The sequence below is a fragment of the Lissotriton helveticus genome, chromosome 8 (assembly GCF_964261635.1).
Source record: "Lissotriton helveticus chromosome 8, aLisHel1.1, whole genome shotgun sequence".
Classification (NCBI taxonomy): Eukaryota; Metazoa; Chordata; class Amphibia; order Caudata; family Salamandridae; genus Lissotriton; species Lissotriton helveticus.
Window position 1 is genome coordinate 1,693,209,078 of NC_136069.1, and position 134,505 is coordinate 1,693,343,582.

The 134,505-nt window shown below is 43.2% G+C and overlaps 2 protein-coding genes across 2 annotated transcripts; one reads left to right on the forward strand and one right to left on the reverse strand.

Annotated features, from left to right (window-relative positions):
- Positions 1 to 6,444: 6,444 nt before the first annotated feature.
- On the reverse strand, positions 6,445 to 69,017 carry LOC144774116 (vomeronasal type-2 receptor 26-like). The gene is made up of 8 exons (XM_078659141.1): positions 68,609 to 69,017; positions 59,523 to 59,565; positions 58,801 to 59,092; positions 56,936 to 57,778; positions 45,845 to 46,063; positions 37,101 to 37,219; positions 34,891 to 35,027; positions 6,445 to 7,367 (listed from the first exon to the last, which is right to left on the reverse strand). Exons 1-8 carry the CDS (start codon positions 69,015 to 69,017, stop codon positions 6,445 to 6,447), a joined length of 2,985 nt encoding a protein of 994 aa, XP_078515267.1.
- Positions 69,018 to 69,884: 867 nt separating this feature from the next.
- Positions 69,885 to 103,614, forward strand: LOC144774117 (uncharacterized). Its single transcript, XM_078659142.1, has 6 exons — positions 69,885 to 70,106; positions 70,978 to 71,119; positions 88,128 to 88,219; positions 88,846 to 89,807; positions 96,994 to 97,154; positions 103,445 to 103,614. Exons 1-6 carry the CDS (start codon positions 69,885 to 69,887, stop codon positions 103,612 to 103,614), a joined length of 1,749 nt encoding a protein of 582 aa, XP_078515268.1.
- Positions 103,615 to 134,505: the final 30,891 nt, after the last annotated feature.

Genomic DNA, 134,505 nt, shown 5'->3' on the forward strand with positions numbered 1-134,505 from the left:
TTTCACTTCTATTCTTGGATTTTCGTCACAATAAAATACACAACATATTCTTCACAAAAGTTATTTACAAAAGTTTAAGCTATTGCCATTATAAATTACAATTACTTTTATTTAGGTAGTAATTATTAAAAAAAAATCAAAGCCATTGTTATTTGTAATATCAGTACATGTAATTCACGTAAATACAACACATATTGCATTACAAATGCTATAGGTGTCACATTTGCGAAAGTCAAACCTATTAATTTCACTATTTTCAAAACCAACACATGAATACAAAAATTGTCATTTACAATACCAATAGCTCAAACTTTCCTAATGCGAGACCTATTGTATTGCAAATGCTTGTTTATTTTAGCGGTCCCCATTTTGTCACAACTTGAATGCAATGCAAATGCCTAAATTTCAAATATTGTAAAGAGCATCTGGAGTCATGAAGGTACAGATGGTGGCCTCCTTTTTTATAGAGTTATACAATGAAGTGAATATATTTCTCTAGTCTAAATGATTCGTGGCTTCTGTAGTTTTTTCACGGGGGACCCAGAGCTTACAACTTAGAGGGCCTATGGCAACTCATTCAGACCATCTGCTACACAGTCAAATTTCATAATCAGGTATGTTTCTTTCTTATTCAACAGAGCATCAATGTCACCACCCCTCAGAGGAGATTTTATAGCGGATAACACTGTCCACACAAAGTCTTTTTCAGAATGGAGATTTTCGACAAAGTGAGGGACCATAGATGCTGTTAAAATTCTTTGTTTAATCCTTGACTTGTGTTGTGTCATTCTGAGGTGAACTTGCTGTGTGGTTTTGCCGATATATACTTTGGGGCAAGGGCATGTGATTGCGTATAGCACGTTGCGGGTTTTGCAGTTTGTAAACTCTGTGTGTGCTTCCATTTCACATTATTGAACACAAACTCAGAGCCCTCCATGGTGTTACTGCAGGAGAAACAAGAGCCACACTTGCGGTGGCCCACTACAGGCGCTAAATTCCACATTGCTCGTAAGTCTGGCTGTACTCTAGTCTTTCGCAGATCGGCACTAATGATTTGTTAGCTGATACTTTTGTTGCGTTTTAAAGCGATAGAGGTTTTTCAAACTGACATGGTCGATTTGTAAGTAAATGCCAGTTGCTCAAAATAATCTTTTTGAATTTGTTGGTGTGTGGGCCAACTCCTCTCTGGGTGTGTACCAGGCTCGCTTAGTAAAGTGTTTGAGCATCTTCTTTGGATAGCCTCTTTTCTGTAGTTGTTCACATAATATGTCAGCTTGGATTACGAAGTCTTCCTTCCGTACACAATTGTGTTGCACTCTCAGCAGTTGACTGTATGGTAAATTGTCTTTTAGACTCCTGGGATGATAGATCGTATAATGTAAGGGCCCGATTCACAGAACTAACTTAAGACAAAATCCTAAACTTACTACCATTTTCGTATTAACAGAAGGCACTTACTCATTTCGGTATTCACAGAAGTTAGAAATCCTAACTTTAGGACTCCTAAATGCCATCTGTGAATACCGAAAGTCCTAAAGTTAGGATTTTTCTCAGTTTAGGAGTAGTAAAGTTAAGACTGCTAACTTTAGGACTCCTAAATGCCTTCTGTGAATACCGAAAGTCTTAAAATTAGGATTTTTCTAAATTTAGAAGTAGTAAAGTTAGGACTCCTAACTTTAGGACTCCTAAATGCCTTCTGTGAAGACCGAAAGTCGTTACATTAGAACTTAAAAACTCATCTAAGCAAGCAAGGGTGTCTACGACTCTGCCACCCGTCATACCCCTAGCATAAACATTGATCAACAATATATCCAACCCACGGGCTGTTCGGATGCTAACTATCAAAAAGTCTAAACAATCAATAAAAATTTCATTGACAGTTACACCTGCAGCTTGACGAACCCAAGTTGTAAGGCCACCCATAGCCCGACCTCTTAGGCCTTTAGTCGCAGGTTTATAGAAATTCAAAAAACCGGGGAGATACACTGGAGAAATTGCCCAGGTTTCCTGAAAACACCAAATATCTCCTAGCAAGATAAACTCTACCCAATCAGGGATACATGTACGAGGTACTAACCCTGCAATATTCCAACTTCCCATAACAGTTCCCTTATTGTACATTTGTTCACATCGGTTAGTATTCTCAGACACGTTGGAAGCATTAGACAGTGGGGAAGTTTCTTCGTGCCCAAGTGCAGCAAGACTTGTACCCAACATCAACAACCCAGCAGACCCAACTTGAGGACATGGGGGATGATTTGCACCAACTCTGATAACATTCGTTGGTAGCAAAGGGGTCGGTGACAAATCCAGTGTGCCCGTCTCCAGTTGGTTACTCAAATTCCCCTTCGTAAGGTTACATGGATGGGCAACAGAACTTCCAGAGTTATTAGAAGGGTTAAGGGGAGCCGCCCCCCCTCCCAAGTAAACCTTATGAATTACATCGTCCCCTGACCACAATACTGGTCAATCGTTTGATGCTAACCCTGATAGGGGATCATAAAGGTTCCTCAGCGGTATATTCCAATGATCTTTTGGGTTGAAACTAGTTAAATTTGGGTAAACTGGGTAATAGTTAGGTGGTTGTTGGACCTGCGGAAATACGTGATTGAATGGAACTGTGGGGAACAGAGGATTATTAGTGACAAAGTTATTTGTTAACACTGATGGGCCGGGGGGTTGAAGTTTAATTTTAGCCCAACCCGGTGTTTGCGGGGGACAGTTGTAAGTAGATTGGGTGTAGGAACGATACCGTTCCTCAGGATTAATTTGTGGTCCATGATATCTGGAAGTAAAATTGGACCATTTAAGGAGGCTTTTGGTATTTGAGACATGGGGTCGATCAGTTGGATTAATCAGGGTCTCAGGATAAAAGTAACTAAGATTCCTAGTAGAAACCCCTCCCTCATGTTTCCCTACAAACCAATCAGAGATGTAAGAAACTACTCTATTGTCCCTAAAGTTGATAATAACTATATCACCCTCTATATCCTTTGGGCGAACCCCCACCCATTGACATCTTCTGACCGAGACTATGTCCCCATTAAGATGTGCTGGAAGGGGTCTATTAGTTTTTAGCCAAAAGATGACTTTGTTTTTTAAGCTATCAATGTTTTCCCGATCCCCTTCCGAGACAGGTGGCACCCCCGTCATTACGATAACAAAGTTTATAGAGTCCGGCGGCAAATCCACATTATGCCTCTTAAATGGGGGTTTGTGGGGATTACCAATAGTGGGAGCCAGTGCACCCTCCCCTTTCTTTGTCTGTTTCACAGTTCCCTGTTGCGGGAGTTTACTAACAACTGCCCTAGGGTTCGCTTTGGCCGAGCTGGCTGGTCTTGGAGGTTTGACAGCCACAGCCGACACTTTAGTTGGAATAGTGGCTGCATTAGTTGCACTATTTGGGGGTTTGCTGGTTTTAGTATTTGTAGTACCTGTCACGGGTTTAGCAGTATGGGTGTTGATGGGAGCACCCTTGCCCTTAACAGAGGTGGAAGGCTGTATTAACTCAGGGGACACCAATAGACAATCCAATTTTTCACTCACAACCCTAACCCGCTCTAACAAAGGTAACATATAGGACTTAAAGAGCTTCTCTATGAAGACACGAGACGCCTCACTGAGTCCTTCAGGAGCTAGGTCCGGAATAGGCAGGGTTTGTATTTCTGGTGTCAGTAACTCTGTATGATGGGGGATTAGTTGTTCTGGGATAACAGTTGGTGGGGGGGTTATTACAGTTCGGCGATTTTGGCCTTTCCTTTTTACCCCACCCTTTCTCCTTCTTTTCCTCGGTGGAGAACATACCACCCTCTTATCATCATCAGGCCCAATAACGGCATCGCCCACACCCTTCAATGATAAGTTCACACTGGATTCAATACAGACCAGTGGTGGGTTGGGGAACGTGGAACAAGACCCCTGATCCCTGGGTTGGCTATCTAGAATATTTACATCCACAAAACTCGAGTGATCAATAGGAATACAGGCTAGCTGATCACCACAAGTTGCACTGTCACAAGGCGGCGAGATAGTAGGAAACCTAAATATGTTAGGGGTTTGGTTTATATCTGTACCATCGTCCTCAATCGAGCTCAGCCCTCGGACATCCGTGGCCTGAGTAAGATTTGAGTCTGATGGAAAGGGCAATTGGCTTCTCTTCAATTGCTCAATTGAGCGTCGTCGTACCGCTCTTCTTTCGGCAAGGAGAAGATCCCTATCCACATCCTTGGTTGTTTTTTTAAAGAATTTGTCAAGGGGGCCAAGTGGAAAACTACCCACACCAGGGGGGGCTGAGTGACTCATATCAAACAGTGGAATAAACAGGAGTAGAGGGGGAATACAATAACTACCCCTTTATGATACTTTAAAACAGAGCTAGCAGCGGCAAGGCGATGGGCAACTATACAAATAAATAATTAAAATGACATACGCTTTTAAATACAAATGACAATCCCGTGGCCCAGCCCGGCCTCCAGCGGCCCCGGACGGCCACAGACGGTCCCGCCCTTGTCCCGGGCTTCTCCCGCGCGCTCTCCCGCGCTGCGGGAGTACTGGAGGCTAATATGGAGTGTGCACACAATAGGTGGAAGGGGTAGGAGGGGTCGGGGAGAGCGGCCCAGGTGTTGCTGCTCAGGGCTGGCGGGCGCTCCTGGGAAATGCAGTCCCTGGTGATCGCTCGCACTCGCTCGCAGCCCCGTGAAACACTTCCCTCGTCTTTCCCTTCAGCAGGCTGCAAACAACAACTCCAAACGCTGCGGGACCCGCGGAGCGGGTTCCGCGAGCAGTAGGTGAGATGGCAGGTCAATCCCAAACAGATGAAATAAAAAACCAGCAATGCGTTTTAGTTTGCTATAACCTAACGTGAACTTTAAAATAACACATGATGCACAGAGCTTTCGCATTTATAATTCAGAGGTGAGGTATCAAGGTCTACGGAGGAGGACACACAAATGTTAGCTGTCAGATGATGCCAGTGTAACCTTGAGCCTAAAGTATACTGAGGAGACAAGTGTGCTGAGTTACAGGTAGGACTCCTTCAGAGAACTCAGAGAATTGGAACAGACGACTGCAGGTTTCCTGCTTGATTTCAGGAATTGATAAAGGAACATGGCTTTCCTCTTTAGGCATCTTATCTGAACACATGAATGTGGAGTTGTAGTTATTGGACTGTAGTTGCAGGAATTACTAACTTGCCCTATTTTCCAGTTCTTCTTCCCCTGTCAACTGTCCCTAATGCCACCCCCCTTCAGTCCCTCCTCAGTGGAGTCTCTGCTGCTGGAAGGTGGGCTTTTGATGTCCACAGCACATAAATATCTCAGGATCCACCAATCATTGATGGTATTTTTCAGAGTCAGGAGCACCCGGAGACCAGGTCTCACCAGTGCTGTCGGTGGTAGCCATGGCTTTAGGTGGGCCGGGTCCCTCAGAGTTTAAGACCCCATAGTAATTAACAATGGACATTGAAACAGCTCCCTCTTAGCCTCTGCATTCATGTCCTGAACTTTACTGGAAAATAACACTCATGAATTTCTAAACAATGAATGTAAAACACATTATGTTAATCCATTTCAGCAATTTAGTTTGCTTATGTTTCACGTTGCAATCACTAAAAGCTCAGAGGAACCAACATGCCTCTTGAACGGTTTAGTTTACTTGTTTAAGCAACTCCCTTCATTGGCCATTCCCCTTTTTGAACCCTTTCCACGCGTTTTTTACCTCACTTAAAGCCCTAGTGATAGTAGCTGGTCAATTGTGAAGTGACTTTGAATTTTTTTTAAAGTGAATATATTTAGCACATATGAGCTAGCAGGAAGGTTCATTTGGCTCCACAATAAGGACCATTTCCTCCAGTAAATAAGATGGCATTAACAGGGGTGTGAAGGTTCACTGCTCACTGGTGCACATCTGGCTGAGGAGGATGGATATAGCACCCTACAGGGTCTGTGGCTGAGGAGGATGGATATAGGTACCCTCAAGGTTCTGTGGCTGAGGAGGATGGATATAGGTACCCTTCCGGTTCTGTGGCTGAGGAAGATGGATATAGGTACCCTTCCGGTTCTTGGCAGAAAGGGTCAGTGCAAGCTCACCTGCTATTGTCATAATATTCTTTCACCTTTGTCGCCTGTGTCTCGAATGTGTTTGTTAGCCAAGTGATCAACAAACATTATTGATCTCATTATTTTGGATGTTTAACACTGTCATGGTCCAAGATATAATATTACGCTTTTGGTATTGAAGAATGCACCCCACCCCCAGTGCCTTGAGACCTTAAGGGTGAGTATTTGCGCTTAACAAACGCCTGATTGATTGATTGATTGATTGGTATAAGTTATTTCCCATTTCTTGAATTTAGAATCAGACAGGATAACACTGTGTGGGCACATGCACCTGTTTTTTATCGACCTGTTTATTCCATTACACTATTTTGGGGTACCTGTGGTTCTATTAACTTTTGAAAGAAACAAATGTTTTATTTTTACCAATAAGATTGTGTCTAGTGTTTATTTCAGGCCTCCTCAAAATAATATAGCATTTTGGAAAGAATATACACCCGAGCAGTCCAGCACTGGAGCACAGGATGGCAAACACCTCCACGGCCACCATGTACTTTCCCCGTGTGCTCAAGTATGCTGGGAGGAAAGAGATCCACACACTGACAAACACCAGCATACTGAAGGTGATCAGCTTGGCCTCGTTGAAGCTTCCGGGTAGATTCCTTGAGACAAAGGCAACTACAAAGCTGACTGTGGCCAGGAGGCCCATGTATCCCAGCATGCAGTAGAAGAAGATGGTGCCTCCTTCATTACACTGAACAATAATTTTTTCCTTATAAGACACAATGTTTAGCTCTTGAAAAGGAGGTGATCTCACCAGCCAAATAACACAGATAACAACTTGAATCAAAGAAGAGACGAAGACTATGCACGTTGGTGTCTTTGATCCCAGCCACTTCCTCGCAGAGCTGCTGGGATTTGTTGCCTTAAAGACAATGACAACTACGATGGTTTTAGCCAAAACAGAGGCGACGCTGACAGAAAATATCACCCCAAAGACCGTCTGTCGGAGCATGCAGGTGAGCTTGTGAGGACGACCGACAAATATAATCGAACAGAGGAAGCAGAGCATGAGGGAGGCAAGAAGAAGGTAACTGAGACCACGGTTGTTGGCTTTGACGATGGGAGTGTCTCTGTATTTAATAAAGACTCCAAGGACCAAAGAAGTGATCAAAGTTAAAAAGGCAGCAACTATGGTGAGGGTGAGTCCCAGGGGCTCTTCAAACGAGAGGAATTCAGTCACTTTTTGGATGCAGTGATCATGATTTTCATTGGACCATTTGTCATCAGGACATTTCATACATTCATCTCTGCCTGAAGAAATAATAAAATAATACCACATTGTAATTGCAGGGGAGCCGTCAATAATACATTTCAGCAGTACATAATTACTCACATAAGAACCTAGAACTTTTGAAATAGTGGCAACCAATGTGCTATTCATTAAGGGCAAGAATAACTCCAGGTGGGCTGGCTCTATGGCAGATTGTTTTGATAACCACTGACTGAATGAATACATACAATTTAAAATATTTGAGTGTAAATGTATCTTAAATTGCAATTACGATAATATGGTATGCATTTAACTTTCCTGTATGTACAGTACCATTTATTTAAAGCTTAGTTAGGAAAGGGTAGACAGACTTTTGTGGCATAAACTATACAGTTCACAGATATGTATCTACTTCCTCACACAACCTAAAGGTCATTTGTGGAGAAAATTAACATGCTGTGTGTGTGGCACACAGTCAGTGTAAGTGATACACATCCCAGCACTTCCTCCATGCAACAGATATGATGTGTACATGACCCTTGACCACTCATTAGCTCCCTGCAAACACATAGGCAAAGTAAGAAAGCCTGCTAAACTACCACACGCTGCCCTCACCACCTATATGTGTACTGGTGTGCATTTCAGAACACAGTCTTTAGGAAGAGCATTCCTTAAGATTATTTTCTAAAAAGGAGAACCTAAGAGAAAATATTGCAAAGTCTTATATATCTTTTTTTGTAGCAAATGAATAAATATACCAGAGTCTAAAACAGATCTCTTAACAGAATTAATCGTTTTATGAAGTTGAAATATATCGTGAATATAAAAACTGTATGCTTAGCCAGTATAAGAACTGTATGCTTAGTCATTTTACTGAAACAAAGATTTGTATAAAACAATTGTATATTGTTAAAATAACCCTTGTGCAGTGATAATTAAGAGACTCACCAAGGACAGAAGCAAAGTAGGTGTCTGCTCTTTGCTGGCAAATCTTTCATTAAATGCACTGATCATTTTACATGATACACTATTTTGTGAATTATAATAAGTACAGAGCAGTTGAGTAATTTAGAAGGATGATTTCAGTCTGATTCGTTCATGTTTAGGTTCTTTATTTTAAAATGTAAAGAACCAACACCAGGACATAAAGCATATTTTTGACCTCTCCTATTGTTTAGAACAGATTACAAAAAGAACTGATCACTTGGAGAGTACAATCCGGGTGCAGAATGGGATCGCCGCACTTACAGTGGAGATTCCGCCCTGACTGCAAACGTAAAGATACTACTTGTAACTTATCGTGGGGAATACCGAAAGTCGTCAACTTAGACTTTGACCTAAGTTTACCTTTCTAAATACCAAAAGTCATAAACTTAGACTTTTGATATAAGTTTACCTTTGTGGAAGCCAAAAGTCTTAAACTTAAAATATAACTTTAACATTAAAGAGAATTTAGGTTACAATTTATCGGACACCAAATATGAGGTTCCAGCCTGTTCCCAATCAAACGTTACCACTTATTAACTGTAAAAATGTGGCCCAATGTTATCCTATCGGAGAAGTAAGCCTAACATTTGTTGTTTTTTTCGTTACCTTTACTCAAAAGTGCATGTCCGAACTTTTATTTGAAATAGACTATGATCTATGGGATTCCTAGGGCCTATGTTAGGGGTGACTGATGTGTAATAAAAAGTAGGTTTAAGGTTTGGCAATGGGGTTATTTCAGTCAAGTCAAATTGGCAGTTTTAAACTGCATTCAGGCTGCAATGACAGACTTGGGACCTGTTCTCAAGGGACCACCCCAAGGTTTTTTTTGTATTATTATTTATCTTTGCTCTGCTTGCACTAATAATGGTCTACCTCACTTTATCTTTTTTATGGTTGTAATGTGAAATCTTAAATTTTTTTTTCTGAATGTTACATAGTATATCACCGAAAAAGACGTACAGCTGCACTTACACTCCCACCTTCTTGTTCCTCATTGACTTGTCTATTCCTATTGTTTCACAGATTTCGTTTTCATTATTATTCTCCTCAGTCTCGTTCTCTCCCTTTTTCTCCCTGCTGGTCCTACCTTCCATTCTCCCCTTTCTCTTAATATTGACCCTGTCTACTGCCACTTCCCCTGGAATCTCCCCCTTCTCCCACTTTCCCCCCTAAGGCCTCTCACTCTAACTACCACTTTGCTCAGCCACCACTATCACTTCGAGATTTTACCTTTCACTGACATTACCCCGCCTCACTCCGCTCTCCTATTCCCCTACCCTACCATGATCCACCCCAATCTACTGCCAGCTCGTCTTCCCCTTGCACCCCCTGACTAGTATAGTTGATTCATCATGCCTCCCCTCAACCATACTCTCATGACGCTAGACTCACCCATCACTAGGCATGGCCCTCACTCTTGGTCCATCCTTTACCACTCAAACCTTTCCAAAAACAGTAAGAAAAACTTTAAACACATACTTTTAATACGACACCAAGAAACGTTATTTGTTGACAACTACCTTAACCTAACCTCCATCATAGAAACAAACTATATCTTCTTCACCAAACGCCCTTTTAAATGGAAAAACATCTTTCTCCGCCACCTTCCTATCACTAATTCCAGCAAAATTCCTTATGGTCTGAAACTTTCCACTCCTCCTTCCTCCACATTTCCTGGTGAAATCGATATCTCTATATTCAAATCAGGAAATATCCTTATTCAAGCCTCCGAAAACCACCTCACCATTTTTGAACAACACTTGAGCTCCTTATGCCAACACCTTCTACCTACACTTTCCACTAACCTCCCAGCCTCCCAATAGCAAGATACTTTTTTGTCTCCTCACACCCTTATCCCTGCTCAGCCATTCCCTGACTCACAATCTTTTAATGAATTCTCAAATGTTCTTTCCCACGTCTGCATCAGCATCCACCCTCCTCCTGTAATTCTCTCAACTCCCTCCGCCTCCCAAACCCACCACCCTCTGGTACCCCATCCCGATCGGCTCCTTGAATATCTACAATCTTGTTACCTATTCATAACACTTCTACTTCCCCCTTAGCCACACAAAGCTTCCCCCTCCTCATGTAACACCTCCTTGTGATCCCCCAACGGCTCCACCAATAACTCCAATCACTTCTGCTAACCAACCCCCCATGATCCAACTAGTAGCACCCAATACCCCTCTCTTGCCCCCTTTTCCTCTCATGAATCCCAGTTGACTCCTGGGAATGCCCTCTCACACCCTTCAACTCTGACTCTACCCTACAACCTCATCACCTCTGTCTTCTCTGTGCCTGGTTAACCACCTTTTCCATACCACAAACCTGTACCCCTGACCAACAGGGACCATTACCCCCTCCCACCCGATCTCCTAGCCCCCTTTCCTATCTCACTTCTTACCCAATCACTCCTCAACATTGAACTCCACCTCTCAACCCTCATGTTAGAACTCTCTTCTCTCAGAAATGAGATCAACTCCCTCTCCACAACGTATCCTTCCTATCACACGTATCCCTTAGACCCCCCACAAACGTACCCCGCACTCTATAACCAAGTGAATATTTCTCCTAATAAAAGTCTACCCCCTCTCCACCTCGACCACGAACTCTCCCACAACTCATTCATCTATCCCAGTGATCCTGGGAATAAGTAGTATCCTGTCCTCCCCAGTCTCGCCCAGACCCCCTCAGCAACTCACTACTATACACTCCTGTTCCTCCACAAAACAAAATGACCCTAAACCCCTCAATTTCATCCTGGTAAACTGCCGATCAGCATTTTGTAATGCAACAGAAATTGCTGAAACCATCCTCAGTGAATGCACTGACATTGCCTTTCTGACGGAAACCTGGCTCAATTCCCGCTCCTCATCAATCCTTGACCTGCATTCTCCTCCTGGTTATTCCATTCTCAGAAAAGACAGGCTTGATAAAATTGGTGGGGGCCTCGCTATAATTTACAAAGAAGACCTTCAACTCTTACCTGACCTCCCCACTTTTGAACCCTGACCTTACCACTTTTGAATAACTTGATGCTGAACTTACAGTACAGGGTTCCCCCCTCTCTGCCTATGTAATATCTACCACCGCCCCCGGCGACCCTCTCTCCTTTGCTGAAGAGTTGTCTGATCTTTTTATACAATTATCGATTTCCAAATCTAGAAACCTCTTCCTCTGGGACTTTAACCTCCACTTGAACAAAAATCACGACCCCTTGGTTAATCACATTATTGACTTACTTGACATCAGTGACTTGAAACAACTCTGTAATTCTCCAAAGCACTCCAAAGGTGCCACCCTTGAACCTATTATCAGTAGCAAGAATATGGTTTCTCTCTTCCACAATTTCCCCATTAACTGGTCCGACCACCAACTCATCCTCTTCAGGATCAATAGCTCAGTGCCTCCCTCCCACTAACACCATCAAACAAAAGAAGCTTACCAGAAATCTTCACCTTATTCCTCCAGGCGAGCTGGAGTCATCAATAAAAGCTTGTCTACAGCTTTCCCCTCTCTCCCAAAGTACCACTGGCCTTACAGAACATTACAACAATTCTATCAGTGAAGTCCTTGACCAAATTGCCCAAGCCAAATTAAAAGTACAAAAAAATAAACCCTCCAAATCCTGGTTCAATACTGACCTTAACAATGAGAGACGAGCTCTCAGGCAGACTTAACCCATTTGGAGGCAACAGCCTTGCCTCGCTAATGTTGTCCTCCTCAGAGCTGCAAGAGCCAACTACAAAAAACACTTCTTAAATGAAAAAGTTTCCTTCCTCCATTCTGAAGTTGACCAGGCAGAAATCGACCCAGGGAACTATTTAACATTGTCAACAACCAAACTACCTCAGCCCCCCAAACTACTGACTACGGTTGAAAGATGTGAAGAAATTGCTAGCTTCTTCTCAGATAAAGTCACTAAGAGTAATCAATCCTTTGTCTTAACGCCCCACCACATAATCAACCTCCCCTCCATAAGATTCCCCCGTGTCTCCATCCTCTCCTATCCCCCCTGATTCTGCCCAACTCCCCCTCTCTCTCACCCCTTCTGAACCTTACTTCACCATCCTCCAGCTAAAAAACAATGCATCCTGGAATAATTTTTGCCCAGCTTCTGAACGAGATGTTCTCAACATTATCCCCAAGCTTAAACCATCATTACATACTAGAGATCCCTTCCCGGCTTATCTTTTACAAGAACTAAAACACATCATCTCCCCATATTGTACCACTATCATCAACTCCTCCCTGGCCACTGGTAGTGTCCCCGCATCCCTCCAACTAAGCCAAATTACCCCCAACATCAAAAATGCTACGTCCGAACCCATTGACTTAAATAACCTGCGCCCTATTTCTGACCTTCCTTTCTCATCAAAGGCCCTGGAAAAATGTGCCCTTCTCCAGTTGGACAAATAAATCAACTCATTCAGCCTCTTGGACGCTTTACAATCAGGTTTTAGAAAGGACTGTAGCACTGAAACAGCAATGGTCAACATTGTTGATGACATCCATCGATCCCTAGACAAGGGTGAATCTTCCCTTCTCATTCTTCTAGACCTCTCTGCTGCCTTTGATACCGTAACCATGTCACTTTACTCAATATTCTCCAAAAACGTTTCGGCTTTGACAGTGCTGTTCTCAGGTGGTTCACCTCCTATTTCCAAAATAGAGCACAACAAATTAAAGTCAACGTTTGCCTCTCTAATCCTCTGCCAGTCACCCAGGGCTCTATTCTCTCTCCCACTCTATTCAACCTCTTCATGGAACCCCTCACCCTTATTCTTAAACAAGCAAAAATCAGTTACCACCTCTATGCCGATGACACTCAACTTTACTACAGGATCAGATCCCATGACGACGTCTTATATCTTAACGATGCCCTGACTAAGATTCAATTGTGGTTCCATCACAACCACCTCAAAAAAACCCTACAAAAACAGAAATCATTCTATTTTCTACTAAGAGCAACTCGCTCCCTATTCAACACTGGATCTCTGACATCAAAGCTCTTAACTGCTCTCTCGCTATCTCTAACTCAGTCAAATCCCTCGGCATCAGCGTCGACCAGAGCCACAGTCTTACACCCCACATACAAAATTCGGCCAAAGGTGCTCTCTTCACACTACACAATCTTAAAAAAATCAAACCCTTTATTCCTGCAGATGACTTTAAATCAGTTGTACAATCATTGGTCCTGTCTAGAATTGATTACGGTAACGCCATTCTTGCTGCTACTCCTAAAGTCCACCTAGCCCCTATCAAATCCGTCCTTAACATTGCTGCCAGGTTTATTATTGACTGTAAGCATTATGATCATATCTACCTCGTTCTCAAAAAACCTTAAATGGCTTTCGATTGAAGGCAGATCCACCTACAAGACCGCCTGCATCACGCACAAAGCCCTCCATCAAAATACCCCATCTTACCTCTCTGACAAACTCCACAAAGCGGGCTGTGCTAGAACAATGTGGAGCACTAACGCTCTTGTCCTTGTCCCTCCTTTGTTAAAAAAGAAATCAACACAGTCTTGATCTTCCTCTGGAAACGCGCCCTCCATATGGAATGTCCATACTAAAGATCTACGTTGCAACCCTTCCTACCCTTGCTTCAAAAAAGACCTCAAGCTGCTCCTTAAATACTGGGGTACTTAATATATTGGCAGTGGATACTAATTCTTCCCCCTTACATTGTCAATATTGGTCTCCTTTACTTATAGTATCACAACCTCCCCCCTACCCCCACTTTCTTTCATCTGCTTTCCTCTTACCGTGCACCCTTCACAATTGTCCTTCTTTATCTCGCCTGCCCCCTTCTCACACACTATCTAATCTTTACTGTCTTCCAGTTCTTCTATCTCCGATTTGTTGTTTGATTTAGGTCTTCCTAGTTTTTCTACCCACTCTATAAAATAAAAAAAGTTCTTACATTTCAATTTTCCCTGCCTTTTTACCTCAATGTACTACAGTTTTTCTTCTATTCTGTATTTCCACATCCTGTAAAGCACTCTGATACTCTTGGGTACAGCCAGCGCTATATAAAACCTTTAAAATACATGCATAAAAAGGCTGACAGGTCTAACACACTTATATTCTGCACTGCCAAAGTTTGCTGAACTATTTTTCTGCACTGCCTGTGTTTTAAAATCTACCACCTGCAAACTTATTTTATCGCCTTTCAGGATGCATGTCAAATTAAATGACATTTAATTAAAATCCCATGTTGTTGTAACTCAGCCATTTTGTTATTGCCTTTGTTATATTTAGACCTGAACTGTACTTGCACTTCTGACGTATTTTAGCTACTTTTCATATTGGTACTTGTGAGCAAGGACTCACACATGACTGGTTCGGACTCTGCCAAATGATTGTAAACTATGGACCAGATGTAACACCCTTTTTTGCAGCTGCAAATGGGAGAACCTCCCGTTTGGGCCGCTAAAAAGAGTAATAGCATGTAGAAATGCTAAATAGCATTTACGACTCTTGCTGTTAGGAAAGGGCGTCCATTCCTACTTAAAGTAGGCGGTAAACCACTCACAAAGGGGAAGGAATCCCCTTTGTGAGTATGTTAGAAAATATTTTTTAAGAGCAGGCAGTGGTCCCAGAGGCCACTGCCTGCCCTTAAAAAATGAAACTGAAAAGGTTCAGTTTTCTTTTTTAAATGCATCGCGTTTTGGCAGTCCCAGACATAGTGGTCTGCTGAGACCAGCAGGCCACCATCCCTGGGAAGGACAGCTATTCTTGATGGGCTCACAAATTGTGATAGGCTAGTTAATATTCAGAGACCTCACAATTTGCAACCCCATTGGGAACCTCAAACAGTGTAAAACACACTGTTGTATATGCAAAAGAGTGCAGTGCAAAATGCAAGTCGCAAATCACCCGCAATTTGCGAGCCGCTATTTTGCAGGTCGTTCATCTGGCCCCTTATCTCTTAAAGGTCCTCTTCATCCTTCTCATGAGCAAGCTTTGCACCTGATGAAAGTAATACTATCTAATTCTCAGTTTCTGTCACATTTTCTTTCTATTGCTAGGTATGGGATCCACATGGATAAAAAGTGGTTAGTTAATTTTCGCTGTCTCTTCCTGGTTGTGGAATAAAAGAGGAACATGTGAGCATGGTTTTAGATTTATAAGGCTTTAAATTCAGATGACTCAAAGTAATCAACAGGCCCGCAAAAGGCATCCTTCAATCTCAGAGAAACATTGCTGACTGCAAAAACACAAGAAATCGATGATTTGTGTCACAACATTCTGTACTCGGAGTCATGCAATCAAGAAAATCATTAATCGACATTGGGGCCTAATTTCAGATGATTTAGAATTACAGGATCCACCTAAGCACTCATTAAAAAAAAGCAAGTATGTGTGAGACCATGTGGTACGGTCTCTTCTGGATCCTCCAAATGAACCATCCATTCATTCGATGTGGGGTCTCCCTACACCTCTTGGCCACCATAAGTGTTAAGGGAAGAGAGTTGACCCCACTCCTTGTGGTGGAGTGTGGCTCAATGGTTAGAGAGGCAGACCCTGATGCAGAGTTCTGGTCAGGGACCAGGGTTCAATTCCCGCCTTTGCGGGTCTTGGGCTCAATTTCCTCAGACCTGATAATTCTCGCCTCGGGGCCTATTCTAATCATGGGTCCCACTCTGCAACTCTGGGCAATAGCTTGCTTAATCTCCACAACGGCCCCAACAGCGCTGGGATGCCTGGCTTCACCCTGGGGGTGCCCAGGAGTGGACACTTCACAGGGAAAGCCAGGAAGGGTTCCACAGCAGTATGAGTAATAGCGCCAGGAAACCGCTTGGTGGCAGTGTGCTCTACAAATACCTTGACATTTACATTTACATTTACTAGTTCCAGAGAACAGAGTACGTTAGACAATATAAGCCAGAAGGGAAATCCCTGGAAACAGACCCTATGATTCCTTACACCAGTCTTTCATCATGCAATCATATCACCGCCATCGTAAGGCTTGCAAAATGACTGGCCAAAGGAAACAATTCATCTATAAACAACATGCAAATAAAATCTTTCACTAATTGTAATTCATCAGATGAGATTCATGCCACCAAGTATTAAAAAGCGGTACAAAAGGGGGTGGTGATGGATGGAGCATCTGAACTAATCAAACACTCACACCCAGTCAACATATCTGGGTTTAATCCATCACCGTTCTGTAGCCCACTCTGCCATCCCTGTTCAGACATGGCCATATGCAAATCAGCCTGACCCTGTGCCTCATGGGAACAGTCCAGCCCGAACTGCCAAGCCATGTCTTCCCCGGACCGGAAACAAGCTTCCTAGGACAGGTTTCTGGCATTTCAGCCGTCTTCAGCCAGGCTTGCTTGAATCCAGTGGCAAAGTGAGCAAGGGACTCACGTCTGAGCATACCCTGCCGACTTATGGCGAACAAAGCGGTACAAAAGGGGGTGGTGATGGACGGAGCATCTGAACCAATCAAACACTCACACCCAGTCAACAGATCTGGGTTTAACCTTTTCAGTGCGACCGCGATTCCCCCTCCGGTGCTGGGCCGTATTAAAAACGGGTGTGGTCGTGACGGAACGGTTCCGTCATGAGCACAGCTCAACCGTAGCTCATGACGGAACCGTTCCGTCATGAGCATGGAAGGGGTTAATCCATCACCATTTTGTACCACTTTGTTCGCCATAAGTTGGCAGGGTTGGCAGGGTATGCTCAGACGTGAGTCCCTTGCTCACTTTGCCACTGGATTCAAGCAAGCCTGGCTGAAGACGGCTGACATGCCAGAAACCAGTCCTAGGAAGATTGTTTCCGGTCCAGGGAAGGCATGGCTTGGCAGTTTGGGCTGGACTGTTCCCATGAGGCACAGGGTCAGACTGATTTGCATATGGCCATGTCTGAACTGGGGTGGCAGAGTGGGCTAAAGAACGGTGATGGATTAAACCCAGATCTTTTGACAGGGTGTGAGTGTTTGATTGGCTCAGATGCTCCGTCCATCACCGCCCCCTTTTGTACCATCAAGTATTACAGGCATCTCTCTTTCAGTGCTCCGTTTATGATGCATTGAATGGATGCACTTCAGTTTGAGGAATTTGAGACCTAATGTTACCCGTTGTATTTTAGAACAAGGGAAATTTTGAACATAGGAGTTATCAATGTCTGTCCATCTGTTTCTTTAGAAGCTTGACTCTTTGGAGGCCTTTTGGAATTTTACTACCACGTGACGATGGCAGCTCTATTTCACGAGTTAACAAGTCAAACTTTAACTGTTTTGTTTGTTTAACTTTTTAAATTCTTATACTGTGGTTAAGAGTTGTGCTATATCTTTGGTCCCCTGTTTGTTTACCCTTCACAATATTTCGGAACCCTCGTATTTAATTTGGCTCCTTGTATTCGAAAGGTACATAATTGAAATTAAAATTAACCCTATAAGAAGTAAGTCTGTAAAAATTATATGATATGCTTTGTATATACCTATATTACTCCATATTATTTCCTTTTTCTAAATAACTGATGGCGATCAACCCTCTTATTTAGGTTGCCATCTGCCCGTTCTCTGAACTAGGAGGCCACGGGCTCACTATTATCATTTCAACCACTCATACATTGGTGGTTCACGGTATTTTAGTTTTCCCTTTTATACCTAGTGCATGCATTATAAATGATATTGAATCCTGAGTAAATTTCTTTGTTTAATTCTCAGGTACCCCTTTACAGCCCTGATGAAGACCCCTTTGTACCTACGTATGGCTGAGGTCGAAACGTTAAGATTTTGTTGTTTCTATGCCAGCGACATATTGGCTGCTAATTTGTTCATATATGGTCATGTTGGACAAACCTTTTCTTTGTAAAGAATGTTGTTGATGTATACATTGTCACTCCCTCTCCTCTCCCATTTAACCCTCATTTCCCACGCAAGTCTTCCCCTTCTCCCATCTACACATTCGGGGCACTGTGGTATATATATGTTCCAGATGTTTGCTAGATTTTGAACATTACAATTGATGTTCGATATGAATAAACAATATTGAGCACAAGTTCATAGCATAAGTAGTTCAATGGATGCAGTTGCATAAATATTTGTGTTGTTTAAAATTGTCCCACTGGGACAATTTTTCTTCTGTACTGTCAATCACTAGGGGCCCCGTGGCATATCATGGATTATTCCCTTTTGTTGTAACTACCTCAGAGTAATCAAGTCATAAACTTCGTTCAAGGCAACAAGAGGAAAAAGACTATGGTAATGTTCTTGGTTTCCAATATTAGAAAGAAGTTGGTCCCTACTGCATAAAAGTAAATGAAATACGTATACCTCAAAGCAGGCAGGCCAGTCAAAGGAGATAAAATTGAATAAAAGTTGCAATAATGATGGCGCTTGAGGAACTCCCCAAGGACGGGTCTAACTTTTGAGGTGAAATGCCCTTCTGAATTACTTGGGACCTGTCAGACAGAAATTATTGAATCTACTTTGGAGGTGAACCAGAGATGGAGGATTAAGACAGGCAGCAGATAGGGCTCTGATGATTTTATGTGTTGACCTGTTAAAAGCCATGGGTATGTCTAGTAGTATCAGGTTCCTCCTCTCCGCTTTCAATTGTCACATCTTTATCACCACTCACACCAGTCATATCACTCATATTACATACAAAAATAAACTGAGACAAAAATCTAACTTTGCTAATTTGGATATTCAAAAAGGGCATTTACGAGTATTAAAGTTAGACTACTGCCTCAGTTTTGGTCTCAGTTAAACTTAAGACATAAACTTAAGTTTGACTGAGACAAAAGTCAAAGTTTACTACTGGTAAATGCCCTTTGAGAATATTGAAAGTCATAAAGTTAGACTTTCATCTCAGTTTACTTTTGTGAATTGGGCACATTATTTAAAACCTTCACCGTACCAAATTCATTATTACCACTCGCACTACTCATAGTCCTTCAAAGAGTCTCAGCCTACTAGATTTTTGGTAACGTGTCAAATTCTATCAATCCACTCCCTCACCCATTCAGTCTTTAAATTCCCACTCCCACCATTCACCATTTCAAAAACAAATACACGCCCTCACTCACTTATTATGGATTAATGCTCTCAGTTACAGTTTCCATGCATATTTACTTCTAGAAAAGCTAGAACTATTGGTCTTGCAAATTTTAGTGTGATACGTCATCTAAATATTAACCACTAAAACATGATAATAAATTACATGAAACTGGCCCTTGTCAGACAAGTGATGGATTTCAGAGAGCAGGAAAGTGCAGACCATGCAGAAGTGATATATTACTGAATTGTAATGAACTAATGTAAAGTGATCAGTGATTAATTTGAGCAGATTGTTGTCGGTGGAAACCACCAGCACTCATTTGTGGGGACCAGCACTTATTTTTCCTGAGCAGACATTTCCACAGAGCCAGAGAGAGAGAGAAACGCACAAAGGGGAAAGAATGAGGAAATTAAAACAGAAAAAAGCCACAGAGGGAGACTCCTGGAACCTGCAAGAGTGAGTTAAAGAGGCAAGGAGCATCTGGCGATGGATTAAAGAGTCATGAGGTGGATTCAGGGGGATATATGACGTTACCACGCGGTCTTTTACCACGCAGACCATTACCACGCATTTTTTACAACGCAGGATCCTTTACCACGCAGACCATTACAACGCTGGTATTTACAACGCAGGTACTATTACAACGCATACCATTACAACGTAATTATAGGTAAGTAAATAATATGGTAAAATAATTTAATTATTAATAATATTTTTTTAAATTAATAAATTATTATTTTAATATTTAATATTTTAATTATTTATATTAATATTTATTTATTAATGTTTAAATATATATGTTAAAAATACCCCTGTACCCCAAAACCCAAACCCAGCCCTAAAACCTAAAAATACCCCTGAATCCCCAAACCCAGCCCTGAACCCTAAAAATACCCCTGTACCCCAAAAACTGAAAACTGACCCTGAACCCTAAAAATACCCCTGCACCCCAAAAACTGAAAACTGACCCTGAACCCTAAAAATACCCCTGTACCCCAAAAACTGAAAACTGACCCTGAACCCTAAAAATACCCCTGCACCCCAAAAACTGAAAACTGACCCTGAACCCTAAAAATACCCCTGTACCCCAAAAACTGAAAACTGACCCTGAACCCTAAAAATACCCCTGCACCCAAAAACTGAAAACTGACCCTAAACCCTAAAAATACCCCTTTACCCAAAAACTGAAAACTGACCCTAAACCCTAAAAATACCCATTTACCCAAAAACTGAAAACTGACCCTGAACCCTAAAAATACCCATTTACCCAAAACCCAAACCTAAAATATTTTAAATAAAATTATATACTTACCAATACTTACAATGTAATGGTATGCGTTGTAAAGGTACCTGCGTTGTAAATACCAGCGTTGTAATGGTATGCGTGGTAAAGGGTCCTGCGTTGTAAAAGTTGCGTGGTAAAGGTAGGTCGTGGTAAAAGTTGCGTGGTAAAGGTTGTATACCGATTCAGGGCTATGCAGCCTTGGCATTCCGCATGCCAATATTTAGTAGCACCCAATATTGGCTTTTGATCAGAGCTTTGGGCACCAACACTCATTCTACTACAAATTAATCACTGTAACCGTAACTGTAACTGTTCATCTCTTCCCTTTAATTATCTTCATTCAGTTAATTGAAACCACGGTGGTAAAAAATAAAGAAGCACAAGTAGCATGAATATATAAAATAGCAAAAACATACAGAAAATATACATATACAAATAATTTCTTCCTTAATCTAATAACATCACTAAGATCATTTGAGAAGGCTAAACAGGTAACTTCATTAACACGGAGCAGCAGAAGGAACGTTTGTAGCAGCTACACCATTGCTATCCTAATACAGCCAATACCAGCACTAAAAACACACCCGCTACAAACCCCACAATACTGATCACTCTTCTAGCAAACAAAGTCCCATTATCACCAAAGACCACTCACTATACTGTCTACTAAGAAATGCTCGATCCCTCTCTAAAAACAAGCATCATATCTACGACCTTCTCACCGATGCAAAACCAGACATACTATTCATAACCAAATCATGGTTGGGAGAAGATATGGCCCAAGTCCTACATGAAGCCATTCCTCTAGATTATCAACTAATCACCCAAAATCGTATAGCCAAAAAAGGTGGTGGTCTAGCTGTTGTATTCAGGCAAACAATACCTATCACTAAAATTGACAACATCTCCATAAAGAATTGTGAGGCTCTTCTAACAAGATGCAATCCTACACCGTCTTCCTCCTGTAACGTCCTGCGCCTTACAGACCTCAACTTAGCAAGGCACATTCCCAGACGCACTTCTAGACACAGTTTCAAACCTGATAACAATACACTCCAACCTATGCATTCTGGGTGACCTTAACATTTGGTTTGATAAACCCAATATGACCCATCCAAAAACTATAATCAACGACCTAGACACATTGAACCTGCATCAGATTGTCCACAATCCGACACACACCGCTGGACATAGCCTAGATATCATTTTTGCTAATACTGAACTAGTTACCTTTAAAACTATAACTCCAGTCACATGGTCAGACCACCACTTGCTTGCCTTCCAACATAAAACAATGCTAAGCGACTCACCTAAAACTACTTTATATCCATCCACCCATCGGCCGTGGAACAAACTCAATTTGGACACTTGGAAACACAACTAACATCCAGTACAAATCTGGAATGCATAAATTCTGTTCAAAATCTATATGAGTGGCTACAGGAAGCTTTTGACATCCTAATACCACTCAAAACCACACAACAGAACAAAAGAAAAAAAGCACCTTGGAGAAACATAGAAATAAAAGACTTAAAACAACAAATTAGAAAGCTGCAATGTACCTGGCTCAAAACAAACGCCAAACAAGACAAACTTCACCTACAGAAAATGAACAGATTATACAAGTCTGCTGTCAAAAAATCTAAGAAAAGGTACTATTCAGACAGAATTCAAAACGCTAAATGTGCAAATAAAGAATTCTATAAAATACTCAATGAATTTCGGAAACCAAATTGCCTAGAAGGAACTCATCCTGTTACTCAAGATTTCACAGACAAACTGGCAAATCATTATACGGACAAAGCAGACACATTGGAATCGTACTTAAAACAGAAACAAAGCAGCAGCACTAACCCTTGTCCAAAACAACAATCCAAGAATGCTCTAATCAAGCCTCTCCGTTCCTTCCAACACATCTCACACAATGAATTTATGGACCTGGTCAAAGCAAGCAGGCCTGCCGGCAGCCCTTCTGACCCCTTTCCGCCACAAACTTTCAAGACAATTCTTTTAACAACCTCTGCTGCCACTCCAGTAACAATAATCATCAACAGTTCCTTAACTACTGGAATGTTTCCAGAAGAACTCCAAAAGTCATACATACGCCCTTTACTGAAGAAAACAAACTTGGACCCGCTGAACCCTGACAACTACAGACCCATTACAAATGGACTGTTCCTGGGCAAACTGATAGAAAGAGCAGCTTTCACCCAGATGTCACAATTCATTGAAGAGAATGACATACTTTCAGACTTCCAAACATGATTCCGTCCAGGAAAAGGCACTTCATCTGCCCTCCTTGCCATTTGTGATGACCTAAAGAATACAGTTGACCGCAACGGGGTTGCTGCGCTACTCCTCTTGGACCTCTCAGCTGCCTTTGACACGGTTGACCATGACACCCTGAAACAAAGACTCTATGAAGCCGGCATAGAGGGAACTGCTTTAGACTGGATAGTGTCCTACCTTCGAAACAGAACTAATGTCATCCATACCCCACCTTTCTTGTCTAAACTATACTCTACAAAATCAGGGGTCCCTCAAGGTTCTATCATCTCACCCATGCTTTTCAACATCTACATGTAGTCATTACCAGTACTGATCAATACATTTCACCTCACGTTCTATAACTATGCAGATGACATGCAAATACTCCTTCAACAGGAAAGCCCCAAAGACATTGGACAATCATCAATTTTCAGCTCTCTCAGAGCCGTGGATCAGTGGATGACCTGGAGCCATCTCAAATTGAATGCTTCAAAAACTGAAATACTCACATGTGGCGATTGGAAACATTACAACCCGCTTGCCGCATTGCCTGATGAACTTGGATCACTGCCTAAAGTATCGAAGGAAGTAAGAAACCTCGGAATGACCATGTACTCCAAGCTGTCGATGAATGCCAAAGTGGACAAACTAGCAAGATCAAGCTTTGCATCTATAAAAACACTGCGACGCATTTTCCCTCATTTGGGATTTCCACACAAGGCCCAAGCTACCATCTCCCTTGTTCTGTCCAAACTCGATTACGCCAATAGCCTCTACCATGGATCACCTTAACGACCATGTAAAGACTACAACGGATTCAGAACTCGGCTGCCAGACTACTCTTCCATATCAAACCGCGAGCCACATCTCCCCTGCCTTGAAAGCCCTGCATTGGTTACCGGTTGCCGGAAGATCCACGTTCAAGATGCTTTGTATCACCCACAAAGCAATACATGGAATGTGACCGCTCTTCGCCAGGAATAAAATCACCAAACAAATTCAACAAAGGTACCTCCACTCTAAAGGAGCATCTCACCTTAAAATCCCACCATACAAGAAAAAAACCATGGGTGGCAGATCCTTCTCTGTTCAAGCAGCCAAACTATGGAACTCTTTACCCCTCAACATAAGGTCCACCGACAACTACCTTATCTTCAAAAAACTACTCAAGATTTGGCTCTTCCCCACATAAGCACCATACGCAAACAGAAATTTACAGCATATCCCTCTGTATACGAGCATTTTTTTTCACTATAGATATGTACCTATCTTTGTGTATTACTTTGTATAAACATGTAAAATAATTATGTTGTTGAGAGAAACAAAAACAAACAAAAAAAATCATCTTTCGTCTACATGTACATACTTCCATTGTGCATCTATGTACCTTCCATGTACTTGGATCTGTGTGTCTGTTACTTTTCTCCTGAAAAAGCATATCCAATGCACTACCCTATTTCTCATCTTGTGCCTCTATCAATATATGTAATCTACATATTCTTACCTCCTTTATGTATCTATATACTTTCAATGTAATTATGGATCTATATATTTATCACTTTCTACTAATTTAGCATTTCCAATGCACTACCCTATTTCGCAGCCTATACTTCGCTCAATATATCTTCTAGCCCAACATATCTGACTCATCTCAAACTTCTTCTACTACTCCTTTCAATGCACTACCCTATCTCTCATCCTATACATCTATCAATATCTCCTCTACATCCACTCTCTCATTTATCCCAAACCCCATACCACTACTATGACTGCCAAAATACCCCTTTCCAGACTCTCTCCTACTCTACCCCTCCTTGCATCATCTGACACCTCTTTTACTATACCGATCCCCTAAAACAAACCTTTCTAAGCTCTTTCCTCTGAGTCCTCCCCTCCAAAGCTCCTTTTTACTCATCCAAAAGCCTCCTCCTATTGCTAAGACCTAATAAAAAAAATAAAAAAAATAATCTTTCACTCTTTTATCCCTCCACTATCCTTTTCAATCGAAATTAATAGACTAACATGTTCACTTCTCAAATTCCATATTAAACTATGCTAATATACTACCCAAATAACTGAATAACATATCCACTACTCAAATTACTTCATATTTCTTTTTTACTATACTAATTTTTAACAGTAATCCTTTAGGGGTTCCGGAGTGGCGTTCTACTCGCCAGAAAAGTGATTCAACACCCATCAGGGGTAACAAGTGCTATATAAATGCTTATCTTTCTTCCCCTTTTATCCCTCCGCTATCCTTCTCACTCCAAGTAACTGACTAATGTCCAACACTGAAATTACTTCATATTTCACCATATTAATTCACCACTAATCCTTTGTAGGCTTCCTGAATAGCGTGCGTTAACAAGTGCTATATAAATACAAACCTTTGTCCTCCTCTATCCTTCTGCTATCATTCCAAATCCAAATAACTGACTAACCTCTCCACCACTTAAAATGTACTTGCATGTTTCACTATACTAATTCAACACAAATCCTCTATAGGTCCCGGAGTAGCGTGCTACTAGCCGAAAAAGTGTTTTGACGCCTCGTCAGAGATAGTAAGCGCTATATAAATGCAATTACAATACAATACAATACAATTGAGCACGGGGTCCACTCCGTTTTCTTCACAGGCTCGTGATGCCATTGGCTTCATTTTAGCAAATTGAATTTGAAGTTATCACCTTGTTCCAGGCCGAGTACCATAGTAGGCACATAAGTCTTTATTCTACACATAATAGTATTTGTGTTTAGGCAGTATTACAATATTACATGTAAGTAGGGTAGGGATCTGTGCACCCGTCCTGAAGAAGAAGCTTTAGGCTTCGAAACAAGTTGACGCACACAGGAGGTTATGTACATTAATTACACAAAACCTCCACCACACCTTTTTTAACAATACCAGCACAGAGGTATATTAAAATTATTTTTAGCCCTCACATGTTATGTTATGTTATTGTTTTTTGTTGTGCGCACAGCTACTCCAGCTAAGGAGCGTCCTGGCGCATTTGACAAGGAGGAACACAACACAACAGAAGGAAGCGGAATACTAAAAAGGGACCACTCTAAATGAAAAGCACATCAAAACAGGCTGGAAACTGAAAGGGGCAACTAGAACAAGAAAGTTTTCAAGGCTTTCCGGAAAGCCATGAGATCCTCCAGCAGACGAACTTCCACCGGAAGAGAGTTCCAAGCTAATGCCGCTTTTACACTGAAGGAGCGTCCCCCCATACGGCAGAGCCTGTATCTAGGGACTACAACAAAGGCCTGGCCTTGGGAGCGAAGGGTGCGAGTGGGAACATAGAAGGAAAGGAAGCGGGACAAGATTTCAGGGCCTATGCCTCTCAAAATCTTAAAGGTCAAGCATAGGACCTTAAAGAGAATACGCTTCCTCACTGGGAGCCAGTGTAAGGAGCGAAGGACACTCGCCACCGAGCAAAATCTGGGCAGGCCGACAATCGCTCTAGCCGCAGCGTTTTGTACCCGTTGCAGGCGAGTAAGCTCAGCCTGATTAGCCCCAGCCAGAAGAGAACTCGCGTAATCCAGGCGAGAGATAACAGTGGCCTGGATCACTAGCTGTCTGGTCGGGGCGTCAAAGTATTTGAGGACAGGTCTTAAGCCTCTCAACAGACCAAAACAGCAGGCAGCTATTTTTTTAGTGTGTCCTACGAAGGTGAGACCATCGTCCAACCAGACTCCCAAGTTTTTCAACTCCGACACCGGAGTCGGGGTTGGTCCCAGCTCTAGTGGCCACCATTGGTCACCCCAGAGCTCCACTCCCCTACCGACAATCATAACCTCTGTCTTGGTGGCATTCAGCTGGAGACAGTTCCCCGTCAACCAGCTAGCCACCGCCTTCAGTCCATCCTGAAACCTGGGGGCATCTACTTCCGCATCCCCGCTGAGAGTGACAGCCAGCTGAGTGTCGTCGGCATATGAGACCAAAGTTAGGCCCCACTGCCTGGCGACATCAGCCAGCGGTCTCACGTACAGATTAAACAACGTGGGGCTCAGCGAGGATCCCTGCGGAACCCCCATGGCCAGTGGCTGGAAATTGGACTTGAAGGGAGGAATGGCAACACAGAAGGAACGATTGCCGAGGAAGGAGCGGAACCACTGCAGGGCCTGGCCGCCGACACCAATCTCCTCGAGCCGATGCAGGAGGATACTGTGGGAGACCGTATCGAAGGCGGCGCTGAGGTCTAACAATATCAGCGCCGCCGTCTGACCAGCATCCAACGCCGCACGGAGATGTTCCACCATCACAAGAAGAGCGGTCTCCGTGCTGTGCCCAGCACGGAAGCCGTTTTGTGTGGAATCAAGGACGTTGGTTCGGGCGAGATATTCTGACAGGGCCCGGTTGACATGGGCCTCTGTTATCTTCGCCGGCCAGGGCAGCAGCGAGATGGGATGATAGCTTTCAGGTCTAGACGGGTCCAAGGAAGGCTTCTTGATTATAGGGGACACCACCGCCTGCTTCCACTTAGTTGGAACCACCCCCGACTCCAAGGAGAGGTTGACTAGGAAGCACACAACAGAGCGTCCCATAAAAGCCTGATCTCTAAAGAGAGCCGGTCTTACTGGGTCAGATGGAGAGCCAGATTTAACTTGCAAAGCAAGTTTGTCAAATCCCTCCGGAGAGAGAGGGGGAAAAGAGAGCAGGGTGGACTGATGTAACGTCCCATTAGAGCTTCCCGGATCGATCCCCGTGCTAGGGAATGCCCGATAAATTGCTTGGACTTTTCCCAAAAAGTATGAAGCAAGGGATTCACAGTGGGAAATGGAACTCACAGCCACAGAGGAAGTCCGCTTCGCCACAAGATCTTTCACGGCCTTAAAGATGGTCTTCGACGGGTTTGAGCTATTACGAATTTCTGCAGCATAATATGCCGCTCGGGCTCGACAGATAGCCCGGTGATAGGTTTTGACGGAAATAGCATATGTAGCTTTTAAATCAGCCCCATACGTCTTCCGCCATGCTCTTTCCGCCCGTCTACAGACTCCCTTCAAGGCACGTAGGGTACTGTCGTACCAGGGACTCGACTCTCTAGTACTAATTTTACTCAATATGATGGGAATCAGAGTGTCGAGAGCCCTGGTAATCCAAGAGCAAAAGAGGTCGTAACCCTCTTCCGCGCCTTTCAGTGGGCCCAGCGGGTCTTCCGCTAGAAGGCGATGGAAGTCTTCTAGCCTGAGTTTGTTCCAGAGCCTCCTGGGTACCCGTCTCGCCGAAGGGATGGCGGGGGTCGTAGGGATAGGACACTGAATAGTCACCAGGAAATGGTCGATCCAAGCTAACGGAGAAATAGATGTAATTTTAGTCTCCGGTAGATTGGTGAAGAAGGGGTCGAGAGTATGTCCCCCTATATGAGTAGGCTGAGAGATCAACTGAAAAAGCTGGCAGGCCTCTAGGTCAGCGGAAATGCTGCGTACCGTCAAGTTGGAAGGGGTGTCAAAATGTAGGTTCAGATCACCCAGGATGGAATAATTGGCACACCCTGTAACCAGCGTGCCAACAGCATCGGGGAAAGAATTTCTGAATACCACATCGCTACCCGGCGGACGGTACACCACCATCCCAGAGAGCGTAAACTCAGGGCTGACTGAGATCTTATAAGAGGCACTTTCACACCCGGCAATGTTAAGGCCACTCCATACGCAGGTAAAACAAGACCTGACTATAAGAGCTATACCGCCACCTCTGGAAGATCTATTCAAAGTGAACATAGAATAATCAGGGGGACATGCGAGATTGGAAATAGCTACATCCGCGTCCTGAAGCCAAGTTTCAGTAATGGCCAAAACATCCGGGGCTTCGTCCTCAATTAGATCGTAGATGTTTTGATGATGTTTCAATGCCGATCTGACATTCAGATTTAAAACCCGCAGAAAGGGCAACGAGCCCTTAAGGCGGTGGGCGACTAGTGAAGCCTTCCGGAGGATAGACCCCGGTGAGTCAAGCGCCCAACTATCGCAGCGGCACCGATACGGGCCACAGAGCGGATGAACAGGCGGGAGATAACACCTATGACTAACCTGGTCAATGGAGTATAAGCTCTCTCTGGAATAAGTCAGCATGCCAGCACACAAAAAGACGTAAAGTCTGCCAAAGCCCAGCTACCCGCAGTGCCCCGCACGGCCTTAGCGCGGACGGGCGCAGACGGGCAAGACTCTGGCACGACTCCGGCTAAGCGACGGCGCCCCCACTGCGCGATCCCGCTGCGCTAGGGGAGGAGCTTTAAGAAGTTGTCTGACAGTGGCGCCTGCGCAGTAGAGCGCCCGCCGATCCTCTCGCCTGCCAAACACCTACACCACTACAGTATGGCGGCGAAAATACAAGGCGACCCGCCCCAAGTACCGGACCCGCTCAAATGGCGGTGTTCCAACGATTATGGTGCAAGTAAAGGGCCCAGTTTAAAAACAGGGTACACACAACAGAAAATAAAGCAAATGGTAAAACGGGAAGTTTTAAAAAACAGTATTAGCGTTAAGAGCCCAAGCGCTGCTGAAGCAGTGCGCGACCTTGTCAGGCCGGGCAATGCTGAGACTCGCCTTAAGAAGCTGTCTGACAGTGGCGCCTGCGCAGTAGAGCGCCCGCCGATCCTCTCGCCTGCCAAACGCCTACACCACTACAGTATGGCGGCGAAAATACAAGGCGACCCGCCCCAAGTACCGGACCCGCTCAAATGGCGGTGTTCCAACGATTATGGTGCAAGTAAAGGGCCCAGTTTAAAAACAGGGTACACAGAACAGAAAATAAAGCAAATGGTAAAACGGTAAGTTTTAAAAACAGTATTAGCGTTAAGAGCGCAAGCGCTGCTGAAGCAGTGCGCGACCTTGCCAAGTATTTTTTAACACTCACCATTCACTTATGACCCTATCTCTCACTACCCTCACACACCACACATAGCGATTACATCAGTGCTCTTGCGTATTTGCTGGTTCGTAGCACGCCGCGTTCCGTAGAGGGACGCGAAGATCCCTATGATGAAGCATGACACCAAGGGCCCTTATGGTGTGTAAGGGGTATTTAAAGAACACTATGTGATTCCCACCATTGTAGGAAATACATACCATTCCAAACCTTCTTTCGCCGTTTTAAACCTATCTTACATGGGTGGATTCTCTATGTTTATTAACTTTATTTGATGGCATATAATGATGAACACGGGCTGGTCAAATGAGTAAATGCAGAGATTTAAGAAGTGGTTTCAAATAGTGTTTCCAAATATAAAGACAGAGGGCCTTATTTGCAAGCCCACACTGGCGGCGCAACCTATTGCCCCATGCTTACAAGGACAGATAAAGCTGCCCTGTGTGGCTTTTCATTTCATTGTAAATATGGCCCCTTTACATGAAACACTTTTGTGTGAAAGGGGCGTGCCATGGATGTTCCAATGCAACACCCGCTGCTCCTGCAGCATTTCCAGATTTACAAGACATGATAAACCTGGAAATGCATCAGAATGTGACACCTCCCCAAGTCACAGCCAGGAGAAATGTTTTCTTTTTTCCTAGTTTTTTTCCTCTTTCTATGCGTGTTGCATTCTGCAGCACACGTTGAATGAGGAAATCACAGCTTGTGTGTGTTTATGTGCAGGAAGGTGTCCCTACCTTTTTTTTTAACACTTATAAAGTGCATGGCTAGCAAAGGCTTCCCAGAGCTAAAGACAGCCTAAACTGCATGTGTAGGGAATAGCATGAAAACAACAGGGTTTTAAGACGTTTACGGAATAAGAGATGATTGGCCTCGAGTCGGATACCGTCTGGCAGCTGATTCCAGCATTTCGCAGTGATGACAGAAAAAAGGCAACCCCCGCTCCGGGCTCGATTGACTTTGGGAACAATGGCCAAATGTTTAATATCAGAGCCATATAACCAATCATTAAAAAAAATAAAGTTTTCTACTTCTATGTGTGCTACATCAAAAAGCACACATAGAAGTTTCAAAACACCATTTCAGATTGTTTATGTGCAGGAAGAGACACTTTCCTGCACATAAACATCCATTCCCCTCAACGCAAGCACCCTTGCCCTATGTTGCAAGGGTGCCTGCATCAGCGCATGGCAGCAAATTGTGCGCCAGTGCAGGTGAGAGCAAAGGGATCCATCATATTGTGGTAGATAAGATGCATCCCTGTGCTTCAGAATTAATGCAGCGTGGTGCAGCGAAATGGCTTGCGGCACCTCTCTGTGTTAATTCCTTTCATTGAGGCCCAAACTGTATGAACCTAACCCAACTGCAGTGTAGACTGGACAGATCCTCAGGGATCGTCCCTGTCCCCACTTTTATTTAATTTGTATTTACGCCCTTTGTTGTTTTCATTAAGAAAGTTTAGAGCTTTAATTTTCAACTATGCAGATGATCTGCAATTGATCTTCCGTCTGGACTCCCCTGGTGCTGCCACCGAATTTCGGGAGGCCATGGTCCACATCCAGAGATGGATGAGCCTAAATCACCTGAAACTCAACCCAGGCAAAACTGAATTGATTTTGCCTGGGAAGAGTGAACTGTACTGGGGGCCACATTTTTGGCCTCCAGAAATGGGAAATCCTCCAACCAAGTCCCAAACAGTAAAAAGCCTAGGGGTTACTTTTAACGAAGATCTTTCGCTTAAAAGTCAGGTAGGGACTGTGGTATCTTCAAGTTTCTTCCAACTCCGTAAGATCAAGAAGATTGCCCACCTACTAACTCACCCTGCTCTGATCCAAGTTATCATCGCTCTCGTGCTGTCCCGTCTGGACTATTCCAACAGTTTGTATCTGGGTCTTCCAGTTGGGCAGCTCAAAAGACTTCAACTGGTTCAGAACCAAGCGGCCAGGCTGATCTGTAAGAGTCCCAAATGGCAGTCCATCAGGCCGGGTCTGGACAGTCTCCACTGGTTGCCAGTAGCGCAGAGAGCAACTTTTAAAGCTGGATGCATTATCTTTAGGGCTCTACAAGGTGAGGGCGCTGGATTTATTAGCAGCCTGCTTGTGAGTTACACCCCCTCTCGTACTCTACGCTCAGGTCAAAAGAACTTGTTGGTGGTGCCTCGCATTAGGAAACAACGCCAGGGAGGCGGTTCTTTTCACTTCTTGGCCTCCTCCCTTTGGAACTCTCTGCCTCTGTCATTGAGACTTCATGAAGACTTGTTGGCTTTCAGACAGGCTTTCAAAACTTGGCTTTTTAGGCAAGCCTACCCATAGTTAATTTGGGCTCTCTCTGTTATATGTTATGTCTTTGCAAATCCTCCAACAGCGCCATGAAGCCTATGGGCGTACGTGCGCTTAATAAATTTAATTTAACATAACATAACATAACAGAAACAGCATCACATGCACAGGGTGGGAAAATCTCAACCCCAAGGGAAACTTATAAAAAGGTGCCTATGTCCCAGCCTAAAATGTCCCAGTACTTACCTGGGATAGGTGTACTTTACCCTATAGAGGCAGGGCTCAATATTAGGAACAGTTTTTATAAGAACATACAATGAGACTGATTGCTTCAGAAGTTCAAGTTCCTTCCTATTTGCCCATCGAAGTGCAAGGAATTAAGATTTACCCCAACACTTATCTTTTTTATGACAGTGCCAGGATTAAAAGAAAAAGGCCAGGTTTCCCAAGTTGAACACTCATTAATTTAATACATAGTGACCACAGGACCTTCAGGGCACCATCTAGAGAGGAACATTCCAAAATGAATAATCTATTCAGCTGGGTTCTAAGTTTGTCCCAAGTTAAGGTCCACAGCAGTAATGGGCAGAGAGTGATAGTATCGTCAGTATACTGCAGACCAAGCTCTTCAAGACAAATTAAAATCGATGAACTAGGAGGTGAAGAAGCAGGAACCTACAATACCCGTTCTACTCCATTTGCAAATGTGACATGTCTCGATAACCCCAGATCCTCACCTGATTCCTTGCAATGGAAAGACATTTAATAAGGTAAATATCAAGCTTGACCTTTAGAAGTGTGGAGCCTAGTTTTAAAGAAAAATTATTGAACACAGCATCCATAAGCTTAGAATATCGCAGTCCCTGAATGGCTAATTGGTGGTGCCAATTACCAGATCTATTGAAAGGAACTCCTAGTAAGTAAAGATGTGTACTTTGCTAATTGGTTTATCTTAAATTTTAAATGGTTTGAAGGTAGCACATTTTGAATAAATCCTCAAGGAATAAATCAATATGGTCTGCAAAAACACAGAAATATGCAATCTATGTAAACCATTAGCAGAGCAGCAGGTGCGTGGGAGTACACTGCCTCACATCCCAGCACTCAGTTTGCCTCAATGCATTCATTTTTCACCCTTGTTAGAGGAGGCTGTGCTGTGTAACTCTAGACTTGTGTTTCTAGACTGATTCCTTCATCAGGATAGAGCAACAAGTCATTTTGGAGGGCAGGAAATGCTGCCCAAAGTCGGTCTCTGTACCACTCATAGGGCACAGGTGCATCAAAACAAGTTCATCAGCTCAGTACCTAGTATCTTGACTGGAGGAGTACAGTGCTGATCATCGGGATTGCGCTATGGAGGCTTACTAAGATGCCTTAATCCGCCAGTGTTAGGATTCAATCGACAGCATTGTCCTGAAAACTACACATTGTATTCAATACCTATTCTAAATCACAGCTAAAACGATGCGGACCGCCATCTGAGGGGCTTTAACCCTCACTTTGCCTTCATACAGGTTGTCTCATCACCCTGTCCTGAGGAAGACCCGCCTGCAGAGGATACAAACCATCTTCAATGTGCCACGGTCGAAACGTCAACACTTCCCCCTACTGGGCCTGTACCCAACTTCACCCCATCCCTACCTCTTTACAGAAGACTATACTCTGTACAACATCAATAACCAGAAAAGTACTTTCGAATCCATAAGAGACAGGTCCCATTGTTAAACTGGTGCTACAGTAAACCACAGCCAGTTTACAAAGGACATTACTATGGGTAATTGATTGTTTTAACTACTCTCTGATTTCCCTCCCTATACATCTGTTCTATTCTCACGAGCACAATCCTTTTTCCACACTCCCCCTGGAGCAACCCTCTTTTCTGTTTTGAAACATTCCCTACAGTGATCTGTATAATAAATGTGAGATTAATCAGTAACGATTGAAGCTATTTATGGTGCTTGTGAGTCTTTTTGAGGATATACTTAATTGAATTGAGAAACTACTGGGGTACACTTATGATGTAACTTGAGTTCTATGTGTATCATGTTCATAGATTTTGACTTAATGAATACCTTCCTAAGGCAATTAGTCCAGGACAATTGTTTTCCATATCGAGCATTACCCAGGTCCTTGGACTAGTATGGGTCACCCCAATATTTTGTAATAGTAGCTCAAGGGAGCCTTTTCAAACAGAGGTAAGTTGGGCGCACACTGCCTCACATCACATCACTCAATTTGCCCCAATGCTTCCTGGTAAAGGCAGTTCATGATAACACTTGCTTCAGTTGGTTTCTTTAATTGCTCATCCGTGTTGGTGCAGGCTATGGAGTGTAACTATGGACAAGTGTTTCTGGATTAATTCCTTCATCAGTATGGAGCAAAAAGTCATTTTGGTGGTGCTAGAGATGCTGCCCAAAGTCTTCCAAGGTCCCTGAATATGACAAAATCCCTTCTCATACCTATCAATGGCGGCTGCCTTTTAAACACAAACCAAGGTCTTGTTGCCCATATTCCAATGTAATGGGTTTTCCCTTGCTTCTCTTTCAGCACCAAATCTGTCATATTCCACATTGACCCCTGCCTTTCTGGTAGTGAGTGCATCAACAGAAGACGTGTCCTACCAGATTAACTTTCTCTTAATGAATAAAAACCTTTACTCCACCTTTACAACCACACTATTGCTTTTGTAGGCACCAACCTGTTACACATGTAACTAGCACGGACAATTGCTTGCAGAGATGTATCTTTTTCAAATTCATCTTTCATTTTCTCAAGAAATTTGATACATCAAGGAAATTCATACATCTTTGCATGGTTTTATTGAAATAATTACATCCTCCAAAACTCACCAGGGACAGAGATTTCCCCCTGAGCACAGGGGACACAGTCAAAGCAGCAGACAGGTTGTCCTTCAATGCCAGCTCTTCTGTACCCAGGAAGGCACTCCTCACTGCAGACAGAGTGTGGGATCTGCAGGACAAAGACACTGGTGCTACTGAAATACGTCACACAACAGGTACTTTGCAGGATGAGGAACAGAGAAAGTCACACAAGAAAAAGAGTAAATGCATAGTGGAACATTCAGCAATGATGTCACAAAAGGTTTATTTAAAAACATCTCAAGTACTTTTGTGTAATGTCTATATTGAATAATCCTGCTAGCAATTTAACCTCTCCACCAATCAGAATTTAGAAATTAAAATTGAGATTTCAGATGTTGGTGCACCACTGAATAGTCCATTGCTCAAGTTATTAAGCCTGGCCTGTTTGTTAAAGTGCATGTTTTCTTTCTTTGATGGGTGAAAAGAGGGGGGAAGAGAGATAGAGAGCGGGAGAGAGAGGAGAGAATGAATGAGAGAGGGAGAGATTCAGTAAGTGCATGGAGTGATGCCCCTACTGAACTATGCATTCTCTCAAAAGAGTGAACTGCTGTCCATTTGGCCCCTGGCATAGAAGAATAAAATAAGGGATCTGGAATTTAAATGACTCTCCTGCTGACACCAGGATTCAAACTGTAACCATTGTTTTACATAGAAGGCTACATTACTTGAATGTTTAAACTTGAAGCTCTAGAACCTCCCTGGGACTGTAACCCTAAATTGTCAACTTCTAAGCCATGAAGTGAAGGCAGAGAATAGCCCAAGGGGAGAGGCTGGTTACTGTATGGTTTGAAGATTCATTGGAAGGCACTACTGACATATATTGAAGGCTCAGGAACCAGTAGAGTCACAGCCAATAAGGCGCTATCAAGATCACAGGTGAAATCTTTCCTAAGTCTTCTTCAGCACCCTTTGGAAGAGGGGACAGGAAGGCAATGCACATAGTCTTTGTGGAGACCAAACCTGGGACATTGTTTCTACTCCCAGGCTTTCTGACAACACACATCTGAACTGAACTGCAAAAGAAGGGGGATGTCCTCTGAGGCAGAGAGATCAAGTCAAGGCTGGCCAAGGGGCTTTTTGTAGCTGAAACACTTCTAAAGAAGGATAGAATGAACCTAAGAAGTGAATAGCCCGGATGAGGTTAAACCCTGCCTGGTTCACAATCAGTATGATGAGAGGCTTGAAAAGACAAAAGGTGCTTTTCTGCCCTCAAACAGATGAATTGAGCCACCTGTTTGAGGCAGAGAATGGCAGAATGGATCAAGAAACTGCATCACCCAATCTAGTCACTTCTGTATTACAGCACACATATTGCCCACCTCAAACAAGCAGCAACCACAGGGTCATAGATTAAATACAGTTGAGACAGAAAGATGAGAGGCAATAATATTCTTTATTCTCTCTCCCTATTCACATTCGGATGGGGTGGTCCCTGACCACCTCACTGTTAGAAGACTGGTGAAGACTTGGCTATTCTCTCGAATGTAATATTCTTTGTGCTGATGTCTCTCTTGGTGCTCATCTTCGTGCTGGGACTCCCCGTTGCTGGGGCAGCCATGTGCTTCATAAATACTTTAACATTAGCATTAACATTCCTTAAATCTCTTTGCCAAGTAGGCACAGCCAACACGTTTCGCCCTAGAAAGGGCTTCGCAGGGCTTCGGGTAAAGAATTAATATAGATCAAACAATGTTATGTCTAACGTATCAAGCATTTCCGAGTCCGTTTTTTCAGTCGAGTAAGTTTCAGCATAGTTCCATGTCCAGAGAGTCCTCAACCGTCTTTTTCCTCTCATCTTTCTGTCTAAATTGAGCCACCCTCTCTAGATGCTGTGGGGCATATTAGCCAGAACTTCGTTAAAATTATTGCCATTTTTGCGGCAGGAAACTGCAGCTAATACGGTGATAATGGCTTGCTAATATGCATTATAGAATTCCAATAGAAGCCCAGGTTAGATGTCCTGCACATCTAACCTGGGCTTCTATTGGAATTCTATTATGCATATTAGCAAGCCCATGATCGCCGTTTTAGCAGCAGTTTCCTGTCGCTAAAACGGCGATAATTTTAACGCGGTTCTTGCCAATATGCCCCTTTGTTCCCACCTGACAGTTGATCTAGACCTTTCTTACCCAGCTGTCAGTCCTGAATAGGACTGCCTTGCCTTGATGAAGAGGAGCAAACCCTAATAGAGCTCCCTCTAATTTGAGAATTGAAGACTTTCCCTCTGGGACCAACAACTCTGAAAATCTCAATTCTGGATTCCAGACCAGTGTCTGGCATCTGTGGGGAGGAATAATGGAATCAAAAGGATTCAAGAATACTCCTTTGTAGATGTTCAAGAATCAACAGCTACTTTAGGGCTTGGGAAATGCTGGAGTCAATAGAATCAAGACTTCATAACCCTGTGAATCCGGTGTCCAATGATATAGGAAGTTATTTATCTATGCTTCAGATTCAAGTGAGGTCAAAGAGCCACAGCAGTGGTTTCTGATGCAAGACCCTGGACTCATAACCAGTCCCTGCCAGAATCTAAAATAAAGTTCATTAATCTCTGAAGTTGAGTTTGGAGAAGTCAATGTATGTTCTCTGGCAGGAAGACAAAATCCAAGTTGATCTTGAGCAAGGCTCAGATGAACTGATGTGTCTGAGCTATCATAAAGTGAGATTTCTCCAAGTTTGGAAGATATTTCAGCTCCAGAAGAACATTTCAGGTAGTCCGATTGTGCCTTACAAACAAATGGGCTGTAATTAACCAGCCAATGAACATAAGAGTAAATTGAAACCTCTTCAAGCCAATACAGATGCAAATATCTTCACAAAGTCTCAAGGAGTGCAAGCCAGACCCATGGGAAAGGACCCTGATCTGGTAATTGTGGGAACCCATTCCGAATCTCAGAACTGCTAACTATCCCACGGGTCGCCAGCCTATAGTGTTTGAGCTAATGTAGCTCTCCAAGTACCTCTGAGTAGCTCACCTATGTGCATCCCACATTACTAAATTAGAAAACCTTTGCTAGTTTAAATAAAATATATATATATAACAAAATTGAGATTATACAACACTAATAATATTAGTTGGTTTCAATGGGTTTTATTGAACAGAAGTATATCAGTATAGTAAAGGTTAGAGATCGCCCAGATCTTGACAAACAGGAATATGAACTGTGGCATCTTTCGAGTCTAGAGTTACCAGAAAATCCCCTGAAGCCTCTGAGAAATGCTCATTATATACATAGCAACCTTAATTATTACAGATAGTCAGAGTAATACTCATCAGGGGGATATAAGAAATTGTCATAGATAGTAGTTCCCAGCCTCAGTCACAAAAGTGATGTCGCCCATCTGAAATATTGTGGTGCTTAGAATTCTAAAACGTCTTCTGCCTTAACCACACAAATGCAAACGTTGCTCAGCTTGTGGGGAAACAGCATGCGTTGAGGTAACAGGAGGGTTACTTAGTCCACATGGACCCTCAAGAGCCAAGTGCGTCAGTAGGCACATTTGCAAAGTGGTGGAGAAAGGGGGCATGTCAACTGAAAACCTCTCAGCAATCCTGCTGTGTGGGACTCACTGAGATAAATGGAGGGGTAGTTGCCCCCCAAGGAAACTCAGGAGCCAAGAGGACTACATCCCCAAACTTGTAGTGTACTAGGAGGTACATTTTCAGAGTGGTTGAGAAAGTGGGCGTAGCATCCGGCAGCCTCTCTGCAATCCTGCCATGTGGGACTTACTGGAGGTAACAGGAGGGGTAGTTGGCCCCCAAGGACGTCCTTGAATTTGGCTTAGTCTCCTCATATATCTCTTCATTGGCAGCAGATTTGAGTTGGGGCAATTCTCTCCTCCAGGGGGTGATGGGAACACTTAGAGCTGCCCTGAGAGTCGGCTTGAAATGTTCCTTAAGCTGAAAGAACAGTTGACAGTTTTTAGGTACCATTTAGGTCCCTTGAGCAAGCTAATGATGCATTTGGGCTTAGATCGAACATCTATTTCCCCATGTGAAAGCCCACATTGAAATTGTATATAAAGAGTTCTGTGCCCACCATTAGCTCGATTAGAAATATTGCCTTAAGTCAACCCAAGTCGCAAAATGAGGTGGTCTGTGGGAGTGCTTTGAGGAACAAACACCAGTCTTACTTAACCTGGAACTTACCTTATGGGGTCAGAAGGCGAATGCACTTGTTGTGACTCCATTTGCTGCCCTTACGAGAAGTTCCTGCTATTTGGGTCAAAATTCAGAAAAAGGAGAGAATTTGTAAGGTGTGTCACCTACAAGTTCAAGATAGTAATCATGTGCTATTTGTGTGTCCGTAGTTGCAAAAGGTGAGGCACTATTGTTTACGGCCTTTTGGCCAGATTCATCAATGTCCCGTTTTGCGAGTCCTTAATAGCGATTATTAAGGAATCGCTATTAAAGACTCGCAAAACGGGATTCATGTAGAAATCGCAAAAATAATTGCGATTTCTACAGCTTCCTTATTTGCGATTAGCAAATTGCTAATCACAAATAAGGAATGACTCCCCATTCATTCCTATGGACCTTTTGCTAATCGTAAATAAGGATGCAATTTCAAGGGTGCCAGGGGTGTCCAAAGGACACCCTGTAGCACCCCTGAAATGGTGATTGACACTGGTGTTGCGCACACACATGTCCAAAGGACATGTGTGTGTGTAACATACAACTTAGAAAAATGCACTAAAGTGCATAGTTCTAAGTTTTCGCTATTTACCACGAAGTCAGACTTCGCGGTAAAAAGAGGCCAAAAATTGCGATTTCGTAATTCTAAAATGGTTCATGAATTGCATTTAAGGAATCTCAAATAGAGATTCCTTAAATGCAATTCCTCGCAATTTAGCGATTTCGCAATTTACGATTTTTGCATTTGGGATGATGAATCCCAAATGCATAAATTGCGCTTGCAAAGGGCCAGATTCTCAGAATCTGGCCCTTTGCAAGTCGAATTTCCTTTGATGAATCTGGCTGATAATTCCTTAAATTTAACATTCATTCTGCCCATTCATTTATTTTGTCCCCCCAAAATGAAATGATTTGTAACATGATCTATCTATTTTTAAAAACTTTTCCGGGTTTCTCCTAGGAATATAATGTTATTTCTCATGTCGTAATATTTTTACTTCTCCACATCTAGGATATATGTGTGTTGTAATATTTTTCAGGAATGTGCTGCTTCTACTTGCACTTCATATGCTGCACTCTTCACTTTGTTGTTTTACAAGATTGTTTATTTTCTCCTGCAGTTTGTACAGCATGCATGGTAAGAACTTTTAAGGATGTTTATATATATATATAGGAAAATTATTTATCGGAGGAAATGCATTTTCAATCTATCTGTAGTAGTATAATTATATAGACCTCCGCAGGAGTTCCGTGTCATAAAAAAATAAAAACTTAAAAACTTTACAGGGGCATGGCTACCAGTGTTGGAGCCGATGCAATGCACCGTTGTCCAGAGAGAGAGGGACCCAACTGATATAGCCCCTTGAACCCCGATAGGTGATCTAACACCCATTCAGGAGTTCCAAACTGAACTTAAAGATTACTTTTAAGAGTGTTTTTATTTGTAAATTTTGTGGTTCAAAGACAGAGGTAAAATGTCAGTCTTCTGAGAAACTGCTGCTTTTTATCTTAACATTGAGACTGGTGTTAATGTTTATCTGCTTACTGAGAAGTGTGTGGATTTTGTAAAGTGAAATTTATCTGGTAATTTGGTTGGTGTGAAAGAAACTGCTGTAAGATGTTGTTTACTTCTAACACAGCCCTAGATCTAAATACCTTTAATTGAACTGTACAAATATTTCAAAATAAATAAACAGGAAACAACAAATTAAGAGTTTTCGTCTAATTCTAAAGTGTGACGAAAACAAAGATGTTAATAGGGGCAAGATAAATACTGACTCCTGGTGATGCACAAATGACAAATGCTCACAGAAATCCAATTTCCATAAATTATTATTCATGCGCTGTATAGTTCTGTTAGTAGAATGTATTGGTAATTGCAATGGAAAAATGTGTTGTCTGTAAATAGCAGAGGGTACCACACCATGGGCCATATTATCAACAAAAGGCGATACATTATCGCCGCTTTTATCGGCAGGAAACTGCCGCTAAAGCGGCTATGATTGGCTTGATCATATGTCCTTGTGAATTCCCATAGGAGCCCAGGTTCTGGTGTTAACCTGGGCTTCTATGGGAATTCACAAGGGCATATTATCAAGCCCATTATCGCCGCTTTAGCGGCAGTTTCCTGCCGATAAAAGCGGCGATAATGTATCGCCCTTTCTTGATAATATGGCCCCATGTTTTAGTAAGATATTATGACAGTGTGCTAAATTCAACACCAGCTACATACATTACCCTTACCATACTCCGGCTGAATGGGCATGGCTCCCTAGAGGCACTTGTTATTGTGCAATGCTTAGGGTTTTCAGAATTCAGAGAACAGTGATCAGTGCATAGGGTGGCTAGCCATCTTTGAATTTGAAACAAAGATGAAGGTTATTGGAGTCGTGGAGGTGTATACACCCAGAAAATATGGATTATTCATACTTTTCCGGACTGCATGATCTGCATGTGCGAAAGAATACATTTTTGTGCTATCCTGTAGTGCATAGTGAAGTCGAAAATGTGGAGTATTTATGCAGAACAATCTCCGATCATAATACTTTTTTACTATCAGTGGGGTGGAATAAAGAACGGACACGAATACCATATTGTAAGATAAATGTGGCTATTACTATGTCCCCTCTGAGAGAGTGGGATGTGTGTAATGTTTCTATAAATGGGTACTGTGTAGCAGAGATAGTAGGGACTAGACACACCCTCATAAAAGAGATTGATAAACATGAGAAAGAGCTGTGAAGCCAGGGAGCAGGCAGCTGTAGATATAGAGAAATTTTGTAGTTTCAATTATAGAGAGTATATGAAAAGGATGCATGCAGAGCATGACAAGGCTGGTACTTAGCTGGCCTGGCTCACAACCCCTATGTGTAGGGGTGCACAGATATTGGAAATGGATTCTGAGGAGGGTTCACACGTCTATACACAGGAAGCCATCAATAAAAGATTTAGTAAATTCTATGCAGGTACCATGTTTTATTAATGAGTTTTTAGAGCCAGTAGAATTGCCTAAGATGACAGTGGAGGAGAAACAAAGACCTGGGTATGGGAGGTAACAATTCAAGAGGTCAAGGCTACCATAAAGCATCTGGCAAGAGGAAAAGTCCCTGGAATGGATGGGTTCCCTGTGGAATTTTATTTGACATAAATGGGAAAATTGACACCAAGACTAGTTAATCTTTTCTTGCCAGCCCGTACGTGGGGCGGTTGCTCCAGACAACTGCAGAAGCAATAGTGATCCTATTGTTAAAGCCAGTAAGGGCCTCTGAAGTACTATGGACTTATTGCCTACTTTCTATGCTAAATCTAAATTATAAGATATTTACTAGAGTATTGGCAATGCGCAGATCTCCATTAATGTCAAAGTTAATACATACAGACTAGTCTAGGTTCATTCTGGGAAGTAATGCAGCTCATAATATTAGGAGGGTATTGGTGATTGTGGAATCTGATTTTACAGAGAAGGAAAAAGGAGTGATTGCAGCATTTAAAAGGCATTTAATAGTTTACGTTGAGATTTCCTTTCTGAAGTGCTCAGTAAAATGGGATTGAGAAACCAATTTATTGCGTGGGTTAGCTGGCACCTCGACAAGGGTGCCAGCTCTCGCCATTATTATTTGCAATTGCTATAAAGCCACTTGCAAGTTGGGTGAGAACAGGAGGGGTATACGGGGTTTGGAGGTGCGTCTGAGCAACATTTTTCAGCATTATATGGAGATGATATGTTGTTATTTCTCAAAGATGCTAATGTTGATTTGCAGCATGCCATGAACCTCTTAGATTGGTTTGGGCAAGCCTCAGGGTTATGCAACAGCTGTAATAAATCATATTTGTTCCCATTACAGAAGTATGCGAACATACCTAAAATATCTGTGAGTAAGATTATACTATGCTCCCATTGATTTATTTTAAAGTAACATTGTTGTGGCGATTAGAGAGTTAGAGCAAAGTGTAGATGTTTGGAGAAAGCTGCCGCTGTCAGTGTCAGGATGAATAGCAGTAGCAAAAATGGTGGTGTCTCGATTACTTTACATCTTCACAACATTGCCCATGGTGATACCATGTAGAGTGTTTAGGGAAATTGATTCTTTGTTGGTTTCTCTTATATTGGGAACATGTAGGAGAAGAATTGCATTGGCAAAAGTGGCCCACTAGTCAGGGGAGACTAGCTGCCCCAGACTGGAGCCGTATATTAGGCATGTGCTCCAGGTCTCCTTTGCTTCGGCCAGACTCCTCGAAGATTGGAAAAAAGCAATTGTTTTCCCCATCAAAAAGAAACCTAATGTCAGCCATGAAACTCTTGAAAACCTAAGACCAATTTCCTTGCTACCGTACTTAGCCAAGGTGGCAGAGAAAGTGGCCAACAGTCAGTTAATGTCTCATCTAGAGAAGAACAACCTTCTACACGCCTCTCAGTCTGGCTTTAGGTCGGGCTACACTATGGAGACCGCCCTCCTGAGAGCGACTGAGACCTTGAGACAAGTGGCAGATGCCGGACACACCATGGCACTGATTATGCTGGACCTTAGTGCAGCGTTTGACACTGTAGCACACTCCATCTTGCTACAATGTCTAAACAAAGCAGGTGCCACTGAATCAGCGCTAGGCTGGCTAAAAGTGTTTCTCACAGATCGGAGCTTTCAGGTCCAGTGGGGCTCTTGTATATCGGATACGATAGCCCTAGAGCAAGGGGTGCCTCAGGGCTCTGCCCTGAGCCCCACTCTGTTCAACTTATATATGGCCCCCCTAGCGGATGTGGTGCAGACGTACGGTGTAGAATTAGTCTCGTACGCCGACGACACCCAACTGCTGATCTCCCTGTCCCAAGCCCCAACTAGTGCTGCAGCTAACTTCAAGGCCTGCATGCAGGACCTAGCAAGATGGATGAACTCGCACTGCTTGAAGCTTAACGGCTCCAAGACGGAGGTAATGGTAATCGGAGGGAATGATTCTAGCTGGACGGTTGATTGGTGGCCAACTTGCCTAGGCCCTATACCCTCCCCCTGTAAAGAGGCAAAAAAATCTGGGTATATGGGTCGATCACAAACTATCCTATGATGGTCACATTCATAGATTAGTGGGAAAATGCTTTGGGGTGCTAAAAACTCTCAACCGCACCCTGGATCTACTTCCGTTGGAGGCCAGACGGACCATGACTCAAGCCTTGGTAACTTCCCGTATAGATTATGGTAATGTGCTATTTTTAGGCACTACTGAAAAAAGCCTGGGATGGATGCAGGTACTCCAAAACACTGCAGCACGTTTGGTCTTAAAACTCCCTAAAAGAGCTGCATCTAAACCCGCTCTTGCTGCTCTGCACTGGCTCCCTATCAGGAAGAGAATCCTGTTTAAAGCACTCCTAATGTGCCACAGGATTATATGGCAAAGGGCTCCGCAGTATCTTCAGGACCTTGTCCATATCTACGAGCCAAGCAGGGCACTTCGCTCAAAGGGCACTGGCCTACTGAGGATCCCCCGTGTAAAAAAACCTAAGCTGGGAGGCAGTTCTTTCAGAGTGCTAGCTGCCAATAACTGGAATCGTCTTCCTGTTGGCCTTAGGCTAGTAGAAACAGAAGCTAAGTTTAGAAAACTCTTAAAAACCCACCTCTACAAGCTATAGAGCGGAGCTTATCATACACTGCACCTTCTCATCTCCATAGCGCGGGGACACGCCGAGAAGGCGTCACCAGGCACTTTATAAACCCCATTATTATTATTATTATTATTATTATTATTATTATTATTATTAAGGACTGGGTTGAGGACAAGTGACATAGAGGTAATGACCTGATTACCTATTGGTAATTTTCATTACTCTTAGTCCTGCTTGTCATTCATAGCTACCCACCCGCTCTGTGGGGCAGCCTTTTGTTAGGGAGCTTGGTATTTCAGGAAGTACTGGAGAGGGCTATGCTCTTGTTCCCTGTAGAGGTGGGTGTGGCTTAGTAGCATTTTCTGAATTGTTTCCTGTCCTGGGATTGGGTAACTAACTTCATGGCTAAGGACTAGGCCGATGATGAGCAGGACTAAGAGTAATAACCAGTACGTAATTGTGTAATTTCTTCTGTTGGAACTTTCCCATTACATTATTACACTAAAAACATCCTGAATGCCAAAGCAAGTGTTAAAAATAAACAACTACCTGAGAGCATCACATGTGAATTATATCCTGTAATCTGATGAGGCAAGGGCTACCTTATCAGGGCCGTCCTCGGAAACACACTGTTTAGAAGGACGAGCATCAGTGGTCCCTATGGTAGGCAGTTGCAACCACTAGGTCACAGATCATCTTCTGAATTGCAGTATGGGGGGAAGAGGGACCATTTCTTCCTCTTGAGGAGGGATAGGGCCATGGAGGAATGATGTGGTTTCTTGACACTAAAGCATCTCAGTGGGGAAGGTTTGCAAAATCCCAAATACCTATCCTGCCATTAAGCAAGCATGGACAGGGGTGGTGTAGAACAGACCGCCAAACTTTCCACTAGCCATGCTCTCCACCTACTCCACACGATCTGGGAGACACAGTCCTCATAATACCATTTTGACAATACAAACATTAAACAAACCTGCACAGCAAGGACAGGACAGTTATCTCCGGAGGAGACACAGATAAAGGTGTATCCAGAAGGTTTGAGGGTGGGTTATTGGAAAGGGGGCTAGAAAGGGAAGAAAATCACTCCTATTCTTTAAGGTTGATATACATTGTCATTATTGTATGTGGCAAGATATCATCTATACCGATAAGCATATGAGAAATAAACCCTCCTCACCTGGTTGTTGTTGGCCCACAGTATGTTCTTTGTGTTGATATGCACTTCTTCACCTTGTTGGGAGTCGTAGAAGCCCACATTTATCAGCCGGATGTCATCATCATCAAATACCTGCAAATTAGCGATGTCAAAATCGCTCAAAGGATCTCCGTTCACATCAAAATGTATGTCACCACCAATAGCGAGCGTCACATTGATATTCTTCACATAGTGGAGGACCTGAGAGATTGGAAGACAGACACATAGTCCCTCTGACATGTTGTAACCACCACTGGAAAATGAGAAGAATTTTCAAAACTGCTGAGTCAGGTAAGCTCTTGAATGTAGGTATGATGAGGGCCCCATAACAGACTGATTGTTGTTTAGAGGTAGGGAAGAAGCGTAGGTCCACAATGTATATTTTAAGTAATATATTCACTAATTTGGCAGGTTATGGGGTCCTAGAGTTGGATATTGCGGTGGGCACCCTCTTTGCAGAGTTTACACAGCTCCATGAGAGCTAGGCCCTGTTAGATTTGGGGGTCCCTAGTTGGCAGAGGTAGGTACCTTTGATCAAATAGGGACCCTTGTGTCTAGTCAGGGTAAAGGGGTAAACTCCTAAAATAACCCCTACTCACCCCCCTTGGTAGCTTGGCACGAGCAGACAGACTTATCTCAGAGGCAGTGTGTAAGGCATTTGTGAACACTTACAGTAACCCAATGACAACACTACAGATGGACACCACACAAGTTGTAGTATAAAAATAAGTATTGTTTATATAGACTAAACACAAGACCACAAACAACAAAAATCCACAATAATGTACTTTAACCGGGTAGAATTAGCCTAGTTCTCATAAGATGTCAAATGCAACACTTTGAGTTCAATGTACCTTTGGATGAGTAACGCTATACAGCGAAAGTGTTGCAGGGAAGGTGATGCGTTGGTTCCTTACACGCAAGAATGGTGATGCGCCGGGTCCCTACTGATGCGTAGGGGATGAGTCAGTTCTTCTCGGCGTGGGGAGGTAATGTGTTGGTTTCTTACCGCACTTCCCTGGCGATGCTACCAGCAGCACCGTGATGCAATGAAGATACGGTGCCATGAACAAAATGGCATCTTCTTCTTGATGCGACATGATGCATGCATGACCAACGGCAGTGCGGCGACTCAACGGTTCTTATGAGCCGCGACAGGCCCTACAAGATGCTTTCCGGTGATGCGGCGGCATCATCTTCTCCGGCAATGCGAGGCGCTTTGGCGATGTGATGCGACAGCTGAGGTGGTGACACCCTTCTTCAGCGATGCGACAACAGCGGCTGCGGTGGTGAAACGCATCTCCGATGATGTGGCGGTGTCTGGTGCGAGGTCGATCCTCTTCTCCAGCGATGCAAGCCACTTCTGCATTGTGAAGCGGCAGCGGCGACACCCTCCTTCAGTGCTGCGATGACAGTGGCTGCGGCAGTTGTCGCTCTTCTTCATCGTGAGTCACGCTTCGAGCTCCTTGCGACACGCAGTCCTTCAGAAAGTCCAACACAACTGCAGGCACTTCCAAAAGCACTTGGGGAGCTGGTTGGTGAAGTATGTTGTCCCTCAGACTACAACAGGAGGCAAACTCTAGCTCAAGCATTTGGAGATACTTCACAAGTTGAATGAAAGTAGCACTATGTCCTTTCCCCTCTCTTTGGAAGTCAGGCAACCACTGGAGGCCAATCCCTCACGCTTAGGGATAGTCGCTCCTCAGTCTCTCTAGTTCCTCTCCTCAGCAAAGGTTTCTTCTTGTTTCCCAAAAGTGATCTAAAGTTCAAGGGTCTGGGTCCCCTCTTCTATACTCATTTTCTCTTTGTTCTCTGAAGGCAGAGAGGCCTTTGCTTAGTACAAAACAGTTATGGTCAGTCCTGGAGCACTTTGTTGACAAGGCTCCTTCTTTCCTTTCACAGTGTAGGTCAGGGACATCAGACGCACCACAGGAGGTGGAGCCAGCATTGTGGAGGGAAGGCACAGCCCTATTTAGGTGTCAGGTGCAACTTCTCCCACCCATCTACATGCTGATCTCTCTATTCAGCCCTGTGTTGACTCACCCTGTCTCCTGGACTCCCCCAGGCCCTGTCACTCAAACTCCAGAAAAGGAATACACAACCTAGCAAAGGCAGGCTTGGATGGTTAGACAAGAAAATACCTACTTTCTAAAAGTGGTATTTTCAAGCACAGAATGTTAACTTCACTAAAAGATGTATTTTATCATTCCGAGTTCAAGCATACTCAAATTGAATTTCTACCTGGTTCCCTGAGTCAGTTAGGATTATAAGCTGTGATAATCAAACTGCCCATTCTGGCCTACGGGGAACAGAGCGCCTTGTAATAGTGAAAAGCAAAAATGGCTGTAATTCACTATTAGGACATGCCACACACATCAGGGCTTGTCCTACCTTTTACTTACAATGTACCTGCACTTGGGCCTCCCACAGGGGTGACTAATATGCAGAATTGGGAAGGTGTAGGGACTGGCAAGTGGGTACACTTGCCCAATCAACATGGCAATACCAGACTGCACACAGGCTCTGCAATGGCAGACCTGAGACACACTTTTACAGGCTGCTTCTGTGGGTGGCACAGCCAGTGCTGCAAGCCCACCAGCAGCATTTGATTTACAAGACCCGGGCACACTCAGTGCACTATACTAGGGTCTGACAAGTGAACCAAACCAACCAATTATGGAGTCACTAATCCATACATCAATTTACAATAGGGAGACCATATGCATTTTTAGCACTGATCAGCAGTTGTAAAGTGCCCAGAGTCATAAAACCAACAAAAACAGGTCAGACAAAATACAGGAGGAAGGCAAAAAGTTCAGGGCTGACCCTGCAAAAATGGCCAAGTCCAACAAGCCCTATGACCACTTTATAGCTATAAAGAAATAATACATATGTATTTGAAGAACGTGGTCCAGAGTGAGTTTGTGCGCATGATTGGCTGAGTGAACGGTAGTTTGCACTAAACTCCAGTGTCTGGTGAGTGACAACATTGGAGAAGGATTTGCATGAGGCTGCCCAAGGTCCCAGCTGGACCTGGGAGCCTGCACGCTTTACATCCCTTTATGTCCAGCCACTCGGTACACTTACCTCTGTTGATGTGGGAGGTCTGTAGAAGCCCCTTTTAAAAAACAATTATTGAGAAGAAAACCAAAATAAATACATTGAGTAGTTGTTTAAAATGAGAGCGAAAGAGAGGAAAGCAAATCCTATTCCAAATCAATGCAAAAAATACAAATCAATTACCAAGTTGTATATAAAGAGAAATTCTCAATAAGGGGTTGGAAGAGTGCAAAGTGCAATCAACATTTAAAGTGCAAAGTGCAATATTGTAGGTATCCCCCGGTTTAGAACAACTGTTCTGCTAAAAAAACAGGCACTATTGTCATCTTTAGAGAAATATATAGGATTAACAATTAAAAGATGCAAAAATGCAGACATATTACTCAGAAATGACAAGACCCAAACACATTCACTCAAAGTGCGAAGTGCGATATAAACGAAAACAAATGGAAATGCAAAAAAAACAGGTTGAGAGCCTCTGTTCCCTAGACAAACACTACTGACTCTTAAAAAAGCATGTGCAAATACCAATTAAAATGCAAACGTGCTACTCTGAAGTACCAATTTCAAAAGATATTGATTGTACATTGTTTTTCCTTCCCTTCCCATCATTCATTCCTTTACCCTTCTTATCTCTCTCTTTACTCCTTGTCCCATTCTCATCTTCCCACTTAGCCCATTTTGTATTTGGCAAAAAAATATTCTTCATAAAATACATTCATTCTTAACAATAAGAGCCTTATGAATAAAGTGCATTAACATATAAATATTGGGCAACGGAGTGCAGTTCAAAGATACAATCAGATTTAGACTCTATAATAATAGCCCAATCCACTCCTACCATAGCCTTTTGTCAGATTTTCTTCCATTAGCAATCAAAGCTAGGGTCCTAATTAGCCATTAATATGGCTAATTAGGAACCAAATAGCGCCTTAGCCCCATGCAGGATCTTCTCCACAATATTGACAAATGGCATTACACCTTTTAAGTCCTCCCACACGCTTTGCCTATGCTTCCTCAAATGTCATGGTACAAACCACTTTAACCTTCAACTCCTGGATTGTTAGGACCTTGGCAGTCTTCCAGAACTTTAGGATAAAAGAATGCGTAATCGTCAAAGCTATTGAGATGAAGCATTGTTGGACTTTTGCCAATTGATTGCTCCTTTTAGAGGGCCCATCAAGATCTCTGCCTTGATAGCATGGATGATTGCCTTAAAGAATATCTCCCAGAAATCAGCAAGATGAGAGCTGGAATAAAATGTTCGGAGGCAGCCTCCTTCACCTTGTTGTTTACAGCAAAAGCAATCATTCAAGACCTCTGGAAACATTTTAAGTAACATTTCCGGGCATAATATGCCATCCATCTAGATGAGAATGACATTCTTTTAAAATGTGCTACCCCAAGGGATGTATCCCCTTTCTTGGCAGTAGCATTCCAATCCCTCTGTGATTGATAGTAATTTTTCTCCTATCCTGGAAAGGAAACTGCTTAAGTTCAGCGGGGTTGGGAGATCTAGCAGTACTCTATACCAATTCCCTATACCAAGCAATCTGCTCTTTAACAAAGCCCTGCTAATTCCATGATGGTCATTGCTCTAACCTCTGATTGTGGCCTGCAGAAAATGTGTGATCTGGTGAAAGCTTAGAAAATTGGGTAGGCATTGCTGACCACTCCTCAATAATTATTCTTCCCAGGTGATATATTTGCCTCGAACAAAGAAGTCGGCATACGTCTTAAAACCTATGGAGTTCCAAAAAAGGAAAGCCCATGTAACTACCCACATGCAACAACAATGATGAACCATCAAAAGGCATCTTGTAGAGTTTGCTTAGACCATTCATCCACCCAAAAAATATCCCATAAAAATGTATATCTACTTTTTTTGATACTTTCACGACTTTTATAAAACCTGGTAGGCTGATTTCAGATTCCTGAATCATTTTATTAATCAAAAATGTATCTAGAGCTTTACACCCCTTTGAGTATGCTGAGAGAGAATCCAACAAAGTGGCCTGATAATATCTTTGCATATTGGGCGTTTGCCAGCCCTCCTTGTGACTTTGAAAGTTGTAAGACCCCCAGCTGCATCATGGATGACTTTTTATTCCAGATAACACTTCTAAAGGCTGCATCTAATTCCTGCAAAAACATTTGGGGAATTTCATTGGGATATTGTAAAAAAGGAAAAAGATCAATGGAGGCACCATCGTTTTAATCATTGAAACACGCCCAATTATTGCTAGGGGAAGTAGTGACCACCTCTCAAGCATTACCTTTATTTTTTTGCAGCATTTTTTATCATAATTTAAAGGGAAAAGACTTGAGACATTATTGGTCACTAATGTCCTAAGATACCTTATTGTGGACAACTTCCTTGCTGAAGGTTAAAATAGTATAGGGAGATCAGAGGCTAGTACATTAAAAACCAGTACTTTGCTTTAGTTGGATTTATCTTATACCCTACTATTCTTGTCTGTTATCATCTGGATTGTGCATTCGGTATTCGACCAATCAGGCTGAAGGTACAAGATTATATCATCATCATACTCATCATATAGTCTGTGTTAAATAAACTAAACTGTTTATATCAATTGACCGTTGGTGGGTTTTTGTCTTTCTTTAAAAATGAAATAATTGTGCATTCTTGTAAGGTTGAAGGGACCTCTCCTTCCTCTTTGATATCATTGAAAAGATCTGCTAAAAAAGGCACCTGTTCTCGGAAGAAAGGAGCCCATCATGTACACGTGTTTTAGCATTTGGCATTGTGTTTAATGCCTCTAAAATTTTTCTGGAAGTGTTATGAACTTCCTAAGGGACTGAGACTGTGACTTGGATAGGGTTGAGAGATGAATAGTGGAATAATATTGAGCAATGGCAGTCCTTGGACACTATATTGTGTTTGATAGATGGCTCTATAATACTACAAAAACATGTTGGCTATCTTATCCTGTTCTATTACCGATTGCCTGGTGTCAGGATTCTCAATAGATTTGATCGAAGCATTTTCACTTTTGATCTTAGTGGACTCAGCCAAAAAACTTGCCAACATGTTGATTTTTTTTCATATGTGTTTTGTTGATACATGTTAGATTTGTTGATATTCTCTAAAAAAATTAAATAATCCTTAGGCTTTGTTTCGCTGATGTTATTGAACCTTACACTGCCTCTATTACAGAGTTCCTCACTGGATCTTCAGATGCATTATTTAGTGCTGCCTGAAAATCCAATACCTGGAGGAAGCATTCTTTGTACTGGTTAGCATTACAGGCAATGATTCTACCCTTTAATGTTGCTTTAAAAACCTGCCAGTTAGAGAACAGAAAAGCAGTTGCATGTTTTATAGCAAAAAACGCTTGAATGAACTGTTTGTTTCCTTCACCCATTGTGGATTGGAAAGTAAGGATCTATAAAGCTGCCATCTTGGTCCATCACTTTTTCTTACATCGAGCTCTGCTACTACTGACATGAAAGAGTGGTCAGACAAAGGGTTGGCCCGTATGTCAGATGATCCTCTCTTTAGTTTCGAATAGAAAATAGAAAAACTCGATACGTGAAGCAGTATTAAATCTCTGTGAGAAGCATGTATACCGTTTGAGATTGGGATGGACTTCTCTCCAGGAATTCAGCAACTTATAACTATCCTTAAACGCATGTATTATTTTTTTCATCTTTCGTTTTTGCTGTTTTTGATTTGTATTTGACGTATCTTTGATCAAATCTTGAACCAAGTTAAAATCACCTCTAAATCTCAATGGGCCTACTGCCCCATAACCATTTCATAAATCTGAGTGAGAGAATCAATATTGTCACTAATTGGACAATAATAATTAATCAAATATTAGCCTAACTCTTTCATTGCAGCTGTGACCCTGATCCATCTGCCTTGTGGATCTCTGATCACGTCCCTGTTTTCCCAATCAATGCTATTCCCTAAGAATATTGCAACACCCCTGACCGCAGCCTAAGTTGATGCAAAAAATGCAGAACAGTTCCTGGGGAAGATCAAGAGCTTTAGCGTTTTGCTTTTAAGATGGGTCTCTTGTAGAAAGACAACCTCTGATGCAAATGAAGAAAGACACCCAATCATACTACGATATTTTCTTTTGTTAGTTAGCCCATTAACATTACATGAAACAATTTGGCATTTTTGTTTCTCCAGAGACATCATCATGATTTGTTGATTTGCCTCCTATCATTGACACTCCATCATAAATCCTATTGTTGAATTTGTCAGCTGAATGCTATTCAACCAGATTCTGCTCATTTTTACATTTTGCAAAAGTGCTCCCCTGCCCACCCTGGTTGACCTCCCTGAAATACCTTAGTGACTTTTTGCCTATGTGCTCCCCGTCCCAACCCCAGTGCCCACCCAGAAAACCCTTGACCCCTACAAAAAACAGCAAGAAAGAAGGGGCCTACTTACCTCCCTTCCTATTTGTGCTCTTCCAGAATTGACCTCTGTGGAACCACCCAATCCCTAAATCTACCTGAGAGAAAAAAATTATACCATAGCTAGAGTTTCCAGTAATCCTCTTTTCAATTTCTTAGATTGAGCCCCACATTAGTAGATTGCCAGAACATGTCCTTTGCTTGCTGAATTGAGTGCAATATGGACCTGGCTTTAACAAGAACTTTCAGCTTTTACTGCTGCACGATATCCGCCTGCATTCCCTGACTCTTAAACTGACCCAGCATTGGCTTGAATTCAAGCTGCCGTTTTACGGCCATGGCTGACATGTCTGAAAATGTTTTTAAATGATACTTCTTAGTTGTCGGGAAGCCTCTTGATTTAAAAGAAGCTGCAATGATTGATTCCTTTGTTCAAAAGTCACCAAAATTGATGAAGAATGCACATGGATAGTTTGTGTTAGTTTATTGCTAAAAAGGGACTCGATGGGACCTTATAATTGAGTGCCACTCTTTGTTGTGCCCCTCCGCTGCTAGGACATATTACTGGATCAGATCCGAGATTAAATTGATAGGGTCTTGGCCCACTTCCTGCCCTTCTGGGATGCCCACAAAGTGTAAATTCAATCGCCTGGACCGATTTTTGAACTTATCAAGCTTGATCTGAGTATCTTCCAGCTCTTGGCTATACTTGATCTGAAATACCTTGTATTTTTTCTTCGCCTCTTCCATGTCAGAGATGCGCTGCTCTGTAAGTGTTAGCCATTGATTAAGCTGTGTTATATTGTCATTAATTTTTATCATACTGACATTTTACTTTTCTGTGAACCTTTTTCTGAGCATTTTTAACTCTCTAATCTCACCCAGGATTACTTGCACCATGTCTCCTCTAGATCTGGTCAAAGATCGATTTGACTAGACACTTGAGACTGCGGTTTGTAGTCGCTGCAAGTACCTGGAGATGTTAATTGGCAGGTATATTGCAACAGCTTCAATAATGAGATTCATTTCTTCCACAGGAGCTGCAGCAGATTCACTAGTGGGATTTAACTGTGTCTCATATCCCAGACCAAATTCTTTCTCTGATAGAGATTGTGTATCTTCCTCAATGTAGATATCTTGGCTCATTTGGGCCCAAACAGTGGCTGAGGGGGGTTTTGCCCTGGACAATTTAAATGTTTCACATCTGGCACTATGTCTTTTAGAATGTATTCTGTATTTTCTTATGACTAGTCTGTTTCTGGCTCTATTGAGAAAGGCTCGCCCAAGTCTACAAGATTCTTCTTCTTCTTTTGTAGACATGTTGATTTATTTTGTTTGGGGTTCACAATAGTCTTCCTAGAAAGACCCCTTCTTTCAGAATACGGCGAGCCATCCTGATTCACACTGGAAACCTTGACCTGGGTGTGGCACTTACCAGCCCCTTCTCATGCTGCGAGACACTTCATCTGGCCAAAATATTTTCCTGTTTTGGTAGCATGATAACTACCTCATTGTTGACGATACTGGTTACTTTTGATATTGAATCCCTTCAAAATTTAAAAAGTGTCTCTGTGTGGGTTGAAGGGGTGGGTGGCAGGTCGAGATGGGCACAGTAAGTCAATAGCAAGCCGCACCCTGCCCCTAGGAGGGCGCTTCCGTAACCTCCAATGCCGCTTCCTTTTATTGCTGCCTAATGCATACCTTATATGATTCCGCCCTCTTAACCATCGCCCTACCCGGATGTTACTCCTAGCAATCTGTATTTTTGAACTCCAGTGAAGATCCAGCCACAGAGCAGAGCTGCTACCAGGGCTTCACAGCCACTTACAGCTGCTTCGCAGCACCCTGCACAACTTTGCACGAAGCTCCTTTGTCGTGCGGAGCAGCTGCCAAATTTCCAGCCTCGCGCAGTCTTCCAGCCTCCAAGGCTCAGCATAGCATAGACTACCCATGCCTGATTTTTCTATAGAGGGAAAAGGCACCAAGACCTTCTAGAAGCAGGAGCTGGGCAAGATTGGGTTGTGTCTCCCCATTCCACAGTGCGGAGCAATTTAACAGAGCATGTCTCTTCACTAGCACTGCATCAAACAGAGCAGCAGCTCTACAGTGATCTTCAAAGTGAAAATGGAAGGGGGCTCCTAGACGAGTAGCATGATGGGATCTTAGACAAGGAGCATGATGTGATCTCAGACAAGGAGCATGACGGGACGTAGAAGCCCCTTGAAGTCAACACTTTTCCCTGGATAGAGTGATACTAGCCATTCCACTAATCCTGTTGTCATCTGAATTCCTTTGGTTTCTGGCCTCGTCTAAGGCTGACACACATTTTTACAGAAGCCACTTTACCTGGGTCAGTAAAGACTACCATCAACATGATACCCCTATGCCCTGATCACATAATGGTCATGCCCCTCCAGGATTGGAGTAGTACCCAAAGACTCAAAGGCTGCATCATATCCCATTGGCCAGGTCTGGCCCAAACTATTTAGTGCCTTAAATAGCACAGTTTTCCAAGGATTTTCTGATAACCAATGAGGACCTATTGAGGAGAACCTATGGTCCGAACATAGGACTCTTTCACAATAGGCAGAAATTTGGGCAGAGCCAGTTGACAATGGCTACAATTGATTTATGTGAGGAGAAAGAAGAGCCAGCCTAAGGGAAAAGCCTGACACCATCTTCTCAGGAGGAGTTATTGGCTCCCAGTCAAGTGTGGGGGACCCCAGTTGACCTAGAGAACCTGTGATAAACAGCAGTTAGATTACACCTGCTCCAGGAACACAAGGTTGAAACAGTGCAATACTCAGGATGTGTCAACTGTTGCATAACACTGAGGCCCAGTGGAAGATCTGTCTTCTATCACTCTTGCAAGGATACGTCTTCTTCATCCCTGTCTGTTCTATAATGGTGCAGGAAGCCTGTATGCACCTTTCAATAGTGCCAAAATATATTGAACATTGTCTTGACTTCACCTCATGGAATGGGAATGAGGTCCTACGACGAGAAGGTCGATGGGATTATGGAACTCTGCACCTTTTGGCTCTAGGTCCTTCTGATCTGGAGACATTTAGGAGTTCTAGCATCCCGACTAGTTAGTGCACCCTACTGCTAGCTCAGTAATGGCTGGACTAGTGAGATTCCAGTTGACTGTGGCATCGCACATATAATGGGTCACTGGACATCATTCTTGTATCTTCAGAAGAAATAGTTGTTTGTCAAATTTGGATGGAGCTTCACTTATTGGACAGGGGTAGATCACAGCACCAGGGTAAGTTTTGTAAAAGGTGCACCACACCCTTCTTAACATTCCTCCACACTTAAACTTTCCAGAAAGGTGGATGAACTTCATTTTTTGAATGTTCGAGAAGATTCATCAAACGGTGCCAAAGTTATTAGTGAAACAAACATTTGACAATTTTCACTGATAGTAAACTGACATGTAATTTGATAGTGGAAATTTTCACTAAAGCTAGGATGCCAAGAATTAGATTTTAAGCAAAGCTTAATAATAACACTGCTGTTTAAAGACCCATAGTAAATATCAAGACTCACATAAGCTATAAATGGAGACATTAAGACATTCATGACCTATTGCGATAGATATTCTTATCACTTATTTACCTGCCAAGGTTGAAAGTTATTCATATCAGCACAATCACTATGAATGAATGGTCCTTGTCCAGGTTTACAGGATATCAATGAGTTCACAGCATGGGCAAGGGCATACACTGCCTTGTAGATGTGGTATGACATACTGAGATCATTAAATTCAAATAGAAAAGCTCCCATTGTATGTAATGTCTGGTTCTCTGAGCAAGAAACCTGGATTCCACTGTTCTCCATCTCCGTCATTATCTCAGTTGTGTTAGATCCTGGCCACTTGCAGTTGAAGGCTTCCTCCCAGAAGAGTTTAATAAATTCAATATTGGAATCTTGCAATGGATTTAGGTTGGTAAGAAACCACTCAAAGCCTGGCATCTGTGAGAAATGGAGGTTCAGTATTAGAGATCCATTGAAGAGTGTCCAGGTGTGCCTGGGGAACAGTGCATGAGAAAATGTGAAGGATGCAGAGAAGACAAAGACTTTATCCATCACATTCAGTGCAAAGAAGACCTCCATGACCTTCTTCATGTGGACCTCAGGGCTGTGAACAATGATTACTTTCACAGTATGTCTCTTGGCGATTTCAATAACCTTGGCGAGCTTGGCTGTAGAGTAGCTTAGATGGATTTTTTCCATGAATGCAACACAACCCCCATTCTTCTCAATCAATCCTTTTAAGGATTGTCCCCCCACCATTCCCAGCTCATCGTCAGAGATGATCATCCCAATCCATGTCCAGCCGAAGAATTTCATTAACTGTGCCAAGACCATCATCTGAAAGGTGTTGCTTGGCACTGTGCGCAGAAAAGATGGAAACTGTAGCTTGTCGCTTAGCGTAGAGAGAAATGATCCATAGCTGATCTGTAGTGGAAGGAATGTTAAGATTTGATTTCATTTCACACAATCAGTTTCTAACAACATGTGTGAATTAAACTGCCCTCTACCCCCAACAACAACTCTGGGTATTCTGGTTTACAGCCTGGACAGTGAAGAAAAGGCAAAATCCTGTGATTCTTTTGATCTCACCTTGGTTAGTTGAATAAGGAAGACTTTTTGTATTTTTGATTTTTGTTACTCATGTGGATTTAATGAGACCTACCAGTCCAGCCTTGTTAGGACTCCAGTATATGGTTAACCTGCCTGATTATTAAGCTATCCTATGTATAGAGAGGGGGCACTAGGAGCTGATTATTAGGTCCAGTGACCCTTGTTCCCAAAAAGTAACAAGTCGACAAAGGGAGTCACTTGTAGAGGATAAAAGAGGAAGAAACTTGTTTTTGTGTGCTACTCCTGCTGTGGGGGACAGTGTGTCCTCATTTTAATGCCCTCACACACCCTACGGGTCCCCCGAAGGGTCTCTTTATCGGAGATCTTTTGCTGAGAAGCCGTTTGGGTGCATGGGTGTAAGTGGCAGTTAAGTCTAAAGTTGTGTGTTAAAAAATTCCTGGAGGGAGAGTGGGTACTATTTATTAGGGGGATCCCTCTGTCATTGTTAAAACAAAGTGTATTGTGCTGCTCTAGGGGATATTATGTCCCCCTCTGTAGCTTGGTATATGTCCCTCATGGACATATATACAGGTCCGGTATATGTCCCTAAAGGACATACATAATGGTCCATAATCCGTTACATGTTGGCTTCTAAGAAGGTCTACATTTGAACATCCACATAGATTGCTATAAAATGGAGCTCTTTAGTGAACTGCAATGGTTTTATTGTAGCTGGTGTTTTATATTGATGTATACTTTTATGATTTCTTTGTGAAATCGAAATAAAGTTATGAAATGATGATGAACTGCAAGTCCTCTGTTTGGGTTGTGTGAGCCATCAATAATCTATCTTGTCCTATAATTATGTATTCAGCTGCTCCATGCACCCTGCTTACCACTGGGAAATGGAAAGGTCCTGAAATTCTGGATAGTGAAATAGATGTGGATGACAGCATTTCTCCAACAAGTCCTACTGGTATTGATTTTAAATTGCAGTTGTACCCCGGCATTGGGTCAGACTTCCCTGAGAGCTCTTCTAAGAGCCCTTGAATGGCTCTACTTTGAGATGCGCAGGTATCGACAATCCGGAAACCCAACGTAATGTTTGACAACAAGTCGGGCGTGCGATTAATTTCCTCAATGGCAAAAAGCATGGCCAGCAGGTCTCGGTAATATCGAATGATAAACCTGTGGGGTCAAAAGAATACGAGATTGATGACATCAGGTAATAGCAAATATGTCGGCTCATACACAGGCAAATTGAATATCTATAACATAATCAAAGGGCATTGAGACAAAGGCCATGGTGTGCTGTTAGGTTGCTACAGATGAAGCTCTTGGGCAGCTTATTGTGGAAGACTAAAGTGTCTTCCTGTGATGTGCAAACATCATGGTCATTGGGGCAATGGATCTTGTTTTCATTTATTGTGAATGTTACACCTTTCAAATTTAACACTGGCCACCTAAACATTTTATCAATGTTATTTTCACCAAGCATTTCAGATCATATTGTATCAAAATATGTAAGGGGTACCCTACATTTTGCTGGGTAGAGGGAAAATGTGATATTTCAAATAACTTGTGTGGGATTGTTTTTGTGCATACAGATTAGTGTTACAGTAGAGGCACAAAGTCATGGCAAACAGGAAGTTGTGCTGTTGCTGAAAACACATGAATATAGGGTTGACAAATGAAGAATTGCGAATATGGATCTTATTTGGAATCCTGATAGAAATTGGGTTTCCGGTTGGCAGGGTATACACCCTGTCCAAGCAAGAACCACATTCCTAGTCACGGTAAGTCAGATAGACAGCAAAACATAACCTGTGCTCACTCTCTGGTAGCTTGGCACAGAACAGGCCAGCTTAAATTAAGAGATATTGTGTAAAGTATTTGTGCAACACAGCCAACAGTAACACAGTGAAATCACCACAAAAAGACTCCACACCAGTTTAGAAAAATAGATTAGTATATTCTGAACAAAATAAGAACAAAAAAACAAAACTCCAAATTGTAGAAGTCAATATATGAATTGAAAATAAATGAGTGTGAAAATAGTACTTAGAAATAAATAGTGCTTAAGGGGGTAAACAGGGTCTCGCTGGACCGAGACAAAGTCAAGAGTTCAAGCAACCTGTGATGGAGTGCATGCCAGCTACAGGACCCAGGCAGGGCCCGATGAGCAAAGTATCTTAATCCCTTGTCACAGAATGAAATGCGGGGTGCGATGAATCGATGTTCACCATAGAGTTGATGTTCCACCGAATTTCTTCAAGCAGTAGTGGCAATGCATCAAAGCTGTGCAATGCACAGATTGCAGAGTGCGACTGTTCTGAAGGTGATGAGCTGAGTTAATCCACACTGGAGGCAAAGGGGTAATCTTCTCCACATTATAGCTGGATGTATAAGTTCCTAATGGGTTGATTCCGGAGGCAATGCAGCTTTGATAATTGTGATGCGCCGGTCCCAGACCTCGCAACAATGATGTAGCCTCAATCCTGATCTTGCAGCACACAATATGTAGGTTCACATTGGCGCTACCATTTTGAAGCGCAGCTTCTTGTCAGATGCAGCACTTTAAGCTCACTTCCAAGGACCCTGGGCTGGATTGACACCATTTGGCAGAGCAATACTTACAGCAAGTAAAGTCTAAGTGCTGTGTTGAAGATAAAAGGTGGCATTCTTAACATCCTTGAGACTTCAGCAACATGAGGCAAGCAAACAAGCCCTGGGAGAAACTTAGATTCAAGGTGTAGAGAGCAGATCTAGTCCTTCTCACTTCCAGGCAGGAGGCAGGAGGCCAACACAGCAATATAATTTAGCAAATTGTCAGTCCCTCCAACTGAACAGCAATGTGCAGGCAGCAGGCCAACACAACAAAGCAAATTAATGGAGTGGGAGTTCTCCTACAGCGCAGCAGCTCTTCTTCCTGGCAGAATGTCCTAAGTCTCAGCAATGTTCTGGTGGGGTCAGAGGCCCTGTAATTGATGTCATTTTGCTTGATTACATTGGCACACCCACCCAAAGAGAAGTGCATTTCAGTGCCAGGGTTGGTGACTCAATACTTTACTTTGCAAAGTTGTTTTCAGTCCTTTCTATTTCCTTTTTAATTGTCCTTGCTTGTTTAAGCTATGAGTTCAGTTTCCAATAATTGAAGTCCGAAATTACCTTGATATTCTACAGCAATAAGAATGAAAATGTGCTAGCTATTGTAACAGAAAGTTTCAATTTTATCAAGGAGGAGAGGATTAGACTGTTCCTTCCACACTGTATTCAACAGCAGCGATTAGATAAACAACAACAAAATACTTAGGGGCATATTCATAAGAACGTGTGATAACCATCTCAAAAGTAACTTAATGTAACCTTCTACATGGCAGTCCATCGCAGGAAAATTACGCTGTGTTACCTAAGTATTCACAACACGGCGGTACCATGGGATAGTCTCCAGATAACGCGTCAAATGACAGCATTAAAATCAACACTACGCCACAAAAATGCGAAACACGAACGCAAGAAAACTTGCAATGAGGCCAATGGTGATACGAAAAGCAGTGAAACCCAGCGGCAGGCCTGCACACCCCATGGTTCTGGCTGGAAAATGCACTATAAAAGCTACAAACACAACACAGCAAAAACAAGCCAACGTGAGTAGAAACATGGATGCAACCTGACTGAGTGCAGAGGCCAATGTGAACCCCACAAGCCCCACAGACTACTAGCAAGGAATAACGGGGTAGGGGTAGGCCAACGAGAAGAGGGAGAGGAAGACGGGGTGCAGTCCACAGGCAAACCAGACCAGCTTCACAGAGGTGAAAGAACACCCCCAGCAACTGACCCACAATTACACTACTCTGAATGCAGTTGGAGTGTTGAGGAGGCCAGTGGAGGAGGCCAAGAGGCACTGACATGATGCAAAATCTAAACCAGACATAAAGCATCTGCCAACAGGAAGGCAGCTACGGCAACAGGAGGTGTGAGTCCTGCACAACAGGAGGAGCTGGAGGCCACAGTTATCAGTGTGGAGATCGTGCAAGGAGCTGGGAGTCCGGATACAGCTCGATAGGACCTGCCACGACATCAAAAAGGTGAGGAATGACCAGGGACAGGGGAGACAGGGGGAGATGGGAACAATGGCACACATGCACAACAATGTCTAGCACACTGCACCCACAATGAGCCTGGATCATGCCCCTGATACCCTTGGCACTCTGCAGCACACGCACATAGCAACAACAGCACATCCACATCGACGACAATAGGGTACAATGTGCAACTCTGCCACCGCAGAACAGAGGATACAACTGGGTCCATACATGCATTGAAACAGGCCAACTACATCTGACAGAGTAGGAATCCTTGAGATGGAAATGTACACGTACAACTCCACATCTGTCCTGTAGTCCAAATGTACACTGTCCACCATCAAAATCCAGCACCTCCCAAATAGTCAACATGTACACTGTCATACAGTCTGCATGTAACCATGAACAATGCGCCAACACAACACAATGTCAACATGCATCTCCCCTTCACATTTCAGAGGGGCACACAGGAACACCAGTAGAGCAGTTCACACAGCTCGTCAGTGATGCTGGAGAGGACCACCAAAACCTTTACATCGATGCCCTGCAGCAGCTCATGGACATCCTAGGCAAACCACTCCCAGGAGCAGGGAAACCAAGCTACATAGAGGAGGGCCCATTCCCTGCACAGACCACACAGCAGGAAGCAATTGCCACCACGCCTGGCTCCCAACACTTCACCAAGCCACACATGGCATCATAATGCCAGGTGTCAGAATGCCATAGGAGGTGGCTGAACAGGTGCGGGTGGGGTCCGAACACATGAAAGACGATCGAGATCACATATGTGGGTGTCTAATTCTCTTCAGAGACTACCTACACACCACAAAGGAGACCCGCACTGTGACAGAGACATATGCATTTGCACCTTTCCTGTACTGAACCACGCCCAGAGCCCTGCTATGATCAGCCACACACCTGCGCTGGACCTGGGTATGGCGGCCCAGCCCACTACTCTTACGTATTGAGTGGGGACGACAAAGCTACATGTCCAAGGTTTTACCCGCTGCCTGCGGTGACATGGTTGCATCCACTGTACACAGCACATAGTAATCTTGAAGGGTCTGGGCCCACATGCAGACATCATAACCATACAGACACACGCAGATAGTACATGGAACTGGCTACGGGCACGTGCGCACTGCCCCTTTATTGGCAGGGTCACATGTACAGTGACGCCTAAGCTGGATGGGTGTGGGGTGAGTGTGAGCCAGCACACACGGAGTGGTTGGATGCTGGTAACAACTTGTACAGTGAACACCATTACAAAGGAAACAGAAAACACCAGCATGACATGAACAACTGCGAAGCATCATGGTGGTATACGGAGCAAGTACAGAGGACACCCAACATGCAAACATAAGTGTCAGAGAATTGCATTGCACTGAGGTTGGGGCACTAAAGCTGAGCATGCACATGTGAATGGATTATCTAGGATTGGGACCCTTCAGGATAGTCCTGATGCAGCTGCAGTGGGGTAGGTTACACTAGCATCATCTTCGTCATCGTCATCCCAGGTCTCCTACACTGACTGAGGTGACATTGCTGCGTAACCTCTCCACAGCACAAAACTCAATCAGTAACGGAAGATGGCTTGCGTTGCACTGAGTTAGTGGCACCTGGAGTGCTGAGCAGGGTATCAGGCAAAGGATGGCCTCCATGACAGGTTTGAGCAACTCCGTTAGTCTGTCAGGACCACTGTTTTGATTCTGGCAGATGGCGGTTGGAGGTAGTCCTGGCGGTGGTGGCATGTGCCTCGTGCGATCATGCATCATCCGGGTCGGTCGGGACTCGATTTGATGTGTGAGCCCTGATGGACCGCAGTTGAGGCTGGAGGCAGTGCACTGCGCAGGGCCACAGACACATGGCGTTGATGACCCCAAGGCCATCGTCTCAGAGAACATCCAATATCTCAGAAGAAATGTCCCTGACTTGAGCTACACAGTTAGTGGCCCCGGATTCACTACAGCCAGGACACAGGCGCACTGCCAATGGAGGGTAACTTGCGGTTCACTGAGGTAGGGCCACGTGGACTGAGCTGGTCCTCATCGATGTCCTAGGTGAATGTGGCTGAGGGTTGCAGGGGACAGTGGAAGGTATCCTCCAGGGGATGATGCAGAGGGCAGAAGTTGTCCGGAATCAGCAAATTGAGCAGTGGAATGCTACAGCCTCGTTTTTGCCACCAAATGGGAGGCGGCGAATTGGTGGCAAAATGAGGATGAAAACTACCCCCTAGTCCATAGACCCAGACGGCACCAAAGTTCAACCAGAGTGTGTCCATGAATATTGGGGTACAGACTTATAGGCACTGGGACTGAGAGGGAATGCAGTCTGCGATGATGCCGGTACACTGATATGAACTCCGCCATTGCTAAATCAAGACTCTGTGACCTACTGGACAGCAGTGCAGGCCAGAGGCAGCGGTCAGCAGTGGACCACTGCCTCATGTCATATGCTAGAGGTGCACAAAGTTAGTGACACCAGGGCAGTTGCTGGTAGTGTACGATCACCTCCGTAACAATGATCTTTTTTTCCTCACTACTGCAACGCTTCGTCCTCTTACGCCTCTCCTTGTGTGCAATGATATGTACTCTGCTTTTGAAAAATCGATGCTCAGTTCCAATTGTGTGGCCTACTGTAGCGCAGCATAGGCTGAGGGTCAAAGTCCGCGTGGGCCCACATGCACTTGTGGTTGTAATGCAATGCATAGACTAGGAGGCGCCACTAATCAAAGGGAGTATAGTGACATAGACTCTGCCACAATTACTGTTCTCTGCCATGGTGTAATCAAGACTCAGTTTCAAATGTGTGACCTACTTGTCCTTTGTGTCTGCCGGTGAAGTACGTCAACGTGAAAGGAGTACTGCGGGCCTGTGTTGCAGAGGCGTTGATGGTCTAAGGAGGCTGCCACGGTCACAGGCCTCGGCCTTGGAGCCTGCTCCGGCACGTGGTGGGCCCTCTTTGACACATGCCAGTGTTGGCAGGTTTATTGCAAAGAATGGTACGGAGTTCCTCTCTAGTAGTTAAAATGGGTAATAGGAACCGGTACAAGGGTCTCAAAAGAGACCACTGGCGTGTGCATGAAGGAGGGGGAATTCTCCTTTCGGAACTAGGGCTCTCACACACCCAGCAAGCTAGGTGTCATGCTTCATCATTTGAGCCTGCCCCTCGTCAGGTCGGCGCTGCAATACCTGACGGGCACCCGAAACCGGGGCTCTTTATTGGGGATCTTTTGTTCCTGCCGGTGGGTGCAGTGGGGGTGAGGGGCCTAGTGAGTGTAGATGTAGGGGTGAGTGAGTTAAAATAGGTCAGTTAGTCCTAAACTAATTTAATTCCGTGGGTAAACTGCCTAGTTAAAAAGGTGGAGAGGTGTTGGCAGGTGAACATTGAGGGCTGGGTGCGAAGGGGCGGGCAAGACTGCTTCGGGCACCCTCAGCCTGGGCTGCCACAGGCGCACAGAATCGCAGGATCACAGCTACAGCATTAGCCTCGTGGCGGGGTGACAGCGCCGCCTTGGCAGAGACGTTGGCCATTCCAGAAGAGGACAATGCCCAGAGCTTACGGGGGGAATTACGAAGCTACATTTCTGAATTCTTCCACACTGGCTGGGGTGACATGGTTGCTTCCACTGTCCAGTACACTTCAAACACCAGGAGTGTATGTCGACATGGATCTGTCTGTGGTCTGAATACTGCAGAGTGGCCAGCACATCCACGCCACACTTGGCATTCTGTACATTCTTCTTCATCGTTCACTTGCCTCCTTCACACATGCCTGGTCCTCACCTCTTCCCACATTCTGCTATTGTGTGGCTGAGGTGCCATGCCGTTGATGGCTGATGTACATGGCTGGGCCCGGTTCCCTGAGTGAGTTGTGCTGTCGTGTCTGGTAGGTGGGCACGTTTTTCGGCATGTTGCATGTGAGCTTGTGTCATGTGCATTTCCAGTGCTGTGAGTTGCATGATTGTGGAGTTGAAGTGTGTGTTGTGTTCATTTGGTATTTGCCAACGAGGGGTGCATTTCTGTGGATGCCATTGATATAGCGCGGGTTAATGATGAACTGGCAGAAGATGTATGAATCATGCACACTGCCTGGGTGGTTGGCATCGGCATTGGTGGTGATTCCCTGGTGGTCCACTATTGCCTGCACATTGGTGTGATACATGCGCTTTCTGTTGCGGTTATTGTGTGCAGTGTTGCGGGAAGCCAGCTGTGGTGTTGATGCCTTGCTTGGTCTCCAGCTGTTCCTGCACAGTGTGGGGGAAGTATAGACAGTGGGGTACCAAGCTGGTGGTGTCATCCATGGCCGTTGTGAGGGTCTTTTAATTGGGCTGGCTGTGTGACTCCTCCGTCTCATGCAGTTGTTGGTTGGAGGGTATCAGAGTCCGACACGTGCGGCACAGGCAGCAGCTTTGTCTGAGATTGGATGTTGGTTGCCCGCTCTGTTGGCACAGTCAGCCTGTGGGCAATGTTGGTCAGGATGCGGAGGATGGTTGTCCCTTCGAGCATGTAGTGGGCAATGACATTCTCTGGGGTTGGGTCTGTGAGGTTGGTGCATTTTCTGAGGGTCGCTGTCTTTGTCTGCGCAGCCTCAGTGTTGGTCTGGGGGAGGGGTGATGGGGTGTGGTGGCGGTGGGTGTTGTGGCCCTGTTGGGGCTCTGCTCTGCATGATCGTTGGCTCTATGGCATCTGTTGCCCTTCAGGTGTTGCTCTGGGTCCGGCTCCCTTTTGTGGTGCATGCTGTCGTCTGACTTTACACCGGGTCAGAGCAGGTGTTATTTTCCTGCTGCTAATGAGCCTTAATGCATGTTTTGTGTTCTTATTGCCTATCTGGCTGGTCGTTGAGAATGTTGCGGAGAGGTGTTGTCGCGGCTTTTGGCACAGGAACACCTACTCTGCATTACAGTAGTAATAGTTGCCGGGGTCATCTGTGGCAATGTTTTTTTGGATTCTATTGCAGGTGAACTGGTGCTATGGACTGTTAGTACCAGCTTGTGAATGGGGTGATAATTTTACCATGACTTTGGTTGCGATAAATTGCCGATAACTCGGTGATAACTCCTTGAGAATATGGCCCTTAATCTCTCATAACGCTTGGAGAAAAAGTTGAACAGTTCAACCATATGCATTGTGCAATCAGATTAGGCCAGGGCCCTATTCAACAGCAGCCATTAGATAAACAACAACAAAAGACTTCACTTTCTAAAACACTTAGGGGAAAAGTAAAATAGTTCTGCCATTTGCATTGTCCAATCAGATTAGGCTAGGACTCCACCCTAGTCCCTTATTGATGTTGCCACCTCCTTTTTCTTCCTACGACTGCAGACAGATAATTACATCTTTATTCCTGCTTCAAATCATCAGATTCTAGAAGAAAAGAACGAATATGTACGAGACTGTAACCAGAACATTCTTACAACTTGTCCAGCAAAGGTCAACAATGATTCAAATGTAAAGAAGAACCTTATGACTCCAAGTAACAAAAAGAGAGTAAAATATATACTCACCTTTGTGTAACCTATTGTTTCCAAGGAGGGGTTAATCCTGGCATCTGGGTCCTTTCCTTTATGATAGCTAGAAAATGTTGAAACCTATGTCAGGGCCAGAGGTGAAGATTACACTGGTTCAACGCTTACCCACCACCAGTGAAGCAATACTCAGGAATGACTTGAAATAGAACCATGTAAAGGTAGAGTATGAAGACCAGTCCGTCACATTGCGGATATGCTCCATACGGGCCCCAAGAGAGAATGCTTTTGACGCCATAGCTCCGCTGACGGAATGTGATCCAAATATCTTGGTATCAATGCCGGCTTAATAAATGGCCCAACTGACCCATCGGGCAATGCGAGGCAAAGAGACTGCTGTGAATGGTGTCTTTAGGGTTATCAACTTGGATGCTATGGCATGTCCAAGGTCCTAATGTAATTTTCATTGAAATGAATGGGCACTCCATGACGAGTTACCCTTGTCATTAGCATCCAAGTGGTTAACTGTCTCTCTCCATGGAGATGGATGTCTACCATCATAGACTCGTAACCTCTTTACACATCTGGCAACACGCAGCTTAGGGCAATCTGGAAAAAGAGGGTAAGTAACCAACCAAGATTTTGTACATCATGATATTTGAAAAGTTCCTGAGTAAATACTCTACACGTTAAGTCCAGGGCTCTGATGTCCGAGATATGCCTGAATGAGATGAGGCAGGGAAGAGTAGCTAGCCTGGCTGAAAGCTCCTTGTGTGAGAGATACTTATTGGATTGCCAAGACAAGAACAAAATATGAACCATGTTAACGTCCCACAAAACTGAAAATCTGGGTTCCGGAGGAAGGGAAAGGCATATGCTCTTATAATGCTTCCTCTCCAAGGGATATTCCCCAACTGGGTGAACATCAACCAGCAAATGGCCAGTGGATATCACTGACCTGAAGGTATTGATAGACCTATAAGCAAGTTCTTCCAATGTCAAAGATGCAAGGAAGATTAGGATGTGGATATTTTCTGTTCCCCATGGGGTTCATACACCAGCACAGCCATCGACCCCATGCGGACCTATAATGCTGGATGGTGCTATCTGCCTATGCCATGGAGAGGAGGGCCGCAGGCTTTCCCTAAATACCTGGGACTATCCAGCATTCCTTGTAATCTTCCATGACATTAGAGACTGAGATCCTTCCAACACTAGGTGATGAGGAAGGATACTGTTCATTGAGAGGACGCTGCTCATTGACGGATGCTACTAGACTTGTTGTGAGAGGACGCTGCTTGTTGAAGATGCTACTGATGAGAGGACTCTGCTCATTGAGAGAGGATGTTGCTTGTTGAGGACGCTGCTTGTTGAAGATGCTGCTGATGAGAGGACACTGCTCAGTGAGAGAGGATGTTGCTTGTTGAGGACGCTGCTTGTTGAAGATGCTGCTGATGAGAGGACACTGTTCATTGAGAGAGGATGCTGCTTGTTGAGGAGGCTGCTTGTTATAGGAACACTGCTCACTGCAGGCTGCAGGAGGAATCCGCTCATTACGCATTTCTCGCCTGACTGAGGAGGGTTGAGTGGCTTGTGGACTGTGACATGATGGGTTCAGTTCATAGTGCTGGTTCATGTGTGCCAAGGAGGATCGGTGAGGCCCCCAGGAGACAAGGTCAAGCCAGTGATTGGTTGTGGTGTAGGTTGTCACGTGGAGGTCGACGCATAGGGGGATTTTGTTCTTTGCCCCCTCTTGGGAGCGGCCCCTCCCCTTAAGAGAAACGGCAAGTGACCCTAATCAGCCCAAATGTCCCAAGTTGAACCGAGTGATGCCAAACAAAGTTGAGTGGTGTTTCACAAAATTCCTCATCCCGCCCTAATAAGTGCAACATGGAGGTGAAGTGATGAGGGAAATCAGCGGAACCACTGAAAACTAGTGAGAGTTACTGATAACTAGTGGAGGGGGGCACATTGATGATTTCAGTTCAGGTAGCCCTGGTGTGGAAGCAGCCATTCTAGTGAGTAGGAGCAGCATGTACCCTGTGGCTCTGCCTGATATTCCCCTCCTTGTGTCCTCCTGTGTCCTCTAGTGTCATACATCAGATCAGGAGCAGCTGGATTGATAAGACTGACAATATTTGCTGCTTTGTCAGGCAAATACTTGGGATTTGTGCTTCAGCTAGACTATGTGGAAAATCTAAGGAAAACCTTGTTTTTTACCTCATAATTCACCTCATAATCTGTGGAAATGAGCAGGCCATTTATGGCAGAATGTGTGCTGAGATCTAGGTGGAATGGAAGTGGCAGCAGAAGTGCAAACAGGGCAGATTGTTGCAATTTGCAGTGAGAGTTGAAATACGTGCAGGTAAAGAGCTACTAGGAGGTGGGTGTTAAACGCCACCAGCTGCAAGGAAAATCAACACCTGACATGATAGAACTTGCTGCCACTTCTCCTTCTGAGAAAGGAGGCCTTAACATGCTGGACTGTATGAAGGAAGGTGCTGGGGTCACAAACACTTCTAGCTTATCTCTTCATTCTACCTTCGTCAATAGTGGCGGTGATCCATTTAAATGCTCCATCAAAAGTGGTGTTGATGTTGTTGTTGGAGGTTATCAGGAGAGCATGGTTGCCCATTTGGCTGTGGCTCAGGTATGCCTTCAAGTGGGGTCTAATGATGGTGCTTCGCCTTTAATAACCCGAGCTCATTTGGACAAGTCATTTATTTCTGTGATGGATCCGGGGTTGCAAACAACTGTAGGTTCATCAGTAAGTACTCCCTCGCCTGAACCTATCATATCTATTACTAATTCTGGCACTTCCTCTTAAGAAGCAAATAAGACTCAGGTTTTAAGGCACAGGCAGACATCTATCAGGCTGGTTGGTGGACTACCATCTTCCTTATGAGATTTTGTTGCAAGGCACTTCAAAGTCAGAAGCCCAAGCCTAAGACCTTGACCGATTGAAGAGGAGAGGTAAAAAGCAAAAGTAAAATCGACGTTGATGCTGAAAATACTGAAAATAGATTTCCCCTTTTTGATTCTCTTCCCCTAGATGCTTTAGATAAAAAACAACTTTTGGGAGATGTTTTGTCCACTAGGTGATTCTGATGTTGCTGTTTTGCCAATGGTTAAGGAGAGTGAAGTAGATCATTTATGTTCCTTGCCTGAGTGTTCTGGTCAAGGCTCTGGGGCCTGGATTTGTTAGGTCTCTCCAATATGAAAGAAGGGGTCAAAGCCCAGAGGGAGGGTTCCTGGACCTAGACCCCAAGATCATCATCGTCCCCAATACATTTGACAGGAGCTGGGATTGGTTTAGCATTGATTGAATCGGTAAGCAATCTGCAGCATCTTTTGCTGAGCATGAGGAGCTTGAGGAATCCACTGTCGGTCCCATGAGGAGTACTGATGAAGACAAACAAGACAAACCTGAATTAAGAAATGAGATTTACTCCAATAACTCCCTGGGAAATGTTAACGATTTTGCCCAAGATCTGTCAATGTTAAATCTTCTTTCTTTACAGCAAGTAACTTTCCAGGGACTGTTAAAAGCTCTGCTCTTAAATAACACTCAAAATGTTAAGCTTATCCAACTGCAGGAAACCATTAGTAAATCTTTAAAGGATGGAGCTAAATATGTTTCTGAAGGAGAAGCACCAAAGGGTGGTATTGACAAATATGGCCCATTGTCCATTTCCCAAGATGAGATAAATCTCCCTACTGATTTCATAAATGTGTGATCTTTGCTTCAAGATGTCCCTATCTAGTCCTGAGAAGAGGAAGTGTATTTGGGGAAAAAAGGATTGTATTTAGGTGTACTGTTACTTCACTGTGGTTAGAGGGCAGAAAGAGAGATCAAAAAAGGAGGGATGTTAGAAGTTTTAAGGACCATTTGAAGTCATATGATATATCTCTTCCAAGCCAATCTGTTGAGTCCTTAACCTCAAGGGCCGCCCCCAATACAGTGAAAAAAACACAAATTGAAAAAAACTGGCTGGGGTGCAATCGGGCAAGAAAGGTTTGGCGAAACAGGCAAAGTGTTTGTGGAATTGGAGAAGGAAAAGCAAAGAATACATAACAGTGATACATGTGGTTATTGGCAGTAAACACTGCAAAAATGCTAGGAATATTAGGATTGCCAAAAACACTAAAGTTTCCTGGGGTAGTTCTTCTCCAAACTCTGTGGGTATAAGTACTGAGTCTACTAAAAGAACATTATTTGCAGGTCCCAATAGTGTTGCCTTAGCTCAGATTGGCGATAATTGCATGCAGATGAGACCTCATGTGTTATTTCTGAAGGCACAATCTAGAATGAACAGGAGCAAGGCAGTTAGCCAACCCCTCAACAGGTCAAAACTGCTAAATGTATTTGCCAACATTAAAAGATAAATGCGGCAAAGAACTTAGTGGAAGCTGCAGGTCCAGCCCTGGCGGCAAACGGCATTAGTCTCTGTGCAGTTAGCACAGTTTTTAAGTGAACATGGTGGGTTAGAACAGAACCATGTCTATTTCTCTGGGCCTCAAGGTGTAAAACATGGATCAGTTGTTGAGAGGAGTTGGTGGGAACATGATGGCTTGCAATATAAATAGTTGCTATAACTTTCTCCAATGATAGAGATAAAATCAAAATATGTCCCACAGTTTGTAGATTGATGAGTCAAAGAGGGAACGTGATCACAGTACTCGGGACATGTCCCCCAGAGAAGAGAGAGTTAATCCTTCTAAAACACCCAGGATTGCTACTTTCCCTCGTGGAGTGTTTGAAGGGGCAGATGAGATTGGTTTATAGGAGACAGGACATCCTCGTCAGGTTTGTGTCCTGGTACGAAAATTCATGGATTCAAAACATTTATAGAAATGGAAAATCATTGAGAGATTTTGATGAATAATTCCATTTTATTACTCCAGGACACCTGGCTGCTGGGGTGCCCCCTTTCCTTAGTCGAATTTTAACCTTTCTGCTTGGAAGTAGGCCAAGAGACACTGGAGTGGTATTGTAGGTTTATAAAGCAATTATTAGCCCAGTTTAAGCTAGCAAAAGTGGGTGTGCACCTAACTAATAATCTAAAAGGTAAGAGGTATTTGTGGTTAGACGATGAATGTTGGGAGTGTAGAAGGATGGCAAACAGTAGTCTCTGCCACTCAAAATTAAATCCAAGTAGTACCAGTCTAAGAACAGCAATAATGGACACAAAAAGTGCTTAATTAAATCTATACACTCATAAAAGATAGAGTACTGTAAGTTAATTTGGGAGCCAATACTAGCTACTATGGTTGACATGGATTGTAAATGGTTCTGGTAACTAGTAACCTTCTCGTCAACATCTTCTCTTGAGGCCCAAATAAGCAAGGAAGATTGTTTTGTTTTTATCGCCTCCTTACATAGGGGTGGAAGCCCTGAGAATATGTCAGTGGCGTAGGCCAGTTTTCAAGTAAATACTGAAGCGATTACTAATGCACAGACAGCAATAATCCTGTTTGAAATAATTTAAAACATGAGATCCTCTAGGGCAGGCCGCTTATATGGCCTTCCAGGTGTAATATTTAAAAAAAAACAGGGAAATGGGATACATTTTGAGCGGGTTCTTTCAATGGGTATCATTGACTGGTTCTTGCCCAGAGTTTTGGAAACGAGCTATAGGGGGCCCATTCATGAAAAGGGCAAAATGGACCAGCCTCCTAATTATCAAGTGATTATTCTTTTAGATATCCCATCCAAACTCTATGCCCAAACACTGTCAAAACATCTAGCGGTCTGAGCCTTAGATGCTGGATTGATCCCACCGGAGCAAGGAGGATTTAGGCAGAAACATTCTAGGATGGACCACTGTTTCACACTGTCGGGACCTGCAAGGACGTCCATGGAGTCAGTAGGTGGCCTTTGCTGCTGCTTCATTGACTTCCGAGCAGCTTTCAACAGGGTATATAGAGTTACACTATGGCATAAACCACAGCAGTGGAAGATATCTGGAGCCCTCTTGGGTCTGATGAGGAATCTCCATAGTGGTAACTGGGTCCAGATTGTCCTTGATGAGCTTGGAAGCATGACTAGGAAATTTGGAATGAGAACGGCTTGAGACAGGGATGCATTTTAGCACCCCTGCTGTTTAGTTTGTTTATTGCAGAACTCCCCCAGACATTATGCGATACGCATAGTTATTCTCCAAAGGTAGGAGATAGGCACAATAATTGCCTCATGTACGCAGAAAATCTGGTGGTAATGGAGCTCACAGCAATAAGGCTGCAGTGGATACTTATTGCACTAAATGCGTAGTGGCTTACTTACAAGCCCTTGCACCACCAGAACATCACTTTTTCTCATATTAAAAGTGACGTAATAAGCCACTCACTGGAACGCCTACTCTACATATTATTAGCGTTAGTTTGCTCTCATTTGTGGCGATTATTTTATGCGTAAGCTATTGCTGGAAAAATGGCAATATCGGATGTTTTCACCAGGTTGAGAATGGACTGATAATTTAAAATGAGTGAACAAACTATAGGTTTAATGAACATTTTAATTAGAAATTAGCATTTAAAATTCACTGAAAAACCATAGATTTCAGGGACGTTACTTTGAAATTCACTTAAGAAACCATAGGTTTCAGGGACGTTATAGATAGAAATTAGCATTTAAAAAACCTTAGAAATTCACTGAAAAACCAATAGGTTTCAGGGACGTTATAGTTAGTTGGACATTTTAGTTGTACAAAACCAGAGAATTTTGAGTGTTATAGTTAGTGGAGCTAACTATAACTTGCGCCCCCGTAATGCACTGCTTATGACGTCACATATTACATCACTCATGCCATGGTCAGTGTAATCAAAAATGACTTCACTGATGACATCTCAAATGACATCACTGATGACATCACTGATGACATCATTCATGTCATAATTTGATGCACCTCCTCACACCCTAATATAACCTTTGATACACCCGCTCTAAAATACAGACTACCATTTTAAAAACCATAGACAAATCAATAGCAGTTACTATGCACCCACTGACTAATTCCTAGCTATACACACACATTCATTTATTCACCCATACAGTTACTCATACATGCAGTCACTCATCAATACAGCACTATTATATGTACTCATACACCATCACTCATCCATAGAGTTATTGACACACCTAGCTAGACATGTAAATAATCAATTACACTGCCATTTACTCACCTATACAGTTATACATTCACTATTCAACCTATTCATACAGATACTAACTTATACTTACTCTCTTATACAATCACTGACATAAGCACACACTCATTTATAGTGCCACTCTCACAATTACTCACTCTCACATATGTAATGTAATGTAATGTAAAAAGTATTTATAAAGCGCAACTAACACCTGGCGGTTACTTGGCGCTCGAGCATGAAGAGGCAAACAGTCCGCGGGGCGAAGAGCGTTAATTGTAGGCATTACAGAACAAATGAGTTTTGAGGAGGGACCTAAAACGAGTATAGGGGGAAGCAAGCCTTATGCCTAAAGGAAGTGTATTCCAGAGGGAAGGAGCAAGAAATGAGAATCTCAGTCCTCCCTGTTTCTTACGTTTAAAACCCGGGACCTTGAGTAGGGCCAGGTGGGAGGAACGGAGGTTGCGTGAGGGGACATATGAGTGCAGTAGTGAAGAAATAAAAGACGGGCCCATTCCGGCCAGGGACATAAAAATAATACAACCTAGTTTGAATTTACAACGCTCAGAAACGGGAAGCCAGTGGAGGGATTTTAACAGAGGACGGATTTGTTGGTGCTTAGGTTAGTGGTAAATAAGGCGTGCGGCCTGATTCTGAACAATTTGCAGCCTCTTCAGTTGGTAGGCCGGAATGCCCACATAGAGGGAATTAGCATAGTCTACCCTCGAGATGACTAAATCTAGCAGCACCAGGGTAAGGACCTCAGTGGCCAGAAAACGAGCAATCTTTCGAATTTTCCGCAACTGAAAAAAACTGGAGGAGACTACAGCATTGATCAGGGGATTCATCGTGAGGTCGCTACTGATGATAACCCCCAAACTTTTTGCTGACTCGACTGGACTGCGGGGGAGGACCCAACCTCACAGGCCAAAAGGTGGATTTCCATAGGTTGGCAGCTCCCCTGACAAGAACCTACTCTGTCTTGTCGGGGTTAAGCTTGACGTTGTTGACCCCCATCCAGTCACTAATGTGACAAAGGGTAGACTGAAAATCGTTAATGGACTGGTCCGAGGAGTTGATATTAAAGACCAGCTGAATGTCATCCGCGTAGTTAAACGCGGTGACATGGCTACCTCGCAGGGAACGAATAAGGGGGGTCAGGTATAAATTAAAAAGGAGGGGGGATAAGGAGGAACCCTGCGGGATGCCACATGTCAGTCCGACCCTATCAGCAGAAAACTGAGAAAGCCGGACCGCCTGGCGGCGGTTGCTCAGAAAGGAGCGGACCCAGTCAAGGGCGTTACCCGAATGCCAGCCTCCCTGACACGGTCGACCAGAATATCATGGTCGACCATGTCAAAGGCGGCCGACAAATCAAGGAGCTCCAAAACCTGGTCATTTATATGCTCAAACACTCACATATACTGCCATTCACATGTGTAGTTATTCACACATATACCAGTGAGACATACATTCACTCACTAACACACTGATACACACACTCACTCACCTATACAGCTATTTCCACATGCACTAGTAAACCCATACACCCAGTAAATTATCCACTGACACCTGTAGGCAGAAAGTCACACACTGCCCACCCATCCACGCACACAAACACTGAGGCACCCATACAGATACTCATGCAACCAATAAGTAACCAATATAGACAGCCATGTACCTAATCGTCAACCCATGCAGCAGATTACACAACAACTGTGAGACTGATACAGACATTCGCACATTTTCGTCACTAACCCCATGCATTCAGTAAGGCACATTTAATCATTAACTTATAGTCAGTCACATACCTATTAAATCATTCACCCCTCCATTCTAAACCAACTCATTCTTCAATACACCTTGGCATTATTATGTATAAAATATAGTTTAACTTTACAGAAACACACATTCATTGGAGGATGTCAAAGTTGATGTCATTTGAGATGTCATCAGCAGTGCATTGCGGGGGCACGAGTTATAGTTAGCACTAGTAACTATAACGTTAGAATTTCTCTGGTTTTGTACTAGTGAAATGTCCAACTAACTATAACGTCCCTGAAACCTAGGGTTTTTTCAGTAAATATATAAATATATTAAACATTAAATACATAAAAAGTATCAGTAAAATAATTCAAATTGAATATATATAATTATTTTTTAAATAAATATAACTATTATACTTATTTACAAAAAGAAAACATAGAGATACATTTATATATATATATATATTTATTTACATACATCTAATTAAAATAATATTTTACATTTATATTATAATGTAATAATGTATTTGAAGTGCAGTAATATAAGAAATACATATATACATATACACATATACCCAATAACATAAAACATAAAAAATACCAATTTAATTACAAATGAAAAAGTAAACTACATAAACAATTTAAATTTACTAAAAATATATTATATATTATAAACACTTAATAATTATAATTGTTATCATTTGAAATACATAAACATATAATATTAAAAATGCAAACAATAGAAACAAAACTGTAGCATTCTACAAATAATACATATACTCTACCCATTCTAATTTATACAACAGTAGGGAAAGTGTTGGCATAAGTAGGGTTAAAAATATACTACTCCCTCCCCACGCAGTGCATCAAGAGGTGTAAAATTTACTATTCCCAATCCAATTAGTTATGTTATGTTATGTTAACAATGGCTTGTATAGCGCACTGACACCGGTTGGTTTCCTGGCGCTGTAGAGACAGAGAACAGTCAGAATTGGAAGCCTGCGGATTTAGTAGTAAGCTTGTTGGTAAAGCCAGGTCTTTAGGGATTTCCTGAATGACATGAGGTTGGGGCATAGCCGGATCTCAAGGGGGAGGGCATTCCACAGACGAGGTGCCAAAGTGCCAAATCTGCAGCCGCCCGAGCGTTTTCGTTTAAAGGATGGAATTTGTAGAAGGCATTGGTGAGCCGAGCGAAGGCTTCGGGACGGGGCATACTTTATAATGATTTTGTGATGAATTTAGGGCTTTTGCAGTAGAGTGCTTTAAAGATCATGCAACTGACTTTGAAGGTACAGCGTTGGGCAACCGGGAGCCAGTGAAGTGTTTTCAGAAGGGGGGTGGCAGAATGCCATCTAGGCTGGTTTAAAATCAGTCTTCCTGCCTGATTCTGCACCATCTGAAGTCGTTTCAGAAGGAACTGGGGAAGGCCCAGATATATCGAGTTGGCGTAGTCTATGTGAGAGATCACGGTTGCGATCACCACCTGTATCAGGGCTTCGTGGGTCAGAAGGCGGCGGACCTTCTGGATTTTTCTCATTTGGAAGAGGCACTTGGAGACCACTTGGCATACTTGCGTTTCAAGAGAGAGGTTGCTGTTTAAGGTGATGCCAAGCGTCTTTCCCGATGATGAAGGGATCGGAGCTTGGCCCATTTCTGTTGGCCAATAATGTGGGCCCCAGTATTTAGCGCTGTCCCCAGTCAGGACCAGCTCGGTTTTTCCTGGGTTCAATTTCAAATGATTTTGGTTCATCCAAGCTTGGATGAACCTCATTGTAGATTGAAAGAAGGAGATGGACGTGTCTGAGTTGTCAATTGTAAATAGGAGCTGTAGGTCGTCCGCGTAATTCAGCACCGTTACCTGTTTGTCTCTAAGAGGTTGGATTAAAGGGAAGATGTAGAGGTTACACCACATGTGATGGCTTGCTTGATGCCCACTAAGTTGCCCAGTTGAACTGCCTGGGAGCGGTCTACTAGAAAGGACTTCAGCCAGCTGGCTGCCGTGCCCGGATGCCAGCCTGAGAGACACGGTCGATCAAGATGGTGTGATCGACCGTGTCAAATTCAGCTGACAAGTCCATGAGCACTAGAGCCTGTGGGATGCGATTGTCTGCACAGTCCCTAAAGGTGTCCATTACTGCCACTACCACCGCCTCCGTTGAATGGGCTGGGCGAAAGCCCGCCTGATGTGGATCAAGGCAGTTTGATGTCTCAATGAAGTTGGACAGGCAGTTGGCAACATGAGCCTCCAACACCTTTGCAAGAAAGGGAAGAAGGGAGATTGGATGATAGTTTGCATTGCAGGTCGGGTCTGCGCCCGGTTTCTTCAGGAGGGGTATTACAATAGCTTCTTTGAATGCGAGGGGGACTAGTCCAGTGGCCAAAGAGTTGTTTAAAAGGGTACAAGCGGGAGCCAGAGCCGGAATAACTGATAGGCAGTCTTTCAAGATATAAGGAGGACATCTGTCAGATGGGGCGCCATATTTTACTCTTACCAGTAATTCCTGAAATTATTCTGGGGTGATGGGAGGGAACCTGCTAAATAAGTCGATAGTGTTGGGCTTGGAACTGAAAGGAGAGGACTTGAGGTTTGTGGAATACTGGCTTTGATGGCCGTGATTTTCTCTGTAAAAAAAACGTTCAGTGAGTTACAGAGAGCCTGGGTTGGGGGCAAACTGGGTCGGACATTGTCAAGGTTGGTTAATTCATTCAGAATAGAGAAGATGTCCTTAGATTTGTTGGTTGAGTTGGCTATACTGGAGGAAAAGTAAGCAGTTTTAGTAACTAGAATAGATTTCATGTAGTTCTTCCTGGCAGAAATGTATCAAATGTTAGCGTCAGGGACGTAGTTATGACGCCAGCATCGCTCAAGTTGTCGAAGGGCAAGTTGTTTTGCTTTTAAGTCAGGAGAGAACCATTTTTGGGCATCGGCGCGCCGGGCCAGTTTGATCGTCTTGTATGGAGCATGGACGTCGCTGGCTGATTGCAGCCAAAGAGAAAGACTGTTTTCTGCTATATTGATATCAAAGTTATGGGAGGGAATGGAAGTGGCAAGAGTTTGTAGGAATTCCAGCCTATCTAGGGAATTCCAGTTCCTAGCTCTCCCACCCGTAGCTGTAACGGTGGACTTTTTAGGGGGATGGATGAGATTAAATTTGATAAGGAAATGATCCGACCATAGACACGGAAAGGTGACCGGGGTCGTAACTAAAAGAGAGTTGGTCCAGACCTGGTCCAAAATGTGGCCTTTACAGTTTACAGATACTCCGGATCACCGACCGACCCCTGCCCACACCACGTCTTCAACAAGGCCGACTCCACCATCGCACCCCAACTCCGGAACATAATCAACGCCTCCTTCAACACCGCCACCTTCCCGGAGAGCTGGAAGCACGCCGAGATCAGCGCCCTCCTGAAGAAACCTACAGCGGACCCCACCGATCTCAAAAACCTCCGCCCCATCTCGCTCCTCCCTTTTACTGATAAAGTCATCAAGAAGATCGTCAACAGACAGCTGACCGCCTTCCTCAAGACGAACGGATCCCTCGACCCCTCGCAGTCCGGCTTCAGAGCCAACCACAGCACCGAGACCGCCCTCATCGCAGCCACCGACGACATCCGGACCCTGCTCGACAAGGGGGAAACAGTGGCCCTCATCCTCTTGGACCTCTCCGCTGTGTTCGACACGGTCTGCCACCGCACCCTAGTCCAGCGCCTCAGCAACATCGGTATCCAAGAGAAGGCACTGGAGTGGATCACCTCGTTCCTCGCCGGAAGAACACAAAGAGTCCGCCTCCCCCCGTTTCGCTCCGAGGCCACCGAAGTCATCTGCGGCGTCCCGCAAGGATCTTCACTCAGCCCCACCCTCTTCAACATCTACATGAAACCTCTCGCAGCCATCGCACGCCAGCACAACCTCAACATCATCTCTTACGCCGACGACACCCAGCTGATCCTCTCCCTCACCAGAGACCCCGACACGCCAGAACCTGCCTACACGAAGGGATGAAAGACGTCGCAGAGTGGATGAAGGACAGCCGTCTGAAACTGAACTCGGACAAGATGGAAGTCCTCATCCTGGGATCTTCGCCCTCCGCCTGGGACGACTCCTGGTGGCCCCCAGCCCTGGGCACCGCACCCAAGCCAACCGACCACGCAAGCAACCTGGGCTTCATCCTGGACCCCTCCCTCTCGATGACCAGACAAGTCAACGCCGTCTCCTTATCGTGCTTCAACACCCTGCGTATGCTTCGCAAGATCTTCCGCTGGATCCCGACCGAGACCAGGAAGACTGTCACCCAGGCACTCGTCACCAGCCGACTGGACTACAGAAACGCTCTCTACGCCGGAACCACAGCCAAGCTACAGAAAAGACTCCAGCACATCCAGAACGCCTCCGCCCGACTCATCCTGGATGTCCCTCGACACAGCCACATCTCCAGCCACCTGAGGAACCTGCACTGGCTCCCCGTCGACAAGAGGATCACGTTCCGGCTCCTCACCCACGCACACAAGTCTCTCCACGACCTGGTCCCCAAGTACCTCAACGACCGCCTGACCTTCTACACGCCCACCCGCCAGCTACGGTCCACCAGCCTCGCCCTTGCAGCCATACCACACATCCGAAGAGCCACCGCCGGAGGAAGATCCTTCTCTTACCTGGCTGCCAAAACTTGGAACTCCCTCCCCATCCACCTTCGGCTGACCCAGGACCATCTCGCCTTCAGGAAACAACTCAAGACCTGGCTGTTCGAGCAGTAGCATACCCCTCCTCCCAAGCGCCTTGAGACCCTCCCGGGTGAGTAGTGCGCTATACAAATGGCATGATTGATTGATTGATTGATTGATTGAGTTGGTGATCGTACATGTTGTTCGTAGTTTAGATTTGTAAGAAGCTCAGTGAGTTCACGCGACTGAGGGCCCTCCAGAGGATCGTTGAACCAGTACTTAAGGTCCCCCACAAGTAGAATCCTAGCATGATCAATGGCTAGGTTGGCAATTTGTTCACTGAGCGCTAAAGGGAAGGACGGCATGTTGTTAGGGGTCTGTACAGAAGGACGCATGCCATAGTTGTGTAGGAAGTATCAATTTTTAGAACCAAATTTTCAGTGTCTGAGAGATTCAGGCAAGTCAGGGCGGTGACGCTCTGGTCGTGACGGAAGATTGCTGCCACTCCCCCGCCAGGTTTGCCGGATCCACGATCAGCGTGAATGATACGGTAGTTGGGTGGCAGTGCTGCTATGATATCTGGGGCAGAGTCTTGGGTGAGCCAAGTCTTGGTGAGTAAGAGAATGTCGAGATGTCCTCGCCTAGTAAAAGAAGGAGGTCCAGGTTGTGTTTCACCATGGAGCGGGTGTTTAGATAGGCTATCGACATGGAATGGGGGCAAGAGTCAGACGCTGTATGAGTAATGGGGCCGACAGAGGTCGTAATGGCGGTATCAAGAAGGGTGGAGCGGTTGACTAGGAGCCCCAATCTCTGGGCTCGATTGCGTGATGGCTCATACAGGTGGCCCTGGCCGTTATTGGTGGCCAGCAGCTCTTCACGGGAGTAGGTAATCTGCCCTATAGCATGGCGTGCCCTGGGGCCCATCAGGGCGCGGACGGGTGCAGATGGGCTTGCCTTAGGCGCGCCCGCTGCGCGTCCGAGATATACACATTTTTATAGAATGCGGAGAAAGGGGCGTGGCCTCACGTCCGTGGGCGTGGCCTGTGGGCTGTTCGAATAATGGCGGCAATGAATGAGATTCCAGCCCGCGACAGCGCTTGCATCCGCTGTGCGGGATTAGCCAGATGGGAAATAAAGTGCAAAGTGCCCAGAAAGTTACAAGTGTACAGGTAAAAACATTAAATGAGAATTAGCAATGTTTTAAAATTTTGAGTGTCTCTCTCCCGGGGATATATGATGTTACAACGCGTATTTTTACAACGCATACCGTTATAACGCATTTTTTACAGCGCGAATACTGTTACAACGCATGTTTTTACAACGAGTACTATAACAACGCAAAATAGTACTTATTTAGCAAAAATACCATTACAACGCAATATATAACAACGTATACCATTACAACGCATAAATAAATATATATTTTTTTTTTTGTAAAATAAAACCTGGCACGGGATGCAGGGAAAATAGGGGTTTTGGGTGGGGAAGTGTATTAAAAATCGGTAAGAAAAACTACCATATTATTACGAATCCTAATTAATTATTTAATAAATTAATACTCGAGTATTACATTTAATACTCGAGTACTTACATTAATACTCCTCGTGTTAAAATTATATCATTTTTCGTAATTACATTTTTTACAACTAAAACAAACGAAATTTTAATAATGTACACAATATGTATTTTTTTAATATTACAACCAGATATATATAATTCATGGACGCCATTTTGAATAGGTATTGTAATTTATGTAGTCCTACTATTATTTCAATTAATAAATACCACAACACATTATCCAAAATGGATGCCAAAACGGCTGATATAACGCTATGTAAATTACTTATAAATAATGTTTAAATTATACGTTTACACAGAAATAAATGTAAAATTAAAACCCAATTGTAGCGCATATTTTTATGAATAAAACTGAGTTACTAAACCAAACTTATAAATAGTAGCCAGACACCATTTTGAAACTAGTTGATTCTCAACTACCCGAGAGAGCAGACGTGAAATCTGAACATCTGACCTTTTCACCCTTTCATATCAGTTAGACTGACTGAGCTACTGAGCAACTGAATAAAACGATTAACAAGTAAGTAACGTTTATCGAAAACGTGAACAAAATATATATTTTTTTTAAAAATGAATCTGAATTAAAATATTAGTAACTATCCTTTTTATTTAAATTTTAATTAGATGTTACGAAAATATTACTGGGAATTTAAATGAGTGGAAAAATAAAACTCCGTTTATTTTAAATACGATAATAAATAATTAATACTTATTTTTTATATTACTCATAGAAATCACTTCCAATCCAAGGAAAACGTGAGACCTAGGATATAACATTTCTTTTGGAAAAAACGAACCGTTTTTCAAACTTAGAAGAAGGTACATCATCATTATTCATTAAACGACTTTATCATGCATTACTCAAAAAAGGTTGCATTAAGAATAAATATTATAATTTTTTTTGACAGAAATTTTACTTCTAAATTACATTCCGGATCATAACTGCCCCAAAAAAGTTTATCGACATCTTTAAAAAAGGTAATAAAAATATTTTCGTGACAAACTAAATACAGCATTTTTAAGCAAATATAAATCCAGTTGAAATGGAAAATATTATTCTAAAATAGTGCATTAATTCTATGTTTCTTGAATTAAAAAACATCTACACTTTAAGGAAGTAAAAAGTCACTTTCTTCACAAGTTATAATTCACACATTTTTTACCAAACATTTTTTTTTTAAGGACACATCTCAGCAAGATCTTCTAAAAGATCTACTAAAACCACAAACAATATCAGAAACCCATCTCAGGAAAGAAAAGATCCAATTCGAAAAGTAAGTGAAAATCAGTTTCCATTATACACATATGAATAAAGCATGAATACAAATATATGCAGATTAGTGTAAAGCTAGTAATAACTATTCCAACTTTATTTAATTGCTGCAGTAAGAAAAGTGCAGGATACACTAGAGGTGTAAATTAATATTCCACCTCCATGTAAGTGCTGCAGTAGGGAAAGTGCTGGATAATCTTAAAGTGTAAATTTCTATTCCAGCTCCTTGTAAGTGTAGCAGTAGGGAAAGTGCAGGAAAATCTAGAGGTGTAAATTACTATTCCTACTCCGGGTAAGTGCTGCAATAATGAAAGTGCAGTTAAGTGTCGAGGTGTAAATTAGTATTCCTACTCCGAGTAAGTGCTGCAGTAGAGAAAGTGCAGGATAGTGTAGAGGTGTAAATTACTATTCCAACTCCGGGTAAGTGCAACAGTAGAGAAAGTGCTAGATAGTCAAGAAACCTATAAATTATTATTCCAACTCCATGTAAGTGCTGCGTTAAGAAAAGTGCAGTATACTCTATAGGTGTAAATTAGTATTCAAACTCCATGTAAGTGCAGCAGTAGGGAAAGTGCTGAATAATCTTAAAGTGTAAATTACTATTCCAACTCCCTGTAAGTGCAGCAGTAGGGAAAGTGCTGGAAAATCTAGAGGTGTAAATTATTACTATTCCAACTTCTGGTAAGTGCAGCACTAGGGAAAGTGCTGGATAATTCACAGGTGTAAATTACTATTCCAACTCAATGTAAGTGCAGCAGTAGAGAAAGTGCTAGATATTTTAAAAAACCTGTAAAATAATAATCCTACTCCATGTTAGTGCTGCATTAAGAAAAGTGCAGGATACTCTAGAGGTGTAAAATAGTATTCCAACTCCAGGTAAGTGCAAAAGTAAGGAAAGTGCTAGATAGTCAAGAAACCTGTAAAATAATATTCCAACTCCGGGTAAGTGCAGCAGTAGGTAAAGTGCAGACCAAAAGTATATTTCCAATAATATAAATCTAAAATTGTGCATTATTTCTATGTTTCTGAAATTTTAAAACATCTAAACTTTAAGGAAGTAAAAAGTCACTTTCTTCACAAGTTATAAGTCACACATTTTTTAACAAAACATTTCTTTTTAAAGGACACAACCCAGCAGGATCTTCAAAAAGATCTTCTATAAACAAAAACAATATCAGAAACCCATCTCAGCAAAGAAAAGATCCAATTCAAAAAGTAAGTGAAAATCAGTTTTCATTATACACATATAAATAAAGATTGAATACAAATAAATGCAGGATAGTGTAAAGGTACTGATAACTATTCCAACTCCAGGTAAGTGGTGCAGTAGAGAAAGTGCAGGATATTTTTAAGGTGTAAATTAGTATTTCAACTCCATGTAAGTGCAGCAGTGGGGAAAGTGCTGGATAATCCACAGGTATAAATTACTATTCCAACTCCCTGTAAGTGCAGCAGTAGGGAAAGTGCTGGAAAATCTAGAGGTGTAAATTATTACTATTCCAACTTCTGGTAAGTGCAGCACTAGGTAGAGTGCTGGATAATCCATAGGTGTAAATTACTATTCCAACTCGATGTAAGTGCAGCAGTAGGAAAAGTGCTAAATTATCTTGAAGTGTAAATTATTACTATTTCTACTTCAAGTAAGTGCAGCAGTAGGGAAAGTGCAGCATAGTCCACAGGTGTAAATTACTATTCTTACTCCGGGTAAGTGCTGCAGTAATGAAAGTGCAGTTAAGTGTCGAGGTGTAAATTAGTATTCCTACTCCGGGTAAGTGCAGCAGTAGGGAAAGTGCAGGATAGTGTAGAGGTGTAAATTACTATTCCAACTCCGTGTAAGTGCTGCAGTAGGGAAAGTGCAGGATAATCTTAAAGTGTAAATTACTATTCCAACTCCCTGTAAGTGCAGCAGTAGGGAAAGTGCTGGAAAATCTAGAGGTGTAAATTATTACTATTTCTACTTCAATTAAGTGCAGCAGTAGGGAAAGTGCTGGATAATCCACAGGTGTAAATTACTATTCTTACTCCAGGTAAGTTTTGCAGTAATGAAAGTGCAGTTAACTTTGTTGTTATTTTAGTATTCCTACTCCGGGTAAGTGCTGCAGTAGGGAAAGTGCATGATAGTGTAGATGTGTAAATTACTATTCCAACTCCGGGTAAGTGCAGCAGTAGATAAAGTGCAGATCAAAAGTATATTTCCAATAATATAATTCTAAAATTGTGCATTATTTCTATGTTTCTTGAATTTAAAAACATTTAAACTTTAAGGCAGTAAAAAGTCACTTTCTTCACAAGTTATAAATAACACATTTTTAACAAAACATTTCTTTTAAAAAGACACAACCCAGCAATATCTTCAAAAAGATCAACTATAACCAAAAACAATATCAGAAACCCATCTCAGCAAAGAAAAGATCCAATTCAAAAAGTAAGTGAAAATCAGTTTTCATTATACACATATGAATAAAGCATGAATACAAATAAATGCAGGATAGTGTAAAGGTGCTGATAACTATTCCAACTCCAGGTAAGTGGTGCAGTAGAGAAAGTGCAGGATAGGCTTAAGGTGTAAATTAGTATTCCAACTCCATGTAAGTGCAGCAGTGGGGAAAGTGCTGGATAATCCACAGGTGTAAATTACTATTCCAACTCCCTGTAAGTGCAGCAGTAGGGAAAGTGCTGGAAAATCTAGAGGTGTAAATTATTACTATTCCAACTTCTGGTAAGTGCAGCACTAGGGAAAGTGCTGGATAATCCATAGGTGTAAATTACTATTCCAATTCGATGTAAGTGCAGCAGTAGGAAAAGTGCTAAATTATCTTGAAGTGTAATTTATTACTATTTCTACTTCAAGTAAGTGCAGCAGTAGGGAAAGTGCAGCATAGTCCACATGTGTAAATTACTATTCTTACTCCGGGTAAGTGCTGCAGTAATGAAAGTGCAGTTAAGTGTTGAGGTGTAAATTAGTATTCCTACTCCGGGTAAGTGCAGCAGTAGGGAAAGTGCAGGATAGTGTAGAGGTGTAAATTACTATTCCAACTCCGGGTAAGTGCAAAAGTCGGGAAAGTGCTAGATAGTCAAGAAACCTGTAAAATAATATTCCAACTCCGGGTAAGTGCAGCAGTAGGTAAAGTGCAGACCAAAAGTATATTTCCAATAATATAATTCTAAAATTGTGCATTATTTCTATGTTTCTTGAATTTAAAAACATCTAAACTTTAAGGAAGTAAAAAGTCACTTTCTTCACAAGTTATAAGTCACACATTTTTAATAAAACATTTCTTTTTAAAGGACACAACCCAGCAAGATCTTCAAAAAGATCAACTATAACCAAAAACAATATCAGAAACCCATCTCAGCAAAGAAAAGATCCAATTCAAAAAGTAAGTGAAAATCAGTTTTCATTATACACATATGAATAAAGCATGAATACAAATAAATGCAGGATAGTGTAAAGGTACTGATAACTATTCCAACTCCAGGTAAGTGGTGCAGTAGAGAAAGTGCAGGATAGGCTTAAGGTGTAAATTAGTATTCCAACTCCATGTAAGTGCAGCAGTGGTGAAAGTGCAGAATAATCTTAAAGTGTAAATTACTATTCCAACTCCCTGTAAGTGCAGCAGTAAGGAAAGTGCTGGAAAATCTAGAGGTATAAATTATTACTATTCCAACTTCTGGTAAGTGCAGCACTAGGGAAAGTGCTGGATAATCCATAGGTGTAAATTACTATTCCAACTCGATGTAAGTGCAGCAGTAGGAAATGTGCTAAATTATCTTGAAGTGTAAATTATTACTATTTCTACTTCAAGTAAGTGCAGCAGTAGGTAAAGTGCAGCATAGTTCCAAGGTGTAAATTACTATTCTTACTCCGGGTAAGTGCTGCAGTAATTAAATTGCAGTTAAGTGTCGAGGTGTAAATTAGTATTCCTACTCCAGGTAATTGCTGCAGTAGGGAAAGTGCAGGATAGTGTAGAGGTGTAAATTACTATTCCAACTCCGGGTAAGTGCAAAAGTAGGGAAAGTGCTAGATAGTCAAGAAACCTGTAAAATAATATTCCAACTCCGGGTAAGTGCAGCAGTAGGTAAAGTGCAGACCAAAAGTATATTTCCAATAATATAATTCTAAAATTGTGCATTATTTCTATGTTTCTTGAATTTAAAAACATCTAAACTTTAAGGAAGTAAAAAGTCACTTTCTTCACAAGTTATAAGTCACACATTTTTAACAAAACATTTCTTTTTAAAGGACACAACCCAGCAAGATCTTCAAAAAGATCAACTATAACCAAAAACAATATCAGAAACCCATCTCAGCAAAGAAAAGATCCAATTCAAAAAGTAAGTGAAAATCAGTTTTCATTATACACATATTAATAAAGCATGAATACAAATAAATGCAGGATAGTGTAAAGGTGCTGATAACTATTCCAACTCCAGGTAAGTGGTGCAGTAGAGAAAGTGCAGGATAGGCTTAAGGTGTAAATTAGTATTCCAACTCCATGTAAGTGCAGCAGTGGTGAAAGTGCAGAATAATCTTAAAGTGTAAATTACTATTCCAACTCCCTGTAAGTGCAGCAGTAAGGAAAGTGCTGGAAAATCTAGAGGTATAAATTATTACTATTCCAACTTCTGGTAAGTGCAGCACTAGGGAAAGTGCTGGATAATCCACAGGTGTAAATTACTATTCCAACACAATGTAAGTGCATTAATAGGAAAAGTGCTAAATAATCTTGAAGTGTAAAATATTAAATCCAACACCGGGTAAATACTGCAGTAGAAAAAGTTTTGCTTAGAGTAAATGTATTATTTATTATTCTAATTCTATATAAAAGTTATATATAAGAAAATGCAGAATAATAAAGAGTTATACAATAATAATAGTGGTGCAATAGGAAAAGTACATACAAATCTAGGGGAAAATTTTTTTTATTCACAAACTTAATATTTTTTTTCTCTCTTTTCAGGAAATGTCTACACATCCAACAGCTAAATATATCTCTTCCAGGAAAGGAAACCAACTACTTAATCATGCAGGTTACATTTATTGTAAGGATAGGTTAAGTAATCCACGGATTCATTGGAGATGCGTGCAATACCATACAACTCGTTGCAGCGGCAGAGCGGTTACGGTCAATGATATTATTGTAAGAACAACTGACCATAACCACTCTGCCTCTGCAATGGAAGTTGATATTAGAGAAACAGTTAATGAAATGAAAGCTATTGCAAGCACCTCCAATGAATCCACAGGATCTATTTTGAGACAGGTTGCACAACATGTCCCTACTCATGTTGCTAGTAATATTCCAACTATTCATAATTTGCGTAGAATTATACAACGTCAAAAGCAGGCAAGTAATACTCAAGTAAATACGCCACATAGTTTTTCTGATATCAATATTCCTCACGAACTTACAATTTCTTTTGCTAATGAACCTTTCCTACTGCATGATAACGAAAACCCTCTAAAGCGTATTTTAATATTTAGTACTCCACGTAACCTTGTAAAGCTTGAAACTAGTGAAATTTGGATGATGGATGGGACGTTTAAAAGCACGCCCCATCCATTCACCCAAATTTATACTATCCACGCAAAAATTAACAACAGTGTAATACCCCTAGTGTATAGTTTGCTGCCTGATAAGACTTCTGCAACTTACACAGAATTTTTAGCTGTGATAAAATCTATAACTAAGCAAAGCCCTAGGAAAATAATAATGGATTTTGAATTGAGCATGATTAATGTGATCACCAAAATGTACACGGATACCCAAATTCAAGGGTGTTTTTTCCACTTTTCCCAGGCATTCTGGCGTAAATTACAGAAAACACCCTTAGTTACAGAATACTCAACAGACAGCAAACTTCAAGTAGAATTAAAAAAATTAACAGCTCTTTGTTTTGTCCCTCCCGAAAGTGTAGACGAGTACTACACTGCTATTACAGAATCTGATTATTATTTAACAAACGAAGACAAATTGGCACCAATTCTAAATTATATGGAAGACACATGGATTGGACACCTAGGCAGATCGGGTCGCAGGAGGAAGCCACGTTTCCATGTGGAGTGGTGGAACTGTTATTCGAGTTGCCTACAGGGAGAGGCTAAAACAAATAATGCCATTGAGGGATGGCATAACTCCTTCAATCATTTAATTGGAAAACCCCACCCTAATTTCTATTCATTTCTTGAAACTTTGAAGAAGGAGCAAAGCTTTCAAGAAATGAGACTATCACAAACTCTCACAGGTAGTCTAAACTCACGGATTACTCAAAGAACTAAGGATATGTCTGAACGACTATTGGGACTTTTACAACAATTTTCGTTGTGTGTGGCTCTAGATTACCTTGAGAATCTTGCTAACATCCTTACTTTTTAAACTGTTATTCACATTACTTTCCTGCTTTTATCTAAATGTACTCTCTAATTTAAATTGGCATTAAACCTTTTTACTTAAAAAAATTTCTAAATTTGATGTTGGGTCATTTTATTTTTTTTTTTTAGTAATTTTTTACCAACAATTTGTAAATAAACCCCTTACATGAATCACTTTTTTTAAAAAAAAATTTAATATAATTTTTTTAAAAATTGCAAATTAAATATTTGCTACCCTAATTTTGTGACAATATTACTAATTAATTAGAAATTACTTTGCAAATGTAATAAATGCATTTTTAATAACTTTCAAAACTGTTCTTTCAAAACTACATCATAAAATTGTTGATAAAACTATTTTTTTAAGCAAAATAGTGATATTTCCATGAAATTACAAATATGTGCTAAATGTTATTATAGACACGAAAATAAATCATACATATATTAATCTCCTTTCTTTTCTTCAAAAAGCGAAACACAATCTGGCCTTTTCAATGTTAAAATCCAATGTAACCTGATATTCTCAATCCAAATATAGTAACTCCAACAAAAACCATAAATATACACTTCACCTTATTTTTATAATAACGGTGAACATTAATTCTGCCTTTAAATATAATAAAGCAAGCAGAATTATAATCAAAAATTTTTAAATAAAAATTAATGGCAAACAATATAACCAATCATAATATCACTTTTTTGCAAATATCACAATATTTTGAATGTCCAACAAAAACATTATTTTTTTAAAAAAGAACGAATAAAACATTGGAAATATCACTGTTTACATTTGAATAATATTTCATCAACAATTACGTGACACTAACTTTGTCAAACTCTTTTTTTCTAAACTTTAATTTCACTCGAAAATGCATTTAAATACATTGCATACATAATTATATTTATTGTATATTAATTACAATATAAAACACTTTTACATCATTTCATAGAACTAATTATTTCATTAATCTAATTACCGATCTTCCCCACGCCCTCCGACCCAACATAGGCATATTCTAAAAATAAGAGTAGCGACATGTTGTTTTAAGAACATTTTTTTCAATTCGAGCAACCTCTACTTAACTTATCCTTAAAATAAATGATAATCTTTATTTGATTTACAATATTATTTAATATTTAAATGTTTTCCTACCTGAACGTAGATCAGCGTCCTGCTGCTTCCTGCTGCTTCCTGCTCCGGTACTCCACAAAATGGCCGATGACGCTCGCGTAAACGTAATGACGTCAGGATATGCTGCAACAATAAACAAGGGACTACTGTACATTTATATTTAAGCGATTATTTACAATAAAGTTATTTTTTTTATATTTTTACATGAATATTAAAAATGTTCAAAAATATACATTAAAATTTAAAAAAATAGAAGTTTATTTTAATATATTTCTTGAATAAGAAAATAAAATTTTTACTTACTAAAACACAGTTTGTTCGTTTTTATTTAATTAATGCATTGTATATTTTCATAACTATTTTCATGTAAAAATTGTACTTTCTTTTCTTACCTGTTTTCTTCTTTCTTTTCTGTTATTTTCTCTTTCTTTCTATTACTTTACTTTGCTTTAATTCCGGACCGCTATACATATATCAAGGTATCATGAAAATAAATGAAGGACAAATGTATCCATTGAAAACAATGTTAAACCGTGGGAACCATAATATTATAATAATTTTTCACAAATATATTATTTTAAAATATATTCTATTTATAAACGTATAAAATATTAATCTGTTTCTTTAATTCACAATTTAATTTTTTTAAATATAATCTATTATCATTTTTAAATAAATGGATTTATTACTATTATATTGTATAATACCAAAATTAATACTCCAAATAATTATACATACAATAAATTTAATAATTTTAAATACAATATATTTATTTAATTTTTTTTACATATATAAATTAGTTATATAATACTCAAAATAATACTCAATTTTATTATTATTAACTTAATAATATAAATATCTTATAAATTAAAACAAATATATTATTGACTAATTTTTACATATTTAAATTAATATTATAATAGCCAAATTAATAATCAAAATAAGTATACATACAATAAAAATATTAATTAATTTTTACATATTTTAATTATTTTTTTAATACCCAAATTAATACTCACATTATTTATTATTAATAATATGTTATATTTCACATAACTATATTTATTCTCAATTAACATTTACCATATTAATTACTATTAATAATAAATTAAAATTATAAATATAATAAAATATAAATAACATAGAATATAATAAAATAATTATTTATTTTTTACATATTTTTATTAATTATTTAATACACAAATTAATACTCAAAGTATTTATAAAAACAATATATTCTAAAATAAATTTTTACATATTTAATTTAGTTCAATAATACCCAAATTAATACTCACATTAATTATTATTAATAATATTTGATATTTCACATAACTATATTTATACTCAATTAACATTTACTATATTATTTACTAATAACAATAAATTATAATTATATTTATAAATACAATAAAATAATGAAATAATTTTTACATATTTTAATTATTTTTTTAATACCCAAATTAATACTCAAAATATTTATAAAAATAATATATTTTAAAAATATTTTTAACAAATTTAAATTAAATATACATATATATTACTCAAATATATTGACAATAATAGCCTTCATTAACTATACACATATCATACAAAATGCGTTGTAAAAGTACATGCGTTGTAACAGTATCTGCGTTGTAACAGTATGAGTTGTAAATGTATGCGTTGTAATAGTATTTGCGTTGTAAAAGATGCGTTGTAACAGTATTGCGTTGTAAAAAATGCGTTGTAACAGGTGTATACCCTCTCCCGGCATCCGCCTCAGGAGTGTCGGTAGTCTCAGCTGGGCTTGTACTCAGCACGGCTTTAAGGAGAAAGGGGCGTGGCCTCACGTCAGTGGGCGTGGCCTGTGGGCTGTTCGAATAATTAGTGGAACACTAGGTAAAGTGTTGGATTTTGGAAGGGTAAAATGTACTCTTCCCACTCCAATAAATTGAACAGTAGAGAAAATGTTGGATCGTGGAGTGGTAAAAAATACTATTCCCACTGCAGTCAGTGGAACGGTAGGGACAGTTTAGGGTTGTGGAGGGGTAAAATTTACTATTCCCACTCCAGTCAGCGGAAAAGTAAGGAAATTATTGGGTTGCAGAGGGGTAAAATGTACTAATCCCAGTCCAGTCCCTTCAACAGTAGAGTACATTTTGGATTATGGAGGGGTAAAATTTTCTGTTTCCACTTCAGTCAGTGCAACATTAGACATAGACTATTCACTTCAAGAAAATTTAATTATTTAAAAACTATACTCAATAATAAAAAATATAAATACTTAAATATACAATATCAATATATATATATGTGTTTAATACATATCATAAATTAATACAAATATTTTAATTGAAATACCAAACCATATTCTCAAAACAACAGCCATAAAATACAATGTTATTTACAAGTAAAAAAGAGCAACACAATTAACACATACAATAATAAATAACATCATACAAAATAATGAACTATTTTGTTATTACTTAATAAACGTTCAACCCTATACCTCTGTAAAGTAGCCAACAAACATCTAAAATGTATTCATAAAATTATGATATTTACACATTTTACATAATTAAATATCTATAGAAATGAAATAATTAACGAATATTAAAATATTAATATATATAATTACCTTTTCACCATTTATTCGTGCAAAACGAACAACCCACACTTAATATATACATTTAAAAAATCTCAATAGCATAATTTACATAATTATCAATAAACCATTTAAAGCCTAATTTTGATGAGCTTCTCATTGCTATTTCAGTTTCGACTGCCGCATTACGATGCAGGCGGTCAATAGTGAAACTGGCTGGTCATTCCGGTTTGATTCCAATGGGCTCAAGGGGCCATTGGCCAGTCAAAGGCGTGCCCGTAATCCCTATGGACGGCAGTTCCTCCATATGGATTATGATGTCGGTTTCCAACAGGCTTTCCATGTCGGGCTTTCCGGCATGGGAAGGCTGTTTGAAAGCGACATTGGGGGGCCCTAGCAGGTCCCCTTCACCCTGCTGTCTCCTGTTGGGGGCTGAGGGGGCACCTATGGTGCCCCCCTCCTAAACCCTGCACCATGTGGCAGGCACCCTGAGGTGTTTGCCACACAGTGCGGGGATGAACAGATTCTCCAATTTGTCTATGGGAGCTTGTGATTCGGACGGTTTACAGCCGCAATACAACCTCCCATAGACAAATGGGAGTATGCGACTGCACCATGTGCGTTTGCACAGTAATCGCGGTGTCGGGCAGACATAAGTCCGTCCAACATCATAATTAGGCCCTTTATTATTACTAATTGACTAATAATACATTAGTTGTATTTAATTAACTACCTACTCTTTACACCTGCAAATGCAACACCTCACACCTAATATATACCTTAAACAATACCTTATTTACAAACTTTTCATAATTAATAACCATTAAAATAATTATTATTAATTTAGATTATTTAATAATTATTGTAGTTAAATTCCTACACAACCTTTACCCCTACAAGGGGGCGTGGCCTGACAGCATGGCCAGCTAGTTACATTCCTGTTAAGCTCCTGCCCCTTTGGGTAAAATCCTGCAGGAATCCAGGCGGAACTTTAATTATACCAGAATCTACTGACATAGTTTACCTTCCCTGACCCGAGCGACTCCGAACTTGAGAGCCGTAAGAGTCCATAACCAGGGAAAATGTCTCTAAGAAATCCTGAGTTGCGGCGGCCTGCCTGACTGGAAGATGGTGGCCCCGGCCCTTGCCGGGGATTCGGAGATCTTTGAATAGGCCGAACCGCAGAGATCCAATGGTGAGACCCCTGTCAGAGATAGGGCCGTTATCCTCGATGCTCTGTTTGGGGGCTCTGAGGACAAAGGTCTGGTGGCAAGGGGCTGCCAGAGATCACTCGGTCCTGACAAGTCCTGAAACACTGACACGCAATTCACATGAGCCCCGGTGTTGCTGGGAGATCAGTGCATTCAACCTCACTGGTAATCCTGACAACGAGTCAAGAGTCACAGCTTGTGGTGGCATGGTGAGGATGTCCGCATCAATGGTGAGGCAAGGACTGGATCACGGGATGGGGGGCCGCCAGTTTGGAGGCAGACCCAACGCCTCCTAAAGCACTTTGAATACGTGGCGACCTAGTCTGTAACTTAATAAGGGGAGATCTGTGGCCAGACATACACCATACGTGAGGCCCGGAAAGGTAGCGGGTGAGTTACATCCAGCCCCACCGGTTATCCTGACCAGGTAGCCGTTTGTGGTGATAAGGCTGGGCCCATATCAGCGACGGGGCTAGACCTGGACAGAGAGGCTGCAATGTTCCGGCTGGGGGAGGATACCTGCATACCTGCCCACCTACTGGGGCATTTTCAAGAGCATGGAGGCCTAGGGGGCAATATAGTACAGACCCCAGTTAGTAGAAGAAGACTGGGATAAAAGAACGTGCGTCCCGGTAGGACATGTGGGGACAGCCTGGCCCAGACATAGCTACTGTGATTGTGATGACCATTGGTCTTGACCTGAGATAGCACATTGTGAAATAGCAAATAATCAGTGGACGCTCAACAGCGTGTGGATCCCTTAGATTGGTGAGAAAAGTTTGGAGGAGGCGGAATGGACTGATTCCAGAGATATTGGTTCTTTTAAGGATCCGTTAAGATCAACACCAAGAGTGCCAATAGGAGTAATAGTTGGCACATAAAAGACAGCTGGTGATTTCCCTCCTCGAGTCCCTACCTGACGCCCTGCTGGACCTTGCGCTACAGGCAAAAGAAATAGGTGGACATTGAACTACCACTACTAGTTTAAAATATGGGAAAAGACAAGCCGACAAGAGGAGCACAAGCCAACAAGATAATGCAGCATAGGGTGCCGGGCCCGACTTCCTCTGAACACAACAGACCGGATCCTGAACAATCATTGCATCAGGGATCTGTGGTGTGAGATAAAACAGATATTTTGGAGGCTATAAGAGATTCTTAAGTGGCGATAGAGTAAAAAATGGATAGTATGACCATGGTTATCAACCACCTGCGTCCAGATCTAAGAAAAGTGGCAGACCGAGTTACGGCCACAGAAGGGGATCTAGGCACGCTGCAGGAGGAAGTCTGGTGACTCCGTGTGACAGTGACCTCACTTCAGGAACAATCCACCCATCTGAAAGATAGAGCAGATGATGCAGAAGTGAGGTGGAGGAGTAACAACCTCTGATTTTTGGGATTTCCGGAGAATACAGAGGGTCTTGCGACAGACTTTTTCCTGAAAAACTGGATCGGATCAACTTTTCCGAATATCAGGCTCTCCAAAATGTTTGCCATAGAAAGGGCCTATCGTTCCCTCGGTCCAACACTGAGCCCAGGGTCACCATTCAGAGCTCTGATTGCTCGTTTGTTCAACTTCAGAGACAGGGATATAATCTTGCAATTTGTTCGCACAAATGGTCTACCTAGGTTTGAAGATCGAGGCATTCATATTTACCATGACTGCACCAAAAAAGTTGAAGATTGAAGGAATGACTTTCTAGTATTCAAAAGAAGATTGATAAAGCTCAATATCAAGTACAGTATAATATTTCCAGCTCGGCTCCGCATACAACAGAGGATAGAGGTAATTTTTATAATACTCTGCAGGAGGCTATGGACTGGAAGCACTTGTTGGGCCTGGCTGGACAGCACCAAAACCAAGGCTGGCGAGAACAGAGGAAAAGTTGTGATCGACAAAGGAGTCAGCGTCACAACACCAGAGAAAACGATCCAGGCTGCAGGACTCATCACAGATGGAACGTATCCTGGTGGGTCCAAATGGTACCCTACAGACTGAGGTGGAGGGGATTACAATGCAGAACTGGTTTTCCCTACTATGTTTAGTCCAAGAAACTCAATCAGAACCAGAGGGCAACCCCAGCCAAACCGATGCAGGCTCTTACGATATTTTACGACAAGACTGGGGACTGAATCGCTGGTAGTTATGGGCACTGGAACAGTAGGTACAGAACTGGAAACTAAGGAGAGTTGACCATGGTACAGGTTAATTGGGAGGGGACCCCACCCCTAGAAATCTAGGGGACATAGACTGTCACTGATGTGGTGAGACACTGTTCTGCCAATCTAAAGATCAGACACTCCAACTGTGGTGCACTGAAGCAGCCTTGCTAGACCGCCAGTTAGATGGGGTGGCGCAGTGCCTGACAGTTTGGCCGTATATCAGAGATTTGTTTTTGAGACTTATTGACTACATTTGTTGATTATTAAGTTGTGGGAAGGGATCTAGGGAGGGGTGGGTGGTAGATGTGGGGCAGAGGTCTGAGTATACAGATCAGTAACATCTTGTTTAGACCCATCAGGAAGATATGTGGTGGTAGAAGGGACACTTGATGGATGAAATGGTGCTTGATAAATATGGATGCCCCAAACAGCGATGATGGCTTATTTCTGGGGACGATCCTTGGACACCCGCCAGATTAGAGGCCAAACCTAAAGCAAGAGAAGCCATGTGCCAGATGCTCTTAAACTACAACCTTGTGGATATCTGCCATCATCGTAACCCCTATCAAAGAGTGTATTCTTGTCACACACATGCGACTAATACATATAGTAGATTGGACTATTTCTTCATTCAGAATGGAGCAGATAACTGAATATTGGCTCTATACTTATCTGACCACCCCCCTTGCTTATAATATACACATTGGGCTGGCTGAGATCTAAGGAAACCACTCCTGAGAATAAACACAGAGGCTTTATTGGGTGGAACACACCAGGAAAGGTACCCTCCACTGATAGGGCTAATTGCTAAAATATGGAATAGAGTAATTAAGAGACTTTTTAAAGAAAGGCCAAACGCGCCAGAGGCAGATATCTGGACCATGCAAGAATTGGCCCACATAGAGCAAATAATGTCACCTGAAAAATTAAAGGAGGGGGGCCGTTTGATGTTGACGGACCTATATTCTGTGAATAGGTTTATTACCTACCAGGAGGCAATGGATGCATTTGAGTTGGGGACGGGGAAATTTCTGCAATTTGCAAAAATAGCAGCTATGGCTCGGCAACTATGGCTGACATTTCTAGGAGCCCCAGGGCACACTCATACCTTGGTCACTATGATTGCCATGGCGGGGTGCCAGAAACTTGTCACTCACCGACACAGTGCCCAAGAGTTAAAGTAGGGGAGAAAAAAAAGTGGTTAGTCCACATGAGATGACGAAAAGTGACTAGGAAAGAATTCACGAAGGCATCCGTAAGGTGTCAGTATGTAATAGATTAAAACAAATACAATACAATATAGTTCACATGCCATTAATGGATCTAGGGATCCAAAGTGCCCCTGATGTCATTATATACAAGCAGGTTTCGTACATATGGTGTGGACTTGTCAAATAATACAAGCTTATTGGACAGCCATCCTAGAGAAATTGAGTAGAGTAACAGGGTGAAAAATAGCCCTGGAGATAAGCACTTGTCTCCTCTGACTGATCCCCAGGAACCCTAAATGCAAGACGAGCAGGGAATTCTTGATTCTGGGGCTTTCAACAGCTAAGAGAAGTATAATGATCCATTGGTTGACCCAACAGGGGCCGCAGCTGGACAAATGGAATACAGATTTAAAGGAATGGGCAATGGCTGAGGAGGCGCATATGTGAAATACTAGAAAGGATGATAAGCTCCCAGAAGATTTGTTGGCATGGGGGTGATGATACAGGTGATAGAGGAGCATACCCCGCATCCCAGTCACACATTACAAGACAAAGAACATCATACTAGGGCTACAACCCACAGTCAGGATATAGGGCATGGGGATACCCAGAGACTAATTTAAAGGTATTTTGTACTCGATTAGGTAAGACCTGGTAGGGGAGGAGTTTAAAGGGTTGAAAAGTTATTGGACAATAGACGTAAGATGTGAAATGAATCTACAGAGGGAGAATCTATAACAGAATTATCCCTATTTTTGTATCGAAATGTTGAATAAATAATGCCCCCTGTGGGACATAGGTTTGTATGTGAACCTTGACTATATTTTTGAAATAACAATAGAGAAATTAAAAAAAAACCTTTACCCCTACAAAACAAAAACGCACACCAAAAAAAAGTATTACACAATTTACATAATTAATTAGCAAACAAGTTATTAATATTAAATAAACATTAAGAACCTTGTTACGATCAGGCTCGGAAAGCCTACTACTACTACATGATGGAGGCTTTCCGAGCCCCATTGCGGTTTCAGTTCTGACTGCTGCATTACAATGCAGACGGTTCGGGGTAGAGGTTAATTCCTGCACCGTGTGGCACGCACATTGAGGGGCCTGCTATGTGGTGCAGAGATGAACAGAATCTCCAGTTTCTGGTACGCCACAGCAGAAACTCCCATAGAGGAATGGGAGTATGCTGTTACATTGTAATTGCAGTGTTGGGACCGCCAACAGGAGGTCGGTCGGTCCCGAGACTGCGACGGTGTTGGTCAGAGGCAACTCCAACCAACATCGTAATCGAGCCCTAAATAATACTTAATTAGAATGAATTTACTTCCCAGCCTATAACCCTACAAAACCCACAACCCACACCTGAAAGAAAGCTTTAAAAAAGTCATTATACATTTAACATAATTAAATATCAATAAAAGAATAAATATTAAAAAGGTAATAAATATTAACTCGATATTTATGTCTGACAATATTTTTATTTTGATATTTAGTCCAAATACCGCTGGACTTGGCATAAGTGGAAATGCCACTAATAAAAAGTGTTTAATGCTGTGCTGAAGGGACCATGACACACATAAGCATCTTGTTGGTGGTGAGAGGATTCACCATTTGCAGCTACAAAGTGGCCTGCTTCGTCGACTGTGCCGCATTTCTCTTGTGCTCCATGCCAGCTGCATGCTCATTGCTTGATTCACAGGTTGTGAGCCTCGGTGGTGGGGGATGCACCCTTATTCTACCTCATGAGGCTTTGCAGAACTGACGCCTGCTAGTGTGATGGGAATCACCTGGTGCACGTGACTTCAATGTGTGCTTAGCATATTGCCTCTTTTTCAGGGAGGTACAGAATTGCAAGTCTACTTCATGTAACTTGAAGCTTTTGGTGCGACTCATCTCCAAGGTGCACCTGATCCTGCACCCAGATTGCCAGGGCACAGCCTGAATCAATGTGTAACTGATGGGGTGCCTCCTCGAGCCGAGAGGCTCCACTCCATGTTGTTCCCCATTCACAGCTTGTTCCCTACAAACCCCATCACTGTGGATCAACTGCCTTCTCCCCATCTGACCCTTCTGAAGTCTTCATGTTGCCAAATTAGGAGTAAGAGGAATTGACTAGGCCAGAGGGACACATCTGAGAAGGTTTGGGAGTAGGTCAAGAAACTGTGTAACCTCACTGTGCTTCGCAGAACTGGACTGGTGCCAGAAGGCCCTCGTGGACCCCCGTTTGTATCAAATTGCTGCTCTTAGCCCGTTTCTGCTTTGCAACTTGTTGGTGAACTCACTGAGTGGCACCAAGAACCCCTTTGTTTACGTTTACCTCTTGTTTATGCTTACTGTGCATCCTCACCTGCTTTCTGGAGACCCAGATGAGGTATGACCTCAGTCATGAGTGGCCTAGTGTCTGGAGGGGGAGGCTGGTGAATTTCCATACAGGGTGACTGGGACAGTGGAGGGTGGCGGGAGGCTTAGAGCCACGGGGTCTGCGGAGTGTTATCTATTGACCTGTTTGGTATCAGTGGTACTGCATTCGAATGTCAGGTGTGTATGTTTGTGTAAGTGTCCATATGGATCGCGCTGGTACCTGTCACATTGCGTAGTGGTGCTAAGTAAGTGTGAGTGTGCGGGAGTGGCAGTCTGTGTGGACCACCTGTGCTTCAAGACACTGGTCACCAAAAGCACTTTTCCGCTCAACAGTGGGTATACCCTTGTGGTCTTGTGCCGCAGTGTTGCTAAAAGTTGTTATAGTTGGGTGTAGGTACATGTTACCGATAATGTTGTAACCCATGGTGCACTCTAAAGCTAATGTGTTCTAACTGGTCAGTGTGTTGCCTGGTTTTATGACTGTTTGTAGATCTCTTTTATGGTCTGCAGGCTATTTTAATTTTTTTTGATTTTACTGATAATATCACAAAGATTGCCTACAACAAGTACAAATGCACGTGGTCTCCCATGTCTTACAAAACAGCTATTTAGCGTCATAGCACTTTTTAAAAACACTTTTTGCCATGCTGCAGAGCAGGTAGGCTGCTATAAAACATGGCTAAAAACATGCCCAAAGTCAAAAGATCTTGTATGCGAAAGACCCTCGGCTTCTCAATGTTTCTTTAACTTAATATATGTATGGATGAATGTGACACTGGTCGCCTGGATGGATCAGTGTGTGTGTCGAGGTATGGATGGATAGGAGATGGGTGGAATGGTCAGGTCTTAGGCAGCAGTGGTGGACATGTTATGAGAGGTTAGTCATTCCCAGTGTAACACCACCCTTGGCAGCACAGTGGGAGTAGATGCCTTGTGGGGGGGTCACTGAACACAACCCACTGCTCATATCTCATTGGAGGCTGTCACATAGTCCAGAGGAACTCTGTCAATGAGATTGGGCAAACTGGTGGCTGTAGACTGAGGGAGCTGTCACTGTGGTCTGAAGATCTGATTCTGTGGTCTGAGGGAGCTGTCACTGTGGTCTGATGGAACTATCTTCGTGGTCTGAGGGAGCTGTCTCTGTGGTCCAAAAGAGCTGTCAGTGTGGTCTGAGGGAGCTGTCATTGTGGCTCGAGGGGGCTGTCACTCTGGTCTGAAGAATCTGCCTCTGTGGTCTAAGAGAGTCGTCACTCTGGTCAGAGGGAGCTGTTACAGTAGTCTGAGAGATCTGTCACTGTGATCTAAGGAAATTGTAACTGTGGTCTGAGGGAGCTGTAACTGTGGTCTGAGGGAGGTATATCTGTATTCTGGGGGAGCTGTCACTGTGGTTTGAGGGAGGTGTCACTGTGGTCTAAGGGAGCTGTCACTGTGGTGTGAGAAAGCTGATTCAGTGGTCTCTTCATACCATTGGGCCAGGTGGAGCTTGAGAGAAGTAGAGTGGGGGTGGGGCCAGAGCTTAATTTGTGACAGGGTGCTTGTCACAGTGAAATATTTACATGTTTTTGTACATGAAATTGGAAGACTGTGAATTATAATGCATGCATTTTTCTAATAGTTTATTTACAGTGACACATGGTGACATAAATAAAAAATCTGCCCTGCGTTTACTTTCCAGGCTCAGAGAGATGACTTCAATTAATACTATAACAAAATATTATTAGGGTTCACAGATCTCAGCTGTGACACTATGACATATAGATATGTTATAGAAAAGTCTTACTCTATATAGGATATCAGCTGTGACACAGCTCCTATATCGTAAATACAGTTTTTACACCTTCATTGGACAGTAGCTGCAGCACTTACATGCTTACAACATTAAATTGGTCCTACCCTTCACAAGATATCTCATGACGAACTCTAAAAGCTGCAATACAGTCTTCTTCCTCGCCCAAGTTCATCAGCTGTGACTTCCATACATACTGTAATAAACTGATCTTACACTCACAGGATATCAGTTGTTAACCTTCTATATGTACCGTAACAAAATGTTCTTACTCCTCACAGGAGATCAGCTGTGACACTTCTATACATACTGCAATAAATTGTTCTTACCCTCACAGGATATTAGTGGTGACACTTCTATATATACTCTAATAAACTGATCTCACCCATCACAGGATATGGGTTGTGACATGGGTATGCATAATGTGGTAAAGTGTTCTTATCCCTCACAGGATGTCAGCTGTGGCACTTCTATACATACTGTAATAAGCTATTCATATTCAATACATGATATACCTATATCCGCACTGTAATAACATTTTCTTACCTCTCACAGGATATCAGCTGTGATGTTTCTTCCCAAAATGCCAAAATAGTTCTTACACGTTCACAGGATATCAGTTGAGATGATTATTTTCATACTGAATTACAATCAACTGTCTGGCCTCTCACAGGATATCTGCTAGCACATTTATTGCCATGACATAACAAACTGCTCTTACCCTTTGCAGGATATAGGTTGTGGCACTTCCTTGAATGTGAGCTCAGGAGAAGTGTACTCAGAGTGAACCAGGAGCACGCCTCCCAGGATGAGGTCTCCATCGCGGACAAAAGAGTTGAGTTTCAATGTCTGCAGCTTGCAGGCTGGCATCAGAGCCCTCACTCTGGCACAGACCAGTAGGACAATCACTCTACAGGCCCAGCCACCCATTGATTGGACTGCTGGGCTGTCTGTGGAGCACTGGGGTTGACTCTGTGAAGCAGAGAATCTACAAAGTGAGTGACTCTGTGTATGTGAAGCAGAGAATCTGCACTGGGAATGACTCTGCGCTAATAAAGCAGGTCATCTACATGGGGAGCTGAGCCCAGATCCTCTTCAGCAGATATTTAAAGGTGGACATCTTCCCTCTGAATTCCAAAGTAGAGCTTCTTTCAAGGCTGCTTCTCCTCGGTGTGTGCCCTGCACTGTATGTAGTTTAATATTTAGGGTGAGTAGACAACAGTAGCAATGTATATGTCAATGCCCTTGTGCTGGCTCTGCATCAAGCAACACTATACACCTTCTCTCCCTGGCAGGGTTTTTTATTACATGCGTCCAGGATCAGCTGCTGTTTATTCTACAAGGGATTTATGAACTCTGTAATTTTAATTGCTATACTTACACCTTCCAGGCTTCTTCTTTCCCATCACAGGGAAATAGGGTGATTTCTGATAATGAGTAGGTACCATATGTAATTATTATAATAATGAAGAAAGACTACAATGTATTCTGACCTAGAGGAGTAAAGAGGCCTGGAGCTAAATATATGAATCAATAAACATATTTCATTAAAATACTCAAATTCTACCTGGCCTGACCAAGTAACATTCAGATATTTTTGGACTGAGTTAAAAAACAAGCATTCACTGGCCTAGAGTTACTATTGATTAATGTGGGAGCTCGCATTGCAATGCAAAGTAGGGAGACCAGGTAGCCTGAGGGCAAATTTTGGACTTAAAAGTGGCACAGCTGCCACTCAGACCTCAGGTCACGCCTGCACTTTATAGAGGAGCAAAGAAAAGATGTTTTAAGGCATGAGCAAAGTTGGTACTTTTCCAGTGCCCCCACCTTCCATGTGGGCCCCCGGGACATTGAAATTTCTCTCTGCCTCTCTTCTGTGTATTTCTGTAGTTTAACCTTTAACACATCATTTAATATTGTTAGCAAAATAAGGCTTGGATTAGCAAAAAGACTAAGGCAATTCAATGTTTTCCAAACAGTGGGTTCAAAAATATAGGGCCATATTAGCAGGGCGGGCGATATGAAATTAGCGCCGCTTTTCCTCACTCCAGCAGCGATCAGCGATAATTATCGATGTCGCTTGCTAATATGCCCCAAATTTTGCATGGGGCCCCAAAACCTTTAAGTTATCATGAGAAGGAGGACTTCCCTGCGGTTCCCAGGAGCTGGCAAAGAGAGGGTGCATCAAAGAGTTGGCTGCACCTGCTGGTCCTTCTGTTAACAAGTGTCAAAACAAAATCTCCCCTTGGGGTAAATTTTCCACAGCATCCACATTTATATCCACAACATTCACTTCAAAGAGGAGCAAAGAGAAAAATATAAAAATATAGTAACTTCATACAAGATGTACAGTTTATTCAGATATAAGTTAAAAACATAATACACAATATAATTTCATAAAAATTAATGCAATAGTACATGTAAAAAATATACACAAGTGGGAAACAGAAAGAAGGAAAGTATGATTCCTATTAAACTGAGGCAGATACAATAGTCCAACATAAAATCCAACTCTAATGCATGTAAGACTATCTTGGTTAGAGTTGTTGTTTCACAGACTTAGCGTATCCCTACTCAGGGATTGCATCGACGCGTTTCGGTGGGCATATATTTTAAAGAGCCAACACCTTCTTCAGGATGGATTATATGAATCCCACAAATACATTAAATATCTGAAATATAAAAACAATACACAGTATAAGATACATATTTATGAAATTACATATAAACAGACATTTTTTTTATAAAACCAGAATTGTATTTTTACAAAGCCTCAGAGCTCCAAACTTTATCACCCTACTCACATTCATACACATGTTCAACTTTTTGATCGCATTGCATTTCATAAAGTCCATATAAACATCGTTAGACTGGATCAATGTATGTGTACCTCCATGGTACTTATTACCCATTCAAGGAATGATACTAACATACCCCTGCTCTATTTATTATTAAGCATTATTCTGATCAATACTGTCAAAGGACATGTAGATATTACTGCTCCCTTATTATGTGGCAGTATTGGACATGATTATCTATTGGCTAATTGATATAGATAATAGTCAACGTGTTATTACCTCAAAAGGGGTCACACAGAACATCCAGATATCCAAACATGTCACCGCGATACCGTTATATGGTTATCTGATGATCTACGTTTGGGGTAAAGAAACAAAAAAGAGCACTGTTCTAATATGCACCAAACTCATATGCTCAAAATAAGATAAAAACATCCTTATGTCACACACTTTTTTTAGACAGTAGTAACTTCCACAGATAGCCTCACAGAGTCAAGACTACCCAATATTGCGCCACGGTAGTCATCAATATTAAATCTGGAATATAGAATGAGATACACCTTATATTCATTACTACCTTAGAGGGCATGACTCAACATAAGACATTGAATCTTCCTTATTTCTTAAAATGTTTCTAAAAACGAAAATATAACCTTTTTTATGGTGTGTGTCCCCCATCAGGGTGATAGTATTATCTCACACACATATGTCTTACGCCATAAATCCATATCCCTATTTCTTATATGCATATCTTTAATACCAGATTTGATGTACATACGATAAAAAACTGCACAGTGGTCGTATATGTAGAGTTTACGTTCTAGTGTATGCACGGCGCGTCATGACGTGACGTGCTGGCGGCCATCTTTAGGATGCACGCGCAGAGTAGGAATTTGGCGCGAGTCTCGGAGCACAGTTGCACCGGCTCGGCACTCTCTGGGAGAGTACACAATAAATACAGCTTGCCACTGATCACGGTGTCCTGTCGTTCCTGGGGGGGCCCCCTGGCATCTTTACAATGGCGACAAGGATGGGATGAGGACATAAAGGAGAAAAAAAAAAACTGAAAAAAAAACCGAACTGGACAGCAGATAGACCACAAAACAGAAACCAAGGGCCATATGCATCACGAGAATCACCTACTTGTAAGCAGCCACCACATACAGGCAAGTGGACTCCTGAGAGCGCGGCAGAGCCTACAGGCACACTGGGGGAGTTAATTGGAGCATAGAGGAAGTAATATAAGAGCTTGCAGAGGGGCAGACGACCCTAAACACCCCTCTACACCAACCTATCAAGGGCAGGAGCACTGGCGACCTATGGGAAGAGCAAAGGGGCAGTCACAGAGATCCCCCAGCCAAAAATAGAGAAGCTAGAAGAGGATAGTGCACCAGGCAGCCCCAAAAGCCACAGCAGCACCCCGCCCACGGAAAAACCCGAAAAGATGTGTGCGCAAGCAGCGTCTGCGATGGCCCCTGTGCAATTTTTACCCAAGCCAGGAGAACCACTCATGAGATGGGAGGATTGGAGAGACTATATCGACAACTTCATTGAGGTGTTAGAAGACGAGCACGAGGAAAAGTTTTCAAGCAAAAGAAAGAGGCGAATACTGTTACATAATCTGGGCCCAGAGGGGCTCAGGATCTTCAAGAATCTAGTGCCCAAACAACGAGAGAGCACAGATGACGACATGTATGCCCACGCAATTGAGGAATTGAACAAACATTACAAACTGGCGGTTTGTGTTTCAATTGACAGGTACAACTTTCAGCACTGAAAGCAACGACCAGGGGAGTCAGGGGAAGAGTATGTGGCGGCGTTGAGGAAATTGGCATCCACGTGTAAATATGACACGTTCCAAACCTTCAACCACATTTGGGCCCAGACCTGGAGAAGCTAGACATAATGCCGGTCACGTACAACGGAGATCGCATACCCATGTTGGGATTCCGACCGCTTAAATTTGAATTCAGAGGAAGCACCGCCAACTGCAAATTGTACATATCCGAAAGGGGACCATCGGTGCTAGGATGGTTAGACCAGGGCGACCTGTGCATCAAACTGGACCCTGGAGGTAAGAAGCAGATCCTCCTCACCGAACCGGAGGTATGGCCGAACCTGGACAAGTGGAAGGAAGAGTACCCCAAAGTATTTGGAGGTCCGGTGGGAAAGCTTGAGAAGTTTGCACACAAAATCATACTCAAGGCAGGTGCCATACCAGTGTCTCACAAGGTGAGAAATGTACCTCTTGCAGTCAGAGAGGCGGTACAAGAAGAACTGCAAGGATTAGAAAGACAAGGAATCATTGAACCAATCACGTGCGCTGAGTGGCTGGCGCCATTGGTAGTGGTCATGAAACCCAGCGGAAGGGTCAGGCTATGCGTGGACCTACGCGAGTTAAATAAGAACATCGTGGTAGAGACGTTTCCCTTACCAAGAATCGAAGAAATGCTGGCCAAGACGAGAGGGGTCAAGTGGTACTCTACCATTGATTTGACCTCAGGATACCATCAAATTGCATTACACCCGGAGAGCAGGAGGTTGACTTCATTCATTACCCCCTTCGGGTGCTACCAATTCGGACGTATGGACTGGCATCGGCGGCAGCGGTGTTCCAGAAATTGATGCACCAGCTGTTCAAGAATATAGACGGCATCCAGTATTTCCAGGATGACATCCTAGTGATGGGACGAGACAAACTAGACCACGACGCCAAACTGACCAAAGTGCTAAGAGTGTTAGAAGAGAAAGGCCTCACGGCGGAGTGGGAGAAGTGCCGCCTGGTCATGGAATCAGTGACCTACCTAAGGCATGAAATCGGAGTACAAGGGATCACCCCCAAGGCGGACAACGTGAAGGCGATTTGCGAAGCACCTCCACCCACCAGCAAGGAAGACGTCAGGTCTTTCTTAGGAATGGCCGAGTACTATAGTAAATTCATGCAGCATTTCGCAACAAAGACGCACCACATGAGGAAGTTAACAAGAGAGAGCTCGGTGTTCTGCTGGACTGAGGAAGCACAAGGGGAATTTGAGAGCATAAAGAAAGATGTGGTAGGTGCAATACCCTGGCAAGGATCCGACCCTCAGGGAAAAACCGCACTCACAACGGATGCCAGCGATAAAGGCTTGGGTGCGGTGTTGATGCAAGATCGAGGACAAGGGGTAATGGACACGCTAAGTTTTGCATCTCGTACCTTGAGCGACACAGAAAGAAAATACAGCGTCATTGAAAAGGAGATGCTGGCTGTAGTGTGGGCAATGACGAGATTCAGACAATTCTTGTGGGGCACACAATTTCAGTTAAAGACAGACCACAAGCCCCTAGTGAAAATCCTAACCTCCAGTGGGCATGCGAGCGCCACCCCCAGGATCTCAAAAATGACATTAAAACTACTGGAATTCAGGTATGATGTGGAGTACATCCCTGGCAGTTGGAACAAAGTGGCAGATTATCTAAGCAGGGCGGCAGCCATGGAACCCGGAGGAGATGACCAGGCAGGCGGAGAAGAGATGGTGGCCCTGACGAAGGACCAAGAGAAGGTCATAAGCAACCAGGAGTGGAAGGAAGCATTCAACGAGGACCCAGCCATACAGGAAGTGAAAACGAACATAGTACAAGGATGGCCAGAGAAAAAACGCATCAGTGAAAATCTAAAGATGTACTATGAAGTCAGGGAAGAACTATCTGTGGACGACCAAGGAGTGTTTGTTTATAGGGGGACAAGGTCATTCCCCCAGCCGGCATAGTTCCCAAACTACTGGCGATACTCCATGAAGGCCACTTGGGGATAGGCAAGATGAAACTAAGGACTAAGCAAGGCTACTGGTGGCCAGATATGGACCTAAGAGCGGAACGGTATGTCAGAGATTGCCCACAGTGCCAGGGAGCAGACAAGACACTCAAGCCACTGCGCCCGGCGCTGGGAAGATTTGATCCTCCACAGAACCCATGAGAGGAGTTGCCCATAGACATATTGGGTCCCATCTTGGATGGACAAGGCATTCAAAAGTATGTGTGTGTCCTCATGGATAGATACTCGAAATGGCCGGAGGTGAAGGTGGAGGAAGTAATGGACACAGAGATGATATTAAGGTTTTTGAGCGACACATTCGTGAGAGAGGGCATTCCAAAATCCATCCTGAGTGATAATGGCCCTCAGTTCACCTCAGACAAATGGATCAGCTTCATAGAAAGAAATGGCATTCTCTCCAAACACACATCGATCTATCACCCGGGAGGGAACAGACTAGTTGAACTGTTCAACCGTGTGGTGATGGGATCCGTGCAAGCAGCGATATCTAATAACAAAGACTGGGAGAAAGAAATCTGGCAAATGATATGGGCGTACAGAATTACTCCCACAGGAACTGGATATAGTCCCTTCCAAATCTTGAGGGGACGTGACCCCTTCACGAAGGACAACCGAGTATGGAAAGAGAAAACCATAATGAGCAAATGGTCCCCTGTAGTTGTTCAGGCGAACTTGGAGAAGGCACAGGCCGTCTACGCAAAGCACTACAACAGGCGAAGGAGCGTGAAGGATACCGGACTAGAGGAAGGAGAATGGGTACGAGTCAAGTTGGCAACAATGCAAAGGAAAGGGGATAGCAAATATAGTAAACCCCTGCAGGTGAAGAAGGTGTATGAAAGAGCATGTGGTCTCAGGACCGCATGGCGAGATGCAACAAAGTACTACAGTGGAACAAAGGGGGATAAGACCTGGAAAGTGCGGAGGAGCCCGAGGCAGGAGATGAATGATTGGACGGAGAGATGGACTTGGGGAATGAAGAAGTCAGTGAGGAGCAAGACGACGGAAGTAGCCCCGGAGCGGAGAGAGAGATGAACAGGAGTAAATCGGCGGAGAGCTAGGCCGCGCAGAATGATAGGGGAGGTAGCCCAGAGACTCCTGAGAGAGAGTCCATGGCTACCCCGGTAAGACTGACCTGCAGAGGAAGAACAGTGGTGAGACCAGCCAGGTTTCGAGACTTTGATATGAACGGCGGACTATAAGTTACATCTTTCACTGTTTGGAAAAAAGGGAGATATGTAGAGTTCACGTTCTAGTGTATGCACGTCTGGTCATGACGCGACGTGCTGGCGGCCATCTTTAGGATGCGCGCGCAGAGTAGGAATTTGGCGCGAGTCTCGGAGCACAGTTGCACCGGCTTGGCGCTCTCTGGGAGAGTACACAATATATACAGCATGCCACTGATCACGGTGTCCTGTCGTTCCTGGGGGGGCCCCCTGGCATCTTTACAGTATATTAGCAATATAGGAGTAACAAGAGTCATGAATGGTCACTACTCATACTACACTATGTTCTAAAGGCATAGAGATAATTAAAACGAGCAGGGTGTCTCCTGAGGATAGCATAATACAACAACTTATAGTCTAAAGCACTATAGTAAGGCAGAATGATTAGGCAAATATTACCTGGCTATCATGGCCTTAAAACACGGGCAATAAATCCCAGGCGCCAATATCCGTGCGCTTAAAAAACTATAGAAAGTGTAGCGAGTTACTTCGTAATCCCGTTCACCATAAATGCAAGGCCACCAGCAGCCTAAAACCGATGTAATAAAGAAACAACTGAGAAAAGCATATCAATTTAAAGTATTCTCCCATTTAAGTTAGAACTCTTGTATAGAAGAGCAAGAACATTGCGTGTTAATTTTACATAAAAATACCTGCTTATTTAAAAAAAACGGGTGGCCCGGTCACTCAGACGCCTCGTTCGATCTGTAACAAGCCGCCATTGATGGTCGCATTTCAATGCTGTTCCAAACGTGCATTTGCATACGGCATGAGCTAACTAATTCCGTTAGTGTATCCGGGTCATGCTAGTGCTTCCGGTTTAGAGGAAACAGTGTCGACACATACCCCCGATCTGGGCAACAGTGAAACGGACAAAGAAACCCCAAACTTAGTAATGCTGTGCCTGTGGTCCACTGCTTAAGGAAAAGTCATTCCTGAGCCCCAGAGAGAGAAAGAACCTCCAAGAGGCAGTAGGTTGGCTTAATGTTACAGCTGTGAGGCCACAAAAGCTGAAGAAAGCTTCCTTTGCGAGTGGTAGCCAAACAATCGCTTGACTGCTGCTGTCCACTGAAGTGCAGCCTGGTAGACCAAGTCCTAATGCTCAAAATGTGTACCCGAGTCTCCTGGACCTAGGAGAGTCATCGGACGCAGCTTTATTCACCCAAGACAAACACTAGGCTCAATTCAAGGAAACTGCTGGATTCATTATATCTGGAGACCAGTAGGTCAGTGGCAATTGGTTGCTGGCTAGACTTCAACCAGACTTTGAGAGACATTCACCCCTGTGACCAAAGTCACTCCACTGTGTTTATGGACTGAGAGTTTGCCTTAAGAAGAACCCCAGCACCGGTACAGCCTCTTCAGCTATCTGTATCCCTTGCATCAGGACCACTCCATTGATGTCTATGGCAGGTCACCCATAGAGACTGTAACTGGCCTGGAGACTTGTGTGACTCCAAGGTAACTGTCCTGCGTAGCTTCTCTGGCTCCTGTGACTTGCTCTCTTCTGCAGCTGGTCGTGCAAAGCGGGATGGAGGAACAAAACACAACTATACAAAGCTTTTCAAATTTTTCGCAAGTAACCATATTTTTCAATGCTTCTTTGTGATTTGAATGATTTGAATGAAAAGGAGTATTTTACTATTTGCTTAATACTTTATATCTCTGGAACCCTCTGATGGATTTTGTTAGCATTTGTGCCATCAAATTCTTAAAATAGGAGCTATTTTTATAAATTGGTGTTGGATTTTCTTTGTCTTCTGTTTCTTCGGCTGTTTTGACATTTCTAAATGATTTGCAGTTTTTCCTTTGACAAGCTTGACTGCTTGAAGCCACAGCTAATTAGGGTTGGTTCTGACTGTCCCCATGATGGTTTTGTGAGTTTATCACACTTTGAATATGGAAAGAAAGGGTTAAGAGATACAAGTTTACTCTAAGTATTCCAAATAATATGGAACAAGGCCAAACATTTAAATAAAAGTCTATATGACGCTTCTTATATGACGGGCAAGCAAACATCTCTGTGGCTCTGTCAAACCTGGCCCCATACTTTTTGTTCTGCTGAAGAGAAAAATTTCAAAGGCAAAGTCTTGAGATGCAGAGGGTTTTATTCAGTGTCTACAGAGATACTAGAAGTTGATGGTCTTCTCTTGCTGGGTCCTTTCAGGGGTTTGCGTAGGTTCTTCAGGTAACGCCTGATTGACTGTTTGGGGATGGGGTTTGAAGAGACGTAAACCTTGACCAGGCCCAACACTGTCCTTTTTAATACATATATTTAATATATATATTTCATCCCTAGAGTAGGCCTGGGACATTTCAGAGGACAGGGTGCAATATATTTAAAACATTGGACATATACTTTTAAGTTTTACATGTCCTGGTATGGGGAATTTCTTTCATTTGTTTTTCACTACTGCAAGGCCTACATCTTCCATTGGATTCCATTGGTTTACCTAATTACATTTAATAATCTGTAACTCCCAACTAGAAAATGGGAAAAGGTAATGCATTCATGTATGGTGTTTTTAGAATTGCAATGTAAAATCCTCTCTTATGGTGAAGCTGTATTTTAGATTATAGTTTTGAAAATGTTACTTTTAGAAAGTTGACATTTTCCTGCCTTAGCCATTTGGTGTCTGCAGCCAGTCTTTGGGTAGGAAGACTGTGTGTAGTTGCCAGTTGGTCTTTGTGTATTCCTCTTAGACAGCCATATAAAATAGCAGGATGGGAGAGAGAAACTGGACATAGCCCTACTTACACTTGAATAAGCTGAGTCATGCCTCCACACACAGGGGTGCAGGCCCCCTGTAGTTAGTCTGGAGCCAGGGCAAGGAGGGCTGTGCACCTGTGCATTTCAAATGAAAGCCTATAGAAGCTGCCTCCACTTTAAAGGCAGAACTAGGGATACATAATGGACCTCTCAAGTTCACTTCTGTACCTGTGGATAGTATGCCAGGAAGAAGGACTGTGCGACTGAAAGGAATGCCACCCTGCTGGACTGCTGCTCTGCAGAACTGCTGCCCTGCTGTGCTGACCTGCTACTTGCTGCCCTCTTGCCTGAGTGAGGACTGGACAAACATATCTTGAACCCAGGGCCACCAGATTGGCTTCAAGGGCTGGTTAGTTGGCCTCCCGACCAAAGTCTCAGGGAAAGAAGGTGCCAACAACATTGTAGCTGCACCTGCACTCTGCCATCTGTGAGTCACACCCTTCCAATTGGTGCCATCCCAGTCCTGGAACCTTGGAAGTGGGCCTAATGTGGATGCAGCAGAACCAACTCATTCCCAATGATGCTTGGCACAACCCTGAGTGGAATACGTATCACTTCTGCTGTGTGGATCTTCCCCATCGCAAGGACTCCACATCATTTCGCAGCCTGCAGTCTCATCCCAACTGTCACTGAGCAATGGTGCAGGCCCTCACATGCCTGTTTACGGCAGCCTCAACAATGATGCTCTACTCTACATCACATGCCTCGCAGCTCCTCAATGCAGGGCTTTGCATCACAAGCCCTAGTTGATGGGTCCTCAAGGCCTACGCTGGACCTTCCATCATAGCCTGACAGCTTCTCGGTACTTAGAAGACTCAAGAAATGGACAGTGGATCATAAAACAACTGTGCAGCACCAGTGCCGTAAATCATACAATTATTTGTAGATAGTAAAAAAAAAATGGTGTGCAAGTTTACAAATGTGCCCCCTCTCCAGAAGCACTTCCCTCCCACAGGGAATATGAGAAATGAAAAAGCTAAATTGGAACTGCAACACCACTTAAAGTCCTGAAGAGCGACCTACCTGCTACCAGGAGGTCGCTCCCCTCACCTCCATGCAGCCCGTTGTGTGACCAGAGCCCCGCCACTGCTACCCTGCAGCTCGCCCCCCTCCAAACCCATTTGACACCGGCTCCCGGCTCCCAGCGGCTCCTCCCTCCCACAGCCCCTCATATGGAGGCCGCGCAGCGGTAGACCGAGCGACCCTCGACCCTGTCACCAGGCAGGTTGCTCCCCTCACCGCCACACAGCTCCCTGTGTGACCTGAGCACCACTGCTGCTGTCGCCCGTTGACCGGTATCTCGCCTGCTCTTTGATTTTATTTCAGTTCGCCTCTGTACCGCCTGCCTCGTTTTTCTTCTGACTATTTCTCTGTGCCACCCCTGCTGGTATTTTGTGCCTGTTTTTCTCCCTTGTGCCCCCTTCTCTTGTTGTCCCTTGCCTTCTGTGAACCCCACCCGCTCCCCCCTTAGCTTCCCGCCGCTGCTCCCCTGCGGCCCGCCCCATTCCAAACCCATTCGACACCCCGCTCCCGCCTCCCAGCTGCTCCTCCCTCCCACAGCCCCTCATATGGAGGCCGCGCAGCGGTAGAGAGAGCGACTCTTGACACTGTCACCAGGCAGGTCGCTCCTCTCCCTGCCATGCAGCCCCCTGTGTGACCTGAGCACCGCTGCTGCTGTCGCCCATTGACCGGTATCTCGCCTGCTCTTTTATTTTATTTCAGTTTGCCTCTGTACTCCTTGCTTTTTTTTTCTTCTGACTATTTCTCTGTGTCCCCACTGCTGGTATTTTGTGCCCGTTTTTCTCCCTTGTGTCCCCATCTCTTGTTGTTCTTTGCCTTCTTTGACCCCCACCCGCTCCCCCCTTAGCTTCCTGCTGCTGCTCCCCTGCAGCCATCCCCATCCATACTCATTCCCCACCCCGCTCCCGCCCCCCTACTGCTCCTCACTCCCACAGCTCCTCATATGGAGGCCACGCAGCGGTAGAGAGAGTGACCCTTGACCCTGTCACCAGGCAGGTTGCTCCCCTCACTGCCACGCAGCCCCATGTGTGACCTGAGCACCGCTGCTGCTGTCATCCTTTGACCGGTATCTCATCTGCTCTTTGATTTTATTTCAGTTCGCCTCTGTACTACCTGCCTCATTTTTCTTCTGACTATTTCTCTGTGTCCCCACTGCTGGTATTATGTCCCTGTTATTCTCCCTTGTGCCCCCTTCTCTTGTTGTCCCTTGCCTTCTGTGACCCCCACCCACTCCTCCCTTTAGCGTCCCGCCGCTGCTCCCCTGCGGCCCCACACGCCTCTAAACCCATTCGCCACCTCGCTCCCAGCTGCTCCTCCCTCCCACAGCCCCTCATATGGAGGTCGCGCAGTGGACGCGTGCGGCAGGAGGCGCCAAAGTGGACTTGGACCCCACCCAGCACCAGATCCCCTGGCTCCCGCACACAAACCACAACGCCCGCCTCAGCTACGACTCCAGCACTCTCCGCGCACTCAACGTCGGATGATCTCGCACCTGCTACCAGGCCACCCCGAAACGCATCCAAGGACCCTTCTCCTGCTGGAACTGCAGCTTCACCAGCATCCGGCCCGCCAACACGCCCAAAAAGGAACCCAACTTCCTCAGATGCATCCTGCTGAACATCCGCTCCACCCGAAAACACGCCGCCGAACTCTGGGACCTACTCGACACCAACGCCCCAGATGTCGCCTTCCTGACAGAAACTTGGCTGAAACCCTCCTCGGTACCTGACATTGCCATAGCCATCCTGGAAGGCCACAAGATTACCCGCAAGGACCGCACCAACGGAGTAGGAGGAGGAATCACCATCATCCACAGGAACACTCTCAAAGTATCAACCAACACCGACGACACCCTCAGCACCGCCGAACACCTGCACTTCCAGATCCACACGACCCCAACACCACCCTCAGAGGCACCCTCATCTACAGACCCCCCGGTCCCCGACCGCAGTTCAGCGACTCCATCGCCGACTTCATCAGCACACACGTCCTCACCTCCACGGACTACATCCTCCTCGGGGACCTGAACTTCCACTTCGAGAACAACAATGACCCCAACTCTTCCACTCTGATCGACAGCCTCATCAACCTCGGACTCAGACAACTCATCACAACACCCACCCACTACGCCAGCCACACGCTTGACCCCATCTTCTCAGCAAGCACCCACGTCTACTTCAACCACACGCCGGAATCCAAGAGAAGGCCCTGGACTGGACCACCTCCTTCCTCTCCGGAAGAACTAAGAGTGTCTCCCCCCCCCCCCCCCCTTCTGCTCCAAACCCACCGAGATCATCTGCAGCATCCCCCAAGGTTCATCCCTTAGCCCAACACTGTTCAACGTCTACATGGCAATGCTCGCCCATGTAGCACAACGACACGACCTCAACATCAACTCCGACGCCAATGACACCCAGCTGATCCTCTCCCTCACCGAAGACCCCACACCGCCAAAACCAACCTCGACGAAGAAATGCAGGCCATTGCCGACTGGATGAGAAACAGCCGACTGAAGCTGAACTCGGACAAGATGGAGGTCCTCATCCTCGGACCCACCACCTCAGTCCGGGACGACTCCTGGTGGCCGACTGCACTAGGAGCACCCCCTACACCCACTGACCACGCCCGCAACCTAGGGGTTCTCCTCAACTCCACCCGCTTCATGATCAAGCAGGTCAACGCCGTCTCCTCCTCCTGCTTAACACCATCCGCATGCTTTGCAGGATCTTCAAGTGGATCCTCACTGAAACGAGAAGGAAGGTCACCCAGGCCCTCGTCAGCAGTAGACTGGACTACGGCAACACACTCTACGCAGGAGCCCTGGCCAAACTCCTGAAACGGCTTCAACGCATCCAGAACGCCTCGGCCTGCCTGATCCTCGACATCACTCCCCGCAGCCACATCACACCCCACCTGAGAGACCTGCACTGGCTCCCCATCAACAAGAGGATAACCTTCAAGCTCCTCACCCACGCACACAAGGCACTCCACAACACTGGACCAGCGTACCTCAATAGCCAACTCAGCCTCTACATCCCCACCGCCAGCTCCGCTCTGAAGACGGTGCCCTCGCCACCGTCCCCCGGATCCGAAGAGTGACCGCCGGCGGCAGATCATTCTCCCACCTCGCCGCCAAGACATGGAACACCCTCCCCATCCACCTGCCGCAGACCGAAGACCTCCTAACCTTCAGGAGACTTCTCAAGACCTGGCACTTCGAACAGTAGAAGCATCCCCTCCCACTCCAGTGCCTTGAGACCCTCACGAGTATGTAGTGCGTTTTATAAATAACATGATTGATTGATTGATTGATTGATTAATTAAGAAATCATTGTCCATTAATCTTTGCGGAGATCTGATTCAAAGAAGAAAGTCGCTTCTTATGCAAGTTGTATGATGAATTTTCTCCCGTCTCCCAATGGCTACACAGCGCCTTTAGCGCCCTGGCACCACCCAAGAACATCTCCACTAATCGGATCACCCCTCGCACCTTGGTTCTCAGAGACACTAAGGGGTCCATTAGGATGGCGGGCGGGCATTGCCCGCCACCCTATCGGTAAATGGGACCGCCCGCCTTAAGGGCGGGGGGTCCCGACGTTAGCATTAGGATGTGCCCGCCACAGTGGCGGGCACATCCTGCATTTCTAGCATTGTGGCGGGACGTGCTCTCAGCACCGCCCGCTACAATGCTCGAAATGCATTTCTGCATTTGCATTAACCGCGCGTTGCCTGCCACTTTTTTAATGCAAATGAAGGGGGGTACCTGTGGTACCCCCCATGTGCAATACCCCCCTCCTTCACTCTGGTGGCCCGCAGGGGCCCCCCAGAGTGAAGACCGCATGCCTTTCCGTGGCTACCGCCAGCCTGGCGAGGGCAATCCGCCCTCTATCCTAATGGACCCCTAAGACTACAAAGGCAACACAGCATAAATTTAGACAGACACTGGCGCAAAAACTACAACACCTAGGACAAACAGATATACAAGGACACTTTAGCCAAATACAAGGAGCTCGTCATCACAGGGAAAAAGAACTTTTACCTAACACAAATAGATTCAGCTCAAAACTCTTCCAAAGAGTTGTTCCAGGTAGTAAACAAACTATCCAACCCTCCTACCTGCCCAAATACTGACATCTTCCAAAGCCTCTGCAACTCCCTTGCCAACTTCTTTGCAGACAAAGTCACTACCATCTACTCCACTTTTTCCTCCCAGGACAACCCCGAACCCACAAACCACCACACTCCCATTAACATCACCTCCACTACTTTTCCTAAATTCAACCAGGTCTCACCAGAGCAGATATCAGAGTTAATCTCCTCTATTAGATCAGGATTGCCTCTTGACCCTTGTCCCCCTTCCATCTTAAAACTCATCCCTGAATCAATAACTCCCTCTCTTACCAGTATCTGTAACTCAAAGTTCCTCACAGGCTCTTATCTCTCAGTTTGGAAAAAGGCCATTATCAAACCCCTCTTGAAAAAACACAATCTCGTCCCCGCAGACTCGAAAAATTACAGACCTATTGCCTGTCTACCATTTCCATCGAAAAATTTTGAAAAACTATTGAACAGGCAATTATCCGAATTCATCAATCACAATCACCTCCTGGATGACCCTCAATTTGGGTTCAGGAAGGGTCACGGAATGGAAACAGCCCGTATCAAGGCAACTGACGAGATCAGGATGATCCTAGATCAAGGCGACACAGCAGTCCCGATACAATTGGACCTGTCCGCTGCCTTTGACACGGTCGATCACGCCACCCTCATCGACCATGCATCCTCCATAGGCATCAACCTAACGGCCAGGGCCCTTCTAGCCTCATTTCTGGCTCATCGCACCCAATCAGTAAAACTAGGCGACTTCTACTCCCCAGAATTTGCTATCCCATGTGGTGTGCCCCAAGGATCCTCACTAAGTCCGACCTTATTTAACATCTATGTGTCGGATTGGCCAGGGTCATCAAAACACATGGGACGAGGCTAACTTCATAGGCCGATGACACCCAACTGGTGCTAGCAGTTCACAATGATGGTGGAACAGTTGCGTCCAGATTCCAGGAGGGAATTTTAGACATCAGCTCCTGGACGACGAGCAACTGCTTAAAACTTAATTCGATAAGACAGAGGTAATGACCTTTGGCACCCTCACCCCAGGGTGCTACCCCAACTGGTGGCCTCACGAGCTGGGCCCCCACCAGAACCCATCACCAAGGTCGGAACTTGGGGGTCCTGTTCGACGATAAGCTCTTTTTCATCCATCACGCCAATGTGGTCGTCTCCTCTTCCTTCTACACCGTAAAAAAGATAAAGAAACATTTGCCTTTTCTCCCCCCCGCCGCAGGTAAAACCTTGATGTCCAAACTAATTCTTTCAAAAATTGATTACTGTAACGCACTCCTGTTGAATGCCCAAGAGAAAGTCCTAAAGAAGCTACAGTTGGTTCAAAACGCAGCAGCCAGAATTCTATCCAGCACCCCCAAGTTCAAATCAATTTCACCTGTCATACGCCAACTTCACTGATTGCCTATCAGAAGCCGCACCAAATTCAAAGCATTATGCATTGCATACAAGGCGATCAACAACACTGGACCAGAAGTTTTAAAACATTAACTATGCCTATACGCCCCTAACAGACCACTGCGCTCCTCCACTGCCCATCTACTTCCGGTCCCAAGCACCAAGAAATCCTCCTGGGGAGACCGACGTTTCATAGTTGCTACGGCCAGACTCTGGAACACCCTTCCACTCCACATCAAAACCAGTCCCAAACTTATGACTTTCAGGAAACAATTCAAAACTTGGCTATTCAACCAGTAGTCCCCACACTCAGCGTCTCTCTTCTGATTTACTCCGCAAGCGCCGAGACACCCCAGGGTATTTGCGCGCTATATAAGTCGCATAAATAAATAAATCATGGCGTCGAGGCAGGTGCGTTTATCAAGCTCTGTAACAGACTGGGCAACTTCCGGGAAGGTAGTTTGGAGGCCAAACTTTGGAACAAAATATCTAATCTAGTCAAATACATTGGCACCATCTGGCCCACTCCTTACCGTTACTCGGAGTCAAGGAATATTGGAGAACAAACATGTCTCAACAGGCATTAAAGACCATAATCAAGCACACTGTCTGTCTATGGGCTTTTCATTCCGACAGGACAAAACTTTCTAGAAGGAAACATGACTGGGCCGTTATTTCTGACCTCAAACCAGAGGATGAGTCATCTTATTTATCAAGCATGTTTTCACTTTTCTGGAAGCTAAAGTTTATGGCCCTAAGGTTGGGCAAATTGCCTTTTTTAGCGCATCTGCCAGAATGGCGGTGCCCCTGTGTCAGTACCAAATGCAGGGTGTGCCGCTACCACTCTGAAAGCATGGGTCATATAGCCTGCACATGCCCCACTTTGCTCAATGACAGAACGATTCTATTAAGGGAGCAGTGGAATAAATTTGGACCTCGCACATCGTCAGGCAATATTAGCTGCTATGAGCTCAGAAAATACAAAGTTGAACATCTGGTTCACTAAATTTGTCAGCAGAGCAGCTAAATTGCTGGGGAAAAGCAGTGCTGAAAATCTTCTGCTGCCTGGTTGTGTCACTTTGACGGCTTAAAACCACTTAACAAACTCTTGCTCATCCCGCGTGGCCCACCTGAACATTGTTTTCAACTGTCAATTATTAGTAAATACCTTCTTATATTTTGTTGCATCCTCTTAGATTTTTAAAGTAAAGCTACAACTGTTTAGTTACCTAAGCCCTCGAACTCTATAGGCAATAATCTCAACACTTGGACATTCTTAACTATAACCCATTTTAAAGTAAGATTATTACATTGCTTCTGCATAAACATTATTTTTTGTTCTTTGTATATATGAATTACATGCTTTTTAACATTTTGTTATAGTTTTTAGTAATAAAACAATAAACTTTCAATTGAAACTGTTGTCCAAAGTTTCTTCTTACACTGGGGCTACCAGCAGCAGGAGGTAAGAAAGCTCTGAAGAACACATCCCTTTCCAATCTATGTCTTGCATGTCCTATAGTCAAACAGTGGAGAACTAGAGCTCACAAGAATTCTATGTTGTCCAAGAGTACACAGGGAAGTGGTGCTCGGCCATGACAGTTGCATGCTCTAAGACTTCCTGAAGTTCCATAAAACCTTAGAGCTTCTCATATTTTTCTTTCTGCGCTTCCGTATTACCAGACCACGGTACACAACTGGTTGTTCACTCTCCATCTCTCACACGTTCCCTTTGTTGGACACAGGATGGACTCTAGAATACCTGCCTTCGTCTGGCTCCATTTCCAGAGGGTGAGAGAGACACTTTACCTCTCCTAAGAATGCTGATCTCCCAACGCAAGTGAGCTAAAGAACAATGATGGGTTCAACCCAGATCTGTGACTGGGGGTGAGTGTTTGAAAAGTTTCAGCGCTCCGTCCATCATCTCCTTGTGTTTGCTTTGGTCTCCCAACCCATGACACACTCGCTGACACTCTACAGAGGCGCAGAACCCAAAAACTGCTCTGAGTTAATCCTTGTTTGTCCTACTTTCCTCCAGCTGGGGGGCTGTACAACTCTTCATCCTCAGTCTTTCACCAGCCCCACTGTGGAAGCTGTGTACAATATGTGGGTCTTACTCACCCTCCGTGGGAATCTTCCCCAAGCTTCATGAGTCCTTGGTCATCACACAATCTGTAACACCATTGACGGCCATGACCTGCTTTGAGTGCAGTTGAGGGCCAAAATCAGATTGCAGCCTGCGATCTGGGCACCATGAGACACAAGCTTACTGCCTCTGGTTGCTTGTTACACAAACATCTCAACCTGTAGCATTTGTTTCCTCGTACGTCGCTTTCTGGTGGATAGCGGGCCAGCAATGTTGACTCATCTTTCATGGGGGATCTCCAGTTGACTTGAGTCAATGATATACAACTCAGAGCTGCTCTTCTGTGAGCCACCATGGACACCGGAAGCAAGCAGAATCTAGAGAAGACCAAGGTCTCCTTTCCCTTTCCAAGTTTCCAAAACTGTGTTGCGCGTACCTTTAGCTCCAAAGGAAATCAAGTGCATGCTGCCACAAGTATCTGCTGTGTCTCTTTTCCATCCCTCAGCACTACGGATGGTGCATACCAGTGTCCAGAATACATCTGTCTTCCAACTCAATGTCTTTGGTGCTGCTAATGCTGTCCCCTTTGGTAAAGCTTGGTTATCTCTGGCATCTTATATTTAACTGCATTCAGCCAATGTGTGGGATGCATTGAAAAGTTGGGTGTGGATGTCACAAGTGGAAGTGGAAGATAGGGAGAGAAAACAAGTGGTTAAATGAGGGAGCGTGATAGTGAGCGTGCGTGAGTGAGTGAGCAAACAGGAGAGTGATTGCGCATTAGTGAACAATTTGGTTAGTAAGTCAGAGGAAGCAAGTAACAAACTGAAAGTAAGTGACTATGCAAGTGAGCATGTCACATGCTCAGAATTCCTTCCTTTTTGAGGCTCAGATTGTTGGGAGTTCTTTCTTAGTCCTCACTGCTACACTTTCAAACCTCCTGCTGCTGTCTCCTTGTCTGATTTCCATCAGTCTTATTCAGGAAGTAGTAAAAACATATCTATTTAAATGTTGGCACTGGTGATTCAATTTCTTCTTCTGGTGCCACAACATCCTTCTGGTACCACAGAGCTCTCTATGAATACTTTAACCGAATCAGTCCTCTGTGAGATTCATGACAGAGGGTGCTTGTGGAATTGTCCTTCACTCCAAGTAGCTGCTTCTTTGTAGTGTTTGGTATATGTAGTGTTGGGTCATCCTCCACTCCAGTGCTTGCGAACTCAGTGTTGTTCTTGTCCACAAGATGACTGTTTTCTCTGGTGTGAGCAGGGTGAAGTCCTAAAATGATTAGTTCAGGGAGTAATGGGCCTATGCAATGATGCCACTTACCGTAAAATGATGTCATAGGAAGTGACTTCACACCACTAGAACATCCTTCATGTGAAAGGTATTAGTCTACTTTATTGCCTCTACTTACAGCTTCGAGACCATGACAACATTCACGTGGGCCCTGTGACCTTCCGCATTAGAGTGTGACCTTATCCTTTGGTGCGCATCAGATGTGTAATGCTGTTCTCTGGCATTTAGGGATGGCATTTAGGGATGGTGAGCTGTAGGCCCCGACTATTTAACAGTTCCTCCTTGGTACGTCCCTGGCTACCCGGTATTTACAAAGGGGAGAGGTTGTAGCCTTACTGCTAGAGCTGCCGACTTTGGAGCTGGGGAACCGGGTTTGACCCTCGCTGTTGGCTCAACATCCTGTGATTCTGGGCAAATCACTTCATCTCCCCACACCTACCAAAATATGAATGTGATAAGGCCCAATTTCACCCCCTAATTTCACTTGAGAATCTCCGGCCGATGGTCTTTTATTGCCTGCTAAAAAGTGTGGAGGGAAGAATACACTTTACCAATTGTACAATTTCTCTCTCATCCGTATCTAATAACCATGAACTCCAAATTGAACTTTTGTAGATTTATTACAAAGCCAGAAATAACAAAATATAGACCCACCTCAAAATCAGAGTGTAAAGATATATGAAAACTAATACAGAGCGCAATCTATGAATATTTATTTATTTATTTATTATGCATCTTGTACCGCGCAAACTAAAACCCGAAGGTGTCAAGGCGCCTAACAAAGAGGATCAGAAAGCTAGCACTCATGCGCTTAAATTATATGCTTGAACAAAGAGACGGGTTTTAAGAGCAGCTCTAAAAGTTTGCAGAGAGGGGAGGGACCTGAGCTCCAATGGGAGGTCGTTCCACCAGTTAGGAGCCAAGATGGAGAAAGCCCTGCCACCCCATCTGGCTTTCCGAGTGCGAGGGACATGAAGAAGAAAATGGTTGGAGGAGCGAAGGTTCCTGCCAGGATTGTAATAGGTCAAGATGGATCTAATGCCTGTAGGGCTACTTTTTGCCAAGGCCTTATAGACCATACACATGGACTTAAAAACAACGCGCTCCTTTATCGGCAGCCAATGAAGCTGCTTTCTAGCCAACGTTGCCGAAGAGCGTCGGGGAAGATCAAGAACAAACCTGGCTGCCGCATTCTGGACTACCTGCAAGGGCGACAGCCAGTTGCCTTCTTGCCTGCAGGGAGAGGTAGTTCCTGATTTTCCTAAGAACATGGATTATACCCCAGCAGGTAGATACCGTCCTGCTGACCTGTTGGTGCATATCAAGCGTAGGGTCAATCATCACCCCAAGATTCTTAGCCGAGGAGGTGGGTTTAGGGCAGGAACCAAGCGAGTCAGGCCACCACTCCAAGGACCAAATGTCTTCCCTTCCGCCGAACACCATCACCTCGGTCTTCTCCCCGTTCAATTTTAGTGAATTATAAATCATCCACTGGCCGACGGCCTCCATGCAAGATCTGAATCTGGAGGCCGTCAGCTCTGTTGACTGGGAGAGAGACACGAGGATCTGAGTGTCGTCCGCGTAGGAGACTACCTCCATCCCAAAAGATCTAATAAGTCTGGCAAGGGGGGTCACATAGATGTTAAAAAGGGTGGGACTAAGCGCCGACCCTTGAGGGACCCCACAATGCACAGACAGGGATGGAGATAGAAATTTTCCCAGCATTACCCTCTGCTCCCTATGATCTAAAAAGGAGGAGAGCAGACTCAGGGCTGCCCCCCGGACCCCAATCTCCCCCAGACGTGATGTTAAGACCTGGGGAGATAGGGTATCGAAGGCAGCCGTAAGGTCCATACGACAAAATAGGCATAAAATGATAAATTCCAAAATAAGAACACAGCAGAGTATAGATGCTGAGTCCAAATCTCTTTTCATTTGTATTTGCGATCTTAGAATAATCTGTCCCTACTCTACTTTTAAAGTGGCATCCCTTTTCCTCCCTTCCTAGTAAGTGCCCCAAAGGTGTCAGCACGTGTTGACTTCCAAAGAAGTGCACTCACGTCAAATGGGTCAAGTAGCTAAGAAGCTCTCTTCCTCAGTCAAAAGCAGAAGTTCTCCAGATCTATCGCTGTACCTAATCCAAAAAGGCTAAGTTACACCCCTGACGGGCCACATGGTACATTGTTCAGTGAACACCTTCTTCAGTAACTTTCCACAAAGTCCAATTAATTTCACCGCTCTGTCCCCCGACCTTGGTTCCCAAGTTTCTCCAGTCACGGAAAGTGTGCTCCCTTTTACTATTGTCCGAGCGCCTCAAAGATATTTCTTTCCTCCCATGTATCTTCTTAAATCTAAATTAACAAGGTCAAATTCCTGCACCTGCAGAAGGGGTGAAAGGAAAACCTTCTACACACATACATTTTTATTAGCTCCTGACCTTAAGAGCAAATGAGGAGAAATGAAACCTTGAAGGACCGAAAGTCAGGCCTACGATTCTGGCTAACTAAAAACATCCTTTAATATGCACTTGTTATACAGGCATTTATATGAATCTTTTAACAGTGAATACATCTGGTTACTTTTGATCAACACATGCGTGTACAATTACATCATTTCTCTAAATACACACAAAATATTAATCAGTTCTGTAAATCACGTCATGATTTTACTTCACAGGTTTTCATACAAAGATATGTAAACTTCATTTTAATATGCACGAAGTTCAACTACACATTGTATATATACGAGTGCAGTTCATTCATGAGTATAATGCACCACTTACAAATTTTAAAGCACAGTGCGCTCTCTCAAATGAATCCGTGTGTAATGAACTGGTGCTCATGTAAAGCGCTCCAATACCTTCGGGTCGAGTTCGCACTATATAAATCTGCAATTAAAAAAAGGACAGAGCCACCTATTTTGTTTTAGGCATACTGCACTGTATGTGTGGCATTGCAGTTTTGTTGTTTCCTTATTGTGTGCTGCCCTCTAACGGCCATCATGTGCATGTATACAGCTGCTAATGAAAAAACGTTTGTCATATCATAAACACTACATATCCCATGATACTTTGCTGCTCCTAACCACCAATCATGGCCCAGTAGCCGTTATAAGTACATAGAAAACCAATTTGAGAACTCTCTATTTTCTGCTCAGCAGTCAAGATTAATGCCTCTGTCTATTCAATGCAATTTGTAGATCAATATTTTATTGAGTGTTATTGAATGTTTTCACTGTTAGGGTTCAAGTTCTATTCATTTAGTGCATAATATTCAGGGTAATCTGTGCTGGGTGCCTCCGCACCATGCCTCTCACTGCCCTGGCTCACACGACCGGCAGGGAGTACGTGCACGCGCTCTGATGATGCTTACGTGCCAGTATTATTTTAACCTGTCTGCCCAGTGGAAACTCCCTGCGGTTCTTTGTGACCACTATTTTCATCGTAGTGACTCCCCTAGTCACCTGGCCCATGTGTGAGTGTGGCGGTTGCGTGTAGCCCAGTTCGGGTTGTTTTGGGGTTGAATTGGGCTATTTACTGTCCGCTTTCTATCTCCTCTTTGCAGACGTCTTTCTCTGACAATTGGCACCGCATTGATTGATCAAATCACATTGTGTCATTGTTGCCAGGTCGGGCTGTAAGAACAGAGCAATTTGCCTTTTTTGTGAGCAAAGTGCACGCTCTATCCTGGTTTGGCTCTCCTGACCCCCACTTGTTTTCCTAACGAACTTTAGGTGGGCTGCAATCATTTGAGTTACAGCTGTTGCTGAGAAGCCTCATCTTTAATTAGACCCTCTGTACTTGGTGTTGGCTCCCCCTTACTGTTATCCTAAGAATTAGACTTGATTACTGACCACATAAGTCCCAATATAAATGATTTGGTGCCTTTTGAGAAGGAGGAGTATGAATCCTACTTTGAAGAGGAACAAGTGAACTTCTTGGGAGATAATTTGGTTGATGCCTTGGATGCTTCAGTGCAGGTGTCTGTCAGCAGGGCACTTGAGACTGCTGTATCGCTCACAGTTAATCAGGCTTTGGTGGCTGCTTTGAAATCCATTACAGCCCAATTAGAGTGCTTTGCCAAGTGGCAAGCTTTTGATCGGTAGACTGCACCAGCAGATGTGGGATACAATGCTAATCAGCCTCGCAAAGCAAAAACCAAGTCATCTGAATGGCCATACAGGGATGCCGTATCTGATCTGTCCCAGGGTTCTCTTGACGATCATGGGCATTGTTTGGTCCCGTCCACCTCTAAAAGGTCATGGTCCAAGTGTAAGGATGACAACGATACCTATTCTGTGCATATAGACTCCACCCATTCTGACCACGATAATGTGCCTAAATGCAGAAAGAAGGACAAAAAGTCCACCTCTGCCACTGCACCAGTGCCTTCTTTATATTCTGCTTATCCCTTCAGATTTAACCCAGAGGACATCGTCCACCCAAGATCATCTGTTTGGACTCGCACCCTGTAACATGATCATTCTGTAAAGAACCTCAGGGTGGAGTGTCCAGGACCAGTTTTACCAAACAAGTTTGCAGAAACCCCAGAGATCGACCCTATAATGTTTACTTTTCTAAAAAAATATGCAAAGGATCCAAAGAAGGACATCAACCTCGCTTGACAAGGTTGCCCAGATAAGATGCTAGATCACTTGGGCCGCTCACAAATATTCTGAAAAAGGCCCTGATGGCCAAGACAACTAGTTCCCTAATTGACCCTGATATCCTGGCAAGGTGGGCCCAACAGGCTATATGCCTACTGGGCAGTGCCAACTGGGCTATGTTTTCTGAGAGACAGTAATCTCCTGGTTTGAACATGAACACTAACCTCTCAGAACTTGATTCAGCTGATGCCAGTCCCTTAGCTGAGGGGCATCTCTTCAGAGACACATTTGTTTAGGAAATCTCCAAGTTGGATCATCACGTTCACATCACAAGAAAAAGCACAATATAATCTCAAGATGGTTTTCCAGACTCGCCTTTTTGCTCAGGCCATGAGAGGTAGAGGATGCTCACCAGGCCAATAGTACTATCAAGGCCCAAGGTGACTGGCAGGACTCCACCAAAGGGAGATATCTTCTTCCCACTCAGGAAGCGATTTTCCCAACGGTGTTTCCACATAGGTGGTCCCAGACAAGGTTTCTAGTCTACTACCTCCTCAGGTAAGGGTTATTGATGCCTCAGAGGGGGGTCGAGTGCAAATCTTTCTACACAATTGTAGTGTGTAGGCTCAGGATGCATGGGTACTACAAACCATTCAGGGTTTCCACCTAGAATTTTAATAGACACCCTGCCATGGGACCCCCTCAGAAGTGACATCTTCTGTACCAGTGTCCACTTTTATAGACCCCGAACTGGAGGAATTGCTGCAGAAGCGATTGGTTTCCTATTGCAATCCCCATCCTGTGGGTTTTGCAGTAACTTATTTTTTAGTACAAAAAAGAAGGGGTGGACACAGGTTGGTTCTAAATCTGACACAGTTAAACTACTTCATCACATGCAGACACTTCAAGATGAAGGATATCCATCTTCTAGCAGACTTATTGCAGGAAAGGATTGGATGGTCCGTCTGGACCCAAAGATGCCTATCTATCCATTCCTATTCTCCAAACTGTGTTTCACAAAACAAAATGCAATTGTTGTGTACCTAGCATGAGATCCTCTTATGTGTGCTTAGCATAAGATATAGTTACTGTGTCCCTAATATAGGATAACGTTTCTGTGTGTCTAGTACAAGATGCAGTTACTGTGTGCCTAGTGTAAAATGCAGCTACTGTGGATCCAGCGGATGTATGACGTTACAACGCATACTTTTACAACGCATACCGTTACAACAAAACTTTTACAACGCAAATACTATTACAACGCATGTATTTACAACGCATGTTTTTACAATGCAGGTACCTTTACAACGCATACCATTACAACGTAAGTATTGGTAAGTATATATTAATTTTTTATTTGTAAATTAATTGAAATTAATATAATTTAATGTAATGTAATTTAATGTAATTTAATTTAATTTAATTTAATTTAATTAATTTAATTTAATTTAAATTTAATTATTCTTTATTTTTACCCTGTACCCCTGTACCCCAAAAACCCAAAACTGACCCTGAACCCTAAAAATACCCCTTTACCCCAAAACCCCAAACTGACCCTGAACCCTAAAAACACCCCTGTACCCCAAAAACCCAAAACTGACCCTGAACCCTAAAAATACCCCTTTACCCAAAAACCCAAAACTGACCCTGAACCCTAAAAATACCCCTTTACCCCAAAACCCAAAACTGACCCTGAACCCTAAAAATACCCCTTTACCCAAAAACCTAAAACTGACCCTGAACCCTAAAAATACCCCTTTACCCAAAAACCCAAAACTGACCCTGAACCCTAAAAATACCCCTTTACCCAAAAACCCAAAACTGACCCTGAACCCTAAAAATACCCCTTTACCCAAAAACCCAAAACTGACCCTGAACCCTAAAAATGCCCTTTACCCAAAAACCCAAAACTGACCCTGAACCCTAAAAATACCCCTTTACCCAAAAACCCAAAACTGACCCTGAACCCTAAAAATACCCCTTTACCCAAAAACCCAAAACTGACCCAGAACCCTAAAAATACCCCTTTACCCAAAAACCTAAAACTGACCCTGAACCCTAAAAATACCCCTTTACCCAAAAACCCAAAACTGACCCTGAACCCTAAAAATACCCCTTTAAAAAAAAAACATATAACATTTTAAATATAATTATATACTTACCAATACTTATGTTGTAATGGTATGCGTTGTAAAGGTACCTGCGTTGTAAAAACATGCGTTGTAAATACATGCGTTGTAATAGTATTTGCGTTGTAAAAGTTTCGTTGTAATGGTAGTGCGTTGTAAAAGTTGCGTTCTAAAGGTTGTATACCGATGCAGCACAGGAAGTAGTTACTGTGTACCAATCATAGAATTTGGTTAATGTGTGACTAGCATAAGATGCAATTACTGTTTGCTGAGTATTAGATGGAGTTGCTGTGTGCCGAGTATAAAATCCGGTTACTGTGTGCTGACTATAAGTTGCAGTTACTGTGTTCCAAGCATAAGATGCAGTTACTGTGTGCCTAGCAAAGGATAGAGTTACTGTCTGCCTAGTATAAGAAGCAGTTGCTGTGTGATGAGTACAAGATGCAATTACTATGTGTTTAGTACAAGGTTTTGTTACATTATGCCTAGTACAAGGTGCAGTTACTATGTGCCAAGTACAGGACGCAGTTACCGTGTAGCTAACATAAGATACAGTTACTGTGTGCTGAGTGTAAGGTTCCTCTTTTGTGTGCCTCATATAGAATTCAGTTGCTGTGTGCCTAGCATAGGATGCAGTTACTCTGTTCCAATCATAGGATGTGGTTACTGTGTGCCTAATACAGGATGAACTGTGTGTCTAGCATAAGATACATTTACTGTGGTCATAGCATAAAATGCATCTACTGTCTGCCTAGTACAGGATGCAGTTACTGTGTGCCTAGTATAAGATGCAGTTACTCTGTGCATAGAAAAAGATGCAGTTTGTGTGTGCCTAGAAAAAGATGCAGGTACTATGTGCCTGGCCTAAGGTGCATTTACCGAGTGCCTAGTATAGAATTAAGTTACTGTGATCCTAATAAAAGATGCCATTAATTACTGTGTGCCTAGTGTAAAATTGCCTAGTACAGGATGCTCTAACTGTGTGACTAGAATAAGATGCAGTTACAGTGTACCTAGAATAGTATGAAGTTATTTGGTGCCTAGAATAAGATGCAGTTACTGTGTGCCTGGTAGAATATGCAGTTATTTGTGTGTGTTACCACCATAAGATGTACTTATTGTGTGTCTAGAATAGGATACAGTTACTGTGTGCCTAGTATAGGATAACACTACGGTGTGCCTAGTATAAGATGCAGTTACTGTGTGCCTAATAGAAGATGCCGTTACTGTATGCCTGGTATGAGGTGTAGTTACTCTGTGCCTTTCATAGAATAGAGTTACTGAATGCCTAGTATAAGATGCAGTTACTGTGTGCCTAGTAAAATATGCAGTTAATGTGTGCCTAGCATAAGATGCAGTTATTGAGTGCCTAATTTAAGATACTGTTTCTGAGTGCCTAGTATAGGATGAAGATGCTGTGTGCCTAGTATAAGATGCAGTTACTTTGTGCAGAGTATAAGATGCAGTTTTTGTGTGCCTAGTATAAAATATAGTTACTGTGTGTCTAGCATAAGATGCAGTTACTGTGTGCCTAGTATAGGATGCAGTTACAGCATGTCTAGGACAAGATGCAGTTACTGTGTGCCTAGAATAAGAGGATGTTACTGTGTGCCTAATATAGGATGTAGTTACTCTGTGTCTATCATCAGATGCAGTTACTGTTTGCCTAGAATAGCAAGTTACTGTGTGCTAGTATAAGATGCAGTTAATGGGAGCCTAGTAAAAGATGCAGTTATTCAGTGTCAAGTATAAATTACAGTTACTGCATGCCTAGCATAGTATGACGTTTCTGCATCTGTAGTATAAGATGCAGTTACTAGGTCTGGAATAGGAGGAGGACACTGCATGACTATTTGAAGGTGCAATAACGGTGTGCCTAGCAGAAGATTCAGTTTCTTCGTGCCTTGTTTAGGATTTGGTTTTGTGTGCCTAGTATAAGATACAGTTACTATGTGAAGTATAGAATAAAGTTACTGCATGTCTAGTATTAGATGCAGTTAATATGCGCCTAGTATAAAATGAAGTTCCTGCTTTCCAAGAAGAAGATGCAGTTACCTAGTATGGGATAAGGTTTTGAGTGCCTATTACAAGATGCAGTTACTGTATGGCTAGCATAGGATGAACTTAATGTGGGCCTACAAAAAGACATCTTGTACAAGGAACAAGATGCAGTTACTGTGTGCCTTGTACAAGATGTAGTTATAGTGTGCTTAGTACAAGGTGTTGTTACTGTATGCCTAGTACAAGGTGCAGTAAATGTGTGCCTAGTACAGGATCCAGTTACTGTGTGCCTTCCATAAGATGCTTTTACTGTGTGCTTAGAATGAAGTTCCTGCGCGTCTAGTAGAACATGCAGTTACGGTGTGCCTAAGACCGTATGAAGTAACAGGGTGCCTTGAATAAGATGCAGTTACTATGTGCCTAGTATACGATGCAGATACTATGTGCTTAGTATATGACAATGGTACTGTGAACCTAGTATAAGATGCAGTTACTATGTGCCTAGTACATGACGCCGTTACTGTGTGCCTAGTATAAGATGCAGTTACTGTGTGCCAAGCATAAGGAGAGGTTACTGGGTATCTACTATACGTGTTAGAGATCTATAAACACAAAGCACAGGCAGCTGCTGGGGAGAATAAGTTTGTGAGAAGGATCCTGGGGCTACCATTGACAACAACATTAATCCCAATGTTCCACAACCTAAATATAAAACGGGTAGAGCAAATCGCAGTTTTATGCCCATTTCTCTACTGGATTATGCTATGGAGTACGCCAGACCTGGGGTCCATAGAGAGGGCATCAAAGAACTCCTAGTCCTTGACAGATGCTTAACCTTCCCTTGGCTTAGACATGTCACTAAATGGCTTGCAGAATTCGATCTTCTTTCTTAGTGGACAGAGCCAGAGCAGTTGGTGCAAGGCTCCAAGAGTCGCCTGAAGCAAGTATATTGGGCATATGTCTTAAATGCACTCCACCGGGACCCCACTTTGGGGACATTAACGGTGCAATTTCATAATGTTAAACCTAGCCAATGCCATTAAGAGTTTCTTGATATTATCCAGCCATCCTGGCAAGAATCTTGTACCTGAAATTTCGCTATGCAATTCTTCAGACCAAGAGCTGTACAGCAAAATGGGAAATCCAGGGGGAGCTTTCTGCACTTCATGCACTTTAGGCATAATTGAAAACATTGTGCATATCCTCTTCTTTTCCCCGGCATATACCAGGGCAAGGAAGAAATGGTTTTGCACATTGTGCAACAGGCTAGGGTTCAGCAAACATCAAGACGCCCTAAGAGTGCTGCAACACAGCACCATACTCAATATTTGCTATATCTAAAGACTTATTAGCAGGAGGATTTGCATGGAGCAAGATGGGGCTGAAATTATGAAATTGTGAAATTGTAATGTCTGGGTTTGCAGTAAACAATATACATCTATTTTGAAGCACATTAAAGTACATATTTTATATCATCTATTGCATTAATTAATTTCAGTCGATTTTTTATATACATATGCATTTTAGTGGTTTCAACTAAAACAAAAGTTATTACGCATTCCACAAAGTATGGTCTTCCTCAACACAAGATCAAATGATGGGCAAAAGGACAAGCACTTACTTTTCCTCCAGGCATGGCGGACCATGGGAGGTCCTTGCCTGGTGTTGTGTCCTGGTTTGATTGAATACCTTGGTCTGAAATGCATATAGGAAAGTCATCTATGTTATATGTACTGAATATAAACACATCATGAATGATGTACAGTTGGATGTGGAAACATTTTAATCTTGTTTAACTGTAAACCTTTTATGGCCTATGGCCGAAATAAAGTATTACAACAACAAGGTTTTGGTACTTTGTGCCTAGTACAAGGTGCAGTAAATATGTGCTTAGTACAGGATGCAGTTATTGTGTGCCTAGTATAAGATGCTTTCACTGTGTGCCTACGATGAAGTTGCTGCGTGTCTAGTAGAACATGCAGTTACTGTGTGCCTAACACGGTATTGAGATACTCTTTGCCTTACATAAGATGCAGTTACTGTGTGCCTTGTAGAAGATGCAGTTACTATGTGCCTAGTACAAGCCACAGTTACTGTGTGCCTAGTATAAGATGCAGTTATTGTTTTCCAAGCATAGGATGCAGTTACTATGTGCCTAGAATAATATGCAGTTACTGTGTTCCTAGCTGAAAATGAAGTTACTGTGTGCCTATTATAAGATGCAGTTACTGTTTCCTAGGTATAAAATATGGTTACAGTGTTCGGAGTTTAAGTTGAGTTTACTGTATGGTGATAATAGAATACGGGTACTGTGTTCCTAGCGGAAGGTGCAATTAGTTTATGCTTAGTACAAGGTACAGTTACTGAGTGCCTAGTACAGGGGACAGTTAATGTGTGCTTATTTCATTTTATTTAGAGTTTTCTATAGCGCGAACATGACCCTGCAAGGGGTATCAGAGCGCTTTACAGAAGTATTTCAACATTAGAACCATTTACAACCATAAATTGCAAATCACAAACTTTTTACAA

Bases quoted from the DNA above. Each gene is read 5' to 3' on its own strand.
- LOC144774116 (XM_078659141.1), bottom strand. From the start codon at position 69,017: ATGCGTAATGAGCGGATTCCTCCTGCAGCCTGCAGTGAGCAGTGTTCC. The intron at 59,093-59,522 runs GTAACACTAATC...TTGACCCCACAG, and splicing joins CATGACTTTGTGCCTCTACT to GTTTATCATTCGATATTACC. The intron at 37,220-45,844 runs GTGAGGAGGGTT...TCCTCCCCACAG, and splicing joins TGTGGGCCAACAACAACCAG to ATGCCAGACACTGGTCTGGA.
- LOC144774117 (XM_078659142.1), top strand. From the start codon at position 69,885: ATGATAGAACTTGCTGCCACTTCTCCTTCTGAGAAAGGAGGCCTTAAC. The intron at 70,107-70,977 runs GTATGCCTTCAA...CTTTCTTTACAG, and splicing joins CCCATTTGGCTGTGGCTCAG to CAAGTAACTTTCCAGGGACT. The intron at 71,120-88,127 runs GTATTGACAAAT...TTCTTTTTAAAG, and splicing joins AGGAGAAGCACCAAAGGGTG to GACACAACCCAGCAAGATCT.